Source organism: Neofelis nebulosa, chromosome 7 (assembly GCF_028018385.1).
Source record: "Neofelis nebulosa isolate mNeoNeb1 chromosome 7, mNeoNeb1.pri, whole genome shotgun sequence".
Taxonomy (NCBI): domain Eukaryota; kingdom Metazoa; phylum Chordata; class Mammalia; order Carnivora; family Felidae; genus Neofelis; species Neofelis nebulosa.
In genome coordinates, this window is record NC_080788.1 from 104,816,767 (window position 1) to 104,960,945 (window position 144,179).

General features: G+C 42.4%; 1 protein-coding gene and 2 long non-coding RNA genes across 12 annotated transcripts; 2 read left to right on the forward strand and 1 right to left on the reverse strand.

The window, feature by feature from the left end:
* The first annotated feature begins 2,374 nt into the window (after positions 1-2,374).
* On the forward strand, positions 2,375-104,669 carry TMEM260 (transmembrane protein 260). Of its 10 annotated transcripts, none has more exons than XR_009264479.1 (19): positions 2,380-2,675; positions 8,735-8,766; positions 9,490-9,641; positions 27,905-28,082; positions 29,619-29,732; positions 39,941-40,120; positions 41,780-41,820; positions 45,768-45,851; positions 47,046-47,160; positions 48,141-48,310; positions 50,965-51,136; positions 54,134-54,282; positions 61,375-61,551; positions 63,770-63,823; positions 65,360-65,450; positions 91,536-91,644; positions 93,416-93,581; positions 100,342-100,766; positions 103,575-104,669. XR_009264479.1 is itself a non-coding variant. In XM_058739136.1 (16 exons), the coding sequence occupies exons 1-16, from the start codon at positions 2,516-2,518 to the stop codon at positions 66,081-66,083; spliced, it is 2,157 nt and encodes a 718-aa protein (XP_058595119.1). In that variant the 5' UTR covers positions 2,375-2,515; the 3' UTR covers positions 66,084-69,541. The 10 variants fall into 10 exon arrangements, 8 of the variants coding, with proteins under 8 accessions (XP_058595119.1, XP_058595120.1, XP_058595125.1 ...); XR_009264480.1 differs by having other exon boundaries at positions 103,578-104,669; XM_058739136.1 differs by lacking the exons at positions 91,536-91,644; positions 93,416-93,581; positions 100,342-100,766; positions 103,575-104,669 and adding an exon at positions 65,796-69,541 and having other exon boundaries at positions 2,375-2,675.
* A 6,721-nt stretch (positions 104,670-111,390) lies between these two features.
* On the forward strand, positions 111,391-115,415 carry LOC131517259 (uncharacterized). The gene is made up of 2 exons (XR_009264483.1): positions 111,391-111,505; positions 113,242-115,415. It is a non-coding gene; the product is annotated as an uncharacterized LOC131517259 (long non-coding RNA).
* A 784-nt stretch (positions 115,416-116,199) lies between these two features.
* On the reverse strand, positions 116,200-119,284 carry LOC131517258 (uncharacterized). The gene is made up of 3 exons (XR_009264482.1): positions 118,734-119,284; positions 117,952-118,020; positions 116,200-116,707 (listed from the first exon to the last, which is right to left on the reverse strand). It is a non-coding gene; the product is annotated as an uncharacterized LOC131517258 (long non-coding RNA).
* Between the last annotated feature and the right edge of the window lie 24,895 nt (positions 119,285-144,179).

Sequence of the window (144,179 nt, forward strand, 5' to 3'; positions counted from 1 at the left end):
TTTGCATGTTTAAGACACTGTATCAGAGTCTCTGTTATCAGCAGCTAAATGCAATCCCTAATGGATACACCAGTGGCCCATCATTGTTCATTTCTCCATCCATTACACAAGTATTTGTTAAGTACTATTTTGTGCCAGGCACCATTTTAGGCAAATAAGAAAAGCAAAGTCTTCCAGGTTTGAAATGTTTAGATATATAGAGAAACCACAGTGCAGCTATATATTTTTTTTTTTTTAATAAGCAGTAGATTAAAGGAAAGGTGGGTGGTATGTAGTTTTGGGATTTATTAGCCTATAGTTTAGGCTAATAATTTGAAGTCACTACTTAACATTTCAATACAATTATTTTGGGAAAGAAGGCAGAAAGAGAGAAAAGAAGTCTACAGCTAAGCCCTGGCACACTGTAGTATTTGGAGGTCTGACAGAAGCCGAGCCAGGGGGAGGAGAGGCCAGTGGTAAAAGGAGAGCCAAAGCAGTGTGCTATCAGGGAAGCCTGGAGGAGAAAGTGCTGGAGGGGGCGGGGGAGGCAAGAGTTAGCAGCACTCTTCCTGAAAGCAGGGTCAGGTACAGACGGAGAACTAGCTGTACCTCATCCTCATAAGAGATTAACTGTGAAGCTAACAAAACTTAAGTTTCACCACCTGTCACTAGCACAGGCTCCTTCCGATGCCTGTACCTAATTTCGTATCTGCGGTTTTGTATTCCTTTGCTTAGATGATTCTCCAAATTGTATGTCCTCAAGCCCCATAAAACCTAGATGTGGTCCTCTTCAGCATCCTTCACCTCTCTGTGATTACCTGACCACATATCCTTCACGGACATCATTTCTTCCTTAGCTTCTCGGGACAGGTTACCCTCTGCCACTGTTCTCTCCTCCTCTCCTGCTAATTATTAGGCTAAATAATTGAAGACGTGGGCTAATGCTTGACCTTAACCTTGTCTTCACTACACTGTGCCTCTGTGAACTGATTCATCCTTCTCATCCCTGCTTGAGAACTCCTTCCAGCACGGATCTCTCCTTCCCAAACATGGGCAAAGAATTAGGCCCTTTTGAAAGTAATGTGCCGTGATAAAAATGTATCTCTTTATAAAGCTCACGAGCAAAAGATGAAATGGACATGCCTGGTTCGGTCAGTATTAATCGTTGGCATGCTCTTTCAGAAAAGAAGCAGAAAGCAACCTGTGTCAGATAGACGGAGGTCAGACTTTTGTAACCAAATCTGCAAAGGCTCATCCATCACTTCTTGCCTTTTTCTGCTGATAGATCTGGCCCCCACACAAGGGACAGGGTTGCACGAGGGAGTGAATACCAGCAGCAGCCGGGGATCCCTGGGAGCTATTTTAGGAGCTGCCTATCACAGGGCCCCTGCCCTCCAGCAACCCCCAACATGGCTGAGAAAGCATTATGTAAGTACGTGAGAAAGACTAAGGTATTGCTGGTACAATTGCCAATTTATGTAGGTGTATGTTACTCTACAGTCCAGACGCTGTGTTCCTGGCAGGTTACCCGTGACACGTTTTAGATCGTCGCTAATCTTTGGCGTACTTTGGGATGCATTCCACAGAGGATGCCCTCCCCCCCTCCCACTCCAGAATAATTGCTATAATAATGTAAAATGTAAGCTTAAAAATCTCACTAAGAGCCGTGCTATGTGGGTTGTTCAATAGTCCCCGTTCTTTTTTTTTTTTTTTTTTTGCAGTGCAGCTAATCGTGAAGCACCGTGTCTCCATTTCATTTGCCATGCTGTGGTCAAACTCCACCAAAATACCCCTCTTCGTTAAAGTAGGAGGCAACTTTAGCAGGATAGGAGTTATTGGGATCAACGCAGAAACTCAAGTTTCTCAACTCATCGTTGAGTTTTCCTCATGCTGTATAAGAAGAAAAAAAAAAAAAAAGACCAACTAGCTTATTTTAATCTCTCTGAAACTAACTCAGCGATTCAACAATTCGCACACGGGCTCGGAATTAATCGACGCCAACACGCGACCGACGTCCGTATTGGCCCGCGTGGCGCCCACCGTACGCACCCCTCCCCTGGTTCCCGCCCAGTTGAAGGCTGAAGCTGGCGATCGCGGCCCCGGCGTGTAGTTCCACCCCCACACCAGCGGGGGCAGAGGCGGTCCCGGCGCCGCCCGGTTTGCGACCCTGTTCCGTCTCCGTCAGACCCGACCAAGTCAGCGTGAGCGGGGGGAGGCCGTGGACACGGCAGCCCCACGCCCCGGCTTGCTTTCTCGAGAGTAGGCTCGTGCTTGTGGTGGGCGTCGGTAAAGCACCAAATAACCCCGCGGATTCCCACCGCCTGGCGCGCTCCCGCAAAACCCCCGAGCCGCTCGCGCCAGGCCGGCCGCGTTCTCTCCCCCTCCCGCTGCCGGGCCGAGGAAGGTGCGCTCCGGCCGGCCTGGGGCCCGACCCGGAAGCCGCCGCGCGGGCTGCGCTCGCCTCTCGCCGGGGAAACTCCGGGCCACCCGAGTCCTTGGGCCCGTCGCGGCCTCCTTCCCCGGGCCCCACGGGCCCATGGGTCTCCATGACGACGGCAGGGGCCCGGCCGGGGGGCGGGCAGCCCGGGTGGGGCCGCGGCGCTCCGGGGGCCTCCGCGGCGGCCTGGCCGTGTTCGCCGCCGTGGCCGCCGTGTTCACCCTCACGCTGCCCCCCTCGGTGCCGGGGGGAGACTCGGGTAAAGTATCTCAGGGCCGCCCTCCTGCCCCTCTCCCTCGTCGGTCGGCTCGCGCCCTTCATCGCCCCCCTCCCCGTCCCCCCCTGGCCCAGTGCAGCGTTTTGCGTCCCAGAACCGGCTTGTGATTCCATTCCTGTAACCGGGTTCTGTAGTTCTCAGGCTTTGAAGAAGGGGCTTGTTGGTTTTCACCCGGTGGGACTTAGCGACTTCTCCACTTGCCGGGGTTCCATTTTTCGGGACCCGAGTTTTCGTTGTCCACTCCTTTTCAGCCCCCCCCCCCATACTACTTACTGAGTCTTTACCGTGTTCCAGATAAAAGGAATAACAGTGGTGGTGACCAAGTATCGTGGAGAATATTCCAGTGCAGGTCGAGACCGTACACCAACTACTGCATAAACAGTGATAAGTTGAGTAGTGATGAGTGGAGGGAGTCGGAGGGAGACGGGATGGAGAGTGGGGCTCCACCAGAAAGGCTAGCCAGGAAAGGCCTCTGAGCAGCATATTGTAGTTGAAACCTGGGTGTTGAAAAGGAACCGGCCATGCAGGAAATTTGAGGGCGAACACTTGAAAAAGTGGAAGCTAGGTGTGGCTTAAAACAAGCTGATTTATTAAAAAGAAAAGCAGGGACCATTTAAATGACACGAGCAATTGTTGTGTTTGTTATAGGATTGTCTTATATTTGGGATGAGGAACAAGACCCAGGTTCCGTTTTTGTTTTTGTCTTGTAGCCAAATTAAATGACCATCCAGTAATTCCTAATTTTGTCAGAATGGTGTTGTAACTTCAGGTAGTGAATCTATAGGTCGAAAACATGGAGTGTACTAGTTATCTTTTGATGCCTGACAAGATAGCCCCAAATTTAGTAGCTTAAAACAAATGTTTATGATCTCACATTTTCTGTGGATCAGGAATCCGGGGGCAGTTTAGCTGGGTGCTCTTACTCAGGACGGGGTTGTTGTCATGGTGTGGACGGGAGCTGTCGTCTTCTCGAGGGTCATCTTGGGGAGAGGAACCGCTTGTAACCTCAATCCAGTTCTTTGCCAAGTGGGTCTCTCGGGAAGCCGACACTTGTGACCAGAAAGATGGCACCTTCGTTGGACACGTCGGTCATTTTGTAAACCTAGTCTTGGAAGTGATTGATGCAGGACTGCCCTATTTTATTCCTGGAAGTTAGTCGATAAATCCAACCCACACTCAAGGGGGAGAGGATTATATAGTGAGAACCCCAGGAGTTGGGGATCACTGGGGGCCGTCTTCAGGGCTGTCTGCCACATTGAAGATACTTTTTTTTTTTTTTACAAATCATTACCTTTAATCTTTCTTTCAAGTCCTGTTGAACAAATAGGAGCAGTATCCAAGGTTTACATTAAATAATAGAAATAACTATAGTTGTGAGAGGTGGTTTTTTTTAAGGTGTGAGAGTTTTTTTTATTTTTAAAATTTAAATCCCAGTTAATTAACATAATAATGATGGCAGGAATAGAAGTTAGTGATTCATCACTTACATATGACACCCAGTGCTCATCCCAACAAGTGCCCTCCTTAATGCCCATCAGCCATTTAGTCAAACCCCCCCACCAGCAACCCTCAGTTTGTTCTCTGTGTTTGTCTCCTATGGTTTGTATCCCTCTCTTTTTTTTTCTTATCTTATTTTTGCTTCCCTTCCCCTTTGTTCACATATTTTGTTTCTTAAATTCCACATATGAGTGAAATCACATGGTATTTGTCTTTCTCTGATTTATTTCACTTAGCATAATACACTCTAGTTCCATCCACGTTGTTGCAAAGGGCAAGGTTTCATTCTTTTTCATCGCTGAGTAGTATTCCATTGTGTGTGCGCGTGTGTGTATCACATCTTCCTTATCCATTCATCAGTAGATGGACATTGGGCCCTTTCCGTGATTTGGCTAGTGTCGATAATGCTGCTATAAACTTTGGGGTGCATGTGCCCCTTTGAATTAGCATTTTTGTATCCTTTGGATAAATACCTAGTAGTACAATTGCTGGGTCGTAGGGTAGTTCTATTTTTAGTTTTTTGAGGAACCTCCATACTGTTTTCCTGAGTGGCTCTACCGGTTTGCATTCCCACCAGCAGTGCAAGTGAGAGTTTTGACAATGGAGAGCATTACTCAAAGATTGAGTAGTTCTGTACCTTAAAAAAAAAGAAAAAAAAACATTGCAGGTTACCACGGTTCTTTGAGCCTGCAGTATTGGGGGGATGAATAAAAACAAACACTTACTGAGCTCTTACTGTATGCCAGGCACTGTTCCAAGTGCTTTACATGGATTGTCATTTTAATTCAGTTACTATCCCTATGAGGTAGGCACTACCAATATCTTTCTTTGATAGCTGACAAAACTGAGGCCAACCTGTGTCCAGAATCACACAGCTAGAAAGTAGGGGCAGTCGAGGAAAGAACTCCAGTAGATGGACTTAGAACATGCTCTCTTAACTTCTGCTCTAAGTTCGTAGTTAAACCCGTCATTACATATATACTGATATTTAAAATCTGTGATTGGTATCTTTATTAATATTGTCTTTTACATTTTCCCCAGTAGAATAAAGTTATTTATTCAGATTGAGTTACCAGACTTTTTAGGTGTTCTGATTTAATTTGATGCTAAATAGTGGTTGCTTCTAATATTTTTGGGGTTCATTGTTGGAAATGATAAATAAACTTTTCCAGGTATTGCCAGTGAATTTGTATAATCATGTCTTTGACAATTTTGTTTATATGATGGAAGTACTGTCCTCCTTGAATGTTTCTGTTGATGAAATATATTTTTTATCAATAAATGGAACACATCTCAAAACCAATATAAAGTATGTATTTTTCTTCCTGATAAGTCTTAACTTATACTCCATAAATCTATCACATTGTGTGGCCTTGCCAAAATTATTTTTTGTACTACTTGATACACATAGTTGATTTATGGGCAGGAAATACTCATCCTTTGGAGGAGAGTGTGGGAATCTAGCCATCACTTCTCTTGTTATTCTTGGGAAAAATGAATCAGCTTATTTATGTGTTTATATATTTTAAGGATGCTGTCTTTAATAGACTTGATAGATGAAAATTAACTGTAATTAATACAAAAAGTATAATACAGAGGGAGCTAGTTTTTGTAAACATTAAGCATCTGCTAACAGTTCTGAGCTTGCCACCCGTTTGTGTCTTAGAAAAGCTGTAATTCTCAAACTTGAATGCACCTCAGAATTGCCTAGGAAACTTGGGCCCCAATGCCAGAGGGTCTTAATGTAGGTAGGTTTGGTCAAGGAATCTTCATTTTAAAAAAGCATTCTGGTGTAAGTTGTAGTAGGACTTAAATTTGAGGAAGCCCTAGGGTAAAGGTTTGGGAGAAAGCAAGTATTCAGGAGGTTCTTCCTTCACCCGCCCCTTCCCCCCCAAGTCACATTCTCTTTCCTCTTAATCATATTCAACTTTAAGAGTAACGTCTCCCTTTAGCTTTTTCCAAGGATACATTTATAGGCTTTAATAATTTAATAATAGCTATGGTTTCCATGTAGATACTAGTTTAACATTTGATAAGAGTTGGTGATAGAAGTTTGTCACATTCCTGATTTTTATGCCAACAGAACTCCAGCAAAGAATAACAGCATTATAGGACTCCTGGGTGATTCAGTTGGTTAAGTGTCCAACTCTTGACTTTGGCTTGGGTCATGATCTCCCAGTTCATGAATTGAAGCTCCACATCTGCCTCTGTGCTATCCGTGCAGAACCTGCTTGGGATTCTCTCTCCCTCTCTCTCTCTGCCCCTCCCTCACATGCATGGGCTCTCAAAATAAATGAACTTCAAGAAAAAAAAAATAACAGCATTATGACTTTTTAATGGTAAAAAGAAGTTAGAGAAAGTAGGCTATTTTTCTTCATGTTAAATGCAATTCTAAAGGTATTTTACATGGAGAATAGTGACTTTGAAAATTTGAATGTAACTGTGTTTCATCATAACTATAGAAATATCAAAAGCTGATGAAAACAGTTTGGGACTGAAGACATGCTAATCCATTCTGGAGTAAAATCATGCAATATTCTTGATGGTTGTTCTAAAGGGAATGGTTACTTTAAATTTTTTTAGGCCGTAAACAATTTCTTTAAAAAGTCTTTAAGATACAAAAAATGCCTTTGGTTTCCAAGGTGCTCTTAAATATCTCCAGAATTAAAAGATGTCCCTACGTCATTGACTTAGGTGAGCAGTGTCTGGTATCTCTTTGGGTGCCCTTATGGGGCTTCCATGATGCAACCATTCACTGGCCCTTGGATGCTACTAAGGGCATCTTAGTAGCAAGGGTGACAATATGATTCGTCTTACTGTCAACCTCTGTGTCCAGGGCTTGAATTAGTTTCCTTGTGTGACCAGAGGAGGGAGAGGTGGTGGTGTCTTGACAGACTCCTGAAGTGGCTAAGGTAATATTTTCAACTTCATAGGAACGACAGAAATGAAAACAACTAACCGGAATATCAGGCAATCTAAGTGCTGCATAGAGAGCTTAGAGCAGGTTCTATGGAGGAGGAAGAGGTGATTAATCTTGATGGGGGAGGCTGGGGAAGGATATGTATAAGGAAAGGTGTCACTGAGAAGGTGGCAATTGAATTAGGCCTTGAAGGATTTAGGAGAGAATACTGGGTGAGGAAATGAGTGATAAGAGGTGCAAAAGAGAACCATTCCAGAGGAACGGTGAGTAGTAAGATTTGACTGAGGCAAGCATAGGTTTCGTAGGATGTAAGCCTTATAAAGGGCCCTCGAAGCCATAGAGGGCTAGCCTGTTGTGCTGAGGAATCTGAACTTCATTTAGTAAAATGAGAGCAGCAACTGAGAAATTTTGGATTAGTGATCTAGTCCAACATTTTTTGGGGGGTGGTATGGTGATAAGTGATTTCAGTATGAAGATGAATTGAAGTAGAAAACTGGTCAAAGCTTTTGCTGTAGTCCAGGCCAGAGGGTGAAGATCTACATCGTAGCTGGGACAGTAGAAATTAAGACTATTCAAATTAACATCCATCGAAGGGTAGAAAATGGCCATTAATAGATTTCTTAATAGATAATAGTAACTCATAAATCATCAACATTGATTTCTTACATTGTACTGTATGTATTACAGTCCCTGTGCTCTGGATACTTAAAATATTAACAAATAGGGGGCGCCTGGGTGGCGCAGTCGGTTAAGCGTCCGACTTCGGCCAGGTCACGATCTCGCGGTCCGTGAGTTCGAGCCCCGCGTCAGGCTCTGGGCTGATGGCTCGGAGCCTGGAGCCTGTTTCCGATTCTGTGTCTCCCTCTCTCTCTGCCCCTCCCCCGTTCATGCTCTGTCTCTCTCTGTCCCAAAAAATAAGTAAAAAAAAAATGTTGAAAAAAAAAAAAATTAAAAAAAAAAATATTAACAAATAGGCATTGAATGACTGCATCGTAATTTTAGAAATAATCACTGATGGCGAAGAATTACAAAGGGCTATAAGTAATATAATGATTTAGTGGTTTGAAGAAATGTATTATGGTAGTCGGAACTTCCCAAAATAACCTGGAGCAAGAAGTATTTAGCAGTCATTTAAAGATCTCCAACGTAATTAATGTAGAGAAGGTATTCAAACGCCAGTTTAGGGCAGAATGGTACATGTAATGGAGTGTCCAAGCCTCAGATGTCTGCACATGTTATGTATCATAAAGTTGCATCTTTGTAGACATTTTAATACTAAAATCTTGAGGGACAATACAGCATATTACACTATCATTTCACAAGAGATTTTATATATTTGTAAGTGTGTACAACTTTTAGGAAGGACAATAGGCACTTTTTAGAAACGGGAATTCACCTATATTTCCACTGACCAGTTATTAAAAGCTATCAAAGATCATTTGTTCAGTAAGACCTAAGGGAGAAAATATCCTTAGACTGTTTCATGCTGTTAAATCTCTACAGATTTACAGTTTTATCCAGTCAAATTAATGCAAAACCCCAGTGCAAGCATTTGGATTTTGAAAACTTTGGAGGAGTGTCATTTTCTAATAGTAATTATTGGTTTTACATTATTTTTTCACAGGGGAACTGATCACAGCCGCACATGAGCTTGGAGTAAGTATTAGTTTTATTGTTTAATCAATGCTCTCATTAACAGTTTTAGGAATTAAGAAAGTTTAATTAAGCATGGAGTAAAGTAGATTAATTTATTTTCAAACCCCAGTTTTTAGTAACTTATAAGTACAGTACGTGACAATTTACTTTAAGTTTTAAATCCAATTAAACTAAATTATAAAGCAAAGCCTTTACTATATATACAGTAGCTGGCTTATTATCACCCCAAATTTTGTATAAGCTATGGAGAATAAAATAAATCGGGTTAACAGTTTTAATAAGTTTATTATTTAATAAACTTTATTATGGTGCATGATCCCTTTAGGCAAGACCTTAGGACTGTCAGCGTGGTGGTAATCCGATAGCAGTGTGGTCTTTCAACTTTCTAACCAATACGGTATTTCAGAACCTGCTTTTTTCTCAATAGCCTTTTAAATGACCCTAATGCACTGTGAACCCAGAGAACAGACTGCTTAAGAACTGACAATGAAATATGTCACCCTTTCTGTAGGTGACACACCATGTGGTAGACACTGCCAAATCCACGAAAGAAAATATTTATTTGTATTGGCACAAAAGGATTACAATAGAAAACCACCATTCAAACATTGAGTCATTGCCTCTTAATCTCGCTACTTGCCCGAGAAAAAGGCTCCTGTCCAATTAAAGCGAGTGTGACTCTTCAGTGGGTGAAAACCTCCTAACCTGCTGATTTTTCCATAGGTTGCCCATCCTCCTGGCTATCCTTTGTTCACTCTGGTGGCTAAACTGGCAATTAGACTATTTCCTTTCGGTTCAGTTGCCTACCGAGTCAATCTTCTGTGTGGCTTATTTGGAGCAGTAGCTGCAGCATTACTGTTTTTCACCGTTTTCAGGTAAAGTAGTTGATCAGTTAAAGTTAATCTTGGCTAATTGGAGATGTAGCTGTCTTATGGTCTAAGTGCTTACGTTAAAAAAAAAAAAAAAAAGCTTTTGTTGCTTGAATGGTTTTCCTAATCACTCATGTGATTTCACTTTAATTTCCGGTAATTTTATATGCATTTGACCCCTCAGATGATGACACAGTTGGTTGTGCTTCGTACAATGAAGTAAAGGTGTCACAAGTTCATTATCGCAGTTCTCTGGTTAGGCAGAACTAATAAGGTTTGTCATTTTATGAAGATGCAGATGGGCCAGTTTAATTCAACAATATGACGTTCATCTTTTGGTAAATGGTAAATATCAGTTAATTACTCACAGTGTTGCTGATGGGCAGCTGCCTGTCAGGGCCAGAGCTACTACCTAATTATGTTGTATTCTAAATACGCACATGTTGTCTACGTTTTGAAATGAGGCTGTTAACTAAGGAAATAAATTTGGGATAAGGATTTAGTAAGGTTTCACTTTGTTCCATTATAGCGGTAGGGAAGGGAGGCAAATTAGACCCCACTTACTTCATGGATGGAAGGCTTTCTTAGTTTGGAAGGCTACCTTGTTTTAAAAAATGGGTCATTAGTTTAGGGTGTTGGTAAACTTATTTGTCTTTGCTGTTCCTGTCTTCTTCATTCTTAACTCAGTCTAACCTATGCCTAAGGAGATTATAGTAAAAAATACAATGATACTTCCTGCAAAGGGAGAGCCAAATTAAAATGCTTCTTTCAAAAACTACTGTAGTTTTTAATATAACAATAAATTTTTGTCTGTAAATATAGTGTAATTTGAATAGACAATTTCAAATGCCATTTTTGGAGACTAATGTTTTTATTTGCATTAGTCATAATATTGCCCTTTGGCTAAATTCTTCCTAAGTTTCCTTTTTCATTATTTACAGAAAGGTAAAAGTTAACATAATTATGACTCTAAAGCTTACTTTTAAATTTATTTGTGGAAAGATTTCAGATTCAAATGTCATGACTGTTGATCATTTACTAAATTTTTATCTATATTATTTAATTCATTTTTATTTCAGTCTTACAGGTTTTCAGTGATAGCCAATTCTTTAAGTATGAAGTGTTGAAAATAACATCTCTGCTTGAATTGATTAGTATTACGAATACTTTCTTTTTCTAAATGATTAGAATAATCTTCTTTAGAATTCTTTCTCCTGAGTCTTTTATAATTAAGAATCTGTCATTATTTCTATTCAGGCAAAAAAACTGATCTTTTTAATTTTTAAATATTTAGGTTGAAATACAGAACTTACTTGTACTGTATTGAGTGTACAAATTAATAATTTTCATAAGACATTTAAGACAAAAGCACATAAAGAAAATTAATAGTTGTATTTATTTTGTTAGTTCATCTGTATTTTATTTATTTTATTTTATTTTTAATTCTTTACCTGTATTTTAGAAGGTATTTCTGTAACATGTGTATTTAAATGCTATGTGGCTATAAAAAGCTCTTATGCAAATAAAGTGATTTGGTTTCTAAAACTTTTTCATGCTGTTCACTATATTAATTGGTGATGCCATTCCCCATGAAAACCACTGTAAAAATCGTACATAGAAGTCTTTATCTTTACTGAATCCAAATAGCTTTGGACAATAATTTTCCTTTGAGTTGTCCACATTTTAAAATACCTTTTATTATTATGCTTGATTATAATGGGTTTTAGATTAGCACACTTAACCTGTGACCCTTTTCTTTCAATACAGTCTTAATGATAAATTTGTATATTTGCTGACAGATGCTTTAAATCAAAAACTCTTAATATGACTAAACTGGATATTTGAGTGGTTTTAGTAATGTTTTAGTAATACTGTACTTGGGAAAGTTGCTTTCTTTCAGAAAAGGGATCTAACGATATTATCTCTTACATACATTTTAATATGAAAATATTTCATTATTTTGAATACAAATAATTGACAAGGTACACGTCCTTTGGGAACAACCTAGTTCAAGTGGCAAATCTGTTTTGTCAAACAATAGACACCCTTCAGGAAAGAGCAAGCCATCTCTATGGTAATAGGACTAACAGTAGCCTATTGATTGAGTGGAAGAAGACATTATACAATGTCAGCTGGCTTGTTACAATTTCATTTGTTGTATGACCTGAACTTAACCTTTAAAACCTTTCTTCTGTGAATATAAACCCAACAGCAGGACACAGTTTTTGTACAGCCATTACAGTGACAGCTTTTTTCCCCAGTATCAGTGTATAGTAAATGTATTCCTTTACAGGTTGACTCCTTTTATCAGAATTTGTTGAGGGGACATTTTACTACTTTATTCATTTACAGGCCAAATCATCATTCCGTTTCGTTGTTGACTATTGAAGGGTTTTGATCTAGGAAACAGTTTTATTCTTTCTTTCCCCCATCACTTAAGAGAACATTACTGTACATGTAGGATTAGTGCTGACTGGTGTGCAGTAAATTAATTCTTTTAACAGGTTTAGATTTTCTCAGGTAATTGTTCACATAGCATTCACTATATTTAGCTCTTGGGGTGGACATAAAGACCTTCTGTACCTTTTAAACAAAGATTGCATTTTAAAAGCAAATTTCTGTTTAAATGTGTTGATGTAAAAAGCTGCGTTTTTTTCAGTAAACATGACTTAGGTTGAAAGAACAATTTATTCGTTGTTTCCAATTACGATGTAATTTTTGCTTTCCTTGCGTCTTTCTCTTGCTTTTAAAAGCCATAAGATGTCATTAACCCTGCATTTTTTGTCAATCTTTCCTAATGGTTGGCAAGAACTCATGTCTGTGTGCTTTGCCTTAATGTAGAAAGCATATGAGGAAAACAGCACGTGGAAAGCTGTATGTGTCATTGTAGTTTATTGAATTAAAAATAGTAAGATCATGGCAGTTGTTTCTGTATGTATTTATTTATGTATTGTCCCCTTCAGGGGTATTTTTAAGCATTCATTATGTTAAGAGAGTTTAATGCATTTCATTTATATGAAATAGTATTCATTTTATTAATATGTACATCTGTGTTTTTAAGACTACGAAACGCAGTCAGTGATTCGTAGGAACTGGGATTTTCTCTTTTAAGGCCATTAAAGCAAATGATTTTTAAGTTTAATGGCACAATATTTAAAGTGTCATATTCGAAATTCACAAATCCTATTAATACAAAATTTAAGAAGTTATAGCTCTTGTAAATCATGAATATGAACATGCCTTAGCATTGCTTACTACTTGAATTTCAAACTTACTTCCTAAGAAGTATCACACTCGGTCCTATGTACTTAATAAGGAAGGAGCGCTGAAATCACGGTCACTAAACGTCAACATGCTTACGTCTCATATGTTCTGGTATCACTAAGAGAAGATGGAGTATGTTGATAGCATTGTTAAAAATTCTTTACCTCAGGGAAGATTTAAATTGCCTACGATCTCAGATGAGGGTGTTATCTTGTATCGTTTATTTTGGGAGTTACAGGGCAGGAAATATATTCTCGATAGGTTTGAGAGTCAGCATATCCTTTCCAAACTCTTATGGACCAAGTGGAACTATAGAAGAATTCATTCAGCAGTGTTTGTTGAGGACTAATGTGGCTCGAAAGTAAAACTATTTTAGTTTTTATAATCAAAATTCAGTGCTTATTTTAAAGGAATTAAGACAAAGTCGCTAACCATTAAACAGGTTTTCAATTTTTTTTTCTAGGAACTACTGTTCTAGGACACTTGCATAAAGAAAACTTTCTAACACTGTTAACACTGTACAGTTAGAAATCAGGTCTCTTGATGTCAACCACGTTAGCTAGAATATATGACTACAAATAATAATTAAAGGTATATTGAAACTCTGCCTACTTGCTGCAAAGAACTTCACCAGTTTCAGTGATATTTAAATACCTTCCGGCAGGTTGTTTTGTGCCAGTATTTTATTTGTGGGGTATCTTGTTTTGTATAAGCAATATAATTCTAAACATTATGCTGCTGCCCAAAATTAATTTGCTTGAACTTTTAGAAGAGGGATACTTGATTCTGAGCCCTGTGTCTGCGACTCTTGCAGCTTCAGCTAAGACTCCATTCAATAAAGAATACAAAATTAAAATGCCATACCTTAGAGAATGTAGAATCTCCTGCTTAAGGGACATTCGGATTTTCCAGCTCAGAGAGTATTTTAGATTATTGCCATAGCGAATAATGTGAAGCTCTTCCTAATTTCAGAGGTAACTATGCATAAGTAACAAATAGGCCCCAAGTTTTTGTAGTTGAAGAAGAATGGAAAGTACTGGAGCATTAATTTCCATTCAGGAGAATATCTGTCTTGATCCCTGGTTAATTGATCATATATTTCTCTCATGCTTGTATTAAAATTGCATTGACTCAGACTGGTTAAGCATATTAAGAGCTTGGTTCATTTGCATTTTCTTATAAGTAGAGGGACATATTAGGCTCAAATAGCAGCACTTCATTTTGAAGGGGGAAAAAAGCAGGGCAAAAACTCTTTTTTAAGACTGTAGAGTCTTTTCTGACAGCTAGTCAGAGTTAGAATTAGTTCAAGGAAATGTTAATAATGCACTGGCTGGCCTAATCCCTTTGATATCACCAGGTATCCTCCTGTTCATGGGTTAATTGCTTTAAAAGCGAAGGCAATATTCTGAGCGGTGGGCCGCTTCACCTTTTCACAGCTGTTACCATTGAGTGACAACTAAATCCCATGTGTAAGATGAGGAAGAGCTCAATCTCCAATTGGGAGAAAATTTATGTAAACCACAATCCCTTCAGAATGTGCGGAAGTCATAGACTTTCTTGATTTACTCTGCTTTTCCCAGAAAGCTCTATTGTTCACTTTCCTAAGTCCCATCAACCCTTTGTAGCAGAATATCACAGCGGCAGCAGATAGCTTGAAATATATAAATGCTATCATAGCTCTGATTAATAGCAGTGCTTATGAGTCAAGTCTGATAACAGTGCAGCTCTCCACTCAATTTCAGATACTGCTAATGGAATCTGTCTTCTCCAATTGTAATATGAGAAGGCCTAATTTGCCATGGAGCTTGGAGCTGTCACCAGTAGGGGATTGTGGGGTCAGATGGGAGCTGCCAGGTTTTTGCCCTGCAGCTTGTATCTCTCACTTTGAATAGAGCAGCCCCCTGCCTGCCAGTTAGCTGATAGGCCGCTGTGGGGTTTATGCCACTATATACAATAGGAAAGGGCTACATAGGCTGACTTTATAATTGTGAAGCTAGCTCATATTTCCACAGCTACTGTGCTGCATAATTTCTAATAAGTGGTTTTAACAAATGTCAGATTATGAAAAGTTTCCTCAATTACAAAAACTTATAAAACATTCAAATTGCTAAATCTGTTTCCTGCCGAGATTTTGCCACTGGAACTAGTCATCAGTCATTAGGGCTGTAATCATAAATGCATATATTTCTTAAAATTACAAATAAAATTATAGATCATAACTCATATAGATTTGCTACTTCTCAAAGCCATAAAAACAAAGCAGTCTGAAGGAATGGAAGTATTAAGATATGCTTCATAACTTTGCATAATGAAACTACTTAACATTAAATCTCTATTGTTTATTGAGTTGGTTAGTGTTGCTGGTGAAAACAGTTTAATACGCTCATTCTGCTGAGTTGAGTTATTTGGATCTTTTAAGTTTCCTTCGTACACGTTTCGTATCTTAATTGTTTAAAAAAGTATGCAGCATCTTCTAAGTTTTGGGTTTAAAGGGACTTAGCGTGATGCCGTGTCATGGCCAAGGCCTCTGAGAACAATCGGCTGGAGTACACTTTTTAACCATCCAGGTTTGCTACTGAACACAAAATACGCCATCAAGCTTGGGTAATAGGCTGTTTGGGGGTCTTCTGTGTTTTTAAACATTTCAGACAAAATGTGATGAAAATTTGTAATTTGGGGGTTATTTTGAAGTTGGTTGCTTTCAAGAAATCATGCCTCCCACTGTGCAAATTATTTGGCATACCATGAAAACTTAGTAAAAAGTGAAGCGTACGATGGTGATTCCTAGAAAGCCCAGTTCAGTGTTTTTTCCTTCAGACATTTAGGTGTAAGTTGATGAGCTATAATAAAAAGAATTGTTCTAAACCTTGAGTAACTTTATTATTTAGTGGTTAATGCATAAATCTGAATTTTAATGGGAATTGTGTGATTATACTTTATGGAAGATATTCATAATCTTACTCCTTCCATTTCAGTTGGGTGTTTTTGAGGACTTTACAGTTTTTCCCCCAATGTTATTTAGTGGCTTAAAATCAGGAATAATACTTCGTACTTTTCCTTTTAGCATACTTTTAGTAGTTGATACTTATGTAACTGAAAATTCAGGCTAGAACCAGTTTTCCTTTTGATTGAATCTCATGAAATGGAACAAACCTTGGTAGGATTTTATCTGGAGTGAAAGTAAATTTTTATAAAATGTGGAAAAAGGGATTGTTTGCAAAGTTATTAAAGGTGGAAGTATTTTACATTTTTTTAGAGGCAGTGGTGGTGGCTTCCAACATGTAACTTTACTTTTTTAATTAATTAATTTATCTTCCATGATGTAACTTTAATATACCCTGCCCTCAATGATTGGTTTATGTTAATTAGGTCCAAACTGGCCACTGACTGTAATTTGCCCACAGAGTATTGGAGCATATGAGATGCCCAGTGTGTATTTGTTATAACTGGGGGTGAGTGAACGGCCATGGAAAGAGAGGTTCAGCAGTAGCTGGCTTCCCAGTTTGACCTTTTTCCAGGTGCACTGAAGAGATACCTAGATAAGTGTTGATTATGTGATTGAGCCAGAAGTAACATTTATATAGTTTTCGTGAACAAGAAGGATAAGAACTTGGGAGGGTAGGGTGGTAGATGTGCTGTTCGTTGTGTCCTGCTTTACCTTACTTCTTCCCTGTAAGCCATTACGTGTTTTTAGTTGTCAGTAAGAGTTGACGCTAATAGTAAATACTTAACGATAATTCTCAAATGCTGCATTGTGGCCTGCCTGCTCCGTCCTGCTTACTTCAAGCAGGAGTTTGCAGTGTAGAAGGGAGCGTCGGGTACCTTCCATGTTGGGTCCTTTGCATGCAAGTGACACTGAAGACAAATACATTCATGAATTTTATGAGGCACGTCAAATGTGTGTTCTGAAAGAATCTCAGGTTTCTGTTATTTGCCTTTTGATTGTGGGTTAGACAAACATGTGACTACACATGAAAATCAAATACCACGTAGTAGAAAGAAAAATATACCTTATCATCAATAGCAAACCTGTGTCAATGGTGTAAATTGTAACCTCCTGATTTATCCATTGTGTCAACAGATGAAGAGTATTCCATCAGTGAGAAAACTCCTGCACAATCAGTACCTTTCCTAGGAATCTTATCTAGGTCTCATGGATTTTGTGGACCAAAAAGAAGGCACTTGTGTATTAACCATAGAATTCTGAGCTTCACATTTGTTAGGACGATCTTAATCCTTACCCCATATTCCGTACCCCAGTGGAGAATTCTTGTTATTTGCATTATCTGGATGAAATTTTAAATACTTGACCACCCTTCCCATACTGTCTATCATACTCTTGGCACATCTTTCTTTATTGACTAACCACTGTACTTTACTAGAATGTGAACTGCATGACATTTAGTGTTAACCCAAGCACAAAGCAATTTGGAAGATTTATTTACTGCAAATATACTGGAAAATATGTTTTACATGTAACATAAAAATATGTTTATATAAAAGAAAACATACTTCAGTGACTTTTAGATTATTGGATGTTTTGAATCATCTATATCATTGCTTTACTCTATTAGTATGAGCCCTTAAATTCAGCATCCCTCTCTCAAAGTGTAGCAACTTGGATTTTGATTGTTAGTACTGACATGTGACTATCTTTTACAATATAGCGGTTGTGTTATTAAAATGGTCACAGTAATGGTGTTTTAAGGATGCGATCATTTCTTCATACAGCTTCATAACATGTTATCTTTCTATAAGTCAGGTTAGATTCTAAAAATATGTATTTCAGTTGAAGAAATGTGTTTTCTGACCTCCTTCTATGAGGCTCTGTGAGAATCAAAATGAGAATGGAAAACATTTTTTCTCATATCATAAGGTGTCCTTAAATTAAAATGGAAAATAGTTTAGACTGTTTTGCAATTTATTCTTGAGTTCTGGTGAAGAGACTTCTTATTTTATTCACCACCTCATTTGAATTTCTCTTTTTCTTTTTTATTGAAGCAGTTTCATCAATGTCAGTAGATAAATGTGCCTCTTTTTAGTGAGCTCATTTTAAGATGCCACTTTAACGCATTAAGTATATATAAATAAATTTACTGACTCCTTAGTTGCTTTGTAAAAAAATAGTTAAGCATATTTATTCAAAAGAATAAAATGAAAATGGAAAGTAGGACTCTGGGATTGCTGAGTGAAAACACAATGGTGTTTTTAATTATGTCATTTTAATTTGAAAAAAAAAATCCTCAGACTACGTCTATGGGTAGATGACAGTTGTTTTACCTTATTTTGGATTTACGTCTATTTATAGTCCATCTGTACATTGACCTTATGGATTGATACCAAACAGCTCATTTTGTGGACCCAGAACAACAATTTTACTTAAATCTCATGCTTAAGTAATAATGTCAGATTGGAAATTTCTTCCATATATTTTTTTTCTTTTTCTTTTTTTTTTTTTTTATTTTAGAGAGAGAGAGGGGGGATGAGTGGGGGAGATGAGAGAGGGAGAGAGGGAGAGAATCCCAAGCAGGCTCTATCTGTGCTCAGCACTGAGCCATGGCGGGGCTCAATCCCATGATCCTGGATCATGACCTGAGCCAAAATCAGGAGTCCTACACTTCGGCTGACTGAGCCACTCAGGCAGCCCTCCTTCTGTATATTTTTGAAAGAAAGATTACTTAGCCAGAAGTTTAGACTACCAATTCACTTAACAGTATTGTATTCCATAATGTGTATGAATAGTGTTTCCTTCTACTTACATAATTTAATTCTGCCCTCCCACCCCAAACTATAAATATATGTTGTAGCCTTTTGAGGGAAAAAAAAAATTGCGGAATATGTGTTCTGGTTAGAATTATTCCCCAAGGGGTGCCTGGGTGGCCCAGTCAGTTGAGCATTGGACTCTTGGTTTCAGCCCAGGTCAATCCTGGGGTCGTGGGATCCAGCCCCGCGTTGGGGCTCCATGCTGAGCAGGGAGCTAAGATTCTCTTTTTCTCTCTCCCTCTGCCCCTCTCTCCAACGTGTTCTCTCTCCCCCTGTCTAAAAAAAATTGTTCTTAATGAATAAGTAAATAGATAAAAAATGGTTATTCCCCAAAAGAGATTACAGCTAACTTGCCTAATCATTTACTCTGGGCACCCTTCGTTCAGAGGGATCATCTTTGTCCAAGCTCATAAAATAACAAAGACCCCAGGAATCAGAATAGATGATGGCTTAGTTGGAGGCTGTAGGTATTCTGTATGCTCATACAAAAATACTTTTTTATTTATTTTATTTTTTTTTTAATTTTTTAAATGTTTATTCATTCTTAAGAGGCAGAACATGAGGGGCAGAGAGAGAGAGAAGACACAGAATCCAAAGCAGGCTCCAGGCTCTGAGCTGTCAACACAGAGCCCAACGCAGAGCTTGAACCAAACTATGAGATCACGACCTGAGCTGAAGTCGGATGCTTAACCGACTGAGCCACCCAGGCGCCCTCAAAAATACCTTTTTAAAGATTCATACATAAACAGATAATAAAAGGGTTTGCTCAGTCATCTTGTTTGCTTAAACAAGATTCACCTTCAGACGTATTCATCAGTGTGATTTTTGCATCATCACTTAAGTAAATCTTTTGCACATTTAATGTCTTCTATCTTAGACTTGCAGTGGCTTATTGATATGGATGGTTCATTGATATTTGGCTCAATAAGACATAAGGTGAAAACCTATTGTGTTTGAAATTTCTGAAAAACGTGAGAAAATTTAAGGGACTTTATACATTAGTATGTGAAAGGCAATGTGAGTAACTGTAAATCTCTACTTTCTTATCTCCTTTGAAATATTCACTTTAGACAAGGAACAAAGTAATATAAAATTCTTTTAGGTAAAATTATGATTTCTATACTCTTGCCAAGAGAATATTGAAACACTTGAATTAAAGTACGGGGTGGAAAAATGGATTATTCCCTAGTTTCTGTAAGATACATCCATATGGACATTGCTTTATTTTTTAAAAATAAAATTTTGTTACTAATGTAACAAAAACTAGTATAATAAAAGTTAATGTAACAGAAGCAAACATGAATCCTTTAATATTTCCCTCAATTTCATTTGTTACTAAGGTACCACTTTTATAATAGTAAAGCACAACAATGAAAGACAACATGATTGGTAAACAAAATTTACCCCAATACCAAAACATCTTTCCTTTCAGTTTTTTTGCAATGAAAAAAAAAAAGATCAACTTCTAAATAGTGGCATATGTAACTTTATAAAAGCTTTATTTAGAAATACTTGGACTTATGTTGAGATAATTAGAAACCATTGTTATTCAGAGAGCATCAAAACCTAAAGATAAAGAATGTCTGAAACACATAGGTGAAAAAACCTTTAGTTTCCCAAAAATCAAAAGGCTTTTTTAGGGACAAGCACACATATGTAAAGTGAGATATGCTTTTAATTTTTAAAATATACAGATATGCTGAAATGGCCATACAGTGGTTTCAGTAGTCCAAAAATAATTCTGTTGGCTTTGTAATACATTATTTAGAGGATTTCAAGTTCCCCATATCTGGCTTCCTTAACTGTGTTTTGATTAGGTTGCGGTTAAAAATTTCTATTCCTCAGGATTGTACAGTTTTAGAAATACAGAAAAACATGTCTATTCAGTACCCACTTAATACATTTGACTTAATAGAATCTGGAGAAGGAGCAAACTACCCTAGTCTTAGTGAAAGTACTTTAGGAAAAACTGGCTGGAAAAATGTACCTAGCAGCACTGCTCATCGGCAAAGAAACCCAGAGATGGAGTAGAAACAGCCTGTAAGTACTGGAACTTAAAACTCACCTAGTGTTGCTAGAACACAAACTATGAGATGGGTTATGCCAAAAAATGAAGCTGCACGTAGGCTGAGACCAGATCACGAAAGGTCTTGCCTGTCGTAATGAGGACATTGTAAAATGTTTTATAATCAAAGAGGAGTCATTACAGGGTTGGAGGCAGAATGCAAGAGCAAGTATGTTTTGGATCCTTCGTTCTGGTGGCAATGGTGAGCCGAGGGCTGGAGGCACACAACATGCAAAGCTGTCGAGTTGATGTGAGCCTAACAGCTGAGATAGGGCAGTAGCAGTATGGACGGAGAGGTGAATGAGTTTTTAAAACGTTGATGAAGTAAAACTGGCAGGAAATGGTATGTTCGACGTGGAGATAGGGACAGGAGCTTTGACAACGACTTTAGGTTTCTTAGGTAACTAAACTAGGTAGATACTGAAAACCACTAAGCCAGAATACAGGAGCAAGAATCATTTAGGGAAGAGGATGAGAAATTAACTTTGCACATGTTGATATTCAGGTTCTGTGGGACACCCAGAGCTGGAGTGGCTTTGTTGTGAGGTGTACAGCAGTCAGTTGGAGACACGTCAGTTTGCAACTAAGGGGGAGGCAGTACTAGAGACAGATTTGGTTACTTCAGTTTGCAGTCGGTAGCCGAAGTCAAGACAGCGAGTGGATAAGGCCACCCATGTGGAGTATGTACGCGTGAGAAGGGTTGGCTGAGAATGAGATCTTGGCAACATCAGCTTTGAAGGACATAACGGATGAAGGGGAGCCATTCAGAGAAAACACAGAAGGAACACCAGAGGGAGGCGGAGCCTGGGTCAACTCAGTAGAGTGGGTCTGGGTCTGGGATCAGTACAGCAGAGAGGTCCTGGGGGCCTGTTGTATTTAGCAGTTGGATAAGTGGGTGCTATTTCAAGAGAATGCTAAGGTGAGAACAGAGACTAGAGGCTACGGATGTGGACAACAGGAAGCTAATGATCCTGAAAATGATCCTGAAATGTCTTCGTGAAATCACCGTTGACTTCAACTTGCTCTCTAGTCAGTTAGCTCTGTCCATTCGGGTGAAACGAAGCAAGCTCAGATAATGAAATATGCCTTGGACAATATACCGAGATTGCCTGGCTGTGCACAGTCAGTGAGCGAACTGAAGACCGCCAGAGTCTTCAGAAAGTCCTCATGCTTCCCATTGCAGACATCATCCTTTGACTTGTCAGCAGAACCCAGACTCAGCTTGCAGTGTGCCGATGTGGGGCATCACATGTCCTTGTTAGCATGGGATTTCCCATCCCCTGCTTTCAATAATAGAATCGAGTTCTTGTTTAACAGGCTGTTCCACCCTTTACTAGTTCGATGTCCCCTTCCCCAGCTGACTTTCCACTACCTGGAGTGACTTCAGCTTTCAGTTCACTCATTTCCTTGAGGCCTGTACACTTGTCTTCCATTTAACTGAGACCTAGAGCCCTTTGCTCATCCTTTTTATTGCCTTCATCAGCCTTCTGCTGCTTTGCTTCCTTCCCTACCCAGTCTAGGCCCCATGGTTCAGTACAGACTCCCTTCCCTCCTGCCCTTCTGTCCTACCCACATAGTAAAGCCGCTAACCCTGGCTCTATCCAGCCTTTCCAGGCTAGCTCAGGTTGCTTCAGACCTTTCCACAGCCATGCTCATGGATCCTGCCACTCCACACCCACCGTCTCTGCGGCCTCCCTGAGCATTTATTGCAACTTGCAAATCCTTGTATGTGTCCCTCCTCGACTTGTGGAGGTGCCCCCCAACAGATGTTTTGAATTGTCTCCTTTTTAATTTTTCTTTTTGGGGGGTGGGGGGGGGGAATTCTCCTTTTTTTTTTTTTTTTTTTGATTTAATTTTTTTTTTTTTTTTTTTTTTTTTTATTTATTTTTGGGACAGAGAGAGACAGAGCATGAACGGGGGAGGGGCAGAGAGAGAGGGAGACACAGAATCGGAAACAGGCTCCAGGCTCCGAGCCATCAGCCCAGAGCCTGACGCGGGGCTCGAACTCACGGACCGCGAGATCGTGACCTGGCTGAAGTCGGACGCCCAACCGACTGCGCCACCCAGGCGCCCGATTTAATTTTTTTAAATTTACATCCAAATTAGTGAGCATATAGTGCAAGAATGATTTCAGGAGTAGATTCCTTAGTGCCCCTTACCCATTTAGCCCATCCCCCCTCCCACAACCCCTCCAGCAACCCTCTGTTTGTTCTCCATATTTAAGAGTCTCTTATCTTTTGTCCCTCTCTTGTTTTAATATTGTTTTTGTTTCCCTTCCTTATGTTCATCTGTTCTGTATCTTAAAGTACTCATATGAGTGAAGTCATATGATATTTGTCTTTCTCTGACTAATTTCACTTAGCATAATGCCCTCTAGTTCCATCCACGTAGTTGCAAATGGCAAGATTTCATTCTTTTTGATTGCCGAGTAATACTCCATTGTATACATATTCCACATCTTCTTTATCCATTCATCCATCGATGGACATTTGGGCTCTTTCCATACTTTGGCTATTGTCGACAGTGCTGCTATAAACATTGGGGTGTATGTGCCCCTTTGAAACAGCATACCTGTATCCCTTGGGTAAATACCTACTAGTGCAATTGCTGGGTCATAGGGTAGTTCTATTTTTAGTTTTTTGAGGAACCTCCATACTGTTTTCCAGAGTGGCTGCACCAGCTTGCATTCCCACCAACAATGCAAAAGAGATCCGCTTTCTCTGCATCCTCGCCAATATCTGTTGTTGCCTGAATTGTCAATGTTAGCCATTCTGACAGGTGTGAGGTGGTATCTCATTGTGGTTTTGATTTGTATTTCTCTGATGATGAGTGATGTGGAGCATTTTTTCATGTGTCGGTTGGCCATCTGGATGCCTTCTTTGGAGAAGTGTCTATTCATGTCTTCTGCCCATTTCTTCACTGGATTATTTGTTTTTTGGGTGTTGAGTTTGATAAGTTCTTTATAGATTTTGGATACTAACCCTGTATCTGATACATCATTTGCAAATATCTTCTTCCATTCTGTCGGTTTGCCTTTTAGTTTTGCTGGTTGTTTCCTTCGCTGTGCAGAAGCTTTTTATTTTGATGAGGTCCCAATAGTTCATTTTTGCTTTTGTTTCCCTTGCCTCTGGAGACGTTTTGAGTAAGAAGTTGCTGCAGCCGAGATCAAAGAGGTTTTTGGCTGCTCTCTCCTTGAGGATTTTGATGGCTTCCTGTCGTACATTTAGGTCTTTCATCCATTTTAAGTTTATTTTTTTGTTTGGTGTAAGAAAGTGGTCCAGGTTCATTCTTCTGCATGTCACTATCCAATTTTCCCAGCAACACTTGCTGAAGAGACTGTCTTTATTCCATTGGATATTCTTTCCTGCTTTGTCAAAGATTAGTTGACCATACATTTGTGGGTCCATTTCTGGGTTCTCTATTCTGTACCATTGATCTGAGTGTCTGTTCTTGTGCCATGTCTCTGTTTTTTTAACCCACTCATTTATACATGTTACATGGTTGAGAAAATGGTGATTGATTCTGAATCTTAGCATAAAGCAGATTTAAAGGCAGTTTGTTGAAATACGTGTGTTTTAATGGATATTCACTGTTTACAAAAGGCTGCTGAAATCAATGAAATTTGTATAAGCTTAGCTTATATACATTGCTAGGAAAACCGCAAATCAAATAGTAAAATGATGAGGCCTCCAAAATGTTTTGTATTCTTCATATCTTATGTATGTGTGCATGCATTCTGTTCTTAGACATACTGCTGTCTCTTCTGCTTTTCACAAAGCTATGGCATCTTCAGCATTTATTTTCAGAATTTGCTCACATAGTTTCCCTTGAAAACGTAATGGAAATAACAAAGAGGGAAGGCAGCGTGTTTCAGTCAGGCTCTTGGATGCAAGCAATGGACTCTGGCTGTGTTTCACAGAAAAGAAATGTATCAAAAGGAAGTTGAGAAGAACTGTACAATAATACAAAGGACAACCTAATTTTTAAATGGGCAATGGGTCTGAATAAACATCTCCAAGGAAGACATACAGATAGCCAATAAGCACTTGAAAAGATGCTCAATATCATTAGCCACAAGCCATATGTGTGTATTGTTTTGTTTTTAACCATTTAAGAGTAAGCTGCATAGATGGTACCCTTTTACCCTTAAATACTTCAAGGGGTGTTTCCTAAAAACAAGCACATTTTCCTACATATCCACAGTGCATTTCTTAAAGTCAGGAAATTATCACTGATACAACACTGTTATCTATAGAGGTGATTCAGATTTTGCCAATTATTCCAATAATATCCTATTTCACAGAAGAAAATTCAAGATCATACTTTTATTCTGTTGTTGTATCCCTTTAGTCTTCATACGGACCTATGTTGTTTTTTGTTTTTTGGTTTTTTTTTTGCTTTTTGTTTTTGTCTTTCAAGACCTTGACATTTTTGGGGGTATATATTGGCCAGTTATTTTATAGAATGTTCTTCAATTTGAATTTGTCTGTAGCTTCAGGTAATACATTTTGGCAAGATTACCATAGAAATGATGCTCTATTCTTTTGATGGGACTAGATCAGGAAGTATATGATGTTTGTCCCATTTCTGGGCATTAACTTTGATCATGTGGTTAAGATTGTGTCTGCCTGGTTTGCCACTGTAACGTTAGCATTTTTCCTTTTGTAGTTAATCTATTTCTAGACAGACACCTTTCGACTTATGTACATATTTCTGTTACTGCAAAACTTTTACCCACTAATTTTGGTATCCATTATTCTGATGGTGATCACTGCCAAATTCCATCATTTCTTATACAATTATTAGTTGTTGACTTTCTATGGACTTTCTCTTCTCCTGTTTATTTGTTTATGTCACTATAGGTTATTTATTCGTTGGGTTGCAATCTATTACTATAATTATTGATATTTAAATTATCCCTGATTTGGCCCCTTTAAGCTGACTCCTTGTCCTTTTGTCATGTCCCCTTTTGAACACTTCCTTACGTTCTGGCACAAGATAGTTCAGATTCATTTTATACTTGAGCTACCACAGACCTGGAATCAGCCAGTTTTCCAAGGAAGCTAATTTGTGTGTGTGTGTTTTTTTAAGTTTTTTTTTAATGCTTATTCATTTTTTTGACAGAGAGAGACAGAGCGTGAGTGGGGAGGGGCAGAGAGAGGGAGACACAGAATCTGAAGCAGGTTCCAGGCTCTGAGCTGTCAGCACAGAGCCTGATGCGGGGCTTGAACTCACAAACCATGAGATCATGACCTGAGCCAAAATAGGACGCTTAACCAAGTGAGCCACCCAGGCACCCTGAATTTATGTTTTAAGTAGAGGAAGGAATCTTATATCTTATGCTGACTTTCCAAAATAATATTGACAGATGAAACATGGAAATTCCTTTAAAAATGTTACCATTCTTTAAGATTAATTCATTCTCTCATTCACTGAGTTTCCTTTCTGTGCTTGGAGCTAAAGACTTCCAATATAAATGAAGTTTAACTCCGGTTCACATCTCAAAAATAATGTCAGAATAATTATTGTAGGCAGTTAACATGCCATAAATATTCCAAGATGAGCTAGAAACCTGGGAATTGAAGAGAAATTTGAGAAAAGAGTAGAGGTTGAATAAATAGAAGCTGAGACGACATTCAGTTCGTGGGTACAGCATGAGCAGAGGTATGGCACTGGAAATAAGCATGTCTTATTAGGGAATTTTGAGGAGCCTAACTGGTTGGTAGAGATAATAATGCTGGTAATTAGCCGCTAGGTACTATTCGCTGGGAGCGTGGATTCCAACCTGGCTCGTTTCCTACAGGCAACGAAGAGTCCTTAAATTGGGGGGCTAGGTAGTCATAAAGAGCATGTTTTAAGAAGTTTAATGTGATGTTATATTGCAGAATTGATTGGAAAACAGAAGACAACTTAGGAAACTATTAAAATAATTGAGTCTAGGGTAGTATGAGGACAAGTTGAAAGGAATTTGGAATGTAATTTGGAAGGAAGAAATGCTTTAATGTGTTGAATCAGGGTCATTGGAAGAATGGGGAACCCTGAAAGAAATAGGAAACTGGTGACCTTTATAAGGGAAAGAAAAGAAATAAATTGCAAAGAGGGCCTCAAAAACAGGTTCAGTGATATCAAAATTGTATTTTAACTTTTTTTCTAAAATGCTTGATTAAAAGCCACAACTACTTCACAAAATTACTCCACTTTTTACACAAAACAATATAGTTTAAAAGCGATGACTTAGGGCTATATAATATCGTAACTATTAGACATGGTAATGCTTACTGAATCACAACACGTGTTAGAGATATTTGGTAACAGCTCTTTCATCATTTTAGACTTCTAGTGAGATAGGACATTGCTGTGCTAACATATTCCATCACGTTGCCAGTCTCAAATCAGATCTCTGGATTGAGATCCAGCTTCCTGATCTATTTGAGATGTCTGCCTCTCATTGGCATTGGGGCTGAGAAATTTGTTTCCACGTGTAGCATTTGGTTCTCTTTGTGTTAATGAAGTTCACATTCCCATCCCTGTCTTTAAAAGAAGATACTCCGTTTTCAACTTCAACTTTGTGTTGAGAAGAAATCACTAGAAACTAAGAACTTAACTTTCAAGATCTTAAAATCACCAAATATTGTGACGAAGACGTCTTTGCCATATGTTGAGAGATACACTCTAGTGTGGTCGTGTGGAAGGTGCCTAGGTCCATACATGCCACAAGAAGTGGGAAAGGGTGTTCCTGAATAGATCTTCTGCCATTTCATTAATTTTTACAATTCAGCATAGCTCCGTGTTAACCAGACCATCCTTCTTTGCGGCTATAGCAAGAAAAGTGACTCAGTATCTCTCCAGCTACTACTTGTTATCTTTCCAGCTACTATCACTTCAGGCTTTCTGCACTGGCTCGAATCCTAGAGGTTCCATCTGAGAACTAAACCTCATTCAGTGCATGGGAGACCCAGCCGGCTCGTTCCCTCATTTGTTGATAAGTTAATATATGGACTTGCTAATTAAAACGTGTGGGAAGAAATTATTACATGAAAGTAATGTATTAACCATATAATGTGTTGGGATAGGGCTGGGTGACTGTCATAATTTCTGCCGCTACAGTTTCTAAAAAGGAAAATAAAGTCGGTTCTTTTTGTTGGGAAAGAAGATTTCATGTTATCTGTATTTGCAGGCTTTCTGGCTCCCATGCTGGAGGAATCCTTGCTGCGGGGGTGTTTTCATTCTCTCGTCTAACATGGCACTGGTCCATTGCAGCAGAGGTTTTCAGCTTAAACAATCTGTTTGTGGGGCTGCTTATGGCTCTTACTGTACATTTTGAGGAGGCAGCAACCGCCAAAGAAAGATCAAAGGTAACCTATTTTGATCAAAGTGAAATCACTTTTTGTTTTAATTTTTAGGCAGTTGCTATATTTCCTTTTAACTTTGGTTTGGGCGCTGTGTATCTGATCTGATTACTGTCAAGGTAATCTAGGCATGTCGAGAGAGAAAATATTCTGAGTGCTTTTACGGTGACCCGTGATAGCCTTTATACAACATGGGACTTTTTTTCCTCTCAGAGTTCAGAAGCTTTCTGGAGAATGAGAGGATTGGAACCCCCTCCGAGTCCTATGGGAGAGATAGGCTTGGTGGTTAGCCCCACCGTCACGTGTGTGTGCACGTGCGCATGTGTGGTCGTGAGAGGCCAAGCTCCAGACTGACCACCTTAGGTTATATGCCAATATGGTACATTGACTGACTCTCTAATTGCCAAAAAGATCCAATTTGTACTGTTGGGGCGGGGTGCACCTGGGTGGCTTAGTCAGTTAAGCATCCGACTCTTGATTTCGGTTCAGGCCATGATCTCACAGTCATGAGATCAAGCCCTGCATCAGGCTCCATGCTGGGCGAGAAACCTGCTTAAGATTCTCTCTCCCTCAAAAAAACCCCAAAATATTGTACTATTTTTTAACTATAAGAAGAGTATCAAATGTATAAACAAAGTAGTTCAGAAGAGGTTACAATAAATTGTAAGGCAAATGCTAATATCAGAATCATTTGAAATGTGAAGGAACCCGGTCTTCTAGGAGCTTACGGTCTACACATTGGAAAGTACCAAACCATCTTAGTATAGGCAACTTTTTGTTGCTAAAGAATATATGAACAGAAGAATACCCTGGTTTATCTGGGGTTTCCATAAACAGTTCTGTGATGCTTTAGAGTTTACTTTTTGTTCAAAATAACTTTTTCTGATTATGAAAGTTGCACATGTTCAAAAAAAGCAAAAACAGCACCCATGACTTGGTTTCTAAATAAAAAAGTGTTATACTTTATTTTACTTATTATTAAAATTTTTTTTTGACATTTATTTATTTTTGAGAGAGAGGGAGAGGCAGAGAGAGGGAGACAGAGGATCCGAAGCAGGCTCCAAGCTGTGAGTGCAGCTCACAAACTCCAAACTCCCAAACTCCCAAACCATGAGATCATGACCTGAGCTGAAATCAGAGTCGGCCACTTAACCAACTGAGTCACCCAGGCGTCCCTATTATACTTTATTTAATAGGAGAAAAAATGAAACGGAAAGAATGACTGAGCTTTAGTTACAGGTTTTACTTCAATGACACAGTATCCTATTATTGTTAGGACTTATCTAGTCATCACACAGAACTTTCGGAAACTTAATTTGAAGGCAGTCATGTAAGGTCAAACTGCAGTGATTGGATGAGAATGGGCAATATTATAAAAAATAATGGTGATAAATATTAGTGTCTGTTGAAGTGTGACTGCTTGTGTCTAAGAGGTTGACTTATGGTACAAGTGCTTGGTTTTAATATAAAGAATAGTTTTTTTACCATTGTACTTACTTGTGAGTTTTAGATAAATTTTTAACTTAGATTTTTTTTTTTCAGATAGCTAAAATTGGTGCTTTCTGCTGTGGCCTTAGCTTATGTAATCAGCACACAATAGTACTCTATATTTTGTGCATAATACCATGGATTCTCTTCCGACTTTTAAAAGAGAAGGTAGGTTTTTGAGTGTTTTTAATGAAAATTCATAATATTTTATTAAGGCCCGATATAACATTTATGGCATCAGAAAATGTGTAGCTTTAAATTTTTTTTTAGTTTTCTATAATGTGTAAGTGACCTTGGGCTCTAACATTGACTGGAAAAAAAATAGGATTTACAAAAATGCAGTATTGATTGCAGTGGCATCTTGCCTGTTTCATCATTTTCTTAGTGATTCTGAACAGCACCTTGATAAAAATAGGAGTTACAACACTAGTAACAGATTTCCTTGATTGTTTATTATATGTTCTAAGACAAAGGATAGTGTATTCATAATAGTTTATTCATTCATCCAGCTGTTTGTCAAGCCCCTGCTCGCCGCCAGATGCTACCCTAGGTGTTAGGGATGCAGCGCCCAACAAAACAAGACACTGTCACTGCTATTGTGACCCAAAGAATAAAATCTCTGGTAAATAACAATCCTGTTTTCTCAGAAGAGATTTCTGTAGAATTCAAGATGATTTATTTCAGCTTTTCCTTTCTCTCAAAGGAAAAATTATTATTAATTTCAATAGCAGTATAAAGCAACATGAGAAAATTACTATATTCTGTAAGGCGTTAGGAGATGTATGTAAGAAGGCAGGGAGCTGAGTTAGGTGTGAGTTTTTGGAAAGACAGAAGCCCTTTATTCTGTCAGTCTTCCTCCCAGAGGTGGAAACAATCTAAATACAAAGCCAACACTGGAGTCATTTTACTTATTGTTTATTGGTTTGTTAATTATTGTTTATTTGTCAGCTACATTTATTTATCATTTCATTGTTTGTTGCTATAGTCAGAATTATATTAGAAAATACATGTTTAATAAAATTATTATACAGAAATAGGGAAATTGTTCCAAAACTTTAGGTAATTGTATTTACTGTACTTGAACATATTTTGTCCTTAGCTTCTGGCAACAAAGCAAAAAGGATAACATGGAGGTTATAGAATTCTTATGCGATCAAAAATAGATAAAAACGGAACATAACAATTGACAGGAGAGATCAACTTTTTCTTGGAACTGGATTCTGTGAAGTCAATCACGTCCATTAAGTAAGGAATATTAGCGTAGCAGGCAGTGTCTAATAGTGGTATTATAGAATACAGAAAGTTCTTTATCTGGTCTTTTATTATATAAACCCTTGATTTTTAAAGTTGGAGATATAACATAAAAAATATAATTCAGGGGCGCCTGGGTGGCTCAGTCGGTTAAGCGGCCGACTTCGGCTCAGGTCATGATCTCGCGGTCCGTGAGTTCGAGCCCCACATCGGGCTCTGTGCTGACAGCTCAGAGCCTGGAGCCTGTTTCAGATTCTGTGTCTCCCTCTCTCTGACCCTCCCCCGTTCATGCTCTGTCTTTCTCTGTCTCAAAAATAAATAAAAGTAAAAAAAAAAAATTAAAAAAAATATATAATTCAGTGAAGACTTTTCTATAGAGTACAAACCTGAGGAGGCGCAAATATTTTCCTTGCAGATTGACAGATACACAGATGGGGGTGCCCTCACACCCTGCTGTCCGTGATCTTAGCCGGCGTCTTTTTTATTTTTCCAGTCTTCATTTTTTTCCTTTTTCTTTTTCCAGCTTATTGAGATACAGTTGACATATAATATTGTGTGAGTTTAAGGTATATAGGATGATGATTTGATATATGAGGTTACCACAATGCGGTTCTTAACACATCCATCACCTCATGTAGTTAAAATTGTGTGTGCGTATGTGTTGAGAACTCTTAAGATCTATTCTCATAGCATCTTTCAAATGTACAGTACAATACTATAATGACCATCCCCCAGACTTACTCATTTTATAACTTTCTCATTTCATAACTATTTGCACACTTTGACCACATTCACTCACTTCCCTCAATCCCTAAACCCCACCTCTAGTGATCACCAATCTACTCTGTGTTTCTGGGAGTTCAGTTTTTTAAGATCCCACGTATAGGTTAGGTCATTCAGTATTTGCCTTTCTCAGTCTGACTTATTTCATTTAGCATAATACTGTCAAGTTTTATCCATGTTGTTGCAAATGGCAGAATTTCCTTCTTTTTTGTGGCTGAATAATACTCCATATTATGTATGTGTGTATATATGTTTTCTCTTAGGAATTTTATAGTTTCAGGTCTTTCAATCAAGTCTTTAATCCATTTTGAGTTAATTTTGTCTGTGGTGTAAGATAGTGATCCAGTTTTATTCTTTTGCATGTGACTGTCTGGTTTTCCTAACACCATTTTTTGAAAAGACTGGTCTTTTCCCCTTGTGTATTTTTGCCTCTCTGTCATAAATTAATTAACCATGTGTGCCTGGGTTTATTTCTTAGCTCTGTATTCTGTTCCATTGATCTTTGTCTGTTTTTACCCCAGTGCCATACTGTTGTAAATACTGTAGCTTTATAGCATAGTTTGAAAAGCCTGCAGCTTTGTTGTTTTTTTTCAAGATGGCTTTGGCTATTTGGGATCTTTTGTGGTTTCATACAAGTGGATTGTTCTATTTCTGTGAAAAATGACTTTGGAATTTTGTTAGAGATTGCATTGAATCTGTAGACTGCTTTGCATGTTTTAACAGTCCTAACTCTTCCAATCCATGAACATAGAATGTCTTCCCATTTATTTGTGTCTTCTTTAGTGTCTTTAATCAGTGTCTTATTGTTTTCAGTGTATGGGTCTTTCACCTCCTTAGTTAAATTTATTTGTAGGTAAGGGCGCCTGGGTGACTCATTTGGTTGAGTGTCCGACTCTTGATTTCCGCTCAGGTCATGATCCCAGGGTTGTGGGATCGAGCCCACATCAGGCTCCATGCTCAGCATGGAGCCTGCTTAAGATTCTCTTTCTCTCTTCCTCTTGCCTGCTCACTCTCTAAATAAATAAATAAATAAATAAATAGATAAATAGATAAATAAATAAATAAAATTATTTAAAAAATTATTTGTAGGTATTTTATTCTTTTTTGATGCAATTGTAAACAGAATTGGTTTCTTTTTTTTTTTTTTTTTTTTTTTTTTTTTAATTTTTTTTTTCAACATTTTTTATTTATTTTTGGGACAGAGAGAGACAGAGCATGAACGGGGAGGGGCAGAGAGAGAGGGAGACACAGAATCGGAAACAGGCTCCAGGCTCCGAGCCATCAGCCCGGAGCCTGACGCGGGGCTCGAACTCACGGACCGCGAGATCGTGACCTGGCTGAAGTCGGGCGCTCAACCGACTGCGCCACCCAGGCGCCCCCAGAATTGGTTTCTTAATTTCTCTTCCTGATAGTTCATCGTTACTGTATAAAAAGAAAGCAACAGACTTTTTTATATTGATTTTGTACCCTGCAACTCTACTGAATTCGGTTAGTAGTTCTGACAGCTTTTTGGTGGAGTCCTTAGGGTTTTCATTATATAAAATCATGTCATTTACAAATAGTGACAGTTTTACTTTTTCCTTTCCAATTGTATGCTTTTTATATTTTTTCCTGCCTAAATGCACTGGCTAGGACTTCCAATACTATGTTGATTAAGAATGTTAAGAGTGGGCATCCTTGTCTTATTCCTGATAATAGTGGGAAAGCTTTTAGCTTCTCACTGTTGAGTATGATGTTAGCTGTGGGCTTGTCACGTATGGCCTTTCAGTGACCATATACCTACTTTGTTGGGAGTTTTTATGGTAAATGAATTTTATAAGTGGTTTTTCTGCATCTGTTGAGATGATCATATGATTTTTATCTTTCACTCCATTAATGTGGTGTACCATGTTGATTGATGTGCAGATGTTGAATCATCCTTGCATCCCTGGAATAAATCCCACTTGATCACGGTATATGATCCTTTAAATGTATTGTCAAATTGAGTTTACTAATATTTTGTTGAGGATTTTTGCATTGATGTTCATCAGGGATATCTGATATGGCCTATAATTTTCTTTTTTCTTTTCCCTTCCTTCCTCCCCACCTACCTTCCTTCCTTCCTTCCTTCCTTAACTTTTGACATTTTAATTATAATGTGTGTTGGTGTGGGTATCTTTGGGGTCATCTTCTTTGGAAGTCTCTGGGCTTCTTGGATCCAGATGTCTCTTTCCTTTCCCAGGTAAGGGAAGCTCTCAGCAATTATTTCTTCAAGTAAGCTTTTTGCCCCTTTCTCTCTTCTCCTTCTGGGACCCCTATAACACATGTGATTTTCTACTTGATGTTGTCCTGTGAATCTCTTAAGCTATATTCACTTTTACAACTTTTTTCTTGTTGCTGCTTGGTTTGAGTGAGTGCCACTCCCCCTATTTCAGCTCACTGATTCTATCTGCTTCATCCAGCCTGCTCTCGAACTCCTATAGTGTATCTTTCAGTTCAGTTATTGTATTCTTCGGTTTTGTGACTTTGACACTGCCTTATGTTTATGTCTTTGTTGAACTTCTCACTGTGTACGTCCATTCTTCTCCCAAGTTTGGTGAGCATCTGTATGACCGGTACTTTTAACTCTTTGTCAGGCAAGTTACTTATCTCTGTTTGATTAAGATTTTTTTCCCCAGGGTTTTATCTTGTTCTTTCATTTGAAATGTATTCCTCTGTCTCCTCATTTTACTTGACTCTCTGAGGTTGATTCTTTATACTAGGCAAAATGGCTGCCTCTCCTAGTCTTGCAGGAGTCGCATCGTGTAGGGGATGTACCTCATTGTTTAACCTTGCTCTAGTTGTCTCTCAAACCTTTGTGATTGTCTGAGCAGCCTGGGTTTTCCTTGGTAGGTTCCAGTTATTGTGTCAAGGCCTGTGAGTGTTCCAGACGGAGGGATCTCAGCACCTAGTTTCAGGCTGATTGGAAACTAGAACTTCAATTAGCATCTTTAATGTATGCAAATATATATATATATATATATATATATATATATATATATATATATGGTCCCATGGGACTGTAATCATAGGCCTTGCTGGCCTCCAGACCAAGCAATCTGGAGGCCTCCCCTTAGGAACTGATGCAGATTCGGGGCTCTAGGCGAGTATATGAGCTTCTTTCTGGGAGATGCCAGCAAGCTGTAGTGAGGCCAGGTGAGAGCTCAAAGGTGGTATCCCTCAGCCAGCGTTCCCTGAGAGCACTTCTGTAGCCTTTAGATGTGTGGTAAATCTGAATCTTCCCCACCCCTCCGGCTGAAGTTTTTTCACAGGAAGGCTAAGGGTGTGTTTTATAGTCTGTTGTCGGCGCAGCCCCTTGGGGATGGTAGCTTGTTAAGAACTGTCTTTCCAGGGGCGCCTGGGTGGCGCAGTCGGTTAAGCGTCCGACTTCAGCCAGGTCACGATCTCGCGGTCCGTGAGTTCGAGCCCCGCGTCGGGCTCTGGGCTGATGGCTCAGAGCCTGGAGCCTGTTTCCGATTCTGTGTCTCCCTCTCTCTCTGCCCCTCCCCCGTTCATGCTCTGTCTCTCTCTGTCCCAAAAATAAAATAAAATAAAATAAAAAAAAAAAAAAAAAAAAGAACTGTCTTTCCAATGGTTTCAGACCCATAGGACTCCTAAATGCAATCCCCCTTGATCACCAGATCCACGCACTGAAGGGGCATCCCCTGTGTGGGCTGTGCACACTGGCTGGCTTTGGTAGAGCCACGATGGAGTGGCACACAGGAGTGGGACACACTCACTGGCAATAACAGGGTCAAGAAAGAACGCCAGAAATGGTACCCTCCGGCGTCTCTGTCCCCAGAGAGAGTTCTACCAGGCTTCTGCGCCTACAGCAGACATTTTAAGGTTAACAAATGAGGGGCGCCTGGGTGGCTCAGTCGGTTAAGCGTCTCACTTCGGCTCAGGTCATGATCTCGCGGTCCGTGAGTTCGAGCCCCACGTCGGACTCTGTGCTGACTGCTCAGAGCCTGGAGCCTGTTTCAGATTCCGTGTCTCCCTCTCTCTCTGACCCTCCCCCGTTCATGCTCTGTCTCTCTCTGTCTCAAAAATAAATAAACGTTAAAAAAAAAATTTAAAAAAGATTAACAAATGAATCTTCTTCGCTTATGGTCTAGCACTTTCTAGACTGCTGCTTCTGTACCAGGTTTTGGGGCGAGTGAGTCTACACGTTGAGCCCTTAAGAACAGAGTCTGTGTTTCCTACAGCACTGTGAATTTCCTGAATGTTTGCCCCTTTGGCTTTCAAAACCAGACATTTGGTGGGGGGTTGTTACTCTGGTGCAGGTTCCAAAGGTTGGGGTGCCTTATGTGGGGCACAAACCCCATACCCCTCAGGGAGAAGTCCTGTATTTATGAGATCCCTCCTGACTGTGGGTTGCAGCATTGGGGTGAGGTTTTCTGTAAGACCATGTCTCTGCCTCTTCTACCCATTTTCAGGTGGCCCTTTTGTTCTTTGTTGTGGAGGCGCTTGTTCAGGTAGTTTTCAGGTCTTTGTAAATTTGTGTCCGTGGGAGGAGGTGAGTTCAGAATCTTCCTACCCTGCCATCTTGAACTGCCTCCTGATTACTAAAGCTTTGTAATGTAGTTTGAAATCAGGAAGTGTGATGCCTCCAGCTTCATTCCTCTTTTGCAAGATTGTTTTGGCTATTTGGGGTCTTTTGTGGTTCCATACAAATTTTAGGGTTCATTTTTCTTTTTTTTTATTTTTTTTTAACGTTTATTTATTTTTGAGACAGAGAGAGACAGAGCATGAACGGGGGAGGGGCAGAGAGAGGGAGACACAGAATCTGAAACAGGCTCCAGGCTCTGAGCTGTCAGCACAGAGCCTGACGCGGGGCTTGAACTCACGGACTGCGAGATCATGACCTGAGCTGAAGTCGGCCGCTTAACCGACTGAGCCACCCAGGCGCCCCAGGGTTCATTTTTCTATTTCTGTTAAAAATGCCATTGGAATCTTGACAGGGATTTCATTGAATCTATAGATGGCTTTTTGTATTATGGACACTTAAAAATTTTTAATTCTTCCAATCTGTGAACAAGGGATATTTTTCCATTTATTTGTGCCCTCTTCAATATCTTTCGTCAATGCCTTCTAGTTTTTAGTGTATCGATTTTTCACCTCCTTGGTTAAATTTATTGCTAGATATTTTATTGGTTTTGATGCTATTGTAAATGAGATAATTTTCTTTTTTTTCAGGCAATTTATTTTTAGTCTATAGAAACACAACTAATGTTATGCATTAATTTTGTATCCTGCAACCTTACTGAATTCATTTATTAGTCTAACAGATTTTTGGTGGCGTCTTCAGGATTTTCTCTATATAAGATCATGTCGTCTGCAAACAGAGACAGTTTTCCTTCTTCCTTTCTGATTTGGATGCCTTTTATTTCTTTTTCTTGCCTGAATACTCTGTAGTACTTCCAGGACTGTGTTTAACAGGAGTTGGTAAGAGTGGGTGCCCTTGTCTTATTCCTGATCTTAGAGGAAAATCTTTCCTTCTTTCACCATTGAGTATGATGTTAGCTATGGACTTGTCATATGCGGACTTTGTTATGTTAAAGTAGACCCCGGATCAATTAAACCAGAATTATTTTAGGGTGGGATCAGCTACTGGCTCAGCCCTGCAGGTGGGTGAACCCTGGCTGGGATCTCTGTTTGGGCACCTCTGCCAGGAGGGACACCATCTGCCAAATCTGAGCACTGGTTGCTGAAAACCCTGCTCCCCGTCTCCTGTCTGTGTGATCCCAGTGGTTGAGCCCAGCCAACCCCTTCCCCCCACCATGGTCCTCATGAGGTGAGAACTGAATGAGCCTCCTGGGAAGTGTCCTGCATTTTGGGGGAGCTGGATGTCCATCTGGGACTGTCTTTTCCCACTGGAAAAACTAGCCCCAGGGATGCTCTGCCAGTGCAGTGCAGTGCTGGCCTAGGGGTGGGGTGATGTAGTCAGAGTGCTCCTCCTTCTTCCTAACATGGCCCTTCTTAGTCCTTGTGGTGCACAGTGCGCTTCAGCCTCACCCCTAAATCCTGGGATTCTTCACAATGATGTCTTGTCTATGGATAGTTGCTAGCTGGTGTTTTTGTGAGGAAGACTGAAGTCAGGAATGATCTATGTTGCCATCTTGGTGGCCTTACTCGTAGATAGGCTTCTGACATCAGAGAAGGCGCTTTCAGATACCAGAGCGGTGCATTGACAGTCAGGAACTTAAAAAGTAAATGTCTTCAGGCGCCTGGGTGGCTTAGGCGTCCGACTTCAGCTCAAGTCATGATCTCACCATTTGTGGGTTCGAGCCCCACGTTGGGCTCTGTGCTGACAGCTCGGAGCCTGGAGCCTGCTTCGGATTCTGTGTCTCCCTCTCTCTCTGCCTCTCCCCCACCCACGCTCTGTGTCTCACTTTCAAAAATAAATAAATATAATAACAAAAAAAGGAAATGTCTTGTGTTAGTTAATTGAAAGAAGAGCCATATTCTTTCTATGAAACATGCAGGACTCAGAGTTGATAAGGTGGGAGCCTTGTCTGAGAGCCTGTTTTTCCTATACTTAGGTCAGCTACTGATGCATGATGACATTTTGGGAAGTATGACTCTTCAAAGGGCATTTCATTTTCACTAGTTAAATAGCAGAGGCTAGAATAAGGTCTACCAGTAAAGTGACAGGGTACTTGGATCTCACTGGTCAGGTGATTTGAGGCAGAGTACGAAGTCCTGAGTCAGTTGGTTGCAACCCTCGCTACTCAGATTACCTAGGAAGCTTTTAAAAAGTGTATATATGTGTGTACATATATGTATATGCATGTATACATCCATGTGTATATATATTGTGTGTGTGTGTGTGTGTGTGTGTGTGTATTTATGCTGATCCCACCCTAAAATAATTCTGTTTGAATTGGTCTGGGGTGAAGCCCAGGCATTAATATTTTCAAAAAGCTCTGCAGGGGCACCTGGGTGGCGCAGTCGGTTAAGCGTCCGACTTCAGCCAGGTCACGATCTCGCGGTCTGTGAGTTTGAGCCCCGCGTCGGGCTCTGGGCTGATGGCTCGGAGCCTGGAGCTTGTTTCCGATTCTGTGTCTCCCTCTCTCTCTGCCCCTCCCCCGTTCATGCTCTGTCTCTCTCTGTCCCAAAAATAAATAAAAAACGTTGAAAAAAAAATATTTTCAAAAAGCTCTGCAGATGATTCTAATGTCTGTGCAGCTAGAACTCTGAGCCACTCTCCAGTGCTCTCTAAAAACGCTCTCATGTAACTGTCTCCCTGTGTATTTCCCCCACAAAAGGAAAATTGTGCATCGTGCCACTTTAAATCAAACTTTATAACATGTAGGAACTGTCAAAATATAAACATTTGCTTTATTTAAAATTACTTTTAAGAATAGCAAAGACATGTTATCCGATTAGCTATTTCTTACACTCTTTTCATGCATCATTTTTGTGCATCTCATTACCTCTTTAGAAATATCTAATGAAATCAGTACTATAATAAAAACTCTCCATTTTCAATTAAGAGTGTTTATTTGAAAATGTTAATATAAGTCAACTGCTTGTTCTACTTCTGGTGAATGTGAACCTTGGTTCTTGTATTCATTGTCACATATGAATTTTCCTTTTTTGTAAAGGAAAAGTTGGCAATTTCCAATTATGATATTTGTAAGAGACTCCCTTTCCCAATTACTAAAGCAACCACTCTTTGAATCTTTAGCATATCAGAATTCTTTTGGATATAATCTTTATGAGACTTTGTCAGTACTGTCCTTTATTTTAGAAATGTGCAGATGACAAAATACATTCTCATACGAACGTAACAGCATTGTTACATACAACAAATTTCCATCAGTACTCCTTCCTATATGTAAACTGAGGAGAAAGCATTTGGATGAGCTGGGAGGTAATTTAAAAGCTAGCTTCATTTGTGCCCAATATTTCCACGAAATATCCAAAACCCTTGTAGAGAGAATCATATCATCAGTGTGTAATCACAAGAGAGAATATAGTTGAAGCCTACTCCCGATGATGGTGGTGAAGTGAATTGGTATTAGAATAATACATGTCATGACATGGTTTTAAATATAAAAGATGCAATCCACATGATACTCGGGAGTCTTCACTAATATTATTTGCTTCACCTGCCATGCAAAGGAATTCAGGCTGATGCAATTCTCTAGTAATCCACAGGACTCAGAAGGTTTAACATAGGATTCTGGGGTAACTTAACTATAAATTGAGAGATCAGCTCTGAGTAAACATTTTGGTGTTTTCCTCGCTGTGTTCTGGAAGTTCCAGGCTGAAGGGACTGAAATAAACGTTGTTATACAACCCAATGTGCTCTGATGCAGGAACTCTCCCTGGGCTCTTTGTTGAAGCTGAGTCTGTGCTTCGGTGCTGGCTTGTTGCCCTATGTCTACCTTCCTGTCTCGTCCTACCTCAATCAAGCCCGTTGGACCTGGGGAGACCAGACAACATTGCTAGGATTTTTGACGCATTTTCTCAGGGAAGAATATGGAACATTCAGTCTGGTAAATTTATATTTAAAACCCTTTTGGGGCACTGGGCTGGCTCAGCTGGTAGAGCATGCAACTCTTGATCTCCGGGTTGTAAGTTCAAATCCCATGTAGGATGTACAGATTACTTAAAAAATAAGATAAACTCTTAAAAATAAGTAAAACACTTTTAAGGAAGTAAATGGCAAAACTTCAGTGTTCTGCCTGGGCTTTGACTGAAAAAAACAATATTTATCAATGACAGTACAGAGAATTTTCATTTCAGTTATTTACATAACAGACTTGCTCCTTGGAATATGGCCTTTAACAGACATTAGAAAAAAATTGGAATCCCCAAACCTGACATCATAATGTCGTATATCCCGAATATATTTCTCGGTATGACAAAGTTAAAAAGATTCTGCCGCCAGCACTTGAAACACTTCATTCTTAGCATCGGGTATCACTTTGGTCCCTCAGTCTGTGATTTAAAAATATTTGGAAAAGATTAAAGAAAAAAAAACTCAAAATTTTTAATCTACCTCGACCAAAACACTTCCTTTTTTCACATTTGACAAATAGTGTTCGTGGTACTATTTACTGTAATACCTATGTGTAAATACTTTATAAAATGTAATTTCACTAAAATTGCGTTATAAAAGTTCAAAAGGCCCTACTGTCCCTAAAACATAAGTCAGGGCAAAACACTGAGTGTGGTTACAGTAAAGGTTATCTGAAAAATAGGAGGACAAACTCATGTTTTTTTTGTTTTTTGTTTTTAATAGAGACAGTTGTCTCGGATTTTTCTTTCATGGTTTGTGTTTTTTGTGCCTTCTACGAAGGCAAATCTCCGAACACTACATGTTATTTAACACCATTGATAGAAAATTCTAAACCATACAAAAACTAAACAGTCTGTTACTCAAGGAGACATACAAAAGAAGTAGAACTATATATTATTAGAAAGTAGGGGAATAATTAACACCAAATTCAAGGTAATAGTTACCACTGGGGGGTAAGAAAAGCGAGGCTGATGGGTGCTTTGTGAGATACCCTATGGTATTGGTGCAGTTCTGTTTCTTAAGTGAATGGTGGCTCTATAGACTTTAAAAAAAAAACCTGTTTATCCCTTAAATACACATTATATATGTTATTTGTATGGAGGAGATATTTCATAATAAAATAGGTTAATGAAAGGATAATTATTAATTACTTCTTGACTTAGAAAGTTTGATACTTTAAATTTATACTCTGGCTTACTTATATTGGTTATTCCATTACAATATTGCTTGAGGGCCATTCCAGATTTGAAATTTGTATAATTCACATGTAATTGTGAAATTATAGACTAACATGTGATAATGAGCTCTAATCAAAGTGCCTTAAAGAGACTCCGTAACAAAAGTGTAAAGTCTGTTAATTCATTAATGTGTTAATCATTCCTGCTGGAAATATTTTAACTGATTTTTAGCCAATCATTATTTCTGCATTAATTCTTCCTAAAGAAAGTGTTTAGTTTTCATTGACTTCTCTGCAAAAACTCAGTAAGGCTGTGAAGTAAAGACTGAATAAAGAGAGATGTTGCTTTGTCTATTTAAAACACGCATATTTTAAATCAAGGTAGTTAAAATACAATAGCCTAACAAAGCTTCAGTTTAATGCTTGCACAAGTAAATTTTTCTCTTTTATGTTTAGGCCAAATCTGAAATAGGATCCAGTATGTCTGAAATTTTGCTGTGAGTATGAAATATTTGAAACTGTGTTTTGTTTTGTTTTTAAGTTTATTTATTTATTTTTGAGAGAGAGAGGGAGAGCATGCATATGCAGGGGAGGGGCAGAGAGAGAATCCCAAGCAGGCTCTGGCTGTCAACGCAGAGCCCCATTTGGGGTCGATCTCACAAACCCTGAGATCATGATGTGAGCCAAAATCGAGAGTCAGATGCTTAGCTGACTGAGCCACCCAGGTGCCCCTGAAACTGATTTTAAGTAAATTCTCTATTCATTCCTTTAAGTGAATTTTGGGATTTCTGGGTTTATCTCTTTGTGAAGCAGTATGTCTGAGAAGTAGCTTTAGCCTGTACAGGTAACAGTTGTGTGTGTATACTGTCAAACATTCTAGCATTTCCTTCAATAAGGTAAAGGTTGAAGTGAGTAATAAATACAGCAGTTATTAAGAGACTAGTAGAACCTACGCAACTAAAATGTTTCAACTTTCATTTGGATAGGAAATTATCCAATGCACTGTTTCTTTATACATAATTTATTCTTTGTTCTGGTTTTATATATGCTTTTTTTTCAGAGATATTTTATAACATTGTATTTAGCAATTTGATTATTTTATTTTTATTTAGAATTGAGCTATGTTCTTTAATTCTTGAGAGCTTTATTTACTTGATGTCTCTTAAGACTTTTTCTTTAGGCTGTCCTTAAGCTCTATTTTGGACTTAAATATTTTTAATATCCAGCCTTTTTTAGAGCCAGGTTAAGCAAATAAATTTCATCTGCATTACCCACTAGGGTTCTTTGAAAAATGGGTTAATATTTGCTTTAAACACACAGATTAAGACAACTTGAAAAATATCCATACCAATCCTTCACTATTTTTATAATATTTTCAATATAAAATTATGGCAAATAGTCTTCTATCACAGGTGATCTCCTAAGTAATTATTAACGTGGGATTCCCAGGACTATTTGAAAACCATTTTTGTTTTTTGTTTTTTTTTTAACATTTATTTATTTTTGAGACAGAGACAGAGCATGAACGGGGGAGGGTCAGAGAGAGAGGGAGACGCAGAATCTGAAAAGGCTCCAGGCTCCGAGCGGTCAGCACAGAGCCCGACGCCGGGCTTGAACTCACGGACCGCGAGATCATGACCTGAGCCGAAGTCGGCTGCTCAACCGACTGAGCCACCCAGGCGCCCCAATTTGAAAACCATTTTTAAAATATGGGGAGAATATTTTAACTCTGTATACAAGGCAGTTCATAGGTTCTCACAGTTTCTGTCTTATTAACTTGCTAGCTTGTTTGCTTCCTGCCATCCTTCCTTTCTTTTTAAATGCCTTTTTCCCGGGGCGCCTGGGTGGCGCAGTCGGTTAAGCGTCCGACTTCAGCCAGGTCACGATCTCGCGGTCCGTGAGTTCGAGCCCCGCGTCAGGCTCTGGGCTGATGGCTCGGAGCCTGGAGCCTGTTTCCGATTCTGTGTCTCCCTCTCTCTCTGCCCCTCCCCCGTTCATGCTCTGTCTCTCTCTGTCCCAAAAATAAATAAAAAATGTTGACAAAAAAAAAAAATTTTTTTAATAAAAAAAATAAATGACCTTTTTCCCTACTCCCAAAATATGATGCATAATCATTATAAGAAGTTTAGAAAATCCAGGTAAGCAAAAATAAGAAAATTAAAATTATTATAATTCCAACATACAGAGATAACCACTGTTGCTAATCCAGTAACATTTTTGTCTGTGTCCTTCCAATATTTCTTCTATTTTTGTTTTTAAAAATGGCATCGTAATATGCATACTGTTTTATTAGCCTGCTGGTTTTCATTTTATACCGTAATTTGAAAACACTTTCCTGGTACCAATTATTCTTATGTAACCTTTTGTTGGTTCTCACAACTAATTTTGAATATTTTTTTTTATGTCTGACTGAACCTTTGTGGGTCCTTTTTCTTTTTCGTTTGGAGAAAAGGTCGCCAGAAGCTCAGTTATAAAGACAGCTTTACCAGTGGCCATGGACTTTCATTTTATTCTGCTTTGCTCCATGCCAGAAGACTCACTGCTGCTCTCTTTTACCCACCTCACAGGGTTGTTATCACACGGAAGATTGCTAGTATATTTTACCTTCACAAATCCCACCTGAACTCCAAAGAACTCTCAAGAGTAAGGCACCTTTGTGAAGGCGCCTGGGTGGCTCAGTTCGTTGAGCATTAGACTTCGGCTCAGGTCATGATCTCACAGTTTATGATTTGAGCCCTGCGTTGGGCTCTGTGCCGACAGCTCGGAGCCTTTCAGATTCTCTCCCTCTCTCTCTGTGCCCCTCTCCTCCCTCTCTCTTTCCCAAAAATAAAGAAACATTAAAAAAAAAAAGAGTAATGCTGGACTTTACATCTAACTTTTATTAGGTGCACATAAAAGTCATCTATTGGGGAACACGAAAGCTTCCTTTATAGTGAAGGAATAGCAGTTAGGTAATATGCCCAGAAAAAAGACATGACAACAGTAATGACCACTCACACCCACGCTATTTGTTCAAACCAAATCATAATGTAGCATGGAGGCTTAATCCTAGCACTCTCTGACTGAGGGAGAGAATTTCTAGCCTTTAATTGTTTCAGGTGGACAGGAGTGTTGAGAGAAGCAACTCATAATTAACCTACTAGAAAATCCTTCAAAATGATGGGACCTAATCATCTATCCTTTTCCAGTCAAGCAAATTAAATTCTTTCCCCATGCATATCTCTAAATTGCAATCCTGTACAAGGAAATTATTGAATCTAACCCTAGGCAGTGACCATGTTTTAGAGCTAACACTTAAGCAACAGATCTCCAAGAATTAATTTTGAGACTGACTTCATTCCTTTTGAAGAATGGTTTGAAATGGGCCTCATGCTGGAATCAATTTTTCAAGTGTATTTGAAAATGGGTAAGAATATCTTCTCATAGTAGATGAGTCTCCATTAGTAAAAGACACATTGTGTGGTTTCCATAATTATGGCATCGCATTTTCTCCAGCAAAATTGCCGGTAGGGAGAAGAAAGTTCTTTGAGATGGTGTATAGAGTCGTTTCTTTTTTGAAAAGTGGAGACTGCTAGAGCTGTTTTAGAACTCAGAAAGCAGTTGGAAAATCCTTATTAGTTAATGGAAGAATTTAGTTTAATTATAGGAAAAAGAATACATTTCTCAGAGATGGCTTCAACATTTTTGAACCACATAATATAGAAAACAAGGAAGCCTTTTAAGGGAGATCACCTCTCTTGTTCTTGTTTCCTTTTTTATGATTGGATCTCCAGAAAATTATTTGAATTAATTTTGTTTTCAATTAGGAAATCACAGGAGGCCATGTGTACAATGCTGACAGAAGTTCAAAAACCCATTTCTGATGACTTCTTACCAAACCAATCAGAGGATACAAATTGGTTTATGATATCGATACACCATACCAATATTACAAATACAGAAGAATTACTTGCTCTGATCCTAAGCCAAATATAAAATTGGTAACCCAATGTTACAATTGGAAAACATCTTGGAACTATTTAACCCTTGGGTGCCTGGGTGGCTCAGTGATTAAGCATCAGACTTCAGCTCAGGTCATGATCTCGCAGTTCGTGAGTTCAAGCCCCACGTTGAGCTCTGTGCTGCCGGCTCAGACCTGGAGTCTGCTTTGGATTCTTTGTCTCTCTCTCTCTCTGTCCCTCCCCTGCTCACATTCTGTCTCTCTCTCTCTCTCTCTCAAAAATAAACAAACATTAAAAAATAAATTTAAAAAAAGAACTGTTTAACTCTTTCTTGTGCTACCTTTTCTCCCAAATTTAAAATGAGAAGACAAAGTAATTTTAAAATCTGACTCCAGCCCTTAAAAGTATTCAGTGCGTTATCAGGTGTGTCTTACAAATAATGTTTTATTTGGAACTAACCAAGTTTGTTTTCTACCAACAATAAGTTAGATTGTCTTTTACAGTTCTCAAGTAACAAGTATGAGGACCCAACTCTCATTCAACATTCAAGCCCTCGCAGTTTGGGCAAATATATCTTTAGCAAGAAAGTGAGTAATATAATTTTTCCCTGTTCTCTTCCCCATATTCACTAATTCCATTCATATTTTAATATGTCATTGTAGAACATTGCAAGTATTATTTTATATTAAATATAAATGACTCTGACACTTCTGTTACAGCAAATTTGTATTGCTTTCTTGCTAGGTTTTTTTTTTTTTTCCTGATTATAAATTAATGATTTTGGAAGATTGAGCATTCATTACATTACAATCTAAGTAAGCAAGTCATTTGATGTCTTAAACTTCTGGTTTGATCCCGTACTCTGCCCATAGCCACTTATTGTTGCATTGCAAAAGAAGTAAGCCATAATTTGGATTCCTCTGAAGAAAAAAGTAACCTCTGATGATAAAAGAAAACCTGAAAAATGCAACACTCCATTAATTTTTTGTTCATTTGCTTTCTAGTCTAAGTGTTTTATGTAAATTTATACATGTACATACATTTGTAGTTGTGTTTCCTTGGCACTTAACGTTATATTGTGAACATTTTCCCGTATCATAAAAACACTTAAAATCATTTAAACGTCTGTGTAAAACTCCATTCTGTGACCTGGGAGAATTAACTTTTAACTATTTGAGAATTTTCAGATTGCTTCCACTCTTTCTGCTACAAGTAATATTAAAGCATTTTTATGGATTAACCTTTATCCACATTTCTGGTTTTTCTTAAAGATTTACACTTACATGTCAAATTGCTAGGTCAATGAGTGTGATTATTTTTAAGGCTCTTCATATATATTATCAAAGTATCTTTTCTTGAAGATTATAATAACACATGCTTTCACAGTATTACGTCCTCACCAATATTGAGGTTTGTCATTGTAAAATCTTCTTATTTTGATGCATGACATTATTCCTTTGTTTTGCATATGTTTAATTGCATCTCAAATTTAACAAGATTAATAACCTGTATTTCTTCTGCAAATCTTAACTTTCTATCTGTTGCTGTATAGTTCCAAGTGAAGTCGTCTGTGATATGTATTACAGTGTGTAGTGAATGGCTATGTTTTGGTTATATGTTCCCACTCAGATTTCTTTCAACTGAGATCTTTCTTTGTCCCTAGTTAAAAATGGAAAGTTTTATGGATCTAATTTTTTTTTCCTGTAGTTTAAACCTATGTGATATTGTCATTAATATTCATGCACATAAATAATTTTGGACATATTTAAATTTTTTTATAGGGACAGACAGAACCCATCATTAGTATGGCTTTTTACTGGAATGTTTTGCATTTATTCATTGTTCTTCGCTTGGAGGGCGAATTTAGATATTTCAAAACCACTTTTCATGGGTGTGGTAAGTTTGACTTGGATATGGCCCTTTGACCCAAAAGGTGATTAGGAATGTACAATCTTGTCTTCACGAATCTTGTAGAAGAGTGACTTATCTTAGAATAGTTAAAATTGTGTATAATTTATTATAGATCAAAAATTATTAGCGTATTCTCTTTGTAGTAGAAATTATAAATGTAGATAGCTCTTCTCTAATGGCGGAAACCAATGCAGTGTATGTGTGTGTTCGAGAGGCCTAATAAATAATACCCTATTTGATCATCTGAGTTCTGAATCAACTGAGAAATGAGATAAACCAGGGTGAATCACCTTTATCACTGATCACTCTGAGATGGGAGAGTGTGGTTTATGTCTGTGGGCAAGGGGGCTTCCTCATAGCACATCCTGGAATGGACAGACCCACCCACTAGTCACAGGCAGCGCTGTCCAGGGCAAGACCCTCCCCACCCCACACCCACCCCACTGGCGCCACAGGGACAGAGTCTGCCCCTGGACAGGTGCATCCTGTAGGCAGATCACTTCCAAGAGAAAGAGGAAAGGGGAGGGCTATGCGGACCCACCCTCAGCTCCCAGACTCCCCCCACCCCCCATCAGCTCAGTGCCTGCACCCCTCGGGAAAGAAGTGAGGGGTGTTACATTGGTGGCGCTTCCCCACGTGGGAGGAGACACCAGGAGCAAAGCAAAAGCATTTCTCCACCCCCTCCACCTTACAAGTGGCAGGAGTTCAAGGCGCAGGCCACGGGATTGAAAAGAATGTGTGGATCCAAAAAGGGAGATTCGTGTGTCAAATGGGAAAGGGGAAATATTTGAAAATTGAAAGCTAGAGGGATGTGGAGTCGGATTGGGGAGAGTCAGTTAACAAGACCTGCGTGACAGCAGGCCTAAGCAGCTAGGCACACGCGGTGTATTTTTTAAGTCGACAGGTGCCTGATTGGTTGCATAAAGCAGCCAGCCGGACGTGCTGCTCTTGTGTCTCTTGCACAGGTGGAAAGATTCTGGATGCAGAGCAACGCTGTGGTGGCCGTGCTCGCCGGCGTCGGCTTGGCCACGCTAGTTTCTGAGAGCAACCGAGTGCTGAGCACCAGTGGGCTTCAGTGTCTGGAGTGGCTTTCAGCAACGCTTTTTATAATCTACCAAATATATTCTAATTTCAGGTAACACATGCTTGATTTTATGAAAAGTCTCACCCAAACAAGAGACGTTTGGATGTTTAGATCCTCGGACTTTGTTGCACCTGTAACCTCCATTGGTTTTCAGAGTGAGACGGCTTGGTCTGGATGCGGTGCTTCTGCCTGAACAGAATCTCAGCCTGACTCATGCGTAGTTTCAGGGCGTTGCCAGCAAGGCTTTGGGTGGCACATACCAACCAGTTGTGTATTTTCCTCTCCCCCAAGGAGCCCTAGAGAGACTTTGTAGGATCTGGAGGATGCGTCCGTGATGTGTCCATGATCTAAAATACCACTTGGGGGGCGCCTGGGTGGCTCAGTCGGTTAAGCGGCCGACTTCGGCTCAGGTCACGATCTCGCAGTCCGTGGGTTCGAGCCCCGCGTCGGGCTCTGGGCTGATGGCTCGGAGCCTGGAGCCTGCTTCCGATTCTGTGTCTCCCTCTCTCTCTGCCCCTCCCCCATTCATGCTCTGTCTCTCTCTGTCTCAAAAAGAAATAAACGTTAAAAAAAATTTTTTTTTTAAATACCACTTGGATGGAGAGTAAAGGCATTTGGGCCTCTTTGTATGCCCTGAAATAATTCCCTTTATTCTTCAAAGATTGCATCTTTTGAGTAACACCTGGCCCTTTTCTAGTTCACTCCATAGCAGTGAATATTAATTATTTTGAAATCATTGAAGTTCTAAAAGTTTCTTCATTCTTATGCATTAGTATTATATGTACTTTAAAAAATCTGTTTGATAACCATGCCAATGAAAACCTCAGTCTAACATAAGAGATGTCCAAGTTTTAGATGATAGTTCATTTATTTCCATCAGCGTTGAGTAAACGTTACAGAGGTGGAAAGAGTCCACTGGAGTTTCATGATAGTGAGATTTGATTGGTATTGAAAAAAGTTTTTTTATTAATGTTTATTTATTTCTGAGAGAGAGACAGAGACAGAGCATGAGCTGGGGAGGCCTGAGAGAGAGGGAGACACAGAATCTGAAGCAGGCTCCAGGCTCTGAGCTGTCTGCACAGAGCCTGACATGGGGCTCAAACCCACGAACCACGAGATCATGACCTGAGCTGAAGTCGGACACTTAACCGACTGAGCCACCCAGGCGCACTGATTGGTATTTTAAAAGGTTAAATTTCTGGGGCACCTGGTGGCTCAGGTACAACTCTTGATTGTGGCTCAGGTTGTGAGATCGAGCCCTGCGTGGGATTCTCTGCTTGGGCGGGGGGGGGGGGGGGGGAGGGTGGTGCCTGCATAAGATTCTTTCTCCCTCTCCCTCTGCTACTCATGTGCCTGCTCTCTCATAAATACATACATACATATATACATGCATATACACTTAAAGCCTTTAAAAAATAATGATTAAAAGGTTAAATGTCCCCTTTCCACTTAACTTTAAAAACTGATGTTCTTTATAATACCAGGGTAGAGCCAGTGTTGGGAAGGCTGCTTCACAGGAGGTCTGGTGGGAAGGGGACGTGTGTCCAGGCACAACTCCATAGCTAGCTTAACAAGGGTCTGCAAAGCCCACATGTTTCCCACGTTTGTTTTATCCCAATCTCCTCCTGACTCGGGTCTTTAGGGCAATCCAGGTTCGACATAAGGGATGCTTGTACAAGGCTGGGTTATTTTGTTTTGATTCTTGTATTTGTCCCAGGGGAATGGAATAGATGGCAACTTCACTAAGTGGCAAAATGTGAGGCATCACCCTGCGAAGTAGGGAATCCTAGCAGGAAGCAGTTGCAGCAGTTTCAAAGGCAAGGGTTAATATTTTGTTCCTAGCAGTGTTCATTTGCTTTGTGACGCTAGCCCAGTGATTCAACTTTAGACTGTGTGTCTCCAAACTATTAAATGTAATAGACCTGATAATAACAGGAAGGACATTGCTTGTTCCATGTTTTGATGCGTTTACTCTCTTGTAGTCTATTTCTTTTTTCATGGGAAGCTCTCAGAATTCATGCCAGTTTTCTTTGAAGTTAGAAAGTCCACTCCGTCACTGAAAAGAGTTGTACCGCTGTTGTTGGCAATAGCAAAAAATGCCTGGAGAGAAGTAAACAACTCAACCAGCGGTTCCTTCCCTTCCTTCTTGTTGGTGTCATTCCCTAATGAGTTAGTTCTCAGTCTAGAAAGGAGAGAAGAGCCTATGGTGCGGGGGAAGTGGTGAAAAGGATCAACCTTGCATGCAAGAGAGTCAGACCAATGTCATACGAAGTTATGCCAGAAATTGGTAGATTTCCTCTCAATTTCTGAAAAGTCCTTTGGTCTAAATGAAGTTGACATGACATTACCTTGAATTCCAAGTGAAATCAGAAGACTTACTTCTTTTTAGTGAAATTGGGTGTGGTTTTAGGGGGGAAAAAAGGACTGATTTCTAAGCACTAACCGATTCCCTTTTTATAGAAATGATAAATTCCAGAGCAAAGCAGTCCACTGATTTTTGTTTAATTGCACAATCAGTTTTCTTTCAGATGATAGTGTTCTTTTTTCAAATATATTTATCTTCTTAAAAGATATAAATTAGAATACTTTGAAACACTGCATGTAGAGTGCGTGATGGGAAAAGAATGGTGCAGAAAATAAATTCAGTCTTGTTCAAACTGTAGCCGTATGTTGCTATTTTAATGTTTCTTTATTCTTTTGTTTAGCATTTGTGACCAAAGGACCAACTATGTTATTGATAAATTTGCAAAGAACCTTCTAGCCTCTATGCCTCATGATGCAATTATCTTACTCAGAGGAGATTTGCCAGGGAATTCTCTCCGTTACATGCATTATTGCGAGGGACTGAGGCCAGATATTTCACTAGTGGATCAGGAAGTAAGTATGTGAAAAATATACTTAGAATATAGTAACAGTAATCGCATTAAAGCAAATACTTTTTAAACTATTTTTTAACAGTGGATGGGTACAGTTTTCATGAAAACTCTTAGATAGAATATACATCATGTTCTTTTGTTTATTTTAACTAACGTATAAGCCATATGAATTGGTTCCTTCTCATCTAAACAGAATGTTTGGGGGCGCCTGGGTGGCTCAGTCAGTTAAGTGTCCAACTTTGGCTCAGGTCATGATCTCACCGCTTGTGAGTTTGAGCCCCAACATCAGGCTCTGTGCTGACAGCTCAGAGCCTGGAGCCTGCTTTGGATTCTGTCTCCCTCTCTCTCTGCCCATCTCCTGCTCACACTCTGTCTCTTGTCTCTCTCTCTCAAAAGTAAATAAATATTTAAAAAAACTTTTCTAAACTGAATGTTTTAAGAATTAATGTTTTTATGGTAGAATCAAATAATATATTTGACCAACACAGCCATTCAAATTAACACTGCCCACTGGTCCAGAGGTTAAAATATTTTAGGTTGAATATAAAATAAGTTATACTGCAGGTAAGTAAACATTTCATTCTAAGTAGAAATTAATAACCCCAATTCTGCTATAGAATTTTGAGTAAACTTTGTTGGTCTTGTGACAAAAATACGTTTGGAGAGGACTTGTGAAAATTTCCAGGTCTATTAAAACAATCTTCCGGAACTGAATAAATATATTTAAACTATAAGATTTCTAATTTAAACCATAAATACCTAAAAGGGAACAAATCTGTCTCTGGTGTTTTTAGAGCAGTCATCAGGGAAAGAGAATTCCTAATCTTTATACTAATCTTAATACTATGATTAGTTTTATTGAGCAAATTAGTAGGCACAATACTTAATAAATTTTGTTGAATTAATGAATAATTGGAATTTTTTGGAGAAAACTGGATAAACAGATTTGCAAATATGGGGAAACTTGCAAATTACACATTTTTTTGTAAGCAGTTTGCTTTTATATCAGGTACACAAATTGATTAATTTGATCTTCAACCTAGCTTCTGACAAAAGCAAGGTTATTAGTTGATAATGTGGTATCCCACCATGATTTTAAAATACTGTGTAGGACGGCAGTCACTATCGTTGAAAAGCGTGGATTTCAAAGTTAATTAGACCTAAATTCAAGTCCTCATTCTGTCACTTCCAGGATGTGTGACATGGGGCTAATGATTTTTCCTCTCAGAGCTTCTGTCTCCTGATCTATAAAATGGAAATGATCATCATTTAAGTTAGGATGCTTTTGAATGCAAGAAACAAAATACCTAAGAGTAGCTTAAACCATAGAGTGTTTAATCTCCCGTAAGAAGTAGTCTGAAGATAGGAGGTTTTAGGATGGATAATACAAGCAGTTCAAGTGATGTCAGTGTTCCAGGCCCACTTTTCTACATCCATCTTGAACTGATGAATGTCCAGTTCCAAGCATCACATCCTAAAAGGAAGCAAAGTGCCTCTCCTCCTCTCTCCTTTCCTCCTCTTTCTCTTTCTCTCTCTCTCTCTCTCCCCCGTCCCCTGCCCCCCACCAACCTCCTATCTCTCTTCCCCTCTCTGTTGAGAGTAACATGTGCCCCAGAAGCCCCTAGCAGACCACCCCGAGGGCCCCCCTCTAATCAGTATTGGGTCATATGCTAATTCCTAAACTCCTTGCTGGCAGAAGGGAAAGACTAGACCCAAGGATGGAGCTGCCCTGGACTACCAGGTCAAAGTCAGGCTTGTGTCAGTAAGGAAGAAGAGGGTATTAGCTGTTGAGTAGGCACCCAGCAGTGTCTAATGTGATTACTATGCAATAAGGTTACTATGAGAATTAAATGAGAAATGTTAAGGTTGTAGCATATAGAAGGTGTTGAATTAATGTTAATATCCCTAAGAACTGAAACTATTGGGTCATAAAATCTAATTCAATAAGTATGTTTGAGTATTTACAATGTACACCTAGATTAAAATTAATTTGTCATCTCTAGTTAAATTACTTATATAAAGCAAGTAACACATAAGCATAATTGCTCAAAAGGTGATATCTAAACGATAACAAAGCTTTGAAGGTGTAAATGGGAGTCTTTTCTTTAAAAAAAAAAAAAAAAGTAAATCTGTACATATGAAAGTATAGATAAGGGTATACTAAGTATAGAATTAAGAAATAATGATTTTTCCTGATATTGATGATTTATTTTAATCAAAAGACCATGTGAGAATGTACAATTTGGACATACTGATACATTCAGATAATTTTTCCCTTTGAGGTCTAGATTGTCATACGTTGAGCTTCTCAAGGGCAGGGATTTTATCTTCTTCATTGTAGGTGGGCAGTACTTGTTTCTGGAGTAAATGGATGAACAAAAGAGTCGAGTAATGACACATCTCTGTATCTTGCCCAGGTTGTCTAGCCTGGCCACCAAAGACCTTCCAACTTCAGCAAACATAATCTGAGAACCATTCAATGCCAGGCACTGTGCTAGGTGCAGAGGCACAAAGATGAAAACATACAGTCCCTTCCCTCGAGAAGCTCACAGTCTAGTGAGTAGTGTAAGAGCTGTGACAGAGGTAGGTACAAGGTGCTATAGGAGCCTATCATTCTGCGGTGGAACCTGGGGAGGGCATCATGGATGAAGTGATACTTAAGCTTGGTCTGCAAGTTGGGCACACATTCTCTAGGTGTGAGACGGGGGAAGGTCATTCTGGCCAGTGCGTCCGTCAAGTGCATGCAGGTAAGATCAAACTAAGTGCTTAGGTTACCAATAGTAGGCGCAGCTTAAGAAATGAAATCCAAGGTTAAAGTCATTTAGAGGAGTAGTCAGTGGCGAATACCTCGGTTGTGCTTGTTCATATTTTTCAATCATGTTAATATTTAATGAGTATAATATCCACATTTTAGAACTTTTTCATTGTACTTGGTCAACTTGATTCTTTTTTAAGAAGTATATCAAAAATATGACATCACTTATTATTTTTCTGATAGATGATGACTTATGAGTGGTATTTACCCAAGATGGCAAAGCACTTACCAGGTGTCAGCTTTCCTGGAAACCGGTGGAATCCTGTGGAAGGAATGTTACCTAGTGGAATGGTCACATTTAATCTTTATCATTTTCTTGAAATAAATAAACAGTAAGCATTCTTTTCATATAATAGCTTTTCTAAAATCTTAAGCTTTTCTAAAATTGTTTATGTAGCAGCTGTGCCTCATCCAAAAGACCAATTTTCTACACCTATTTCCCTGTCACCGGTGAGATTATCTTTGTAATTAAATTGAATATCTGTGCATAAATGAGGCCAGGCAGAAATAAATGTTATTGTTCTGGGTAAAGGAAAAATAAGGACAGATTAACAAGAATAGCAAATAAGATCTTAGTATAATTCAGAGAAATTGGAGATGTGCCTGTCTACTTGAAATCATTGCAGGTGGATCTCAAGCAATTATAGTTCCCCCCGATCAACACCATGGCCCCCTTTTAAGTGTAAAGCAAATTTTTTCCAGGAATAATCACTATATAAAAATAGCTTAAGGATTTTTCTAATAAAGGATAAGGCATTTTTGTAAATAAGAAAAACACCTACAGTTATGCTGGCTGAGATAACATATGAGAACTGTGAATTCTAGACTTAAGAACGTAAAATTATTCATAGTTAAGGTCAAGAATAAATAACTCCTTCAGTGGTAGAGTGTTGAACATTTTTCCTATCCATGAAATGCTTGAGATTGTCCAGAGTGTGAAGAAGAAAACGTATTTCATAATTTCTATTCTCTTACAAAGGGGATTTAAGAAATTCTCTCTAAATTCCCAAGTTAAATTATCCCTTACTAAGAATTTGATAACATGGTACTTTTGGTGTTCAGAACCTGAAGTTTACTGTGGCTAATGAAGTGATAAGTAATGAGTATAAATGTTCTGTGAGAGTAATTTCAATTGTTCTATTTTTGAATAAGATATTAAGAGCCATTAACATCCCTAAATGGACATTTTTTTGGTTAATTTTATTTAATTCAACCCCACAAACATTATTGAATCTACTATGCTCCAGCCTATGTTAGGCCTTGGCAATAAAGTGAGACTCAGTTCCAAGTTTAAGTAGACCACAATCTTGTTGTATATACACATAGATATGAGTATAACTGGCTGTAATATAATGGGGTAAGCTCTCTACTATGCTAGCTGAGCTTTGTGAAGTGTGAGACCCAGTCAATGTTCAATATGTGTTTACTGAGGATGATTTAACTGGGAGCATGGGTGAAGAAGCAATTAATTCTGCCTGGAGGCATTCATTCAGCATTTATTTAATAAATAATTGACTGTCCAAAATGACCCAACAACTATATAAGCTACAGATGCGTGGGCATGACCCCTGCTGTTGCAGTCTTTTGGAGAGGGTTTCAGGTGGTGCTGTAAATATGAAGCAGATAAATTACATTGTCATCTGGTAAGCATGGAAGTGTCAGTATGGACAAAATGTTGGAGATTTAAAGACTAAAGTAGGAATTTGCCAAGTGGGTAGGAGAAGGCCAATTCAAGGGAAGTGCATGTGCAAAGTCATGGGAAGGGCCTGCTGAGCCCTGGGGAAACTGGGAGTGGTCCAGTAAGCTTGGGGCACAGGCTTAAAGGGCTAGATGAAAAGATGAGTGGGGAGGCACGGGGAGGCCCAGATTGTGAAAGGCATTACCCTATTGGCCATTGGCATGAATGAGGGCTGTCCCTGTTACAGAAATACTCTATGCTCCATGTGGAAATTCTAAAAAATACAGGCAAATAAATATAAAGAAGATCAATACTATCTGTCTTTAAGATATCCACGGATAACATCTTGGTAAGCTTTTCGGAATTTCATTCATTTTTAACATCAATTATTTACTTCTACAAACACATATACACTCTCACAGACTGCTACAATACTAGCTGAGATAATAGTTTTCTGTTCAGTTTTTTCACCTAATACCATATCATAAGCATTTCCCCATGTACTCAGAAAAATGCTTTTATTACCATCATTTCTTGACTGTTTAATATTCTCATGTAGATGCATGATAACAAATATTCTATTTTTGGACATTTTTGTGAAGTCTAGAAGACTTTGACTATTATAATATAGCATGGTGATAAACTTTCTGGCCCATAAATTTTTGTTAGTATTTTTGATTAACCAAGGCCTCAAGATAAATATTGCTTATTGGTATCAGTTTTTAAAATAAAATTTTGGGGGCATCTGGGTGGCTCAGTCAGTTGAGCATCCGACTTCGGCTCAGGTCATGATCTCGCAGTCTGTGACTTCGACCCCGCGTTGGGCTCTGTGCTGACAGCTCAGAGCCTGGAGCCTGCTTTGGATTCTGTGTCTCCCTGTCTCTCTCTGCCCCTCCTCTGCTCATGCTCTGTCTCTCTCTCTCTCTCTGTCAAAAATAAATAAACATTAAAAAAAATTTTTTAAATAAAATTTTTAGTTTATTGTTAGCCTTGTTCATTATAGAATAGAATAGAATCCGACGTGGGGCTCGAACTCGCAAACTGTGAGGTCATGACCTGAGCCGAAGTCGGACGCCCAACTGACTGAGTCACCCAAGCACCCCAAGAAAAAAATTTTTTAACTAGAAAAAATATGGTTCTATTACACATATACAAATAAATCAAATATTTTACAAAGTTGAAAGCATAGTGTGGAAGAATCCTGTCTTTCCATTGAATATCATAAAACCATTTTTTAATGTTTTTACAAACTATTCTTAGTAGGTACATGTACTATATTTTAATAATAAGAGGGGAAAGGAACTATGAGTAGATAGTTAATAGAATATCTTAATGTTTAACTATCATAAAATTATATACTACAACAAATGACTTTGTGTATATAGCTTTCTTTGGAGGGGATAGAAGTTTGAATTCTTAGAATAGATTCTCAGAAGTGAAATTACTAAGTCAAAGTACATGAACAATTGTAAGGCACTTGATAGAGATTTTTTTCCCCAAAGCATTGAGCCATCAGCATCACATGAAAGCTTTCTAAATGGGCACTTTTTAAAAGGAACAAAGCTAATATTATTGAACACTTACTATTTTATTTTTAAGATGCAGTGATTTTTTTTATGTATAGTTCTATGGATTTTAACACATGTATACATTTATATAACTCCCACAACAATTAGGATACAGAACAGATCCATGTGGGATACATGGATAACCCCCACAACAATCAGGATAGAGAACAGTTCCTTTTCGTTCGCTGAGTAGTATTCCATTCTATAGATTTCCTGTTTGTTTATCAGTTCACCTGTAGAAGGACATTTGGGTTGTCAGGTTGGGGACTGAGCTGCTGTAAACATTCATGTACAGGTTTGTGTGTGAACATGAGTGGGATGATTGGATTGTTTGTTTTCTTAACCAACTGAGCCACCCAGGCGCCTGGATTGTTTGTTTTCTTAACTATTGAGTTTTAAGAATTCTTTCTGTATGGTAGGTACAAATCTTCAGCAAATATGTGATTCATAAATTTTGTAGCTTGACTTTTATTCTTTTTTGAAGTGGCTTTTGCACATAAATTCTTTATTTTGATGACATCCAATTACCATTTTTTTTCTTTTATGGATCATACTCTTTGGTGTCGTATCCAAGAACTCTTTGCCCAGTGGCAGGTCACAAAGATTTTTGCGTGTTTTCTTCTAGGAGTTTAATAGTTTTATCTTTTACATTTCATATCAGTGATCCACTTTGAGTTACTTTTTGTAAGGGGGCAAGGGATTAAGACAAGGTTCTTGGGGATTCTTTGTTGTTGTTTTGTTTTTGTGTATAAATGTCAAGTTGTCCTAATATTTGTTGAAAACATCCTTTCTTCATTAAATGGCATTTTCATCTTTGTATCTACAAAAGAAAAAACTCTTCTGGGTTTTTGATTGGGTTTTAATTTGAGTAGTGTTTTCATGTTATATCTTTTTTATTCTTTTGTTCTTAACCACCCATATCATAGTTAAAGTGGGTTTCTTGTAGACAGCATATATCTGGGTCTTGTTTTATTTTCCATTCTGACAATGTCTATCTTTCCATTGGTGTATTTAGACCATTTGCATTTCATGAAAATATTGACATATTTAGATGTATGTCTACCATTTCATTATTTGCTCTCAGTTTGTTCCCTCTGTTTCTCAGTCCACTGCTTCCCTTTTCCTGTCATATTTTGGAAATTTTGATTTTTTTAGTATTCCATTTCAAATTATTGAGTTGTTTGCTATGTCTCTTGGTAAATTTTTTTTTAACAGTTGATCTTGAGTATCACAGTATACATACTTAACTTTTCACAGTCTACTTAGGATTAATATTTTGCTACTTCGAGTGGCATATAGAAAACTTACTGCCATATAAGTCCCTTTAACCTCCTTACTTTTGTGTTGTCATATATATTAATTATACCAGATACTTGATAATTTTTGTTTTCACCTGTCATACATATATTTTTTAATTTAAGAGAAAAAATAATTTAAGGTATTTATCATATCCGTTGCCCTTCTTTTGATCCCAGGATATCATCCTCATTGTTCTCTGTGTGAAATGTGTCGTTTTTCTGTGGCTGCCTTCAAGATTGTGTCTTTGGTTTTTAGCAGTTTGGTTATGGTGTATCTGAGCATGGATTTCTTTAAGTTTAATCTGTTTGGGGTTTGCTGAGCTGTTTAAATCTGTAAGATTGTGTCTTTCACAAAAATTGGGAGCTTTTTTGACATTATTTCTTTAAATACTTTTTCTGCTTCACATTTTTTCTCTTCTCCACCTGGGATTCTGATGACATGAACATTAGACCTTTTGGTACTGTCCCACAGGTGCATGAGACTGTACTTTTTTTTTTTTTTTCAGTCTTTTTGCTTGTGGTTTAAATCGTCTCATTTCTCTTGATCTGTCGTCATTCAGTTTACTGTCTGCTTCTCTCTCTCTCTTCCTCCCTCTCTCTCTCTCCAGACTTACATTAAGCCCATCTACTGAATTTTTAATTTCCATCATATTTTTCAGGTCTGTAATTTCTACTTGGTTCCTTTTTATATCTTCTGTTTCTTTGTTGAGATTTTCTATTTTTCTATTCATTTCAAGAGTATTTGCCTTTACTTCTTGGGGCATTGTTATAATAGATATTTTAAAGTCTTTGGCAATTCTAACATCTGTACCATTTTGGAATTCACATCTATTGATTATATTTTCCCTTGTGAATTGAGATTTTCCTGCTTCTTTATAAGCCAAATCATTTTTGGATTATATCCTGGACATTTTGGATATTTGGGCCTTATTTAAATCCTAACGAGAATGTTGATTTGTTTGTTTGTTGGTGTAGCAGGCTGTCAGCCAGGTAAATCTCAGGCTGCAAATTCTGACCTGCCTTCTGTGTCCTGTAGTTCCAATATTGGTTCTGTTTTCAAAGCATTTGCAGTGCGATCTGAATCAATCCCTGTGTGCTGCCCATTACTCAGTCTGGGACTTGGGTGGCCATCTGTCCAGTGACTCATTTCTCAGAGTCTATTTAGGGTCAGATCCATGCATGCTGAGCTCAGAGATATGCCAGGAGTTCCTACACAACTTCATGGGATTGCTCTCTTGACCTCCCTCCTTTCTGTCTTCACTCTTGCCCTTTTCCTTCTTTGGAGCCTTCTTTCCTGGTTGTCTGGCCAGAAAGCTGGAGCTTTAATTTCCCTCACCTGCCACGCAAATCCTGTGACTGTGTCTGTGTCTGGAGCCAGGCTGCCAGAGGCCGCACAGAGGTAAAGAGCAGTGAGGATTTGCTCCTGGCTCTTGCAGCCACAGCTCCTCTGATTAGAGAGGTGTTCCTTTCCTTCAGAACTGTAGGAACCTGCTGGTTGCCCCTGCCGTCACTGGGCTGTTGCCTCTGTTGCTGGCACAGTACTTCCTGGTGCCTGGGGAAGGAGAGGAGGGGAGATCCAGGGGATTTCCTCTACTCTCCCCAACCTTCCCTTTCCTCCTTCTTGGGCTTGAAAACAGGGGCTTTTCTTGGAGCTCTTTTTGTCCTCACTTGGCATTAGGCTTCCCTTAAGTCCAGGCTAGGCAATATCAGCAGCGGGGAAATGGTAAAACTCCCCACAGGTTTGGTAGAACTCAGAATTCTGGTGTCTTTCCCCGTGCTTGTTTCTGCCATTTACTCTTCAGAGTCCTCAGATTCCAGGCGTGCTGTCCAAGAAGTCTAGTATGCAGTGGGGGAGACAGAGTAGAGCGTGCTTCCTCCATCTTCCCCAAAACCGGAACTCTTACTCTGTTTTAAAACCGCACTTTGGTATCAGATCCCCACTTAATCTTAAACAGCTCCGAGAGGGTTTGCCCATTTCACAGCTGAGGAGACTAGACACAGGTAGTTAAGTAATTTCCTCCAAATCACAGAGGTCAGAGATGGTGGGAAAAAACCTAAAATCTAAGCCGGAAGTATCTTGTTTCAAAGTTGATGGCGTCTTTTATTACTTTCAAGTAATTTCTTCTAATATACGTCTTTTTTCCTATTTCATAATAGCTACCCAGTCACACACCACAAATCGGAACAGAACTATTCGATTATAGTGAGTTTAAACCAACCTTTTTAAACCGTTTCTATTCCTAATTTTTGCAGGATTTGAAGCTTTTTATAGTTTATTCAATCTAACTGATTTTAGTCAGCAAATATTGTGGATTAGCTAAGCATCCTGCTATGTGTGGTTTAGAGTTAATTCAGAGATAGAGAGCCTATCCTCAGGATGCTTCTGGGCTACTTGGGGAGATTTGTGAATGCAAACAATAAGTACAATACAGTAACAATAAAAGAGAAGAAGAAAGTGCAATGGGAATTTGACGAAGGAGAAACCACTTCTAAGCAGGGAAACAAATGAAGACTTATATTTCCACCTGTAAAATGAAAAAGAAAGGTGTCAAATAATATTTAAGTTTACATGTGAAACAGGACCACAGAAGCTTTCTTTCATTATAATAATGCTTGTCCCCAAATGATTTCTTATGTTTTGAGCAGGTAGGTTTTATTATTTATGTCTGTTAACTTCTCCCCAGCTCTCCCCAAACAGCTTTTTTTGCACTAATATAGATTCTAAACGGTCTATTTGGGAAAGATTTAAATAAACCGAAAGGTTTACCAATTGTTTATTGCTAACCAAGGTTCAAGGAGTCAAAAATGACCCTTTATGAGTTGTATTTATTAACATTTAGAACTTTGAGTTAAAAATATTTTCTTTTCTGTTTTCAATAGGAAAAAAACATTTGTTTGCATAGGAATTCATGAAGGTGACCCAACCTGGAAAAAGAACTATTCACTTTGGCCTTGGGGTTCTTGTGACAAATTAGTTCCTTCAGAGATTGTATTCAACCCTGAGGAATGGATTAAACTCACAAGAAATATCTATAACTGGACCGAAGAATATGGAAGGTAGGAACAGCAGTTCTGTTTTTCATCAGAGTATGGCGGTTTTGTGTGCTTAAAAAACTAAATTTTGAGGGGCGCCTGGGTGGCGCAGTCGGTTAAGCGTCCGACTTCAGCCAGGTCACGATCTCGCGGTCCGTGAGTTCGAGCCCCGCGTCAGGCTCTGGGCTGATGGCTCGGAGCCTGGAGCCTGTTTCCGATTCTGTGTCTCCCTCTCTCTCTCTGCCCCTCCCCCGTTCATGCTCTGTCTCTCTCTGTCCCAAAAATAAATAAAAAAACATTGGAAAAAAAAAATTAAAAACAAAAAAAACAACTAAATTTTGAGATGCCTATGAATAGTTTTGATTTTTTTAAATTAGTTATTAGTATTATTTGCTGCCCACATGAATTGTAACAGAGAACATGTATTTCTTGTTCTCATGTTTGAAGAACAGTAGGGAGATGGGAGGGGAAGGGGGGGCTGCGGTTGAGTGGGCACCACAACAGGTTGGTGCCCTGCACCTTCCGCTTCCAGCTCTTGTGATGCCATATTGTCCACCATCCTCTGTCTCGCACCCGAAAGGTGGAAGAGATCCATCAACTGCAGTAGAGCTTTAGAAGGTACTCTGTTTCCCGTGAGAGTTTTATGTGCATGAACTTGCCATATTTTCCTCTCTTCAGGAGTAGCACATAACTTGTCTGTAGGGGAGACTGGCCCTTGAGTAACTTTTTCCTACTCATTAGGAAAAAGTCATTATCCTGGTTATGTTGTTTGTCATTAATCCTGGTTATGCTGTTTGTGGGTGTGATCAGTCTTCCTTGAAGCATCTCTATAGAGCTGACTCTCACCCATATGGAAATTGAGTCACCATCTCTAGAAATGTGCTTCTCTTGCCTATTTCTTAAGTTATGAATTACTTAAAGATTAGATAATTATTGCTTATAGGGGCGCCTGGGTGGCTCAGTCGGTTAAGCGTCCGACTTCAGCTCAGGTCATGATCTCACGGTCTGTGAGTTCGAGCCCCACGTCGGGCTCTGTGCTGACAGCTCAAAGCCTGGAGCCTGCTTCGGATTCTGTGTCTTCCTCTGTCTCTGACCCTCCCCCGTTCATGCTCTGTCTCTCTCTGTCTCAAAACTAAATAAACATTAAAAAAAAAATTATTGCTTATAATTCAAGGACAGGCGAGATCATATGAAAAATGCTACAAAGGTTTTTTTAATCAATATGTGCAAACAGTCCACAGTGCACCAACCAGAGATGATAAGTAGGTTTATATCAAAGCACTCCATAGGGGCGCCTGGGTGGCTCAGTCAGTTAAGTGTCCAACTCTTGATTTCAGCTCAGGTCATGATCTCATGGTTCATGAGTTCGAGCCCCATGGTGGGCTTCATGCTGACAATGGGGAGCCTGCATGGGAGTCTCTCCCTCTCCCCCTCTCTGACCTTCCCCCTGCTCTTACTTGCTCACTCTCTCTCAAAATAAATAAATAAACTTACATATGTATATTAAAAAAAAAAGCACTCCATGACCATTGTGAGAAGTTAGAAAATAATCTATTCTGGGCACCTGGCTGGCTCGATCAGTAGAGTGTGCTGTTCTTGATCTTGGGGTTGTGCGTTTGGGCCCCACCTTAGGCGTAGAGCTTACTTTAAAAACAAGAAAGAAAATAACCTTTTCTGCAAACAGTGACCATAGTACAAATACAGGACACCACTCGTTATTTCCATTCCATCAAAATAGACACATAATAAGAAATTTAATTAAGAGAAGTCAAAATCCAGCAGATGGTTTAGCCATTGTTCTTTGAGCAGCGTCCTGGCTCCAGCAGTGATTTTTATCAAAGCCAGGAGTCCCCTCTCTCAAGCTTATCCCCTAGCTTCACAGCTATTTGGCTCTTAGCTGTGTCCATAGAGTGACCGAGGCCTCGCCCCTGCCCTGTTGCCCATCGTGCAGTTCTTGGGAACAGCTGGTTCCTCAGATGCCTCCAGCCTCTTCCCACTAATCCTTCGTTTGCTCCCATGAGGCACCGGGGCTCATTATGCAGATTAAGAATACATTTACCAAAATTTCAAATTCCTAAGGATCAGACTTTTCTAGGATAAGTTTATTATTTCCGTCCCTATCAGTACTTCAAGATCCAACCTATTTTATTGCCTTGTAAGATTATAAAACAAGGATTCCATACCTACCTGTAGCAATAAATGTAGCTTGCAGAAAACTCTCACTGCTTTCTTGTAACTGCAGGTTTGACCCATCTTCTTGGGAATCTGTGGCCAACGAAGAGATGTGGCAAGCAAGGTGACTATCCTACACTTACGTGTTTGTGGTCTGTTTTTCGTATGGTGGGGAAGCAGCCAGTAGGGTAGGGGGTCAGTGGTATGATAAAAATAACATTTATGAGCAGTCCTTTTGTATGAGGCGTTGTGCTAATCATTGTACATTAATTATCCCATTTCATCCTCACGACAACCTATGAAGAAGTTACTTTTATCCCCATCTTATAAAAGAAACACACTGGAGGTAGAGAGGTTACTGGCCAATGCCAGATTGCTGCAAGTGATGGGAGTCTGAAACTCACATCTCCCTGACTCAGGCACAGCACTGTGCTCCGGTGCTCTCCGCCTCGAGTAAACCAAAGCGAGTGTAATTGTTGAGGGGCAGTTAATACTGCCCTGGATCCATGTGGAATGTGCTAATTTAATTAAGCACCTGCTGAATACTTCCCAGAGGCCAGACACCATGCCAGGCTTGGAAGCTACACATATGAATACAACACATTTCCTGCCCTCGAGGGGCTCACAGTCTAAGGGAGCAGATTTGAATATCAACGTCCTAGATGCTATACTTTCGTGTTGTTCCTGTATGGAACACGTTGCGGTGATGCTGTTGACTGCCATTATTTTGAAACATTCAAAAATCTCTAACGCTAACAGACTTTGGCCTGGATATTAATATGAAAGTCCTAAGTGGTATACAGAGGGTGATACCAAGTACATAGGAAGTACTTCCTTCAGCAAAGGAAGGGTGCCCAATCTGAGCCCGGGACTGTGCTCCACACCGAGGATTGAGTTATGATATAAAGGATTTACATAAGTTTAAAGAGCTTTTAAAAAAAGTGTCCAGAAATACCGCTCCAAAATAGCAATTACAAAAATAGATGTACTGTGGTTTATGCAATAGTGTTTTTTGAAAAGCCAGAAAACAGCATAATTCAAGTTATCAGCTTAGCTATAGGGACAAATACTTGCTTTGAAGAACTGATCAAAGATGCACCGCACCGTATGTTTGTACAACGCTTTACTGTGACTGAATGTAGGAAAGCTGGGGGAGAAATCACCTAAAAGAAGGAAGCAAGTCATTATTCAGGCAGGTATTGATTTAACTGGCGTGCTGAATACAGTTTGGATGAGTGCATGTAGTCAAAGAGTCCAGCTACCTTTGAAGAACTAGTCACACGTGGCCTGAGCCGTGGCGATGGGTCCCTTCAGGGGTGTGCTGACAAACTCAGCAAGTCTCCCCCTTCCTGGCTGCTCCTGCATGACAGTAATGTGCATCTGGAGGAAGAATGAAATGATGTATAATAGCGATGATGAATTTAAGCTTTTTTTCTAAAAGCTTTGGCAAGCAGTGCGGATGCAGCATGTTGGCAGTGGGGAAAGAAGGAGTTGCTGTTGGTTCAGAATAAACTTCTGTGAATATGGGAGAGGTACAAACAATGCAGTAAAGGGTTTGGTGTGTTCCTTATCAGTGGAAAAATCTGGTCGATGTAGCTGTACGTGTGAAATTTGACATCATGGTTTTAATGAAGATTCCCACCCACCCCCGCACTCCCAGGATGAAAACCCCGTTCTTCATCTTTAACCTGGCAGAAACAGCAAACGTACCTCCAAATGTGAAGGCTCAACTCTACACTCACGCATATAACGTAAGTTCCATTTTTATATATATAAATATATTTGGGAGGAAGGTGGTGGGGATTAGAACGGAGGGAGTGTGTATCCCAGTAGAGTTTTTACTTTTTTGTTTCTAGTTTTATTTGGCTTTTATAAAGCAGTATAAATGGAAAACTACTCGTACATCACAAATAATGTCTAAAGTAAACGGTGTGGTTGGCAAATGATGTCCATGTCTTAATCTCTGAAACCTGTGAATATACGGCCTTACGTGACAAAGGGGACTTTGCTCATGTGATTAAGTTAAGGATCTTGAGGTGGGGAGATTATCCTGGATTATCCAGGTGGACCCAGCATAATCACATGGCCCTTTTAAGAAGGAGGCAGGAGGGTCAGAGAGAAGGAGACGTGATGATGCAAGCAGAGGTCAGAGGAAAAGATTCGAAGACACTACGTGGCTGGCCTGGAAGATGGGAGGAAGGGGCCACAAGGTAGGGAGTGCAGGCAGCCTCTGCAAGCCACCAAGGGCAAAGAAACAGATTCTAGAGCCTCCACGAAGAACACAGCGCTGCTGCTTTTACAAAATCCTCGATTTTATGCATTTTGACCTCCAGAAGGGTAAGATAATAAATGTATACTGTCTTAAGCCATTATGTTTGTGCTGATTTGTTACAACAGCAGAGGAAACTAATAGGAAGCCATTGGAACAGGAAACAGTCACCACCAGACAAGTTCTGACAGGTTTGCCCTCTAGACAAAAGTCATGGCCCTGGCTGCACTCGAAAGGATAGGTTCCTGGCTGGGTGGGATTTCATGAGAAAGATAAAGGGTCTTGGCAAGAGGCTCTGTCTTCTGACTGTGGCCCTGTCTTCTGACTGAAGCCAGCCCAACCTTCAGATGGCCCGGCCACACACAGACTCTTGTGCAGGCGGTCCTCACTGACGGGAAAAGAGAGGGTGGAGCACAGGCTTGCTGTTGCTCTGTTTTAACGAGCCCCTTCTTTTCTGTGACTTATAGCCCTGGGTTCCTCAGACACCTTCAGAGATCATCTTGGAGCCTACTATGTAGGAAACAGATGTCCTGGCATGGGCCAGTGAGACCAGAGCCCGGGAGCCATATACATGAGCACCTGAGGTGTTTCTGCAGCCTCTAGGTGCTGTGGGTCTACTCACCAGGGCAGTGGTTTAGAGCTAAGTCACAATCACACAGCGTCCAATCCGTAGGACTCATTTTACTCCTAAATTTTGTGATCGTGGGTTCATTGTTCATTTATTCATTTACTCACAGAGCGCTTACTGATCGCCCAGTCTGTGCCAAATATTGTGTTGGAGATGACCAAGTATTGTCCCTGCTACCAAAGAGGTAGCAGGCTAGAGAGGGAGACAGAAGGTAGAGTCCTCGGTTACATTCAGTCTTGCAGAGGTGCTGTGGGAACAGCACACTGTACGTGAGTACACCCCCCTGGCGAGGGGTGGTGAGGAAGGAGGGGGAAGTCTTCGGAGATGTCACTGGAGTGTCATCTTGAAAGCTCAGACGAGCTAGCCAGACAAACTGTGGGCAGGGTAGTGAGAGAGTGGGCGAGGAAGGACAGTCGATAGGGACAAAGGAAGAACCCTCCGAGGTGCCCACTCGAGGACAGCAAGGGATCGATTGCAGGAGGCAGCAAGCTGGAGTTCTGTCTGGCGTTTGGAAGATCCAGGTTCAAGGCCTACTCCACCACTAATTGTCAACTGTAAGTCAGTTAAGCATTCCAGGCCTCGATTTTTTCTAAAAATAGAAGTGGACTTTAAGCTTTATTAATTATCTCTCACGCCCTGGTCATGTCATATCCTGTTCATCTCTCATACCCTGTGATTCCATGAAAAACAAATAGTATTTAGTTGGGAGAAATCCCTGAGACTTACTGATACTTCATATTCTCATCAGTGACCTGTTCCATGGCCACCGTTGCTAGGGCGCCACTGAAGCCAATTCACGGATTCATTGTCCCTTTGGACCTGGAAGCTTTACTCTTTCCAGTGGACACAAGTCCGTGGGTGTCTTCTTTGCATATGCCTCCAGATATGTGACTTTGTTTGCAAGACAAATGAAGTCAAATACTTGATGGGTCAACACAAACCCACCCCCCCAGTACCGGTATTTCAAGAACGTTCTTGTTAAGTGTAAGACATTTTTGTCATTATTTATAGTATTCCACTCAATAGCTGATGCAGAACTTTCAGTTCAGGAGACATTAAGTTCAGGTGTAGTGGGGGAGCAGGGACTATCCCCATTAGCTTTAGGAATGCATTCGATAAGTTGGTGTCCCCACTAAATAGAATACAGTCTGCTAAGACTAATGTCACAGTAACATTCACATAGAGGAGGAAACGTAATTCCATGTGATGAGAAATGACCGGCTTCTTAAGATACAGCACATGTGGCTTACCGGGCCACGGGTAGAAGTTGACGATGCGTCGGTAACAAAGTGTTCGAGAGACGGGTGGTATGTTCATTCTGTTATCTGATGACTTTAACAGGGAGGTCATGAGCGAGCCTCTCATCCTCTTGAGCCGTTGGGGAAATGCTCACTGAAGGGCTGGCCTCTGTGTTGAACTCCAGAACCCAGGTGGGATTCTGAAAGCTGAACCGTTTTCTGAACAGTTCCTGGGTGCCTGCTTTGTGCCTGGCAGCAAGGCTTGGAAAAAGAAGCAGCAGACAGAGGAAAAAAAAAAAAAAAAAACCTGAGGAAAGACAGGGAAACGTTGAATAACTGACCAAGAGAATGGAAGAGTGGAAGATAGCGTCACAGTTTCCACGTACATGCAAGTGCGAGGTGACTGTTTCCTTTGTTATGGAGTGAAAGAAGCGCATGGGCCAACTGCTTTAAAAGCCAGCTTGGGGGCACCTGGGTGGCTCAGTCCGTTAAGCATCTGACTTGATACCAGCTCAGGTCATAACCTCACGGTTGGTGAGTTTGAGCTATGAGCCAGGCTTTGCACTGACGGCACGGAGACTTTAGGCTTCTCTCTCTCCCTCTCTCTGCCCCTCCCTCACTCTCACTCTCTCTCCCTCTCAAAATAATAAACTTAAAAAAAAAAAAAAAAAAAGGCCAGCTTGGAGACTAAAGGTTAGTAAATACCAAGATGACATATGCATTTATCTGCCCTGGAGTAGAAGTCGGGCCAGTAGATAATCTGTTGGGTTCCTTTCAGCTGAGTGATGTGATGAATACAGTTCTAACTGCAAAAGCCCTTGTGCCTGTAGAAAAGCATCATTGCTTGTTCTGCGCGTTGAGTCTGCTGCTGACCTCAAGTTCCTGTACATCCGAGTCCAATCTGACAGTCCTCAGGAAGGCTGTGAAATTTCCCAATAAGCAAGTCTAATATTCCGTTGTGCAGATTTGTGTCTTTCATTTGTTGAATTTTGATGTTTCTCCCTGGAAAACTCAATACCAAAGATTCCAGCTCTGTCTGATTAATGCTATCTCTGATGTTGGAAAAACAAAATTCCTGATTCCTGTGGGCAAAGTGTTAACTATTAAAATTATAATTATAGGGTGCTCCAAAGAGCATCTCGCCGTGAGGACATCTCTTAAATTCTGTTACGCCCAGCCTATTCGATGACGGATTTGTTTGAGCTGTTTTATTGTTGCTATTGTTATTACTGTTGTTTTTAATGTAGAGAGAAATCTATGTGAAAATGAGGGTCAAAATTTAAATTCCTTCAAGTTCTTTTTCCATGCAGTTTTCTAAAGAAAGCTATTTTTTTTCCTCTAACAGCTAAATTTAGAGTTTCAACCTTTCTGCCTGTTGAGTAAATAGCTTTCCATGAATTAGAACTAAATCCCTTTCCCAGAACATCTTTCTGGAGGAAGAGCATTATGTCCTGACACCGTGTGTCTTAGGTTCCCTCTGCACATCCGAAAACCCCAGAAGCAGTTTTAGATGAAGTACATTTGCCTCCTGCCACTGTCATAATTACAGTAACATTCTTGCATTTTCTGCATGGCCTAGCAATGATTAGATTTTGACTATCGTCCGCCTGGATTTTTTTTTCCTTGTGTTATTAATTCCTCTGTGTTTTCTGGTTTTTGAAAAAAAAAGTCAAGGGATAACAATGGAATACCAACATTTTTGCCGTTTTTCAGCTCTATAAGGAGATTGTCTATTTACGAAAGGAGCACCCGGTGAACTGGCACAAGAACTATGCCATCGCCTGTGAGCGGATGTTACGCCTCCAGGCAGGAGACTCAGACCCTGAAGTCTTGTTATCGGAAACCATCAGACATTTCCGTCTCTACACTCAGAAAGCACGGAATGATCCACAGCTGCCTGATATTTTAGTTGCTCTAAAGCACCTGAGAAAAGAACTGCAGAGTCTGAGGAATAAGAAAAATGTCTGAGGCAGCAGAATGTGAAAAACCTGCTCATCCTCCCGCTTCCAAAATTCCAAAGTCCAAAAGTTTTTCCTCCAAGAAAAGAAATTGTACACAAAACTCGAAGACCGAGTCAGCTCCCAGATATCAGCAACGTGGTAGGGCAGTATACTGTTCAGAGGCAGTATACTGTTCAGTATACTGTGCTCCTTACTGCCATGTGCTCCCTATGCAAATTCTGTTTATCCAGTGTTACCAAATTAGCATTTCAGTGAGAATCTTTCAGAAAAACCTTCCTACTTCCTCCGTCTTTCACCTAATGACTTTGCTTGATTGGATGCTAGAAGAGAATGGGTTATTTTCATATACTTTAAATATCGATTGTGGATCTTTTTAAGGGCCCTTTTACTGGGATCCATTCTGAGGTTAAATTCTTGAAACATTCATACCAGACCAAAGACACATTTTCTGTTTCCCAAAAAGCGATTTTTTTTTTAAGAGTGAATCTTGCTCTTCTTCAAGTTAAAATACTTTTTTTTTTTTTTTTGAGTAGCTCTGGTTATTACATAATCTCACACTTCAAGCTAAACACCAACCCAGTGATATTTTGAAAAAAGTTGGGGTTTTATTGTCTTTGGTGATTCTCTGAAATCATTAAAAAATAAAGCTAAGCTGTTGTTTGCTTTCTCTCAGTTGCATAAAGTGGCAAATAAAAAGAATCTTGTAGTTCCTTGCTTAATTTTATATTTATGTTTTACTTCTATTTGGATTCATAAATCCGGGCCCAATAATTAGTAAGCTCCTGCAGCCAAAATGCAAAAAAAAAAAAAAAAAAGGCGGGGATTGGGGGGCGGTGGGGGGGGATGGGGGAAGTTGTTCAATAAATTCATTTCTGTTACAAGCATCTTTTATACATATTACTAAAGAGAACATAGTAAGAAATGCAAATAATAGTTCTTTATTTTATTATGACAGTTAATTAATAGCAACCTGTTTTAATGAATAAAGTCACTCCGAGTCCTTCAGCACTTCCTAAGTAGAGGCCAGAATCTGTAGGGATTCTTTTCCCCCCAATTGTATAGCTCCTAGACTCCAAGCGCTATATAGGCCCCTGTATAGAAATGCTCACTAATGAAGAGGGAGGGCTAGAAGCTTGTCTGCATTCAAAGATCACTGGTGAGTCATTCAGCAAGAAAAGGCCCCTTACCAGGAATAGTCACAGTTCCGTGGCATTGTACTAGCAAAAGGGTCTGATCAAAGGTCTCCTGTGGAGCTTGCATGGTTCCCTTTCATACTACGACCATAATTAAAACCACTAATTCTCTTTTAAAATGCTGCAGGATGCCATGTAGGCATCTGTCTGGAGTGTCCTTTGTGATGTCATAAGCTGTTAAGGACCAGCGCCGAGGGCTTTTGAGTGAAATGCCAGTCATGAAGGTGCTTCAAGACAAGGGTGCCTCTCAAAGCTTGACAGGGCCTTGACTGCACAATTCGAGCTGAATTTGCCCCTTGTCAGCTGCCAGTAAATAAATCTCAAAGGGGGAAAAGCTGAAGTTTCATTACCTGATCCATGGGGCTTTGTTGGTTTTGGCATCACACAGGGGAAGCTCTTGCCCCTCCATTCTCTGGATTTGAAGATGTCCATTGGAGCCTGCAGTGCCTGGACAGGGTTCAGAGCGGAACCTTTTGAAGAGTGTCAATAGTTGTAACAGTTCAGCTGTTAGGAAGACAAATAAACGGAGGAGCTCATTAATCCGCTTTTGGCTCTCAGTGCCTTTTGCCCTTTTATCACAGCCTTATTAGGCTCCTACTCATCTTGAACCAGAAAAAAATGAATTGGAGTTGTTGAGTGCTAATTGGCAAAGACTTTTAATCATGGGCCAAGAACTTTCACTGACTTGAAAGTAACTTCTCCACGGGGAAGAACCGAAAACCTGGTTTACCTTAAAACAAAAACCTGTTGGAGTTCAGTGTGGTGTAAAAATTTAAGGAGGCATTGATAAATTGTCTAAGTTTATCCATTTGAAAGAAATCATGTGAGATTATGGTTTCCACTTTGCTTACGAAAGGTACGGTAAAATTCGAATAAACATTTCCTGGACGTGCATTGTTTTTATCGGTTCAGCAAAGAGATCGCGTGCATGTGTGAGATGATCGTGTTTGTTTCTGAACATCTCTATACAGGTGGATGTGAAAATGCATTTGGGCGTCTATATACACGTGGCGTCAGAACCTCATTCAAAGTAGTATTTCCTGTTCATGGCCTTAAGAACGGCAAATAAAAGTCTCTTCGAGAAGATGGGCTTATTTGTGTCTGTACTGTGGTGCTACATATATACGTCTGAATATGCTTTGTGTGCTGACTGTTGTCAAATGGTGCATAGATTTATTCTGGACGGTACTTGGGCAACAATGGCTTTGGACCACTCTCTCTTTGAGAAAGCAATGATATGATGGCCCCAAGTAGATAGGGTGATAATTCTTTAAATTGTTAAAAACCAACAGTAAATGAAAAAATAGCAAACTGAACTGAGATTTGGGGAGGTTGGGCTTCATTCCCAGATCAACTATTTTGAAGAATTCTCTCCTTTCTCTTGTGCGAGGTTAAACAAGTTGCTTTCTTTTTCTCTCTCATACTTTTCCCCGGCTGGTGCAAAAACACCATAAAACCTGACAGAAGGGGTCTCTTTTAGTCTAACCCCCCGACATGGAAGACAATGTGAAGGAGGTGACTTCTCATGCAGGATTTGGCCAGGATTCTCCTAGCAATGTCCCTGGAGTGCCACGGGTTGGCAGGGCGACAGGAACCCCACAAGGCCAACTTCTGCCCGGACTTTGGCCTGAAGGGCAAGTGGGAGCCGATAAAACTGTCTGCCTCTCCTCACGATGCAGTGCCCTCCTGCCTGGCGCGGAGGCTGGCGCACACGGGAGGCAAGCAGGGAAGGGGACTGTGGCTCCGAGCCCTCTGACAAAGCCCCCCAGCTGCACTCCCACTGATGGGAGCTGTGCTTGGTTCTTACTTTCGACTTTCCTGTTTCCTTTGCTTTCTTCAGAGGTCTCATTTTTCTTTTTTTTAAAGTGCTTTTGTCCTATTACTCAAAATAAAGCCAAACTGGAAGGGCATCAATTACTAGTATGCTTTCTTGAGATCTTCGAGTAGAAATTGTGAAATGTTATCTCTGACCATCTTCCTAGGGTAGAACCACTATGTTGACTTAGCCTTTATGATACCTAAACAAAGCCCATTTTGAGTGTTAGGGTTATTTTTTGATACCCTGCTGATTTCTTTAAGTCATCAGGCTAGGATATGAAGACCGGCTTTTTAAATTTGTATTTTGAAAGTTACAATGTGAGGCCTTCCTTACAGTTCCCACCAATAGCCATTGGAATTTAGAAATGTTAATACTTTTAATATTCAGAAGAAATGAAAATTCGCTGTTAGAGCAAATCCTTTTGCTCTGTTTTAATGCTGGTATGTTTTACAGTTGCAGCAATGTGGAGTAGTCCTCTTCTTCTAAGTGGCTCCAAGCCCAACGGTTGGGTAAAGACAAAATTTCCAGCCCAGTGAAAGATTCATCCTCGTATTTTGTTGTGGCTGCAAAAATCACTCTAAAGCTTGTGCTCACAAACAAATAAGTCACGTTTCCAGGGATTCTGGGAACATCTAAAGGCCATATCTTGGCACAGCATTACAGAGCAAACACGGAGCTAAAGCTTTAGCAGCGATCATATTTAATGAAGACGTCATTGTCAGTACCCTCTAAAGGTCTGTTTGATTTGGATCAGCATAGGGTGGTATAAAAAAAAAAAGCCTCAGGAATAACACAATGTGCTTACCTGGATATGGGAAAGCAAACTAATAGGAATATATCTTGAGAAAGGGATTTTTCTGAAAAAAATTCTGATTGCTCTTCAACAATGTAATGTATATCTGGTGGAAATTATACGTACTGGGAAGGTTAGGTTATGTCCTATTGCAAAAAGAAAAACGTCAGGGGGAGAGATGGGTAGAGGTGCTAAAACTATAAGCAGGAAGGCTACAATTACTGACCTATACGTGGAGTTATCTGGATCTTTTGTGCAGATCCAAAGCATGAATGGTTGGGGTTAATTTTCAATAACATAGGTGCTGTGATGATGTTAGAAAAGTTGAGTTGATAAGGTTGAGAAAGTTTCACAAGATGGATGGAACACAGAGGATGGTGTCCATCCCAGTGACCCAGCTTCTGGAGCGGCCCGCTATTCTCCAGTCCTGTACTTACTTGCCCTTAGGGGAGGATAGCGTTAAATAACATTGTAACAATCAATAGAAATCGAAATCTGAGATTTAACCCTTTCATAATTTCAGTTGTTTATAATTTGTTGTAAATCTGTGTAAGTAGTTATCGGGCGAAAGAAGTACAAGAGATGGAGTGTTATCTTTATATCGATCAGTTATTTTTGTATTATGTACAGATTATAAACTAATAAATGGACATTATATCCTGTTTTTAAAAATAATGCACACCATGATCATCTTGTGTTTAGAAGTGTTACCTTACAAGGGGTTATTTTGCATGTAACCTTCTAAAAAAGAAGACATTTTGAGATTTTTCTCACCTAAATGAAATATTCCCTAGGCGGTTGAACCACTGAAAATACCCTTAATACCTGTGGGGGTTGCTTGTATGGGAAAGTGTGAGCGATTAAAGCCAAAAGGGGAACGCTGCTTGGGAAATGAGACCCAGTTTTCTCATCATTGGCTTATGGTGTGATGGGACCTACAGGTGTCACCTGGTACCCTAGATTCATGAGCATCGTGACAGAAATCCCAATGATACTCTGGCATGCCAAGAGGTGAACTCAAAAACTCCAACAGAGGGTGATCTAGGATGTGAAGACAGGGTAAAAGACACAAGGACTGGAATCTTCTTATGGTATCTTCCCTCAAAATAGGTTCCGAAAATAGAAGGGAAGCATTATATTATTATATTATTATTAACAGTGCTTTTAAAAGTTAATATATAAGAAACAAGGGCTCTTTTAAAATACTCTAGCAAAAGCTATGGAAAATGCTAAAAGGAATTGTTTATAAATGGAAGATGATTCATTGACCAAAGCACTAGGTTTCCTTTGATTTAAGAGTTAACCAGTCTAACAGGTGAGAGAAAGTTTCAAGAAGTTTTGTCTATAAAAGAATGAAGGGACGTTTGGGTGGCTCAGTCAGTTAAGCTGCCGACTCTTGATTCAGCTCAGGTCATGATCTCACTGTTGTTGAGATTGAGCCCCGTGCTGGGCTCCTTGCTGATAGTGGGGAGCCTGCTTGGGATTCTCTCTCACTCTTCCCTCTGCCCCTCTCCCCTGCTTGAGCTCGCTCTCTTTTTCCCTCTCTCTCTCAAATAAAAAAATAAATAATTGGGGAAAAAAAGATTGAAAACCGAAAGTTCAATTACGCATCACTTAAAAACAAGAAAGTTCAGGGCGCTCTGGGTGGCTCAGTCGGTTAAGCGTCACACTCTTGTTTACGGCTCAGGTTATGATCTCACGGTTCGTGAGTTTGAGCTCCACATCAGGCTCTGCGCTGTTAGTGTGGAGCCTGCTTGGGGTCCTCTCTCAATCTCTCTCTCTCTCTGACTCTCTCTCTCTCTCTCTCTCTCTCTCTCTCTCTCTCTCAGCCCTCCCCCGCATGTACTTGCTCTCTCTCAAAAGAAATAAATAAGTAAACTTAAAAAAAAATACCTAAGGGGTGCCTGGGGTGGCTCAGTCGGTTAAGCGTCCAACTTCGTCTCAGGTCATGATCTCACAGTCTGTCAGCTGTGCTGACAGCTCAGAGCCTGGAGCCTGCTTCGGAATGTGTCTCCCTCTCTCTGCCCCTCCCCCACCCTCTCAAAAATAAACATAAAAAAAATTTTTTTTTAATTACTTAAAAAAATGGGAAAGTTCACTGATGGGAGAGTACTTGTACCTAGTGGTTGTTTTTATTTAGTGTGTCACAACTTTTTTTTACTAAAATTAGAATACATTCCTTCAATATGTGGACTGGTATCCACACTGTTTTTATATTTTCCTTTCAGTGGTCAGCATTCTCACCACTAGCCTATGCGGTCACCTTGCATTCGCCTTGAGGCTGTTCCTCACAGTGCAGGACTGTGCCTAGTCATGGTGATTGTCATCCTGGGTCGTGAAGTCAAGTTAGTGGAAATTGACCATCTCTTTCTTCATGAAATAGAATACAAATATCAAGATGCATCTGAGGGGACAAGGGTATTCTTTGATGAAACTTTCAGTTTCATTTCCTATACATGTGTATGTGGTTACACGTATAACACATATATCATACTATATATCCGTGTGCGTGTGTGTGTAAGACCTTTATATATAAATCTATACATGTATGTGAACTGGGTCATAATAGAAAAGGTACTTCTCGTTGTGGATCACAGTAAAGAATAAATTGGAGAGCCACTGGCCGTGGAGAATTTACCCAACTTTATTGACCGTTAATGCCAAAAAAGCTAATAAGGGATCATCTAGTATAACTAGCACAAGTAATCTAGCTTAATGAATGAGAAAAGTGACGCCTGCACTAAGAGACTTGCTTTATATCATACAGCTAGGTCATGGCAGTGCTGGGACGAGAACATGAGCTTTTGCGCTCAATCTGGTGTACTTTCCCCTTTTTCCATCACAGTCCACTAAAACCGCTGCATTCCACTGTCAACTGTGTGTCACATTAAAGTCCCCAAATGATGTGGCCCTATTAAAATTACGATAAACTTTTCTAGAGGCAAATGGTATGTAAAACCAAGAACTGTGTTGTAGGACATGGTTTAAAAGCCATCTGCTGAATTCCTTTCTTCCCCTTCTCCAGACCTCTGGGATGTAATTTCTTTTCTTCCCCTTCCGTTTTAGACAGAGTCAGTTGTATCCCTGGTCTCTGGCAGAGGATTTCCTTACCCATTCTGGACTTAGGAACATACACCGAAATGAAAAGGTTTTCATGTGTTAAGAAAAAGTCGCTTTAAAATCTTGGAAGTTGTTAGCATATATTACCTTCCAGCTGAATCAGCTACTGGAAACTCCAATTGAAAAAATGTCGCATTAATCTATATATTCCTTACCCCTCCGAAGCAGGATTCAAAACATAATAGTATTTCTGTGTGTTACAGAAGGAAATATGTCCCAGCTCCCCTGGAATGTTCACTGATTGCGAATTAGACTCTTCTCCCTAGAAACCAAGGCCATCGGGAGCCAGTGTCCGTGATTATCCTGTTTGGTTCAGCCACTCTATTAAATATTTTTAAGTGTCCAGAAAGGCAGATTCCTCTTTGAAGACCTAAAGGTTTCGTTTTCTAATTGTGAACGTTACCAATTCAGTGTTTAGGTAACGGTGATTTCTTCCAAATTTGGCTCTTGACTATATATGATTTGTAAAACTCTATAAACAATAACAGTCATATCAGTAACTATGACTGTTGTTGACAAAACAACTAATTCCAATTAGTATCCACTGAATGGCTTCGGTGATCTGAAATCACCTAAATTTCCCACACTGAGTTGTGAGAGTTGAAAGTAGTTTGGCCCTTCCTCTTTGGGAGGCGAGGAAGTTTGGTATAACCCATGAGACAGAGACCACCCGAACCACGCTGCGTGCCCCCTGGGCGTTTGACAAAGGCGACCTATTTCACAGGGTTAACATTTATGTGACCTTACTTTTCTCCTTTTGCATGTGCGTTCTGAACAGTGAGTTGATCCCCAGAACCTAAATCTGTTGAATACTATGAGCTAATACAAGGTAACTTGTGAAAAAAGCAAAATGTGTGACCTATACAAGAATCAAACAAAACCAGAACTTTGCTTTAAAGCAATTTCATGAAATTTTGGTAAGGATGGAGATTCTATCTTCCTTTTTTATTAGAGTGCAGGATTGTCACAGGATTAGATAAATACCTTCACAAAAACCCTCGTCTCATCCCTGAAGGTCCCCGTAACCGCACTGAGTCTCCTGCAGGAACGCCCCACGGCCTCCCAGTGAGGGAAGGGCGGCTCGGGTCCTGACTGCCTGCACGAAGAAGCACACGTAAGGATGTGTGCCTGCTGGGCTCATTTTGTCCCTGAAAGAGCAGAGAGTAGAAACGGAGTCCTTCCCAAGTCTTCCATTCACTTTCCCAGGTTACAGGCTGTTCCAGAAGGCACAGGCCTTCTCTGGGTTGCACTAGAAGCACTGGACAGTACCATGTTCAGAGCTGGACTCCCAGCTCTGCCATTCATTAGCTGGATGGCTTGGAGCAAGTGTCTCTGTGCCTTAATTTCCCTTTCCGTACAGTGGGGATATAACCTGGGTATATACAGAGGGTATATACACCCTGTACGGTGGGTGATATAACAGATTCACCTGATGATATGTCTGCAAGGATGAAGTGGGTCGATATGTATAAAGTGCTTTGAAGAGTACCTGGCACGTAGCAACTATTCACAATGCCAGTTGCTTTCATTAACATGCCGGTAACACCAACTCTCATCCATTTTATACACCTGAGTAAAATGAGTAACGAGCCTCCTTCTGCTTTGCTTCTCTCTTGTATGTTTGAAAAAGTCCTCGCTAGGGGCACTGGCTAGGCGCCTCAGTCGGTTAAGCATCCAACTTCAGCTCAGGTCATGATCTTGCAGTTCGTGAGTTCGAGCCCCCATCGGGCTCTGTGCTGACAGCTCAGAGCCTGGAGCCTGCTTCGGATTCTGTATCTCTCTCTCTCTCTCTCTCTCTCTCTCTCTCTCCCTCTCTCTCTCTCTCTCTCTGCCCCTCCCCCGCTCATGCTCTGCCTCTCTCTCAAGAATAAACATTAAAAAGAAATTTTTTAAAAAGTCCTCCCTAAATATGCATCTGGAAAGCATGAAATAGACAATTCAATTTCAATTGCAACGATAATTATAAATAATGTGCTATTTAACTTATATGGAAGACTGGAAATTAAAAGAAAGTAACCAAGAAACACTGAGCAGATGAAGAAATGAAATCAGTCTCATCGATAAGGGAAATGTCTCAATGTGAACGTGTGTGTGCACACACACAAGTGTGATCCATCCCGTGTGAGCCCAGTGCCACAATGGTCCTTCCCTCTTCCTACTGGCTTCCCCAGAGCATGGTCCACCAGGAAGGAAGCTTCAACTACTACCATTTGCCTTCTGTCTCCAAACTTAGATGTTGCCATCTATACATTTGATCTGTTTCTACCTTCCCCCAAACAGTGTGGAGTCTGTCGGTCCCAGAGACCTCTCAAAGAGTAGTCTCCTCCCAACACAGCTTCTCACAGCACTTAGAGGACTGACATGGGGCAGAAAGCTTGGAGTCCTCATCTCAGGACCTGTGCTAGGCTTTCAAAACCATGCTTGGGACAAAGTCATAGATTTCCCAGTGGGGATGACTGGAGTGCCTGAGTACTACATTTACTCGCTTATTTATTATTTTTTTTAATTCATTTGGGGCGCCTGGGTGACACAGTCAGTTAGGCATCCGACTCTTGATTTTGCCTCAGGTCATGATCCCAGGGTCATGGGATTGAGCCCCAAGTTGGGCTCCTGGCTGAGTGTGGAGCCTGCTTAAGATTTACTCTCTCTGCCCCTCTCCCTGGCTCACACTGCTCTCTCTCTCCTTCGAATGAATGAATGAATGAATGAATGAATGAATTCATTTAATAAAAAAAACATTTTGGGGGTGCCTGGGTGGCTCAGTCGGTGAAGCATTCAACTCTTGATCTCAGCTGAGGTCACGACCTTGCAGTCCATAAGTTCAAGCCCCACATCAGGCTCGGTGCTATCAGCTCAGAGCCTGTTTGGAATTCTTTCTCCCTCTCTTTCTGCCCCTACCCCATTCATGCATTCTCTCTCAAAGTAAATAAACAAATAAATACTTAACAGAAAGGAAAAACATTTTTTGAGTTCCTACAAGGTGCCAGGCCCGTGTACTGGGTTTTCAGAGGGAGAGGGGGACCAGACAGACAAGGGCCTGTCCCCTGTGGAGCCTCCATTTCCAGAGGGGGAGAAAGCCAAAGTGCGAGTCTTAAAAATCTGCCCAAAGGTCCTTTTTTGCCACCACTACTACTCTTTAACCCCCGCTGAGGATATCAAACCTGTTTTTTCACTGTTACAAATGCTGATTGGAAACTTTACCACCACTCCCTCCATACAAATGAACAAGTTCCCACCCACAGAGATGTCTGCATCTCATTCTCAGGTTATCTAGAGCCCTGCTGAGTCCACAAAAGGGGGCACTGGACCCACCGCCATGTGGTCCTCTTCCCACACCACCTTTTCCCGCCACCACCCACCATACTCTGCCTTCCCTGGCTGCCCCTTGTCCTTCTGCAGATCTCATCGGCACCGGATTAAATGAACACTAGTGCTGGGGTCTCTGGCTGGCTCAGTCAGTAGAGCATTCGACTCTTGATCTCAGGGTTGTGAGTTCAAGGCCCACACTGGGCGTAGAGATTACTTAAAAACACCGGTGCTGCCTTCCTATAGCAAGGAAATGTTCTCACGTCTCCCGTCACCATTCGTAGTAACAGAGAAAGGAAGAGACGGGTAAGAGAAGCCTGTCAGGTGCTCTTAGGCTCGGTGCCTAACTCTCCTGAGACCCACCACTCAGGTTCTAGAGGCGCACCGACTCCTTGAGGCCCTCCACACACTGCCTCCTTGAACTTCCCTGCAGGAAGGGAGCGGGTCCCACTTCTACAGGGTAGTGAGAAGGAATCAGCACTTCTGACGTACTCTCGCCCAGGATGTGTGACCACAGTTTCACTGTGAGAAAACATCACACAAAACCAGACTGAGGGACACTCCACGAATACTCTTCAAAAGTATCAAAGTCATGAAAGGCAAGGAAGGACAGAGTGTCTCAGATTAAAGGAGACTGAGGAGATATGACAACTAAAGGCAATGTGGGATCCTGGCTCGGGTCCTAGAACCGAAGAAAGATATTAGTGGAAACATCAGTGAAATTCACATTGAAGTCTGTAGTGTAGTTAACAGCATTGTACTAACAGTTTCTAGGTCTTGATCATTGTACTGTGGTCAGTAAGATCTTCTATTAGGTGAAGCTGGGTGAAGGGTATTCAAGAGCTTCCTGCACTATTTTTTTTTTTAAGTTTATTTATTTTGAGAGAGAGAGCGTGCGCACCAGCAGGGGAGGGACAGAGAGAGAAGGAGAGACAGAGAATCCCGACTTGGGGCTCAAACTCACGAACTGTGAGATCATGACCTGAACCGAAGTCAAGAGTCAGCTGCCTAACCGACTGAGCCACCCAGGCGCCCCAGGCTCCCTGAACTAGTTTTGCAACTTTTCTGTAATCCTAAAATTATTTCAAAATAAAAAGGTTGTTTTTCTTTTTTTAACTTCTTTAAAGGCAAAGTACTCCTATTTCCTCTTGCTCCTTGTCGTTCTTTGTTGACCGCTTTCAGCCTCAAGATGAGCAGTAGTTAGAACAGTGGTCTACACTACTTGGCCACACCAATGATCAAGAGACAAGTTCCTTAAGGCCAAAGGCCACAGGCCTGCCCCCAGCCCTGCCATCAGGGTAGGTGGTCCTTGTTGGCACTGGGCCTCAGCTACCTGCTGGTGCCTATCCAGTGGGACCTGGGTGAGGACTGGGTATCTCCAGGGAGCCTTTGGCTCTATTTCCAGCATCTTAGGGAGGCTCAGCAGAGGTCTGTGGGATTAAATTCCCCGCAAGCCACTGGACTCACACCCAGTTTAAAGACAGCAGGATCTAGTCTCGGATTATTCCTGTGGTCCTGGTTTCTCTCTTCAGGCAGTCACTACAGGAGAAGAGGGAGTGAAGGAGAAGCCCCCTTAATACCCTAATTCTTTCCGAAGATGATTCAGGTTTTTGTAGCTTCATTAGCATTTGCAGATAGAAATACATTTTAAGTGGCATTATGCTAAGTAATTATTCTTACAGGATGTGAAATTAAACACATTTTACTCAGCATGAAATTATTCCTGCCACGTACTGAGTTTGGTGACAGCTTGAGAGTTTGGACAGTGGGTTGCAAGAAGGGGAGAAGCAATCTATGTATTTAAAAAAAAAAATCCAACCCCAAATATTCCACCAAAGGTAAGTCCTTGTAGCGAAATAATTTTGGCTGGTTGGAATATTAAACCTGCTACTATAAATTTCACGCCTTGCATTCCTAAAGCAGATGCAGGGTGATCATGCCAAAAATTAATTGGAAATAATGCGACTTGTCTTGTGTACTCTATCCAGTAGAGGGCATAGCAGATAAGCGTTGTGTGCATTGGTGACTTAGCAACTGATAAGGCTTGTTTGTAATTGCTTCTGTAAAGATATGTAGCAACATGCTTGGATGCTTATTTACATTTAGGAATGTGGTTCAGAATAGGAGGTTTAGATTTATAACTTTGTTTTTGTCTGTCAATACATGGGAGACTTTTGGTTGTTACGAGCATTATATTTACCAATGCGCAATGTTAAATTGCTGGATTTAATTGTTACAGTACAGTGAATTATTCTATTATTTCTTACTTTTTTATCCTAAGGAAAATTCAAACTTTCCAGGCTTTAGGGCAGGATAAAATGGCTCTGAGCATGTCAACGTCTCAAGAGCACATTATTTTCTTATTGGATTGTATTAACTTTACAGATGGAAATTTGAAGGAGAATTAGAAGGCTTAGGGATGGGAAATTTGGAGAAGAAAAGAATAATGTCTTAAGATTTCTGGAGGGGTTAACTGGTAAGTCATTCTGAAAGCTGCTGATGCTAATTCTCATAGCAAGAGACAGAGCAGACCCCAAAATTATCAGGAACGAGGCACAGAATGGCTAAGAAGGAACAGAATCTTGTGTCACACTCAGACTTGCCAAAGGATTACTCAGGTTCCCTGTCTCTTCTTCTCTCCCATTCTCAATACCTGTGATAACTGGCACAAATTTGTCGTGTGTAAATGCCGAATAGGGCGACTTTCCACTATCGAGGCAGAGGGTTGTTTGGCAGGCCCACTTAGGTTACAAAACAAACAGTCTTCGGCCTCAGATGCACGTATTTGGACCCCAAAGAACAACAACATGACATACATAAACAGACACCTGCCACAAGCCCTGTAACCTGAAGGGAAAGCTGGGGGGAGAGGGCGGAGCACAGCGTAATGAAACTAACAGGCAACTGCGTTACCTGTTTGGATAAGGTAAAGGAAAGGAAAGGCGTGCGCCCACCTCCTGCCTGCAAATCAGCCGTCTCCTGAGGGGTGACCGGGACTGGGCAGCCACTGGTGTCCTGCCCACGTGCATGATCTGACCCGTGGCCAGACACTGCCGGGGGAGGGGGGGGGGTGTCTGGAATCCTGGTTGTCGGGACCCCCCCGCCCCCCACCGCAGACACCTCGTCCCCCTCTGGAGCGCTTCCCCACCAGTTCGGAGGCTTCCATTCAACCCCCGGAGCAGAGGCACCCCACGGGGAAAATGCACTGGGGAAGGCACTCGCCAGAGAGGTAGCCTCTGGGTGGGGAGCCAGGAGCGCGGGCTCAAGGGTGTCAGGAGACACGCTGTGTTGTTTTGAGCTGTAAGTTGTGCACCTTGAGCAAGTATTGCCTGATACGAAACTTGTAGTGAAATAGAACCGACACTTACAGAAGAGAAGAGACTTGCCCTTTCCTAGACCCGTTCTTGTGGACAGCCTCTCCCCATGCCATGTGAACCACTTTCCCCTTCTTGTGCTTTTGTTTTTAATGTTTAATTTCTTTAGTGTTAAGAGAGTGGCGGGGGGTTGGGGGGGGGGGGGGGGTTACCGACAGAGAATCCCAAGCAGGCTCTGTGCTATTAGCGCAGAGCCCGAAGCAGGGCTCGAACTCAGGAGCGGTGAGATCACGACCTGAGCCAAAATCAAGAGTTGGACGCCCAACCGACTGAGCCACCCAGACGCCCCCTTTTTGTGCTTTTCACATAGGGGTAATAGCGCTTTCTCCCAGGTATGTGCTCGACTGCAGATCTTGTTCTCATGTCTCCCTTGAAACTTCTGTGTGTTGTTTGTATCACAAGGTTTCTTTACAAATGGACTCCTCCCCCTGGTGTCTGGGTGTCTCCCACGCATGTATGTTGTGGGAATAGATGGTGGTGAAGGACTCCTGCAGGAGAGGAGGCAAGGAAAGAGAGACGACAGGGAGAGAATGGGGAGGGGACATTCGTCATTGAAAAGGCTGTGGCAGAAGAATCTGACCTGCAGGCTTATGGATTTAGGGCTGAGTTTTAGGATAGGTTCAAGTTAATGTGAGACTTAGGGTCTCCAGGGCTCTGCCTCACACCCACGCCCCCAGATCCTATAGGTGTTGCTGTCGCAGAAAGTCGCATGCGTGCCCAAAATGGCGAGTGTCCTGATTTGGCTCCTATATAGTTGCAGCTGTTAATAAATGCCTAAATCTTCCCTCTCAGCTGCTTCTCCTGCCGTCAGATCTTTCTAATCAGAAACTATATTTAATATTGCAAATAAGTACTCCTGTGGTATATCAGTCAGGCTCCTGTTACAAAGGACACAACCTGTGCCAGCTAGGGAAACTAGAAAGGGACTGTTACAAGGCACTAAATGGCTCTCAGGATCGCAGGAAGGACTGAGGAGACAGGTTCCAAGTTTAACCTTCCAGAATGGCCTCAGCACTGCTCTGCAGAACCTGACCACCATCAGAGCTATACCCTTCTATAACAAGGAAGCTCTCTGTTAAAACTGGAAGCTACGGCTCTTGCCTTCCACTCCAGAACCTTAACATCACTGTCATCTTCAGGAAGCCACCATGGTCAGGAGGTCCTTGCCCCTGCTACAGCCAGAACCACCCAAGTGCCCTCTGGAAATCATGCCAGCAAGTGGCCATCCCACCACTGCTTTCGACACTTGCAAAGCTAGTGATCAGACACAGGGGAGCTAAATGTGCCTGACTGTGCTTGCCAGCGAAGTGCAGAAACGAGGGCTATCTCTTCCTCCTGCCTCCCAAATCCCATGGAGTGCATCTGAATGGCTGAGCTGTGCTCACATCTGGAACTCCAGCTGCAAGGGCCTCTGGGAAATGACAACTGCACTCTCACTGCATTTCTACAGTACAGAAGGCATTCTAGAAGGTAGTTGGAGTAAGTGTTGAACGTTAATACATTGGATTTGCTACAGTCCCGACAAGTACAGAGGTGAAAGCGTACTTTTATTTGAAGAAGCCTATTTACAAACTACACACAAGAACAAATAGCTTCTTTTCTTCAATAAAAATAATGTGCATTCAGAAATGGACAAATCAGTAATGCAGGATTTTTCCAGTAAGAATTTATAGGTACTGAGGTTAACACAAAAAGGGCAGGGGAGGGTGGGAATTATTTTATTTCCTCTGTCCTAGCAATAGAGGAATTAGCAAAGATCAATGTGTTGTGTCTGCTTTCTGCGATGGTAATCAGTACATAACTAGAACACGGAGCGGAAGGGCAAGAGGCAGCTGATTTTACCCACTAATGACATGGAAGCTGGTGGGAAGTTTCCTGCTGTGAAGACTAGAAGTAAGAGAAGGAACAGCTACATCATTAATGGAATGGGTTAAAGATGTAAAGTCACGGCCACCTGCAGGAATTGGGTCTGCGCACAGGAGCAATAGAATCAACATACTTCGAGAAAGATCAGACGGCCTGCCCATAGGAAAGAAGCACAAAACAGACCCCAGAGCATTGTCCACTCGGCATTGTCACTTGAGAAGCCATGTTAGGACAACATGGGTGTGAGTGGAAGTCCATCCTTGGGACGCTGCCGGAAAGCAGAGTAGGAAGCGCCCCTCGAGTGTCAGAACTGGGGCAACGTACAGGAAAGGAACAGCTTAAAAAAAAAGAATTTCTGGGAACTCAAAATCAAGTGACCAAGAGACTACAATAGATACACAATCCCAAGGCTTTCAGAAGCTGGAAGGCCACTTATAAAGAAAAGCATAACCTGCAATGGAATGAAAGAGACCAAGGGTTGCAGAAGAGACAGAAAGTAGATAGGACCAGAAAGACCTGGGAAAACCTCACAAAGCTTCATGCAATTTGAGATGGACGGTCACAAGTCCACCTGAGAATTAAAGCCTGAACAGTCAGCCGAGTCTGAATGGCCAGAGTGTGGTTCCCTGATGTCACAAATATAAAGTGCAGGGGCGCCTGGGTGAGCCAGTCTGTTGAGTATCAAACTCTGGATTTTGCCTCAGGTCATGATCCCAGGGTCATAGGATTGAGCCCTGCATTAGGCTCCACGCTGAAGTATGGAGCCTGCTTGAGATTCTTTCTCCCTCCCTCCCTCCCTTCCTCCCTCTCTCTCTCTCTCTCTCTCTTTCCCTCTTTCTCTCTCTCTCCCTACCCCTGCTCATGCACACACTCTCTCTCTAAAATCAAAAAAGGGGTGCCTGGGTGGCTCAGTCAGTTAAGTGACTGATTCTTTTTTCTTAATATGAAATTTATTGTCAAATTGGTTTCCATACAACACCCAGTGCTCATCCCAACAGGTGCCCTCCTCCATTCCCATCACCCACTTTCCCCTCCCTCCCACCGCCTCATCAACCTTCAGTTTATTCTCAGTTTTTAAGAGTCTCTTATGGTTTGCCTCCTTCCCTCTCTCATGCCAGTCAGAGTGGCCAAAATGAACAAATCAGGAGACTATAGATGCTGGAGAGGATGTGGAGAAACGGGAACCCTCTTGCACTGTTGGTGGGAATGCAAACTGGTGCAGCCGCTCTGGAAAACAGTGTGGAGGTTCCTAGAAAAATTAAAAATATATCTACCCTATGGCCCAGCAATAGCACTGCTGGGAATTTACCCGAAGGATACAGGAGTGCTGATGCATAGGGGCACTTGTACCCCAATGTTTATAGCAGCGCTCTCAACAATAGCCAAATTATGGAAAGAGCCTGAATGTCCATCAACTGATGAATGGATAAAGAAATTGTGGTTTATATACACAATGGAGTACTATGTGGCAGTGAGAAAGAATGAAACATGGCCCTTTGTAGCAACGTGGATGGAACTGGAGAGTGTGATGCTAAGTGAAATAAGCCATACAGAGAAAGACAGATACCATATGTTTTCACTCCTATGTGGATCCTGAGAAACTTAACAGAAGACCATGGGGGAGGAGAAGGGGGAAAAAAAAGAAAAGTGACTGATTCTTGATTTCAGCTCAGGTCATGATCCCAGGGTCGTAGGTAGGATCGAGCCAAGCCCCATGTCAAGCTCCACGCTGGGTGTGGTGCCTGTGTAAGATTCTCTATCTCTCCCTGTCTCTGCCCCTTCCCTGCTTGTGCTTTCTCTCTCAAAATAAATAAAGAAGCATTAAAAAAATAAAAACAAATAAAAAATAAGTAAATAAAGTGCAATTGCGTTGTGCCTGGAGGGGAAGCAAGATCAACTGCTCTGAAGCTTTGAGTTACTTGTGACCTTCAGCGTAGACATAAACTGTTTTAATGATTCCATTAATTTACTTATTTAACCAGGTTTTTTAAATGTTTATTTATTTCTGAGAGAGTGCAAGCTGGCGAGGGGCCGAGAGAGGGAGACAGAGGATCTGAGGCAGGCTCTGCGCTGACAGCAGCCAGCCCGCTGTGGGGCTCGAACTCACCAACCATGAGATCATGACCTGAGCCGAAGTTGGACCCTCAACCAACTGAGCCACCCAGGTGCTTCTAACAGGTTTTTCTGAAGTATCTACTATATGTCAGGTAATATGAAAAACATAGGTATGGTACGTTAGGGCGTTTATAACTTTGTGAGGGCCAAAGATAAGTAACGAAGCAATTGCATTATAGTAAGGGTGGCATAGAGGATTATGCAGAACACTTACCCCCCTCACCTGTACGTGGGAGGATGCCAGGGAGGGCTGCCTGGGGAGGAGGCCAGGCTTTGGGGATGGGAGGAGAATTAGCCGGACAGATGAGGGGAGGGGGCCAGCACGTCGGGAGGGAGAGTACCGCAGGAAGCAGGAAATGGCGAGTACAAAGCCTTGGAGGGGAGAGAGGGAATGGCACATTTAAGGGACGCAGACAGTGGAGGTGCAGAATTGGAGGCAGACGTGGCAAGAAATGAAGCTGTGGGCCAAAATGGACCAGCTCGTAAGGGGTCTTAAGAGCCACATTAAAGAGTTTGGATTGTATCTTGAAGGCAAGGGGACACTGTGGGAAGTGTTTCCAACTGGGGCGTGATGCCCTGTGAATTTAGAGTGATGAGGGCGGTGGCACTGGAGGGAATCGCCTGGGAGCAGAGGCAGGGCCGGAGGAAGAGGACTGCAGGTGACTGCGGTCACAGCGAGGTGCTGGTGTGGCCTGAGCTGGGTGGCGGTGGGCATGAAGGAAACGGGCATACCCTGGAGAACAGCAAGCCTGCCAACGGTCCTCGGAAGTTTGGTCTCTTACAGTCAACACAACCAGCTGCTTTCTCTCCTCTCACCTCCGGCCCCCTTCCCTCACCTCTTAGCTGTCTCCTATGTCTCTGAGAAAATAGAAGCCATTAGAAAGGATTTCTCTGCCCCTCACCATCACACCACCTGCGTCTGTGCCCATCTTCCCCTTCTCCACTCCCGAGGCCTCCTCCCATCACAAGCCAACACCCATGACAGCCTGAAATCCTGGGCTGGCCACCTTCTCAAGGACTCTGCTCCTTTGAGCGTCTTCTCTTCTGCATCACTGGTGTCTCATTCTCTCTCTGTCTCTGTCTCTCTCTCTCCTCCTTCCATGATCCGGCTCTGTCTCTCTCTCCAAGTTCCCTCCTCTGAGTCCTTTCACATTTCAGCCTGCCTGGCCCCAAATGGTCCAAGCCCTTTCCTACCTGAGGGCCTGTGTGAAAACTGCTCCATCTGACTGAAAAAGATCTTGCCATTTGTACTGGGCGGAAGAGTGGCTCCCAAATGATCATGTCCACCCAGAACCTCAGAATGTGACCTTCTTTGGAAATAGGGTCTCTGTAAATGTGACTAAGATGACGTCATACTGGATTAAGGCGTCCAATGACTAAATCCAATGACTGGTATCCTTATAAGAAGAGGAGAAGTCACACAAAGATAGACACAGAGGAAAGAAGGCGATGAGAAGATGGGAGGCAGAAATTGTGCCAACAACCACAGCAGCTAGGAGGAGATGAGGGAAAATTCTTCTCTAGAGACTTCAGAGGGAGCATGGCCCAGCTGATATCTTGATTTCTGACTTCTGGCCTCCAGAACTGTAAGAATACCGTTCTCTTGTTTTCAGCCACCCAGTTTGTGGTCATTTGCTATGGCAGCACTAGGCATAGGGCTGGCTTTTTTCTTTATTGAAACTAGTTCTCTCAATTTTTTTCTTTGTTGAAACTAACTCATTTTCTCTATAGCCCTTGCCATGAGAGGCGGTCATATATTTATTGGCTCATTTTTGTTTTTATCGTCTCTTTCCCACATTAAATTCTAAGGGGCAAGAGGGCAGGGATCGTATCTGTTCGTTCACCTCTCTAATACTGGTCTGAAACCAGCTCTGTGTTCAGTAATATTCGGTGAATGAGTGAAACAATGAATGAAAGAATGAATGAGGTGTATTTAGACTGTAGAATGGACTGGATTGGTGACTGGCTGGATAAGAGGGGAAGGGGCAGGGATTCCAGGTTTTGGCTGGAGTCAGGGATTCGGGTGCCCTTCACTGGTCTGCAGAACACAGGGAAAGAGCAAGCTTGGGGAAAATAATGAGTTCAGTTTTGGAGTTTTGAGTCTGAGGTGCCTCTAAGGGCACTCAAAAATAGAAACCAACTAGTATCCCCATTTCTGCCTGCCCAACCCCCACCCACCCCTGTTTATTTGTAATACAGCAGCCAGGGTGAGCTTGTATTTTTAAAAAAAATTTTTTAAAGTTTAGAGAGAGAGCATGTGAGTGGGGAAGAGAGGCAGAGGGAGAGAGAGAGAGAGAGGGAGAGGATCTTAAGCAGGCTCCACACTCAGTGCAGAGGCCGATGTGGGCTCGATCCCATGACCTGGGATCATGACCTGCGCTGAAATCATGAGTCAGACACTCAACCGACTGAGTCACCCAGGCGCCCCAGGGTGAGTCTTTAAAAACATGGGCAGATGGCATACCTCCTCTGTTCATCGCCTTCCAGTGGCTCTAACATAGTATTTGTTTTGCTTCTTTATTTATTGTCTGACTTCCCCTACTCTAGTAAAATAGATGCTCCATGAGGGCAGTGCTTTTTGTCAGGTTTTTTTTCACTACTGTCCAGCACCTACAACAGTGTCTGGCAGATAGGAGTCTTCAGTCAGATGTTTGTTGAATAAAGGAATGAGATTCCATTAGGAATCTGGATTCACGAGTCTGGCACTCAGGAGTGAGTTCTGGGCTGAAGATGAGGATTGGAGGCCACGGACAGATAGAGGGCGCACGAAGCCGCCTCCGGAGTGCCTGTGATCTCCCACTTGCAGGGCGGAGAGTAGCAGAAGAGGAGCCCCAGGGAACATAAAAGAAAAGCAGAGAAAGTGGTGCCCTGGAAGGAGACTGGGAGGCAGCAGTCCGTGTGGCATCAGACGACCAAGGCAGGCGAGCCCGGCAGGGAGGAAGTGGTCCATGGTCAAGTACGACTGAGAGGAAGCAGTCCAAGGACAGCAGCTTCACGAGAGGGTAGAGGCACCCACCCAGTTTCAGTGTGGAGGGGTGGGGCAGGGAGGTTGAGCAGCTGGTACGAACAGGTCTCCAGGAAATCAGGCTGAGAAGGAGAAACAGGCCGATTCCTGGAGGAGGGCCAGGCATCAATGTAATGATTGGACAGAACAGGGCCGGCTTCAGGGCTGAGGAGAAGGAGCTAGCAGAGAGAACTTTGTGGACACAGCTGAGAGACTGCGGTGCCTGACGTGGCAGGGAGAACAGGTAAAGAAAGTGGAGGAGGGGTGGCCTGGAGATGAGCGGCAGCTCACGACAGCAAGGATGCGGTTCTTGCTTACAGATCTGTAACTAGATTGGAGTTCGGCCGGTCTAGGTTGGGTACAGCTGGCCTCGGTTCCGGGCCGTTCAAAGTATCTCATTTCTCTGGGCCCAGCAGAGTGTGTTCCTCTCGTGGCAATGGCAGAAGCCAACAGAGAAAGCCCAACCCACAAGCACGTTTCTGGCCTTTGCTGACATCCCATTTGCTAACATCCCACAGGTGAAAGCAAGTCACTTGGCCAAGCTCCAAGTCAAGAGGGGAGGCGGGGACGCTCTGCCCTCATGAGGCCACGGCAAGGCTGGGAATGGGTATTTCTGCTATGGGGGTGGGGAGCAGGTGAAGAATGGAGGCAATAATGCAGCCTACCAGAGGACGCTAGTGTCACCATTTTGATTATCCTCACCTCATCCAAGCTGTATGTGGTACGATTTGCTGTAGCTCCCAACCAGCCTCCCCACCTCCGAGTGATCCTGCAAGACACCAGACTCAGCCTCCTCACATGACATTGTCATGATGTCCCTCCTCTTTCCAAGCCCTGCCGGTAAGATGAAGCCCAAAGTCCTCAGCCAGGTATCCAGGGGCTCCAAACCCAACGTGTGCAGGGTGTTCCCATCTCTCTCCAGGATGGACTCTCCACTCTGGAGTCTAATTCTACTCCTTCTCCTCAACCCTCCCTTTCTCAACTGCTTCATCACTTACCTAACGTACCCCCCCACCCCCCACCCCGGTGAAGCTTCCATGTCTTCTTCCCAAACCCGTTTCTGAACTCCTACAATTAAACTTAAATACAGTGACTTGAATTATGAATATTTTGTTTACGTATTTACTGAACAAACGGTGTTTTCTTTCAGCACCCACTTGTCACACAACTAACATGGGGTTGACCCGTTATGGCTGGGCGCTTAGTGGAAACCTGGCAGTCTTGCCCCTGAGGAGTTTCCAGCTGAGGACTAGAAACAGGTGGGTCAACCGGTCAATTGCAGTGTGAGAAATGCTACCCTTAGGGCAAGCCTGGGCTGCCATGGAGTCTGTGTGAGAGCACCGTCACAGATTTAAAGGAAATGGAAGGCTTTCCAGAGGAGGGCAAGATCCGGATGATAAGGGGCTCACCAAGCCTGAGAAAGGTTACGGTGTCTCAAGCAGGGAGAACAGCATGGGCAAAGGCATGGAGACTTGAAGGAATGTGGTGTGTTTGGGGAATAAGTAGGTCTGTGTACCTCACAAATAGGAGTGAGGGCTGAGTAACAGGGAGAAAACGTGGAATGGTAGGTTGAGGCCATCTACTGAAGGCTCTTCTGTTCCACCCTCAGGAATCTGAACTTTAATAGGGGAGGTTAGGGGCTGCATGAGGCCAGAGAAACATATGGGGAGTGGAAGGGCCTCCCCTTTATGTCTGTTCTCAGGGCCACCCGAGGTAGTATCTGGCCCCCTTGATGACAACCAGGTGCTAAATGTATAGTGAGAGCCCTGTGCCCTCCTACAGCCCGCTTCCCCCTTTAGGATGTCTCAGCCCAGACCTGAAGGGGGGTCTTGGAGATGGCGTAGCACTTCCCCATTCGCAGACATCCCCTGGATTCTCTGTCCTAACCACCTCCCAGGGTACTGAACAGAGACTCCCCAGCTGCTGTAGGGCTGCAAGGCCCTCTTTACCCCTCCCCTGCCAGGCGGGGCGTGCAGTAGCCTCTGAGGCCCTGTTAACTTAGAACTGATGACGGTTTGTGAGTTCTAGCCCCACACTGGGCTTTCTGCTGTCAGCGCAGAGCCTGCTCTGGATCCCCTGTCTCCCTCTTTCTCTGCCCCTCCCCCACATGTGCTCGCTCTCTCTCTCTCTCTCTCTCTCTCTCTCTTAAAAATAGATAATAAACATTTAAAAAATATGTCAAGCTCTTTCCTTCCTAAAAAAAAAAAAAAAAAAAAAAAAAGAATTGATCTTCACTTTCTCCCTACTTCGGAAGCACTCTTTTCTCTCTAAACTGAAGTTTGCTTCCTTATATGTTGGTCATGAGCACATTGGGTGAATCCATTACTCCTCTTCTGATAGTACTTCCCATGTTTTACCAAACTCATGGCCTCCCCCAGTCTTCTCCGGGTTAGACACAACTAATCTCTTCACACCCCTCGCCCAAAAATGTAGTCTCTGCAGGTTCATACCACCCATCATCGTGGTGACCTCTGGGGCCATGGGGTTAAAAGGCAGTGTTCCTCTTGAAAGGCCGGCTTCCAGAAGTGGGTTCAAAGCCACAGGTGTAAGCTGAGCAGCACAAAGCCTGAGTGGGCGGTGAATTGGCCCCTCCCTTTGCTGACTGCTGCATCAGATCAGCAACCCTCAACTGAACCCACTGAGCCACAAGCATTACCACTACCTCATTCTTATTTAAATAGCAGAGAGCCAGTTTCCGGTCCAAAATAATGCACTTATTTTATGCAACTCTTTCAAAGTTTCCTAATTTAGAAAACTGGGAGGTATCTTGGCACCATATAACGAAAATGGATGAGGTTTGGAGCCCAGTAGAATTTGAATCCAGACTTTAGCACCTATTAATTTTGTGACCTTAGGCAAGTGATGACTTCCAATGAGCCTCCGTTTTCTCATCTCTAAAGTGGAAATATTGATAACTACCTCTACAGGATTGTGTGAATGTTAAATTACATAATACAATAACAAGTGCTTAGTAAATGTTAGCCTCTGTCCCTTGGCCTTTTCTACTCACTGAGCCTTTGCTTCTTCAAGGGTGGCTCTGAGACACAGGGAATGTGCCCTGTCATGGGCATGAGGAGACTGGGATTCTGGTCCCGACTCCTTCATCATAGCATGAGAGCTGTGAATTCTGTTCAACACTATCCTTGGGGCTAATGCGCACATCAGATACAGTGCAGGTAAAAGTGTCTTTAAAAAGGTAAGTACTTAATAAATATTAGAAAATAAAATATTATTGGGGCCCCTGGGTGGCTCAGTTGGTTGAGTGTCCGACTTCGGCTCAGGTCATAATCTCGCTGTTTGGGAGTTCAAGTCCCACAGCGGGCTCAGCGCAGAGACTGCTTCAGATTCTCCGCTCACCCCCCTGTGCCCCTCCCCCGCTTGCACGTGTGTGTGTGTGTGTGTGTGTGTGTGTGTGTGTGTCCCCGCATGCTCTCTCCCTCTCTCTCTCTCTCTCTCTCTCAAAAATAAACATTTTAAAAAAATAAAAGAAAATATTATTAATTTTATTTGGTCAGCAGGTATTTAAAGTGCACCTGTTGTGGGCCAGACACTATACTAGGCAGAGACAATGCAGTAGTGCGAAAACTAACAACGCCCTCCCCTGCCACACTAAGGTTTTGAGGAGACTGGGTCCAGCGGTCCAGTGCCTCCGTTTATTCATGGGGTTGGAGAATCTTTTCAATCCTTCTCTTTATGGACAGACCCTAGTAGACTTCAGCTTGGCTTTTCAGGCAGACCAGCCTCCATTCTGAAACGAACTCCCTATCAGGCTACTTTCTGGGTTCTGATGAAGCCAGCAGCAGATGTTATGAATTCTGTTCTTCCAAAGACCCAAGTTTGAATAACAACTCTGCCATTTTCTAGCAACCTTACCCAAATTCCTGAATTTCCCGGAGCATCACTTCCTACCCTGTAGAATGAGCACACTACTCACATGGGACTGTTCGCGTGGGCAAGTATCAAGGAGCCCAGGTGCTGAATTATGTAGCAAAACTTTGTTTAGCTTTGTAAGAAATTGCCAAACTGTCCTCCAAAGCGGCTATACCAGTTTGCATTCTCACCAGTAATGAATGAGAGTTTCTGTTGCTCCACATTCTTGCCAGCATTTCATGTTGTCAGTGGTTAGCCATTCTAATAGGTGTGTAGGGTAGCTCGTTTTTTATGTTTTATTATTTTTTTAATGTTTATTTTTGAGAGAGGTGGGGGGAGAGAGACAGAGTGTGAGCAGAGGAGGGGCAGAGAGAAAGGCAGAAACAGAATCTGAAATAGGCTCCAGGCTCTGAGCTGTCAGCAGAGAGCCCGATACGGGGCTCAAACCCACAAACCACAAGATCATGACCTGAGCCGAAGTCAGATGCTTAACGGACTGAACCACCCAGGTGCCCCAGTGGTAGCTTGTTTATTCTGTGATGGCATATGATGTTGATCATCTTTTCATATGTGTGTTGGCCATCTGCACATCTTCTTTGGTGAGGTGTCTGTTCAGAACTTTTGCCCATTTTTTAGGCAAACTAGATGTTTTTCTATTGTTGAGTTTTAAGTGTTTTTTTATGTATTTTGGATACAAATCCTTTACCAGATATGTATTTTGCAAATTTATCCCAGTCTATTTAACAATGTGTTTTGTGGAGAAGTTTTAACTTTAATGAAGTTTAACTTATTAATTTTTTCTTTCATAATCACACTTTTGGTGTTGTATCTAAAAAGTCATCACCCAGGGGTGCCTGAGTGGCTCAGTCCGTTGAGCGTCCGACTTCAGCTCAGGTCATGATCTCGCAATTCGTGGGTTCGAGCCCCACATCGGGTTCTGTGCTGATGGTTCAGAGCCTGAAGCCTCTCTCTCTGCCCCTCCCCCACTCACTCTCTGTCTCTCTGTCTCCAAAATAAATAAACATTAAAAATTTTTTTTTAAAAAGTCATCACCCAACCCAAGGTCACCTAGATTGTCTCCTATGTTATCTTCTAAAAGTTCCATAGTTTTGCATTTTACACTTAGGACAGTGATCTATTTTGAGTTAATTTTTGTGAATGACATAAAGCTGTGTCTAGATCCATTTTTTCTTTTTTTGCACGTGGATATCTATTTGTTCCAGCACCATTTATTGAAAAGACTGTCCTGTGTTTTGCTTCTGCTCCTTTGTCAAAGATCAGTTGACTATATTTGTATGAGTCTATTTCTGTGGGTCCATTCTGTCCCATTGATTTATTTGCCTAGCCTCATGCCAATACCACCCCGTCTCAATCTACTATAGCTTTATGGTAAATGTGGAAGTCAGGTAGTATTAGTCCTCCAACTTCATTCTTCAATACTGTGTTGGCTCTTCTGGGTCTTTTGCCTTTCATATAAACTTTATAATAAATCTGTTAGTATTCACAAAATCACTTGCTGGGATTTTGATTGGGATTGCATTAAGTCTATAGATGAAGTTGGGAAGAACAGACAACTTAACAATATTGAGTCTTCCTATCCATGAGCATGGGATAGCTCTCTATTGAAAAATCAAATCGTATTTGATTTCTTGTACCAGAGTGGTTTTAGTTTCTTTCTTATAGATCTTGTATATATTTGTTAAATGTCTACCTAAATAGTTCAATTTTGTGTGCTAGTGCAAAGAGTGTTAACATTATATTGTTCATGATAGAAAGTGAAAGAATTTGCTAAGGAGGAGAGTGATATCATACATTTATGTTTAAGAAGATTGTTCCAAGAGTATGGAAGACAGATTCGATTTGAGTAAAATGAAGGTAGGAAAACCAGTTAGGAGGATTTTTTTTTTTTTTTAATGTGTATGAGTGGGATAAAGACCTAAACTGAGGAAGTGGCAGAAGATATGGGGAATGGTTAGTCCAGCTCAAGAAATAAGGTAAATAGTAAGGATCTTCTTTTCTGAAGGAAGCCAAGCAGACAGACCTTCCAACAGCCTTGTTTACTATTCACCTACACTAATCTTGATATGCCAGGGAAGTAACATTGAAAGACCAAAATGGCAATGTTAACTACCTGCCTCAGCATCCATTTATCCCCTGCCTCTTTTCCTGCCCCAAACAATCCCAATTTTGTTCAAGTATCCTGCTTTCCCACCTGACCGAGTACTACAAGGAAAGCCAACCCTAGCCCAAACTCCAGGGGTGGCCTGATTGGTCTAAGGGTGACCTCACCTGCCTCACCAGGACTGGGTCAGAAATGGGCACATGGGCCAACTCTGGCCAATGAGACAAAAGAGAGAGTCTGCTGAATGGGGTGGGTACAGGGGCTGGAAAAAATGTCCTCCATCCTAAGCAAAAGTCCTGAGAAGAAATAGTCTCCTGACTTGTTCTGAAGGTTGTCCTATCTCTGTGGCTCCCAGAACTTGAATAGCCATATTGCTATCAGCCCAAAGATGGAGCCAACAGTGAAGACGGTGTAGCATAGAGAGAGCATCGCTGAGCTGCCAAATCAAGGAAACCACCTCTCTTCATTGTTTAAGGCAGTTTGAGGTGGGATTTCTGACAGTTACATCTGAAAGCATCCCAGCTGTTACAACTGCCCTTATTCAGCAACTAAGCTAAAGGAAGCTTGCCTGCTATCCATCCGCCCCTCTGAGGATACTGAGTTTTTTGTTAGTTATACCTAACTGAAAGGTTAGGTCATACCCTGGGAGTAAGACCTTGCCTGCTTGTTTATTGCTCTGTCCCCCACATTGGAACGTGACATTTAGTAGGTTTTTAAGAAATATCAAGTGAATCAGTAAGTGCATGAAATACTCAGGAGCCAAAATTTGAATGACATTTGTCTAGCTACTCCCCATTTCCACTCTGTTTCCTCCCAACGAGATTTATCATTATTGAGTCGTGATTGAGTCGTAAGGCCTCTGACAAGTGCCAAAGATTATAGCAAGAAATAGCTGTTATCAGAATTGCCTCTGCATTTACTGTATGAAAAGATTATCAAACACACGCTATGATGCTTTTAGAGTTCCTATACAAAGTCTCCTAAAATAGACTTAATGCCAGAAAAAAAAGGCATACCTCCTTCGTTCCAGTAGGTTGTATGGATTATCTAATTGGGTATCCTTTTTTTGCCCTGGCTGCCAGGAAGCTCAGTACCTAATCTGAAGCTAAATCACAGTAACTCTATTACAGTTGACAGTCAATGCTTGCTTCTTTCTCCTTTCTATGGAAAAAAAGCTTTGCTTTTCTAATTTTAGTTGAATGAACTTATTGTGTTTGCCTTTATTGTAAGTTGCTTCAAATCCTTTTCAAAGAGAGGTGTGTATAAAAAAAAAAAATTAACAGCTCAATTCTAAAAAGCCATGCAGAGCCCGAGTTGGCACCACTTGCTCTTTGTAATAGCCTGGGAGGGCCCCCAAAGTAGCCTAGTGCTTTATCTTTACAAACACATGTCAGCCAGAGCAGCGGTGCTCACCAGAGATCTCGGGAGACAAGGGCAAAAATCACCCGTCATTTTCTACTGAATGGGTGTCTGGAGGACCATTCAGGCTCCTAGTGGCTGGATTTGGTGGGGCGGATTAACGTGGAGAGCCCTTGGAAAATCAGCATCCACCCTGCCTGCACTAGCTATTGTTCCAGAGGTGAGTTGTTCTGTCTAGTTTGGAAGATAGAATCTCTCTCCTGCCTGGTCCCCAGCCCTGCTGGCTTTGTTCGCTCAGGGTCCTGTGCCCTTTCCCCTACCTCTGGGCCACAGGCCTCTCCAGCCAGCCCTCCGTGCCAACTGGCAGAGGGTGCTCTTGTATAGCAGATCTGACTCCCTCCCCACGAATGAGCTCCTGGTGCCTTCCTGTTCCAGCCAGACTGCCTCCACCAGCTGGGGGCCCTGAAACGCTCACTTGGGGCAAACTGGCCTAGATCGTGCCCCAAAACCACTGCCCAGCCGGCCTCAGTCCCCTTCAAGCTTGTGTGCCTCTTTCTGCACCCCAGATTCCCCGCAGGTAGAACAGAATGAGGCTGTTTATGGGGGACAGAGTTTGGTTTGCTGATATCATATGTGAGTGTTGGCGGGGGTGGCGGAGAGGTGGAGGGGTGGGGGGAGAGAGAGAGGAAGCGCGCATGCGCAAAGGCACACTGCCCTCTCCGAGCTCTGCAATAATAGATTTCATGATTTAATTGGAAATTTAGTAAATCTGCTAAAACATTTAGTGGTTTAAATTTTTCCTGTTCTGCAAAGAAACAAAGGCTTCTGGTTTACCCTGTGTCTTTCAACAACTTTAATTTCATTTGTAAATTGCGGATGGAAGTAGCATTTCCACTCGATTGCATACTGGGCATTAAGAAGACAAAAACCTTCATTGTTTGCAGCCCTTGGGGTTTTTTTTCAGACATTAAGCTGTAGGTGGCATTCTTTATACTTGACATCAGAGCACTTTTGTCAGGCGTTTAGTTGACAGGATTTACTGCCAGCCCATCCTAGGTGTGGGAAGCAGAGAAAACAAGAAAATACTTCGTTCAGGTGGGCAGAGAGAGGAGTGCACAGGCCCATCAACCCGATCCGGTAACCGCTGCTTTTCAAACTGTGTAATTAAAGATCTTTAGAGTTCTTCGAAGGGAATTAATTAGTAGAGAAAGGCGGTTTTGTTTACAGTCTTCATCATCAACATAATCAAAAGCCAGCCTAGATACTGGTGGCAAATTGGACTAGATTCTTCAAAGCCAAGGGTGCTTCGTGCAGAGCTTGTTTTCAGAGGTCTGTTCCATCCGTGCATGCGTTAACTTGCCCTTGGGCGGAGGGGAAAAGAGAGGGGGAGCAGCGCACTGGGGAGGGGAAGGGGAGAGGTACTCTGTATAGTCAAAACATCGGTGGCCAGAGTGGAGTTCCCATCACCAATACCCACCTGTGTGCGGTGTGTTGGCAGGTTGGGATTAGTCTTTAGGCTCACCTGTCCAGATGGTTTGTCCACGGGTGACTGTGTTTTCAGGCCCAGACCAGTGCACCTGGGAAGCCCTAAAGAAACCATCTGGTAATGGTAAAGAAACCAGTATACTGGCCTGGTGCTATCAGAATACCTGGAATACTTCATAATAAATGCAGATGGCTGGGTTCCACTCAGACCTACTGACCCAGAGCCTCCTGGGGTGGGACTCAGGAATCTATGTTATTAAGTCACTACCCAGGTGCTTCTGTTATGCAGCCAGGTTTGATGTGCAGAAGGACTGGTCTAAGCCATTAGGTGGTCTTTTAGTGAAAGGGCATGAGCATGAAGAGGGGAGAAGGGCAGGGGGACCCAGGAAGATTACCCTGGGCCAGAAAAGGCCCATCACAGGGTGTTAGACCCATGGCCTCTGTATATAGACTGAAGCTTGTGGGAAGCAGGGTCACTCTTGGCAAAGTGCAAACAAACCCTCACCTTGAACGATCATCCTGTAAACTCAGCTTGAGCAATGGAGGCCATTTTCCAAGCCAAGAGAGACTGTAGGGCAGCTACAGCCCTATCGTTCCCCTTCCCTCCCAAATCTCAGTTCATGGTGCCATGGAGTGTTTGCAAGGAACAGCAGACTGAAGGGAGGGGCGGAGTTGGTCAAACGATTATCCAACTTGTGAGAAGTGGGTCTCAGTCGGAACTGGGTTTTATAGGCCCAGTTTTACCAGATGACCTTGGTGGTAATATTCCAGACTCTATCTTGCCAGAGCATGAGAAGAGTTCAGATACATCTCCCTCAGCTGTCCCAGATTGTGTCTTTACTCTGCAATCCATACGTACCATTTAACCCTCAGAGGACATCTAGGCCTCGCCTTTTACTTTAGTTTCATTTTCAATGGGAAGTTTATATTGTAGGGGTGCCTGGCTGGCTCATTTGGAAGAGCGTGTGTGTGTGTGTGTGTGTGTGTGTGTGTGTGTGTGTATATATATATGTATATATATATATATATATATATATTTTTTTTTTTTTTTTTTTTTTTTTTATGAGTAGTGGTGTTCAGAGTGAGGAGTGAAAGCTCTCTATGTAATCTTACCCTTCAGAGATAATCCCTTGTTTTCAAGATGTGGACACTACTGTTGGGAGAGGTGAAACCAATGATTTTGTGGCAGAGCAAGGACAGGGGTCCGTGATCCCTCTGTCCGATGCTCTTTCCACCTACTCCTCTTCGAAGGATGCCTCTACCAGCACCCCAGGTCCTCAGAAACTTTTTGATGCCATCGATAAGGAGGTGACTGACTCATTCCTCACACATCAGTAAAGGTGATCGCACACTTTTCTGGAATCCTGAAGCCATGCCTCCAAACTCGATTCTTCCAGATTGTAGGAAACACACCCCGTGGCTGATTCGTCCTCCACTCCTCTGGCTTTGCATCCATCAGTCTTTCTTCACAAGGCCTCACTTTTCAGAACCAGGTTCCCAGAGGTTATAGATTCGCAACAAAGAAAGCAGAACTGAGCATTCTCGGTAAGGTTGGGTCGGCTGGGGTCTTGTAAGCAGATCAGCCGTGGCCATCTTGGAAAATGCCCCAGGGAGAGAGCAAACAGGAGAAGCAGGCAGTGCTAGGGTCCCCTCGCAGAGCCCACAATGCTGTGCTCTAAGAGTTCCCCTAAAGGCCTTTTCACTTTGTCCCGGTATTCCTGGGGATGGAAGCCTGCCTGTGGTTGTCATATCCTTCTCCCACCACCATCTGGCGATGGGGTAGGGAGGGGGTGGGGTGTAGAATTACATATCCTCAGCTCCCCCGTAACAGGGGCAGGAGGGAGGGGTGGGCATCCAGAAGCAGTGTGGTTATCTTGAGCGGCTTTCAACAACAGTAGCAAAGTGAAGTTTATGCCTCAGGATGTGTTTGTTTTCTTCAGTAGGGCCCCACGGACAGTCATGCTCGGCCCAGTTGTCCATATGTGCAGAGGTATCACAGGACAATAACAACTTTCATGACATAACCTGTCAGTTACGAAGCATCAAGCAGGTGCCGGCCACCAGGCCAGGTGCTTTACACAAATCATCTCATCTGATCTACTCTAGCAGAGGGCTCTGTTACTGTCTCCATTTAGAGATGAAGCAGTCGAGAGTCAGAGAGACTAGCTGCCCAGAGAGTCAGGTTTCCAACCCAAGTTGATTTCGTTGCAAAGGCTGACAATGTACAAAATGAAAATGCAGGCCCGATGTCAAATCTTAGCCCATGCCTTCCACAGCCTGAGACAAAGCTGAGGGAAGAAGACAAGGTCAACTCAAGTGAGGACTGGCTTCCCCCCCCCCCCCCCCACCTTATGCCAACAAGTGGCCGCTGAGCAAGGCTGCCCTCTTGTTGTCGTGGGTGGAACTTTGGGGGACACCGTGTTACCTGAACACAGGATAACTACACGTTCCCCTGGAGCCAGGAATCTGTTATCCTACCTGGCTGATTTATTTATTTTATGTTTAATCCCTTTTTCCCCTAGAAAAATGATCTCCTCCTCTTTTGAAACCCTTTGCCAATAGTTCTGTTGACTGCAGTGACGTGTAAGTGACCACAGCAATTGATAAAGAATGAAGGCTTCCGTCAGATGTCAGAGTGCAGAGGGAAGCCGAGGTGGCACTAATCAGGAGGGATGCCCAAGGTGGCCGAGAGCCCAGAGTGTGCTTTCTTTTCCTTTCACCATTTTAAAATTCATGCCAGTGAAGCCAGGTTCATGGTGCACCCCTCTGAGAAACCCCTTGCTTCTTAAGCTTAGTCTGCATTTGCCATGCCATTGTTGGAAGAGACCTTAATTTTCATTCTTTTCTCTTCTCTGGGCCCCTCCTTCTCTCCCTCCTCCCCAAATGTTTTAGCATCTGTTAATCCCAGTTGGAAACCTTAGCAGATAAAAGTCGTGTTCTGTGTAGATTGCTTCCAGAACAAATAGGGGGTGGTAGATAATTTAGCATTCAGTTTCAGGAGAGCTTAGGGTGGGGGCTGTAGAGGCCAGCACCTCTTCCTTCTAAGACATCCAGTAAAAGCAAAAGCAAAGTAATTCCCAAGCTCAGATGGAATGTATGTAGATCAGGTTCATTTCCAGAACGGCCGCTGCCTGCATTTAGGTGATATTAGAAGCCACCATGACAGCAAAGTAGTTTTATGCATAGCGGCTTAGCGAACACTCTGAGAACTAGTTTAGTGAAGCTATCAGGTTGAAAAATACCAAGTCACAAAGTTTTAATGAAACTAAGTGTGGATCAACGTATCATAAAGAGCATCCAGGACGACTTAAAAGATCCATGGGTGGAAATTAGAATGGATCTTCGGGATTTGTTTGGCAAAGCCCGTCTATTTTGACCTTTTTTCCGTTTCATATTAAGGCTACTGAAAGTGTGTTTTGTTCGGCTCGGGCTGAAGGAGGACAGCAGCTACTGGGGCTGTTACACCAAGGCTGTCACTGAAGTTTAGCAGCAGTAATTGACTGATAAGGGCTGGGCATCAAATAGCAGAGAGAAAGGCCATCGCAGATTTTCTTGCTTTATTTCTCTCTGCACTTCATTTACATCTTAAGCCATATTGGTGATCCAGATTTGAATAAAGCCACAGCTTAAGCCGCGATTAGATCTCAATAGCTTGGATTTTCTATGAAATTGCTGCATTTTTACTAGATGTATTTAGAAATACTGGTGAAAACTGACACCTTGGGTAACTTTATCATTTAAAATGGTGCTTTGGGTGGATAAAAAAAAAAAAAAAAAAAAAAAAAAAACCCACCACTAAAATGGGGGTATTAGTCGCCAGGCCTTTGACTCAAGCAGTGTCAGGGGTTAGAATTATACAAAAGCCAGCTGAGCACGATGTGGGCAAGAAAGAATGCAGATAACTCAACCCACCACCTTCCCCTAAGCCCACTCTCCCCAAAAATGTTAATCGAAGCAGTGATCCCATAACCTGAAGAAAAATAAGGAAGGCAAAAGGAATGTATAATGCAACAAGGAGCTTTTTTAATGCTGAGATTTTTTTTTTTTTAATCATGAAGCAATATTTTTAACTCTAAGGTTAACCTGCTAATCCTTAAGCTGGTGATATGACAGTGTCAAATGTGATGGGATTTTGTGATTCTCATTATTGTTATGTATTGTTCTTTCCGTGGCATTCCATATTAATATTTATAAATGCCCTTTTTATAGAACCAGGAGGACCAAAACCCATTATTAAATTTTTAAAATGGACAAACCTCGCATCCAATATAGTTGATTACAATTTAGAACAAAAAGGATTTCGGTAGTAATCCACTTCTGGTTTTCTCGTTGTTGTTGATTTTGTGTGGACAGCAGAGTTCCTGATGTTATTTGAACTAACAACGACAGCAACAAAAACCCTACCGTTTGCCCAAAGTAGCATCCAAATGACAGAGAATAACAGAATATTGATTCTGCTTCACAAGAAGGAGGTGAAAGGCATCAAAAGCAGATAAGAGGGCACAGTGGAGAAAAGGTGTGCGTTTAAAACGCTTAAGTCACCCACCCCGAGCAAGGGCAAAATGAAAGAATTGATTTAAATTTGAAAATAGAGGGAGGTGGTTCATTCAGTTGTTTTCAAGTGCCTCATTTTACTTGACAAGTGGCCTCTGAAGGGTTCAGTAGGCATCCTTGTGTGTGAAAGAGGAAGTCTCTGTAATAAGGAGAGGCAAATCAATCATCCCAGAGCCTAACCCTAGAGGAGAGTCAAAATCGACAGCCCATCTACCCAGTGCACTCTCCTTTCAGCACCATGGGATGCAAGTAAACATCCCTTAGAGTCAAAAAAGAAGGAAAAGTCTCTCAGTTCAGGGACCTTACTATGTCTCAGCTCTGAGTAGCCAAGAATAGTCTTCAGCCCCAGAGAGGAATATTCCTCATGGAAGGAAGATGTTTTATGGCCAACTCGCCCTACCACTCCCTCTGCCTCCAAAAGAGCCTAAATAACTCGGCACAATTAGCAGGAGTGTGTATGCCCAATTGGCTGGCAAAGGGAGTGGCTGGGTGGCCTAGTTTTGTAGAAGAATAACCAGGGAGGAGAAAGGGTAACATCTCTAACCTGGAGCAGTTATGACAAACCATGAGAAACGTCTCAACTCTATCCCTTTGGACAGAATGTGTTTTCATGGTCATATTTTTATTCTTGTTTATAAAAATCAGTTTTTCCCAACTCAGTATCCAAAACCTGGGCTTCAGATTCAGACCCAAGTGTGAGTTCTAGCTCTTCCTCTTCAAACTGTGTGATCTTGGGCAAGTTACTTTATCGAATTTCCTTGATAGGAAACTAACCCTACTTCATGCTGTCGTTGGGAAAGCCAAATGTGATGAGTGCAAGTCGTACGGGCCTGGCCCAAAGCAAGCGTTTGAGAAACAGTAGCTCTAATTAATAAACATATCTACAGTGGAGGAGATTTGAAACTCTGGTTGCTTATTTGTGGATAATTTTCTCTCTTTTAGCATCTCCTGGTTTGGGAATTACAGCCATGCGTATGGATCATTGAAACTATAGGTTTCCACGTGCAAAAAACAAACCAGGTGGGGTATGTGGGGGCCCACGTTGCTGGAGAAATTCCAGGCTATGTTTAGCCTTCTGAGATAAAACACAAGGGCATTTATTTTTAAACACATCTAAGGTGTTTTCCAACACCAACAAGGAAAGAGGAATCAAAACTGATGCCTAGTGGTTCTGACAGTTATTCCATTTTAGTGCAGTTATGGCCACAGAGGTGATGTGTTGGCTCCCAGCTGAGAAGTATTGTATGTTCGAAGCAGCAATGGAGTAACTCAATTCCAATGAAACCCAAGTTTGGTGAAGCAATGAGAAGGTGACCAACCTTTAGAGAAACTGGCCTCGCCTTCTGGGGAAACATGTCTTATGTTTCAAGCATGTGTAATGGCCTGGTTTTGCAACATGGTGTTAGTTCAGAAAGTATGCTAAGGATTCGGGCTTCTCAGCCCTCTCTAAAACTTGTCAGCCTACCTCTTCTTGAAACCCCCAGTGCCCTCCTCTCTTTAGGTGTCTTCATCTGAACTCTTCTTAGAGGGAGTGCTGAGTGATTGGAGAGATGTGCTTGGGGCACCTTCTCCTGCTTTCCACGGGGGACCCCAGGCTTCTGGCTATGCTTTTCTCAGGCAGTTGGGACCTAAGCAGCCTCATGGGTCTCCCCTCCCTACCACCACTCACTGCTCCCAAACTGTTCTCCTTCCACTGACTTATCAAGCTTTACCTGTCCCCTGTTCCATTTTTTTGGCGGACCCTGAACGAGCAACCTGGTACCCTAGTAGAAAGCTCCAGGAAAGCTTCCTTAGAATTGAATATATGCATTCAGCCATTGGCACTGGCCTAACGTAAGTAATAGTGACTTCTTCCCCACAGATAGCATTTCCTTTACGCCAGACAGATTTGGTGCCCTTTCCCATGTGGACTTAGGCCACCTTTTAGTTCCAGCTGTTATTTTGGCAACACCTGTACCCGGATGTAGCCTGGCAGCCCCTTTCCTCCTGCCTCAGGGCTTCCCCCACCCCACCGCCAGTGGGAGCCAGCCCAGCCATGCCCACACACATGCATGTCCGTGTGGGCAGGCACACACATACACGCACAGACCTGGAGGTGTGCTGGAGTCAACACTCCAACTTTGACTAGTGGAGACAAGAGCCCACGGGTAAAACTCCCCTCTCCCGTGTCTTTCACTCTCCCTCTCCCCTCTCCCGTGTTCCTCAGAAGCTCCGCCTGAGGGACTGACCCATGTGACCACAGTGGTAGCCAGTTCCCAAATGCACCCCTGGATTGCCTTTCCCTTCCTCCTTGTTTTGTTTCCTGGTCCCCCCACTCTAGATCCTGGGGTTTACTTCTCAAAATAAGCTACCTGCACATAGGCCCTCATCTCAGGCCTTCTGTTTGGAGAGAACCCAAGGCAAAACATCCTTTCTAACAGAGGACTTCTTAAGACCCTCTCAATCTAAGACAATACATGTCCACAGGTAGAATCTCTGGGCTGTGGGGTATTTGTTGAGAGACAGTGCTCCTCCTCTCCCCTCCCATAGTTATCTAGGCATAATCGCTTATGGCTTTTGTCATGTTCTATTGTCATGGCCTGCTTATGTTTGTCTCCCAACACACCGAATTCAGGGATGGCATCTCCTCTGTCTCCATGTGCCCAGCACCAAATCTGGCATGAAGTTGGTGCTTAATAAACATATTCTTCCTTTCTTTCTTTTTCTTTCTTTCTTTCTTTCTTTCTTTCTTTCTTTCTTTCTTTCTTTCTTTCTTTCTTCTTTTTTAGATTTGTTTATTTATTTATTTTGAAAGAGAGAGCAAGCGGGGTAGGAGCAGAGAGAGAGAGATGGGAGAGAAAGAATCCCAAGCAGGCTCCACACCACACAGCCCAATGTGGGGCTCGAACTCACAAACCAGGAGATCATGACCTGACCCAAATCAAGAGTTGGATGCTTAACCAACTGAGCCACTCAGGCTTCCTTAATAAACATATTCTTGATGGATGGAAGAATAAATGAATGAGTGAATGCAAGAGAACCATGGTTGTTCCCTAACACTTATCATAGTTAATTATTCACTCTACCTAAACCACATCTACATCCCCCCAAATACAAACGCGATATAATATAAAATGATGTAACAGAATTAAGGGACATTTCAGGGGGAAAAATGCTCACGCGCACACACACAAGGAATGCTTTTGTCATTCCTGTGACTCTCCCCCTGTCATCATTCTGGAGCCTCTTGTTTTGTAGCCACTGAGAACTGACCCCAACTTGATCCCTTTTTTCTGCCTTCCTGGGTGATCTTTTAGATCGAATTTGGATCTGTATAGACTTCCCTTCAGAGATTCCTCCAGGGGATAAGGCAGTCATATCAAAAAACTTTAGGTCTTCTATGAGTTTTTAGGATCACTCAGAGCTGGGGTGACAAGGCACATAATCCCCATATTTTACCTGGATCCCTATAATAAAAGACCAAGCCATCTTGGCACCAAGAAGAGAAACTCATCTTGAAAGGCATCTCAGGGTGCCAGCAAGCTCTGTTCAAATTCCGTTACCCTCTCTCTGCACTTCCTGTGCAACTGTGATGATTTTTCTCTGCGACCTGTATATTCCACTTGCGGTGATGCTGAGCCCGGCAGGAGGGGAGGCAGGACCTCTGTGGGAGAATGTAGTGAGAGTGATCACACACCCCTCTGTAGCCAGGAAGGCTCAGCACCTTTGTTCCTGCAGCTGGAAGGCAGATTCTCTCAGTAGCTTAAGTGGAGTCTTAAAGCCTTACTTACTATAAAACATTTGAAACAATCGCAAGTTTGTACATGATCTTATTTTAAATTTAGTTTCCCATTTTAAATGAGAAATTAAGCTCTCAGCAATGTCTGCAACAAAAGTAGTAGTTGTAGCAGACTTAAGTAAGTTTAATATTGTCTTGCGATCAGCCATGACTTATCAGTTAGGATGCTTTTGGTTGCAAGTAACAGAAACTCCAGATCAAACCAACTTGAACAATAAGAAATTTATTCTCTCACATAACAGAAAGAAAAGAGGTACATTTCCCGGGCTGGTTGAGTCAGCAGCTCACAGATGTCATCAAGGACCCAAGCACATAACAGAAAGAAAAGAGGTACATTTCCTGGGCTGGTTGAGTCAGCAGCTCACAGATGTCATCAAGGACCCAAGTTTTCTTTGCTCCACCATGTTAAGTGTTGGCTTCACCTTTGGGAGTGAGAAAGTTGTAGCAGTCAGTCCCAAGCTTCACACCCAGACCCCATAATCCAGAGGAAAAAGAGAGACTACCTCGTCTAGTGGTTCCTTTTAGGAGAAAAGAAACATTTCCCAACGCTCCCCCACCCCATCTGATTTTATCTTGTATCTCATATCTAGAAGAGGGTCTTAGCTTGAGCTAAATTATGCTCCAGTAAGAAATAATCCCCAGGATATGAGGACGAGCTGGCTGTGACATCTGTCACCCCATTGATGGCCAAGGTTGATTTGGCTGATCTGGCTGCCTAGGTGGGTGTTGCCTTCCTCCCTTATGGCTCCATGTGTGTCCCTCTCAAAGCTGCCCGCTCACCTGTGCGAGAGGACAACCTTCCCCAGTAGAGGAGGATATTTCTTCAGTCAATGGTGTTCGGATAACTCCTCTGCTAGAACCTCCAAACAAGCTCTAGAGGTCCAGTTGTAGAAGGTGGGGTCAGTCAAGCTTCTGAGATTCCAGATACCTCCAAATGAGGTGCTGCATGTGGCAGCCTGCCTTTCTCTAAAAGAAAGAGAGGAAGGAAAGAAGAAAGGAAGGAAGGAAGGAAGGAAGGAAGGAAGGAAGGAAGGAAGGGAATAAGGAAGAAAAGGAGGCTGAGAGGGAAGGAGGACCCCCAAATCTCTCTGGTTTCACACAGCAAACGTTTACTTTTTGCTTCATGCAAAGTCTGCCGTGAGTCCAGAGACTTTCCAGGATGGTGATCTCCTTGGGTTGGCTCAGAAATCTTGTGGTACCTGCATGTCCAAACATTCTTTCACAGTTGCTGTGTCAGAGGAAGAGAGTGGTGGAAGGCCTTGTGCAACAATCTAATGTTGAACCCTGGAATGATACTTGTCACGTTGGTTCATGGCCCGTTAGTTATATGGCCCTATCCATTTGCAAGTGGATGGAGAAGCGTGATCTTCCTATGCCTTAGGGATGGACTGTAGAACCAAATAGGGAGGGTGCTGGAAAGTCTCTGTCACTGTGCTCAGTACTGATGAATAGCTTGCAAGGGGGTGGGAGAGTGATGAGCAGTGTTGTAAGATTAGGCTGATCTAAAACAGGATGGATGTTGGGGACTGAACCATAAATCTACCCCAGGTGGTTTGAATATTAAGAAGACAACAAATATAAACCTTTGAGACTCTTGGCAAATGACACAGAAATCAGAGAGCAGGTCGTTCTGGGTTGACCATGTGTTGATTACTCAATTTTTTTATTTGATTATAAGAGAAAAGAATGACAATTCCAGTAACCTGTGTTAGAATCTCACCTGAACACATCACCACCCTCTACCTGAAAAGTCCCATCTGCTTAAACAGTTCAAATTGGGAGATACAGATTTTTTTACATCAGGGTTGATTTGGACTTCACAACTGAATATTTGAGAGCCCATAACATATGCTTTTCAACCCTGCAGAGCGATCTCTATTAATTAAAACTCAGTTACATGGCTAGTGATCACACCCAGTCCTGGATATAAGAAACAAGTGGGTGGGCAACTTTTGGAAGCTCTTTTTTCCTATAAAACCAAACCTAGGACACTGTAAAGGGTTTTTCGTGTCCCCTCAATTTCTCAAAATGGGACTCGCCTACTCTAAAAGGTAGTGTCGGCCTCATTTTTGAAAACTTCTTTTAACCCTCTTGCCCATCCAGTGACCAGCTGCATTAAAATTGTTTAGAGAGGGGCAGCCCTCAGTCATCGGTTGAGCATCAGGCTTCATCTCAGGTCATGATCTTGCAGTTCATGAGTTCAAGTCCTACATCAGGCTCTGCACTGACAGTGCAGAGCCTGCTTGGAATTCTCTCTCTCTGCCCCTTCCCCACTTGCTCTCTCTCAAAATACATAAATAAACTTTAGAGTAAATAAATAAATTCCTTAGAGAATTTTAAAACCTTGCACAAACAGGGGAAAAAAAGGTAAATAAATGGATAAATATAAATATATAAATAAATATATACATAGAAGCAGCTCAAGTTTGGAGATTCTGCTTGAATAGCTGTAGTATGTGGTGCTAGAATCTGGATTTTTCTAAAGTATCCCAAGTAATCACGACACAGCGCCAGGTTTCACATCACTGCAATCTGTCAACAGGTAAAGGGCCCCCCATTGACATTGTTTTTTTCTTCACCTGATCGTTACTTTATGGAACAAATAACAGTTCTCCTTAGCTTGTTAGGGAAAACAAAGTGACGTTTATTGAGCCTAATAGAATGATAAATCCAGTCTGCAGGCACTTTATTTTGTCTACAATTAGTTATTTTGTTTGTTGGTGCTTTTCTGATAAGCTGGATGAGGATATCTCCAAAGGAAGCATGGACACTTTTTTTTTGATTTGACTCCTTATAGGATAACTTTTAACGTAACTGAGCCTGTTTTTAATAGAGTTGTCTCTCTTCATATGCAGAAGTGTTTGCTAGTGTTCATTGCTTGCCACTTACCGTGGCAAATATTGGATGATAGAAAACTTGCCTCCACTCTCTGCACCTCAGTTTATTCATCTGTGAAGTGGACGTAACAGTAGCATCTATTGCAAGAGGTTGTTAAAAAGCAAACAAGACAGAACAGAGAACCGAGAAACAGACTCACGCAGATACGCCCAATGGAATTTTGACAAGGTTGCGAAAGAAACTGAACAGAGGAAAATGGCTTTTTCAAGTTTCCGGTGCTGAAGCAATTGGACATCCTTTGGGTGTGGGGCCCCGGGCGGTGGGGGAAGACCTCCCTTCGTCTTGCATCATATACAAAAATACACTCGAAACAGATTTTGGCCTTAAATGGAAAATGGAAAGCTATAAAACTTTTAGAAACAAACATAAGGAGAAAAAGCTTGAGGATCTAGGGCTAGCAAGGAGTTCTTACAGCTGACGCCAAAAGCATGACCCATAGAAGGAAAAATAGATAAACTGGACTTTCTCAACGTTGAAAAGTTTGCTCTGCAAAAGCAAAACAAAAAAACCCATTAACACAATGAAAAGCAAAGCTACAGACTGGGAAAAAATATCTCGAGTTGTGTACTAATAAAGACTAGTAATCTACAATATATAGAACTCAAAAACTCAAAACTCAAGAGTAAAAAAAAAAAAAAAAATCCAATGGAAAATGAGCAAAAGCTGTGAAGAGACATTTCATCCAAAAGTAGGTAGAAACTGTAAGAAGCACATGAAAATATGGTCAACATCATTAGGGAAATGTAAAATAAAACTACAATGAAACATGGGTACACACCTAGCAGAAAGACTAACATAAAAAATAGTGACAAACCAAATGTGGGTGAGGACGTGGAAAAACGAGATCACTCGTGCATTCGTCGTGGGAATGTAAAACAGTCTGGCAGTTGCTTAAGAAATTAAACGTGCAACAATCATACAACCCAATAATTACCCCTGGGCATTTATCCCAGAGAAATGAAGACTTACATCCACACACAAACCTGTACAGGAATGTTTACAGAAGCTTTATTTCTAACAGCCAAAAGGAAACAACCCAGATATCCTTTACCAGGTGAGTGGGTAAAAAAATGGCACATCCATACCACGGGATGGTCCTCAGCACTAAAGGAGCATGAACTACTGACACATGAAACGATCTGGATGAATCTCCATAAAATTATGCTGAGTGGGGGAAAAAAAACCCCACAAAAGATTCTGTGCTGCATAATTCCATTCATATTAATGACAAATGTATAGAAATGGAGAACAGACTAGTGGCTGCTAGGGGTTACGGAGGAGAGGGGGTGAGAGGGAAGTAGGTGTGTCTATAGAAGGACAACACGAGGGACCCAGGGGTGATGGAAATACTGTGTATCTTGACTGTATCACTGTCAGTATCCTGGTCCTGACATTGCTCTTGTAAGATATTACTGCTGGGAGAAACTGGATAAAGGATGCCCAGGCTCTCTCTTATTTCCGACAATGACATGTGAATCTACAATCATCTCAAACTAAAAAGTTTCATTGAAATAATCAAATGAGTTAATATCCATGACAGACGCAGAGTAAGTCTTTAGTACATCTTAGCTGTTACTAATTGCACTTTCCTGCAGTCACTTGGTACAACTTCCCTTTTGTCCATCTGTCCCTTCTGAAATACCATGCAGCAATGGTACAGCGGTGACACAGTGGCAGCTGGAGTCACCCTCCACTTCTCACCCCAACTCTGATAGTCATGAATCAGCCGTGTGACATTAGGCGAGATAAAAATCTTTCTCCTGCCTTCTTTTCTTCAGAAATGAGGATACTAAATCCCCCTCTACCCCTCATCATGGGGCGTTTAGGTTTGTTTGCTTGTTTAAGAATCAAATAGATGATGTACAGGGAGGGAGGAAGCTTTGAAAACTGTTAAGTGCTACCAAAATGCTACGCATTGAACATACGCTTATTAAATAGCTCGTACTCATCTACTACCGCTATTACTAATAAACATGACCATTTACTCGCTTGAAACCCTAGTTGGAATTTGGCATGCAAATTTCCTGAGTGTTGCTCATTTGCATTGGAAAAAAGGAAAGAGGTGGGAGGCCTTTTGAAGCCTTTTGAAAATTGAGCTCAGGGGGGGATGAATTCTTATCACTGGGCCCAAGGTATAATTGATTTTCTACACAATGGCTCACAGGTGCTACATTTAACACCCTGAGTAGTAGGAGGAAGGAAATGTATCCCAAGGTGCAGCTTTAACTTAAAATATCTCCAGAGTCAGCACCTCCACTCGGGAAGGCTGAGGAGCCTGGGGGCTGGGGTACCCCACCTTTCCTCCAGTTGTCTGAATGCGCTGAGGGAGACACCTGCTCCTCACTTACTTCTCACCCCACTCAGAGAATTGGGCCTCAGGTTTCTTATTTTCAGTGGCCAGATGCCAACAGCCCCTCTTTTCAGGCCTGGCTCACAAGGTTAGCGAAGAACACAGGGCAAGCCCACCATGAAATACATATTAATATTATAACAACCCTTTCAGAATTCACTGTTGCTATGTCAACAAAGCAGCTGGGGAAATTGGGTCTTTGGGAAATTGGGAAATGAGGTCGGCTTTGGCAACATGGCAAATGTTTCCTTCTCTCAGAACAATTGGTCTGTGACACCAGCCAGCCTTTTTCTACCTACCCTTTCTCCTGCTTATTTGTGGGAAACTGAGAAGCAAAACAGTGGTCATTAAGATTTGGGGTTAGGGAGCTTCTGCGTCATGGAAAAAGTGACAGAAATAAAAATTATTTCCCTCTCCCCCTCATCACCTGTTTATGTCAGTTTCTCGGTCCCAACTTGGACGCCACCGGACTGAACGTGGATGCTGTACCCAGGTCTGTGACTTTAGATGAATTACTGACCTCATCGCAGTCTCAATTACCTCGTCTTATGAAACAAAGGTATATTCTTAAGACCCGCTACACAATTTGTGGGGCTCAATACAAGGTAAAAATGCACGGCCCCCTATTCAAAAATTAAGGATTTCAAGATGGCGACAGCAGAACATTAAACCAAGCACAGTGCCTTTGTAAGGACAGGCCTCGTGTGAAGGCCCAGGTCTCAGACCCATGAAGCTGGCCCTATGTATCAGTTATGACTCCAGGCTCACAAATGAGAGAAGTCAAGTCACACTCATTCCTCAGAAAGATAACTTAACAGATGGTTACCGTGGTGTCGTGGAAACCAAAGGAGAGTTGAACAAATGAGGGGTCATCCCCCAGCCTGGTGGAAAAGCAGAGCCCAGGCACCTCCTGAGTTTTCTGTGCCATAGCTTCAGCCACCAGAGAGACTCGCTGACTTGCTCTCGTGGTCTCCTGGATTAAGTGAGGTGCCCACTGTAGACCAATCAACCCTGAATGGGGGCCCAGGTAAATTTCAGAGTAGAAATTTACCAGAGTAGAGGTCCAGCAGATAATCCCACAGCTGCCCTTGGTGTTATGTAAGAACAAAGATAGCAGATTTCACCTCACTGCTGCCGCAGGTCTATTGGTTACCAGCTGCCTAGACAGCGGGGTAGACAAGATGCCTGGGGCCACACTGGACTGTCTCGAAGGCAAGCCATCATGCTGTCTCCCATGAGGAGGGTCGGCCCAGGTGCACGCACGTGCCAACTGTGGACAAGATTCTGTGAGCTCAAAGTTTTCTTACAGCCGTCACATTCTAGAGTATTTCCTCTCTGCTCCTGCTCATCCCCAAAATCAACTTTCAGGAAGCCTTCATGTGTAGGGATAATTTATTTCATTCAATAGATGTCGGTGAAATGTGATTAAATCTTTTAAAATTAAATGGATGTATTTGGAATACACGAGAGAAATGCTCTAGCTTAAGCAATTCTGAAGTGAATCCTTTGGTAAAGCAGACTCTTATTTAAATTGAATAGCCACTTAGCTCCTTAGCAAATCTGAATTTTTATGTAGAGTGCTTTGCTTAAGATAGAGAGACTGAGGATCTGGCTTGGAAAGACAACCACTGAGAAGGTGATGGGTCTGCAGCTTGCAGAAAAAGGTATAACAGCCCTCAGTCTATCCCACTCCCACCTAGATGTCAGTGGAGAATTTTCCTTCATCTGGACCCTTTGGGTGGCTTGTCCCCTTTAAGGATGCCTGAGTGTTTATTCTAGCATGAGTCCACTTGTAGGGTAGGGGTTTTTGTTGTTATTTTTTTGGTAGGATTGTTACGGAAACTGGTCTGGATCACCCGGCAGAAGAACCAAGCGGCACTCGGAGATCTTGGAAGGCAGGAGGTTTATTTTACACTGGCAGGCTCAGAGGAGATCATTCTCCGGAGGTCTGAGCCCAGAGCATCAACAGAGGGGACAATTTATAGTCTGTTACTTCTGCATCCCTCAAGAGTAGTAATTTGGCGCCTGAAGCAAGCAGGGTGGGAAGAACCGAAAGGGAGGTCTTCAGGCAGGGACTGAAATTCCCTTAGCAGTCCCGTCTGCCATCATATAACAGATTTTTCCCTAACAGGACGAGGAGGGGACAAATCAGAGTGACAGAGCTTTAGACCAGTGCTGTCCACTGTGGTAGCCACCAGCCACCTGTAGCTGTTGAGCACTCGAGACGAGGCAGGACTGAACCAGACTGAATCAGGATGGTCTGTATGTGTATACCCACTGGATTTTGAAGACACCATATGAAAAAAGAACGTAAAATATCTCAATAATTTTATTATTTAGTGATTACATGTTGAAATGATCACTTCTTCATATAGCAGGGCAAATAAATCGTATTCTACTTTTTTTAAGTTTTATTTATTTATTTTGGGGAAGGAGGGACACAGAGAGACGGAAGGAGAGAGAAGCCCAAGCAGGCTCTGCCCTGGCAGCGCGGAGCCCAACTTGGGGCTCGAGCTCACCAGCCGTGAGATCATGACCTGAGCCAAAAACAAGAGTTGGACGCTTAACCAACCGAGTCACCCAGGGACCTCAATAAAACGTATTATTGATTTAACCTGTTTCTTTTTACGATTTATTTGTTTATTTATTTATTTTTAAGATTTTATTTTTAAGTAATCTCTACACCCAACTCGGGGTAACCCAAGACATCAAGAGTCACATTCTCCCGACTAAACCCACCAGGCACCTCTCTTTTTACTTTGTAATGTGGATAGTAAGAAATGTAAAGTAATTAGGGATGCCTGGGTGGCTCAGTCGGTTGGGCATCCAACTTCCACTCAGGTCATGATCTCTCCGTTCACGAGTTCGAGCCCCGCATCCGGCTCTGTGCTGACCACTCAGAACCTGGAGCCTGCTTTGGATTCGGTGTCCCCCTCTCTCTCTTTGCCTCTCCCCTGCTCATGCTCCACCTCTCTCTCTCTCTCAGAAATAAAAATAAACATTAAAAAAAAAAAAGAGAAACGTAAAGTAATTCAAGTGGCTTACGTTATATTTCTACCGGGCAGAGCTGCTCTGGACCCTGCTGTCCAGCGGTGGTCCTGGGCGGGCCATGACGCCTCACTGATGAAAGGTTTTCCAAAGCCGAAGATGAGAGTAGGTCAGATTCAGGGAGCCTCGCCAGAGGACAGAGGTTAAATAGGGACAGAAGGGCGGATGTGTTCCGCTTCAGGGCTAGGCTGACAACAGTGTCCGAAAGAAATTTACAGAATCGTAAAAGTGGAAGCCACAGATTGACATCTGTGCTGTTATACCCGTACAGTTTAATCGACCCTGTCGTGAAGGATTAGAGTGAGCTGCAAATCCTCAAGACTTCTCCCGCCAGGTTGTCTGCACCCCACCTTTGAGTCCGGGCAGGCTCGATGACTGCTCGGCCAATGCTGGGTCCAGCCTTTAAGAGGACTGCAGTTTCTGCTTCCTTCCTCTAGAGCTTTGAGCCACCATGGAAAAAAAAAATCCCACTCCCTTTCTGGAGAGTGGGACTCCATGGAAGAGAGGGATCCAGCTGAGTCCATCCTGCCAGATGTCAACACTGAGGTACCAGGACGTGCCAAGTGATGCCGTCTTGTGTTCTTCAGACCAGGCACTAACCCGCCAAGTATCCCAGCTGATACCACTAGAACAAACAAATCACCCAGCAGAACCCTGCCCAGACTCCTGATCCAAAGACTTACAATAAAAATAAAGTTGGTCGATGTTTTAAGTCACTGAGTTTTTAGTGGTTTATGATGCGGCATTAAACAGGCCGCCCTGCAAATCCTCCACTGTTGGCTGTGTTTGCAAAAAGACACTGGCGCTCTGGTCAAATATGCATTTAGTCGCTCACCATTCCTTTGGGAACATAAGGGTCTGGAAAAGGAAGCAGTAGAGAGGGATATTAAGGCCGATTGGGCCTTAATTAGAGTCTGGAAGTTCAGAGTTTTGAATTCAAGGCTCAGGCGTTAGATTTCATTCACAGGCATAGAGCGCCACTAAATGATCTGAACAGGGAGTAATGTGATCAGAGCTGCGCTTTAGAAACATTATTCAACGGCTTCGTGCAAAACGGCTTGGGGAAGGGAGAGATTAAGAGTGAGGAGGCCAATTAGATCATCCCACATCCAGCATCTCAGATGAAAAGCAAAACTGTCAGAATCCCAGGTAGTGACAGAAGAGAAGTTCCCGTGTTTCTCAACTGGGATGACACTGAGCCTGGGGGACACTTGGGAATGTCTAGGGCTGTTTCTGCCACAGTGACAGGCAGGCACTGCTAGCATTTGGTGGGCAGGGTCAGAAATGTTAAATGACCTGCAGTCCATAGGACAGTCCCACAAAATGAAGGATTGTCTCATCCACTGTGCCCTGTTGAATAGTACTGTAGATAGAATGCACTACTAGAAGCTGAGTCAACAGAACTCAGCAAGTGACCGGATAGAGGAGGAGCAGAGGGGAAGGTACGAATCATTGGCCTTGCTGAGGTTTCTAGACTTGATGACTGGTATCATAAACAGAGACGGAAATTCAGGAAGAGGAGGAACAGGCTTGCATGGAAGCCACAGAGTTTGAGGGGCTCATGGGGCCTCCCCCTGGAGGTGTCTTACAGGCAGCAGGTTGGGTGTCAGGACACACTTGGAAGAGAGGTCACGGGACGGAGGTGTTGTAAAACCAGAAGCTCGCTGTCCCACCCGTGGTGTCCACCACTCTGTAGGGTCCGCAGACCCCTGCTTGAGGTCTCCCTGGTCCAGCAGACCCTGCTCTGGCCTGGGTCCAGGCATCAGCATTTAGTGATCATTGAGACTGAGAAGGTCAACCGTGAGGCAAGGAGGCTGGGCCAAAGAGCCTTGGACCCATGGCTCCAAGGAAGGGCCTTCGTGAGGGAAAAAGAGTTCTCATGGGACCACAGGAGATTCTCTAAAATGACAAGCCAGTGCTCTCCCAAAGGAAGAAAAGAGCATTCCAGGTTCAGACGATGGAACACATAACCTTCCCTCTCTCTTGCTCTTCCCTGAGTCTCTTCAAACCCAAACCCTGTCTTCCTCGGGCTCATCTTGTGCCTACTCGTTTCTTAAGGACCACCCCATTTCACCCCATTTCTGATTTTGCCCACATCAGACCTGAGCCTGCCCACTGCTTCAGTTTCTTCCTCTGCCCTCCCTCCAGACAGGTGCAAAAAGACTGGTTTCCTATGTGAAAAATAAAACAGAACATGTCAGCGGATGATCCATTGTCATTACTGAAGGGCATCACCTGACAGGGAGACCTGGGGACCCAGAGGAGCTAAGTGACACCTTTGCTCCCCGGGGCAGTGTTTGAAAGTGATGTCACCCCAATGCCCAATTACAATTCACACCTTTTAACCTCCACAATCATCTGAGATCCGTATCAAGGTTGATTCCGGTAAGATGCCTCGATATTCTAAATTATTTGTCAGCCTGGCACGGCAAATAAACATTTGTGAAATTCATTTCAAAAGATGTTAACACTGGTGAAACCCACGTGCCCCCAGAGGGATTATACAAATTTCCATGTCAAATATTTGAGGCAAAGCACTTGTAGAGAAACAGTGTTTTTTTGTGTTTTGATGCCTTTCATTTCCATAAACTAGATTACTTTCTGAAATTACTTTCACACAGAGAACAGTTTCTATTGAATTCCAGTCAGTGAACTCCTCCGAGTGTGAGGTGAATAAAATATCTCGGGGCTGTGGGGCTTCCTTGATGCATATGCACCCATGTTGTGTAAGGAAGGCAAACCAAGTTGAGATGTTATCTTTAGAGAGCTCATGTACCCAGATCTGCTGTCTTCCGGTAATTGCTAAACAACCAATTCATTTAGAGCCTAACAAGGAAGCTCTAGGGCTTTCTCTCCCCGCCCCCCCACCCCCCATCTCTCCTACCTGGCTAACAATGACTCCAGCTCTGTTGTTAACTGAAGATTTGCTGGCAGGCAGCTGCTTGCTACGGCGAGGTTCTCCAACAGTCAAGTTTTATCTGCTTCTTGCAAACACTGATTCTGCCAAAAAAATTCTCACAAAAAATTTTGATCCGAGGAAACATTGTCCTATTGTCCTAGTTCTGTCAAGCCCATAAAATTAAAATGGACTTAGTTTTCTTAAAGGGGGAAAAAAAGGGAGAAAAAGGAGTTGCAGGCCCAAGTAGAAGAAAGCTGCTGAGTTAAATGTTACTTGAAACAAATAGGCATTTCCTGTGGGTGTGGGCCCTGACCTGCCCTGTGGCGACAGAACAGCCACCGGTGGGGGTCGGGGGGTGGGGACAAAGGGGACAATCTCTCCTTAGATAAAGCCACTACAAGGTCTTATCTTCCAGGGCTAGTGAGGAGAGTTCTAGGATCTGGGGAAGACCTTTCTTAACAAATCTAACCTTGACCAAATTTAAAATGACCAACTGATTAGCATGTGAGGATAACTTTGCAGCTGGTTGTGGCCTTGTAAACATTAGGAGCCCCTGCACCCACCCCCACCCCCACCCCCCCACAGGAGCTGGAGGGAAAACGCAAGAGAAGGGGCCTAGAGCAAGCAGGGCTTGTTTCTGTTTTATCCAGAGAAGCAGAGGTGAAGAGAACAGTTTCCCGCTTGACTCCTCCAGTAAAGTAGGAGCCGTGGGAGGGTATAAACCGAGGAGCCAGATGATGTGATTTGCTTTTTTAACAAGATCACTCCGGCTGTTAAGAGTAGATCACAAGGAGAATTGGAACTTATTGGAAGCTTATTGGAACAGCCAAAGCAGGATAGGGTGGATGGTGGCTTAGGCTAGAGTGGTAGCTGAGGGAAGGTTGAATTCTGGATCTATTTGAAGGAGAACCAACCCTTTTCAGATGTGAGGACAAAGGAAGAATAAAGGATGGCCCCAATTTGCTGTCCTGAGCAGCTGGGACAATAAAGTTACCATATACTTGCACGGAGAAGACTGTAGATGGAAACTGGGGCTTGGGCATACAGTCTTCATTTTGAGATGTCTATTGGACATCCCAGTGGAAAACTCAGATAGGCAGAGGGCATGGTTGTCAATTCAAGAGTCATCTATATAGAGATGTCTTTAAAGCCTTGAAACTGGATGAGATCACCAAGGAGGGGAAGGTGAAGATAAGAAGAGGTCCTGGGGCACGTCGACATTAGGCATATTTGCAGTTTATCAAAATGTAATTGCAAATGCAAAATAAGCTAACTGTATAGAAAAAAATTAACTCTCTCATTCCCTTCATGGTCCCTGGAGGATTGAAACACAGGATGGGTACACTATCAAGGAGACAAGTCAAGGTCACTAGGAAATGGTGACATCCAAGGGACTGGGAGGGATGGGCGGGACAGGGGGTGATATCTATAACCTTCAGAGCAGACTCGCCCAGGAGGTACAGGGTATACAGCAAAGCTCACGGGTGCAGATGAGAAAAGACTAACTGGGCCAGGTGGTCATTACAGAGTTGAAAGAGGACATACAGAGAGAAATGGACCAAAGCCCAAGGAACAACACCTCTTTACAAATTTTCCTTCAGTTCCTTGTTCCTCCTCCCTTCTCACCACCCTCACGGGCAGCCTTCCACTCACTGCAGGTGCCAACGTGTGTGCTCATTCCCTTCTTCTCATCCGGGAACAGATTGGAGACTCTGTGCTCTGACACAGAGATGCTCGTTCGTGGCAGGGTCGCCCCAGCCTCTCGTTCCCCATCCCTTCACTTGCTTCCTCTTTCTTCATCTCCCTGTGGTCACCCCAAGCATCTCACCAAGTTTGTTTACTGTCTTTGCAACCACAGGCTTGGGAACCCCATGAGGACGGTGACTTATCCTTAGTGCCTGGAACTGCGCCTAGTAAACAATAGGCGCTCAATAAATATGGACTCATGAAATGGGTGATGTGGCTGAAAGGCAGTAAAGGTTAGCGATGTCAACACCTACCAGTTAATTGACTGTACAAATTTCATCAGCCATCCCAGCCTCAGTGTTTTGAACTACAAAATGGAAATCTTATCTACCTATCGGTTGTGAAAATTAAAATTAAATAAGATTATTTTTGTGAAGCATCTGATCTATAATGGGTACACAAGAAAAGTGTTTTCCCTACCTGTCTTCCACTTCGGTCCCAAGAGAGTCAAGGTTGAGAGTTCCAACTCTGATCTCAGCAATGCGAACTAGGCTCCAGCGTGATGGGTTCTCTCTGGCATCTCAGCTTCCTAAGGAACGTTCTAAGCGTCAGAGAATGAATTTTCATGATAAGAACTGCATTTTGTAAGATGCTCTCATAATATAAAATTACAAGATTACCAAGGAGAACATCAGAAAAGAACCATATAAATTTTCTCAGTGAGAACTTGGCATATAGGACACTCGATAATATCTGATGAATGAATCAATGAATGGACAGTAAGATCAATTAAAATTTAACCTAAGAGTAAAGGCTCTCCTAAAATTTGCTCTTAATTATCAATAAATTTCTTTCTAATGAAAGTAGCCTACAGGGCATTTTCAAGGGCTCTCGTTTGGCAGTGGAATTTCCTTTGATCAAACACAAAAACGCAAACTTTACCTTTCTGCACTGAAGAAAAATTTTTCTATTTGGTTCTCCGTGTCTGTAATTTTCCCAGCAAAAATGGTAACTTCTTAGCAATTTGGCATGAGATTTAAGGGCTTCAGACATCCCTCATTCTCCCCAGTCCTTTTTTATGCTGTCTACACCATACAGAGGTTGTTTTCTCTCTGCTTGTAAGATTCTCATGAGAGCCCAGGGAAGTTCTGGGCACAGAATAAATAAAAGAAAATGATGCCAAGAGGAAGGTTATGATGTTTGCCACCAAGGAGAGAATACCAGTGTGCTCGGGACAGGCTGTGGGCGGAGCTCCTAAAGGCTCCGTCCCAGAAGGGTAGTCTGAGGTCATCTTAGAGAAGTTGTTCCTGGCGCCTGCACCCCCAGAAGATTGGGTGGGGCGGAGCTCTACTTTGGGGCGGAGCTCTACTTTGAGATAACTTTCCTGGGTCAAATCGACTGAATGACGATGATTTAAAATTTTTGTCAAAAGGGAAAAATAAAAGCTTCTTCTTGGCTTGAGACAACCATGCCAGATTTCCACCTGCAGCACATTTTCATGGAAAAGCCAAGCGACAATGAACATATGGGGTGTGCTATTGAAGATGACAGCCTGTGGGAGGTACTCCCAAGGCAGCTGCAACCGAGAATCGGATGGGGGGGCCCATCCAGCAAACGAGTGCCCAGGCTGACCATCGTCCCGCCAACCCCACCGCCATCCATCCATTCATACCCCTGCCTTCACCCCTTGGGCTTTGAGTCTGCTCCACACCAGGACAGGCTTTCCAGGAAAAATAGTAACCTGTTGCCGAGAGGGTCCGCAAGCTGCAGGCCTTGCCTCCGACACTCGGGAGAACTTGAAACAACCTGGGAACTGAAGTTTTTATGTGGAACAGGGCTGGAGAGGGTGGAGCGAGAACAATAAGAGTGTTTTTGAGGAGCATCCAATTTTATGGGCATTGGGTTGGATTCTCTCTTCTGCCTCAGTGAGGACAAGGAACCAGGGCACCCCGGAGGCTTCTCAGTGGGCAGAACGAATCTGAATGTCTCAACAAGGGATCCCTTCTGGGAAGCAGGGCTGGAGCAATGCGTCTGGCTCAGTCACTGACAAAGTTCTGGTGGCTGTGGTTTGAGGGCTACAGGCTGCTAACAGCTTTTTATTTTTTTTAATTTTTTAAATGTTGATTTATTTTTGAGAGACAGAACATAAGCAGGGGAGGGGCAGAGAGAGAGACACACACACACACACACACACACAGAATCTGAAGCAGGCTCCAGGCTCTGAATTGTCAGCACAGGGTCCAATGCGGGGTTCGACCCTATTGGGTCGAACCCAGAACCATGAGATCATGACCTGAGCCAAAGTTGGACACTTAACCGACTGAGCCACCCAGGCACCCCTGCTAAGAGCTTTATTCTACCCATTATCATTTGATCCCCACAACACATCTGTGAGGCAAGAATTGACTTTTACATGGAGGAAGAAACCAAACTCATAGAGACTTTGGGGTACTGTCCACACTCAAGCAGTTAGGAAGTGGCAGAAAATCCTGGAATTGAAACGCAATGCCAAATTCAGGCTCGCAACGCATTTTCTGCAGTATAAAGGAGATTGTTCTCTCCCCATCTAGCAGATGAGGAAACAGAATGGATCTAGCAGGGCCACAAACAGAGAAAGCCTTGGGAGGTCATCCAGTCACCCCTGCACCATCTCAAGATGGATTAAACCCAAAGGAAAACACCACAGCAACTTTGCATCGTGCTTTTTAAAGAAAGCAAGGTTGATCTTTGCTGATTCAATTCCAATTCCAAGATAAGGGGTAGTCCTCACCAAAATTAGCCTGGAGAAAAACACTTGACACAAAGAGCCACTGTGGCTTGAACTTGCTTGATGTTATATCTAGTTATGATCCATATTTCAGTGGAATCAGATAAAGACCTGAGAGGGACAATCACAGACCTTAATGTCACCTGGCCTTTGCCATTCTTAAGGGAAAACAAGACCGTCTGAGCTTTCCTCCACGACCTTGTGAGTGGCCACTTGGCTAATCTTTACGGCCAGGGATGTTGACTTTATCCGGGTTATTAGTTAACAGGATTAGTTTTCTTATTTCTAGTGTAATGTGGATGACTCTAGTTGCTTTGTATGGATCGTGACCACCTATTGAGAGACGGGCTACCTCTATGCAGCAAGTGAACTGTCTTTTCCTGGTTATGCTAACGAGGGCAGCTGGGGAAACCTTAGACCCCTCTGATTTCTGACTTTTGTGGTCGTACAGAAGGCTTTTTGATAGAGCAGCAAAGATCACCTCCATCTCTTGGGGAAACAGACCACCCCACGAGTCCAAATAAAATCAGTTCAGAGCAACTTAAGAATTTGTACGTTACTGACTCAACATATCTCGCGAAAACATCTAGGGATTTAGCCGATGGGAAGACAGCACCAAAGGCCCTTCTCAAAGGGAGTTCTCCAATCCATGGCTAAGCTCCCAGATGCTTACAGTTCCTTAAAGACAGAAAAGATGGCAACCTGGGGCCCAGCTCGGAGACCTGGCAAGGACAGAGCAGTGGATGTGGGGCAGTCCTCAACTGCCTATTCCTTCCCTCGGCGGGATCAGGCCTTGCTGCACCTGCCCAATACTGCTCATGCTCCCTGCAGCCAGGTCAGCTCTGGAGGGACCCTTTCACCTCAATCCCTCTGTTTCACGCCCTCCCACCCCGTCCCCACAGCCACACCGGCAAGGACATCCGTCTTCACCTCTGTCCTTGCCTGCCGCTTCCTCATCTCCGTCCCTCCCCTTCTTCATCACACAGGACCCTTAGTCTCAGGCTTGGAACCGGGGCCTTCCTCCTGCTGCGGGGTGCTCACAGCCTCTTTTCTGGGAAGAGGAAATACTATATTAGAATTGTCGTCGGAGAAAAATATTTGAGAGTCGGGGTCTTAATCAGGCTCCTGGCAAAAACCTTCAGGTACATGTGAAGAAGATCAAGAGGCCCCCAACCTAAGGGCCTGAGGGCCTCAGTTCTTGCCTGTGTGCCCAGCACCTGGAGACAGGAACCCAGCTGGTCGTGGGGCTCCCGGCCTGGAAGAACCTTCTGGCTCAGGAAGTTGCTGCTAAGGGGCTGCCTGCCATTTTCTATAGTCAAGCGAGTCCCTCTTCTCCAGGGTCTTTCAGGCAGGGGTGACCCTGGAGAGAACGGGGGGCATCTCCCCCACCCCCTGGGAAGCAAGGTCACCCTCCACCCCACCTGTGTGGGGCTAATGCACACCCCCCAAAGAACTTAATGTCTGTCCCTTCTCAGGTAGCGTGTGGCTGTCCTTGCTACACGGTGTCACATTTGGAAGCTCTCTGTCTGTTTTTCAGGTGATTAGTCCATTGTGAAAACAAGTACCTGGAGAGAGCAAACTTTTCTCAGGGATGCAAATAACCATGGATGTTCTGTGTTTTGTAAAGTCAGCTAAACACCGCTGGTTGTGTGAATGGCTTTATTACATGTGTGAACCATCAGAAATTTAGCCTCACTCCCAGTCAACATGAGCGATTTGTAACCACAAACTTTGTGACAGAAAGACAAATGAGGAAAGCTCAGGACCAAATTAGGCGTAATTAGTATCCACACAGGAAACGCTCCAGTAACCTGGCAGTTTGCAGCCGGGGGAGGACACATGCGGCATTGTCTTAACAACAAGTTCATCAAACGTGTAATTAGCCACCGGCCACCAGCCACCTTTGTAAACTGAATCTGAGCTGCTGCCAGTCATAGACTGGCCTGTGGACGCCACTGAACAGAAGTCTAGGTAGCTGTACAAATGGAATGCCCACCGCTAGGGGCAAACAGCCATGCCTGTCTGGCTTTTTACTTGACGGGCTCACTGTATTTTCCCTCTTTTAATGCATTCGGATTTCAGGGGTAAGTTCTACTCAAGTTACTTTCTGAAGAGGAAAGCCCAGGGCATCACTTTTGGTCAGACTTCAGTGACCGCTACGGTGAAAGCTGGCCTATAGAAGATGACCGTGGTTGGGACAATTAGATTTTCCATTGTAAAGAGTTGAGTTCCAACAACTTCCAACACAGCTCAATATTCAGAAGCCCAATACTCCTAACCTCATACATCCAGTATGGTGAGAAAGCCTCAGGACCCCCACCTTCCCATTCCAGCATTACAAAAAGCATTAACAGAAAAATATTGTCTCTGCAAATAAAAAATAATAGTATATCCAATTAAGCATGACCAATAAAGATTAAAGTCTGTGGCTTTTCTTTCTGGACATATCTGTCAATTCACTCTAGGACCAATATAGACTATTTCTCTCAGGAGGTGAGATTACAAAGGAAGAAAAATGTTCTCAGAGCTCAGTTGGTAATTAATCTTTGCATATGACTTCCTCATAGTTCCCATTAATTATCAATATTCAATCATGCATTAAAAATGGATTTTTCTTTGACAGAATTTAGCTGTTTGTAAGACTTACTATATCAAACTAACTTCTAATATAATCACAGAGCTTGGCCTTGCAAACCTTCATTACATTTTTACAAATCCTTTAGCGGAAGGTTCCACACAAACACATTAATAATAGCCAATTCAGCAAAATCAACATGCAAAAAACAATATCAAAAGCAAACATAAGCATATCAACCAACTGCCATGTGTGGCCTTTATTTGGATTCTGATTCAAACAAACTGGATTTTTTTTTTTTTTTTAGTTACGACATTTTGAGATGATTGGAAATTGAACATTGACTGGATATTGTTCAGAAATACTTGTTAATTTTTAGGTGTGACAATTGTATTGTGGTTATGTTTAAATATTTATGGATGAGATAATATGATATCTGAGATTTGCTTCAAAATAATATGGGAAGGGGTGAGCATAGATAAAACAATATTGATCATTAATTGATAAATGCACATGGAAGCTTTTTAATGTCTTCTCAGCCCAATATTACAGTAAAAAAAAAACCCCAAAATATATGAAGTCAACAAAAGCATTGTCTCTCTAAAGATTATTTGTCCAGTAGCAATCGCTTAATAAAATTTAAAGCCAGTTCTAATGATGACAACTCTAAACCAGAGGGATTAAACCAAAGACCTACTGATTGAATCGGGCTTGCCGTCGTGTTTTATCAAAATCTGAATTGTTTACTAACGTAATAAGTTCTTTACTAACATAAATCAAGATCTCCTGTCAGATTCCTGGCTTCTCTTGAAAAGTCACACAAAAAAAAAAAAAAAAAAAAAAAAAAAACACCACCAAGAAAAAAAAAAAGAAAAGTCACAAGATCTGGGGCACCTGGGTGGTTCAGTCGGTTGAGACGCCAACTTTAGCTCAGGTCATGATCTCAAGGTTTGTGAGTTCAAGCCCCACATCGGGCTCACTGCTGTCAGTGCAGAGCCACCTTTGGATCCTCTGTCCCCCTCTCTGTCTGTCCCTCCCCTACTCACTCTCACTCTCTCTCTTTCTCAAATTAAAAAAAAAAAAAAAAAAAAGTCACAAGATTTGACAAACCCAGGCCTATGTCCCTACTTAACAGCAGCTGTTGGCAGTCAAACAGAGGCTTCCCCATGTGGATGGGGTGGGACTACCCACTGGCAGTCCCTACCAGTCCCACTTAACTCATTGACGACGTTATGGATGGATCTAGACTTTGGGCCTTGCTCTTACAGCAGTCCTTCAGGGTTATTCAGGGACCCATTGCCTGAGGACAAATGGCTTCAAATCAGCTTTTCAGCAATTACAACCAACCCCCCACGTTTCCAAACCAAGTCACCTTTATCAGAAAGGGCACAAATCTGGGGCGCCTGGGTGGCTCAGGCAGTTAAGCGGCCAACTTCGGCTCAGGTCATGATCTCACGGTCCGTGAGTTCGAGCCCCGCGTCGGGCTCTGTGCTGACCGCTCGGAGCCTGGAGCCTGTTTCAGATTCTGTGTCTCCCTCTCTCTGACCCTCCCCTGTTCATGCTCTGTCTCTCCCTGTCTCAAAAATAAATAAAATGTTAAAAAAAAAAAAAAAAAGAAAGGGCACAAATCTCTCAGGTGCTGGAGAGGACCTGAAGACCATCTAGCCCAGTGGTTCCCCCACCTTGGCTACAAATTAGAATCCCCAGTGGGGGGTGGGGGGGTTAAAAAGTTTCAAAGCACGAACTTCATCTGAGGTCTTTAAATCAGACTCTTGTGGGGCGCCTGGGTGGCTCAGTCGGTTAAGTGCCTGACTTCGTTCGGCTCAGGTCACGATCTCAAAGTTTGTGAGTTCAAGCCGCGCATCAGGCTCTGTGCTGACAGCTCAGAGACTGGAGCCGGCTTCGGATTCTCTGTCTCTCTCTCTCTCTGCCCCTCCTCTGTTCGTGCTCTGTCTCTCTCTGTCTCAAAAATAAATAAAACATTAAAAAGTTTTTAAATAAATAAATAAATAAATAAATCAGACTCTTGAGGAGGGGTGACGTGTAAATCCATTTGGCCCTTGTGCCAATGGAGCAGTAGGCCCAGCGGAATCTTACCAGCCAGGCGACCTTAGCAGCTGATCACCTAAGTATACCCCAGACTTCCCATGCCTTTGTAGAGCCCTCTGCTCTTCATGCTTCAAAAATGTCCTCTGCCTATTGAAATCCTTTCAGATCTTCAAATGTCGCCTCCTACCGATGCCTTCCCTGATCTTAATAATTAGGATCTCATTAGTTAGATCATCCTAACTCATGCCCACATATTTTTAAAGTTTGTGTTTTGTTTTGTTGATTTTTAAGATGTGGAGTTGGAAGTAGGTATTAATTTCATTATTTTAGGTTTATTTATTTATTTTGAGAGAGAGAGAGAGAGAGAGAGAGAACACAAGCAGGGGAGGGGCAGAGAGAGAAGGAGAAGGGGAATCCCAGGCAGGCTCTGCACCACCATTGCAGAACCCAGCACAGGGCTCAAGCCCATGAACCATGAGATCATGACCTTAGCCGAAACCAAGAGTAGGATGCTTAGCCAACTGAGCCACCCAGGTGCCCCGAGATGAGTATTTTAATAGTAACAAGAGTATTCTGCTTAAAGCCATTTGGAGTTGATGGCAGAAAAGGAGCTGGAAGCCCAGCTTGTTGATTCTCCCACCTGCCTCTCTCCTTCCCACTGTCCTGCTCTGTGTGTGACAGAGCCATTAAGCTTGATGGGGTTATTCCAGTCAGGGGCCAGGAACACTGGGGTCAAAGAAGAGAACATCATATTAGAAATCTAAGCTGCCTGGAGATTTTCTTCAATCAGCAGCTGCAGGGCACTGTGGTCTTATTACCACCCAGGTAGGACTGAAAGTCTCTAAAAGGGATGCTCTGTCCCCCTACCCCGCCTTGTCCCAACCCTTCCAATGGATGACAGCTGGCTCATGGTAGGTCCTCAACAAATGGTGGTTGTTGATGTATTATTGTTTCTCAAGTATCCGGGCAAATCCAAGTGCAGAATGAGGAGCATGTATATTGGTTGCCCCCAAGCCCTCAGTCACCGGGCCTCAAGGAAAACCCAGGGCAATGGTACTTATTTTTCAAACCATGTAGCCTTTCAGAATAAAAAAAAAAAAAAAAAAAAAAAAAAAAGCTATGGGGGTCCTCTTCAAAAAGGTACACAAGCATACAAATTTTATATAACATTTCAGGGAATTAGTGATCCGACGGAAGCTCATCATTCCTAACCCCTCGCTAAGAAACTCTGCCCCACAATGGGTGACCCTGTGCAGTTGGGCCTGGGAGACAGTGCAAAGTGCCAGCACTGGGGGGCATATGGCTGTATACACAGTGTCCGCTTACTGGCCATGTGGCCTTGGACAAATTACATATCCTCTCTCCTTCCGTTGTTCTTAGATGTAAAACGGAGGTAGGTAACCCCATTTACCCACAGGACTTTGAAGAGATTAAAAATGAGACACTGTTGGTTTTTTTTAATGCCTGGCACATTATAGATGCTCAATAAAGGTTATTTCCATCTCCCCGAGCATAAAGGACTAGAATTCTAGCTAACTGATTATTAGGCCAAGAGATGTGAACAGTCAAGATATTTGACCTGTCAGAAGTCTAATCAAATCAGAGGACTTGTACCACAGCCCAAAGGTCAAGCCCTCGGACTTTGTCAGCCTGGGGCGGAATGATCTGCTTTCAGAGGCTGACTTTTTTTTTTTTTTTTTTTTTTTAATTGCAGGACAGAGAGATGATGGGGCACATTTGAATTGCAATTGAATGTAAACAGAGCTCTCGTGAATCACTGGAGAATATAGCCGGGTGCCTGGTGGATGCATGAATCCTATTTTTATATTACACTGTGGTCCTGTTCTCCAATACCACACTCCAAACAAGGAAATTAAATTAAGCATTGCTTAAAATGCCTCAGACAATAATATAAATTTGTATTAAATGAATTTAGCGTCATTTTCTTGTTTGGAGTGGAAGGTGGGAAAACACTGGAGTGGTGGCGAGAGTAAATAGCTAACTCGATTAATCCTATTGAAGGGGAGGATGGAGCCACACGAGTGACTTTTGTGTGTGTTTGGTTAATATTTTACTGAAAATTGCTATTAGCTCTAACTGATCCGAATCAAAATCCACTGTGTAATATGGCCAACAACTTAATAGCTGAAGTACAGGATGGTGGGCTCGACATGATACCATGCTATATAGGGAAAAAGAAAGAAAAACAGAAAAATGAAGGGGGATGGGGGAGAACTGGAGTTTGAGATTTAAAATCCAGTGAAGGGAAAATTCAAACCAAGTAGGGAGATGGGATGCTTGGGGGGGAAGGAAGGTCGAGACCCAAGGAGGATGGAGGCTGGTCCCAGGGCCTGGTTCTACTGGAAATCTGCTTTTTGTAATTCACAGAGGACAAGGAGACCGTTTGGAGATGGGGTAGAGAATCTCAAAGGGAAATCCCAACCCTACCCCCTAAGAGTTCCGTGATAACTCTCATCTTCCTTAGGATCCAGCAAAGCTGGAGAGAGGTTAGGGGACAGTCCCCATGCTGGCCCCAGCCTGTGGGGTAAGGGTCATCGGGAGGACTTTTATTCCTTAACTTGAGGAGGGAGGGTTATTTTTTATTTCCTTTCATAGGGGTATGGAAGGGGAGAACCAAGAGTAGGGGTTCAGTGGAGGGTGCCTTGTTGAGCCCTTGCCTCAGGACTCATGTCACCCTGTCCTCTCCCCAGTGTGGGGCCTGGAGCTTGGGGTTCTCCCTTTCTTGAGTTAGCACACTTGGGAAAACATGGGGCTCTCTACACACCATCGTCTTATCCTCCAGTACCCGGGATTCGAATGTGGCAGCTTGCAGTTAGAACCCTGACTTTGCACTTGCTTGCTGTGAGCAGAAAGCTACATTCAGAAAGTTAGGGCTGTTGTGAGGGATTGGAAGTGTTCAGCACTTTATTTTCCAGAGTGGAAAGTAGAAGTCTACCTTCACTGTTACTATTGCTTCCAGAGATTTCTCCGATTCCCTTCCAAGAAATGTGAGCCTAAACCAGAAGAACTGACCCCAATTCAGATTGCGTCTCACATCTTCCACAAAGGGTTTCAGGTGACTTACAGTGTGCAACATCATATCAAACGGAACAATTAAAGATAGAAACAGAACGGAGACCATCTGGGGAAGCAGGGAAATGGGTCTTCCAGGAACTCTGTAAGAGGAGTTAATTAGTGTTGCCGAAAATTGATTTGGGCTTTAAGTCTCTAGGCAACGAAAACAAAGAGGAAAGTATGTTGGGTTCCATGAATGTCCTTCCTCACCGAACGCGTGCACATGCACACAACAACACACACACACACACACACACACGCTTGACTAAAGAGAAATTCTTTCCTAGGAACTAATTTCCAGCAGAAATGTATGATGTGATTTCACGAATGTAGTATATTGGGTAACAGGATAATGCTCTCCACTATGGCTTTACATATTCAAAGAGAACTGTTCCACCCACCCTGTTCACTGTAAGGTCATAATGCCCATAGTTTAATTCCGGCTTTGGAGAAGGGGAGTAGGGGCTGCGAGAACGTAGTGCTAAATATTTTACTTTCTCCTGGTTTACTTAATATAGTGAGAGAACTTGGAGGATCTGGGAGAATGAATAATGAACGTGTGCTTTTGCTATCCCACTAAAATTCTCCGGCTGGTATTGAATCACCATCATCAGTTCATGACAAAAATCCCCAATAAGTGCCAATCGTGACAATATTTGGTTAAACTGAGAACCATTCATTTTGTCCATCAGATATGAGGGCAGAAAGGAAGAGACCACCGATCCAGCTTTGCTTTATTTATATTAAATGTATTAAATATATTAAAGATGTTAGCACATCAATACAATGTGAATAAAGGAAGAAAAATGGGAGCAAAAGAGAAAACACAAGCCCAATTTTTCATCTTAACAAGCTCAACAAATACTACCTATCATGAGACAGTAGCCATTCCTCATAAAACTAAAAGGCAAAGTGTCAAAATGGACCTCATCAACTAATTTAATATTAGCCACTAAGGTAACATCAGTCAAAGTTGCTCATGGACCTATTCCAACAAATGATCTCCATGATTTTGACATAGAAACATAAGCCTTAGTCTTCTAGACAAATTTCAAAGCTCTCTCCCCTGCAGCGGCCGACATTCTCAAAGGACAGACAGACAATAACAACACATTTGACAAGTAACATATGTAAAACATTAGCAGGTGATAAATGTTGAAGGGTGGAAAATAGGAGGTGAGGACACAGTGTAAGGAGATAGGGCAGGATATAATTTTAAACAGAGTGGGTAGGGTAAACTTTGTTGAGAAGGTAACATCTGAGAAAAGGATCTGGGGACTGAGGAGCAGGTGAAAAAGGTGAGAAAGACTGTCAGATGAATTCAATGTTTACAATGCGTTTGAACTCAAATTCAACAAGTCCTAATCCAAACCCCCAGTTTCCCTGCCCGCCTCCTGCAGCCGGCCCTCTACTACTGTTTAGATCTCACTGAATGATGTTTCCATTCATACATGGAGCCACTGAGACATGGAGGGCACTCAAGCACAGTGGTCAAGAGGAAGGGCTTGGACCCCAAGCGCCTGGCGTGTGCCTCAGTTTTCCCATATACGCATTGGAGATAATACATTTACTACACAGGGCTACAGTGTACATTAGACGAATTAGTTCTTAGAATGGTGCCAGGACATAAAAGTGTTCAATGAAAAATGGTTCTTCCCAGCGCACCTGGATGGCTCAGTCCGGTTAAGCGTCTGACTTTGGCTCAGGATATGATCTTGAGGTTTGTTGACTTTGAACCCTGCACAGGGCTCTCTGCTGTCAGCATGAGGCTCGCTTCGGATCCTCTGTCCTCCCCTCTCTCTGCCCCTCTCCCGTGCACACGCTCTCCCTCAAAAATGAATAAGCCTTTTTTTTAAGAAATGGTTCTTCCTAGGGGCACCTGGGTGGCTCAGTCGGTTAAGTGTCCGACTCTTGGTTTCGGTTCAGGTCATGATCTCACAGTTGATGAGTTTGAGCCCCACATTGGGCTCTGTGCTGATGGCGCAAAGCCTGCTTGGGATTCTGTCTCTCCCTCTCTCTGCCCCTCAACTGCTTGTGCTCTATCTCAAAACAAATAAACTTAAAAAACAAAAAAGTCTTCCTTTGAAAAAAATGGTTCTTGCCACTCCCCATAAACAATCAATCCCCAAAAGCTTTTGCATCTCACTTCCTTTTTTTTTTTTTTTAATTTTTTTTAACGTTTATTTATTTTTGAGACAGAGAGAGACAGAGCATGAACAGGGAAGGGGCAGAGAGAGAGGGAGACACAGAATCGGAAGCAGGCTCCAGGCTCTGAGCCATCAGCCCAGAGCCTGACGCGGGGCTCGAACCCACGGATGGCGAGATCGTGACCTGAGCTGAAGTCGGACACTCAACCGACTGAGCCACCCAGGCGCCCCTGCATCTCACTTCCAAACGTCTGCCAAATACGCTCGCTTCTCTCCTTTAACAACACTGCCCGAGTCCAAGGTACCATTGTCTCTCCCAGCTGAAAATCCTTCAGTAGTTTCTCTTGGTCTTTCCATAACACAAACTCTGACACAGTTTGCATGGTCCTGGCCCCGGTTACTCTCTGGTCATCCCGTTCCTCACGCCCAGCTTCTCCCTCCAACCACAGAGCCCTTGCAGGCAGCACCCCTCACTGCTCCTTCACCTGAGTAAGTACTACCATCCTTCAGGTCTCAGCTAAAACATCTCTTCCTCCAGGAAGTCTTCCCTGACCTCCTAGACCAAGTCGAATTGCGTCTCCTGTAGACCATCCTAGAACTGTGTGCCCTTCTTTGGAGCACTTGCCCCGTGTTTCTTTTCCCCAGCAGGTCACAGTCATCCAGAGCACCAGGCTTTCCCACTGCTCTTTCTCCAGTGCTGGGGATGGCCTGGCTCACAAACACTCACCGAATGAAAAACAGAGTCCCCAAATAACTGCGTATCACCACAGATGTTTATCTGCCAAGGGCAGAGTCCTCAGCTAGACACCAAGAAAGTCCCTGGGTAAGCAAGGAATTTGCTTGAGGAACTGTCCTCGAGGAATTTGAGTCTAGCTGGAGAGAAACAGTTGAACGTTTGCAAACGACATATTAAGGGGATAAATCAGGGGTGTACAAACAAGGGGTCAGGACTTGCAAAATTCTACAAATAACGTCAGGCAGGGCTCTATGGGGGAAAGGAGTTTTGAGGCAGGTTTTTTTTTTTTTTCCAACGTTTTTTATTTATTTTTGGGACAGAGAGAGACAGAGCATGAACAGGGGAGGGGCAGAGAGAGAGGGAGACACAGAATCGGAAACAGGCTCCAGGCTCCGAGCCGTCAGCCCAGAGCCTGACGCGGGGCTCGAACTCACGGACCGCGAGATCGTGACCTGAGCTGAAGTCGGACGCTTAACCGACTGCGCCACCCAGGCGCCCCTTGAGGCAGGTTTTAAAGGAGGAATGGCCGAAAGGAGAGAGGGGGCACATTCTTATTCAGTCTTCTCACTCGGCTACTGTTAGGTATGCTACAGGCCGGGTCACCACCTCTGGAGCCACATTGCTGGATTCAAACCTGACTCGACCGCTTACCGGCTGTGTGAACCTGGACTAGTTATTTTTCCTCTCACGATTTCCTCACCTGCAAAATGAAGAGATTAACAGTTCCTATCTCAAGGGGATACCGTGAAGATTAAACCAGTCCATACGCGGAAAGTGCTTACTACGTGGTCCCCCCCATGTAGTAACACTGTGTCTGCTGCCATTTTTGTGGCTTGTGTCCTACTATGATTATCGGTTGAAGGCAGGGCAAGGATAGTGGCAAAGAAGTGTTCATCATGGGGCGCCTGGGTGGCTCAGTCGGTTCAGCGTCCGACTTCGGCTCAGGTCATGATCTCAAGGTTGGTGGGTTCGAGCCCCACATCGGGCTCTGTGCTGACAGCTCAGAGCCTGGAGCCTGCCTCGGATTCTGTGTCTCCCTCTCTCTCTGCCTCTCCCCCATTCATGCTCTCTGTCTCAAAAATAAATAAACATTAAAAATTTTTTTTTTTAGAAAAAGAAGGGTTCATCAAATGCTGCAAATTTGTAGCATCCTGCCGCAGATCATAGGCTTTTTTTACTGGGAAGCCCAGAAGCCCAGTAGAACAACGTGCTCAACCTGTTATTCAGTCACTATTATTTCAAGTAGCACAATTAGCCTGGCATCAGTGGTCCTTAAATAGTTGTAGAATGCATGAGGGTTTTTTTGTTTTGTTTTGTTTTGTTTTTTAACCAGTTATTGATAAGGCATAATATTCTCAGCATTGAACCAGGTACTTCACAGTCATGCTCATACTTAACCCTCATAATACTCCTATGAGGTTACCTACCATCATCGTCTTGGCTTTTCAGAGGAGGTTTAAGAAGGTTAATTTACCCAAGGGCCCACAGTCGGTAAGTGGCAGATCTAAATTTGAATACAAATGGCTGATTCCAGAATGATTGATCAGTGAATAAAGAGTTTGTGTATTATCAACAGAAAGAATCAGAAATAGCCAAAGGTGGGGAAATACAAAGGTATTACCTTGGTAAAAGAAAGGTCTTAGGGGGTAAGATAATGAAGACAAAGAACTTATTTAGACGCAAATATGAGAATACAGGTACCAGTGATAAGGGCCTGGAAGTCAGATAAAATAAGGTCTCTTGGGCTTTGCGGGGGAAGACCACACCTGGGTTTCTCAAGTGTTCTTTACCTGAGGGCATGGTGCAGGGAACTGCCTCTTGCACTGATATTTGTTTTAATTTTTGGAGACTGCTGTGAGAATCTGATGGAAACTATGATCCGTCTCTTGAGAAACACACATATACATGTGCAGGCATGCACAAGGGTTAACATTCCTAGGAGTCCCTGAGCCTTCTGAAGCCCACCATGGGCCCAGATTAAGAGTACTCCTGGTCTAAATTCAAACTTTGGCAACCTCCAGATGCCACCAAGCTCACTAGTCAATGTCCGAGTAAAGTATTGCCAAGAGGAACCATCCTACCAATGCAGAGTCACTGACAGCCAGACCTCACTGCATCTCAACAAGCCCCACCCACCCAGTGGGCCAGAGTTCCCAGTTTCTCCAGGCTGGTTAGAATGTGTTGTCCTTGGGGCGCCTGGGTGGCGCAGTCGGCTGAGCGTCCGACTTCAGCCGGGTCACGATCTCGCGGTCCGTGAGTTCGAGCCCCGCGTCGGGCTCTGGGCTGATGGCTCGGAGCCTGGAGCCTGCTTCCGATTCTGTGTCTCCCTCTCTCTCTGCCCCTCCCCTGTTCATGCTATGTCTCTCTCTGTCCCAAAAATAAATAAAAAACGTTGAAAAAAAAAATTAAAAAAAAAAAAAAAAGAATGTGTTGTCCTTAAGGGGTGCCTGAGTGGTTCAGTTGGTTAAGGGTCCGACTTCGGCTCAGGTCATGATCTCACGATTTGTGGGTTTGAGCCCAGCATCAGACTCTGTGCTGACAGCTCAGAGTCTGGAGCCTGCTTTGGATTCTGTCTCTCCCGCTCTCTCTGCCTCTCCCCTGCTCATACTCTGTCTCCCTCAAGAATAAACATTAAAAAAAAGAAAAAAAAGAATGTGTTGTCCTTAAGCTCTAGGCTTTCATGAGATTGAGAGAACTCAATGGAAGGCCCTGAAGATCAGGAACAAAAAGGAAAGTCACCTCATGGAAAGTGTTCTCTGGTGGTAAGATGGTGATTTTTGTGACTTTGCAAGGTTCATGATTGATTTGGCATTTTAAAAAAGAGTATCTTTTATTTTTAAAGATTTTATTTTTTTAATCTTTCTTTTTAGTTTTTTAATTTTTTTTTTTTTTATTTTAGAGAGAGTCAGGGAGAGGGACAGAGGGAGTGAGAGAGAGAGAGAAAGAGAGAGAGAGATTTAAGCAGGCTCCACATTCAGCACGGAGCCCAACTCAGAGCTTGATCTCATGACACTGGGATCATGACCTGAGCCAAAATCAAGAATTGGACACTTAACCAACTGAGGCACCCAGGTGCCCCATGTCCTCCATGTCCTGAGTCACTTACCATGGCTCACCATGGCTGAAGCTGCTCCCTGTACCTGAGAGAAAGGGGTCACAGAATCCCATACAGCCTCCAGACCCTGGGGTCTCAGCAGAGAAACTTCCGGGGAAGGTCCGAGAAATGGGAGACACAGAATCCCAAGCAGCCCCTCCAGGGGCTGTGCAGCGAGCACAAAATCCCAAGCGAGACACATGCCTGAATCCCAAAAAGCCAACAAACCCTGTGGTCTCAGCTCAGAAACTCCCAGGATAGGTCTGAGGGATGCGAGACACAGAGTCCCAAGCAGCCGCTGTGAGCCCCGGCTTCCAGGCCCTGAGTCACTTACCATGGCTCACCATGGCTGAAGCCGCTCCATGTACCTGAGAGAAAGGGGTCACAGAACCCCAAACAGCTTCCAGACCCTGGGGTCTCAGCTCAGAAACTCCCCGGATAGGTCCGAGGGATGCGAGACACAGAATGGGTAGTGGCCCTGCTCGCCCCGGGCCTCCAGTAATCTCTATCTCCGATGTGGGGCTCGAACCCACAACCCCAAGATCAAGAGTCTCATGCTCCACTGACTGAGCCAGCCAGGCACCCCACCCCACCTCCAAAAAATATCATTTAAATGATCTGTATGGCCAGCACCAAGAAAAATAGCTGAGTTGATACTTCTCAGCTTATTGGTGATACCTTCAACCTAGTTACAATCATAGGGAAATTTTAAAACAACTCCAGAAAATAGGAATGCATAGAATTACCCAATATTCAATAAACATCTATGCAGAGGAAGATTAGTGAGAAATTCTGGGTGAAAAAAAAAAATTCGAATCCATCTTCTACAGTCTCTGCTACTGCGAGGAATTGCCCATACTAAATATTTCACTCACTCAAGTTCGCTTTGTTCAACTTATATGAAAGGAGAGATATTCAATCTAACAAACTAAGCGTAAGCCGTGTTTCCAAACTTGTATTCACCTGATATCGAAGATCATATTTCTCACAGCCAGCTGTTCAGAGACATTTTGGGTTCCTCCTTAAACGATACAATAAGTCATCAATACTTAGGGATAAAACATTCAGTTTTTTTACACACCAATATAATATGCCTTCCTACAGATATGAAAAGAAGTGAAGTCTATTTCAACGGGGAAAGCAGAAAGCCTGTACCTGAGGAAAGAGTTTCTCTTTTACAGCAGAATTAATTTTATTGTCAACAACCAGAAGAGCCTTTGAGTTTTTTTTTTTTTTAAACATTCCAGTATAACTGGTTAGATGGCAGGAAATGGGAAATTTGAGCAATTAAGTGGCTACATGACTCCCCAAACTTGATTGACTGTTTTTCCCCTGAAGTTGCTGGTCAGTTCACCACATCAAAATGCTGAAATGCTGCAGGTGTAGTATGCATTGGACAGGTCTGTTTAGGCGAGAAGGATTGCTTGGCTCTCTCCTTCCTCCTTGTCATGCTCTGGTCATCTTTATGTTGCTGAGTTTGGACAACTGAGAATTTGCCTCCTAATGTTCCCAGGACTCCTGGCATCCCCTATCAGCCAGAGTTCCCAAAGTGGGAGAGAAAAGGATTCCCGGGGAAATTCGAAGGTAGAAGGTGAATTGCAAAGACGGGCCACTCCGCCGGGCACACCACACTTCCCCTAGTGTGCGGGAGAAGCAGAGGGTGTGCAGAGAATAGGCTAGAACTTCATGCTCCTCTGGTGGACAATGGCTAAAATCAATGTTTTGTTCTTTCTAGCTAACAGTGGCTTTTATTGGACACCTACCCCCAGGTGAGCTTTTGGTTTCTGGTCCCTGGATGATAACCTTAAAAAAAAAACTCAGCCTCAAAAATGTGATTCCCTGGGAGACCAGTGTCCAGGAATCTGGGTAGCAACAGGGACACCATTTCAAAAAGCCCTAAGCGGAGAGGGGACCGTTTATCTCGACCCACTTCGATGAAAATGGCCATGTTTTATATTGCCACGAAATAACAATCAGAAGCGGGGGGAAGGCACACAATTTTCCCTGCCCAGTTGTCCCAAATGGCAGCCCTGCAGAAACCAATTATGCTAATAATATTTTCATACTAAAAAGGAAATGTGCGCTTGCTGGTTATTTTGTTTTGAACGGATGTCATTTTTTTTCCATTGGGGAAAATTTAAACGCAATTTTGTCGTTTCCCTTGCCTCAAAAATGCATCTCAAATGGCAATAAACCTCAGTTACAAGAACCTTCTAGTGAATTTTGAAGACTAAAGTGTAGGTAACAGTTTTTGCCCCAAGCTGCTTTCAGCCTCTAGCAGGGTTAGCCTAAGTGCCAGGAATTCAGCCGCCCACCTAGTCCTGCCTGACTCCTTAGTCCTTTCTCAACTGTATCCAAACTCGCAGACCAAATGCTGCTCTTGCGTCGCTCAGCATCGCGTCCCACACGGGATCTTCCTGTGCGACTTCCACGCTGAAGCTGGTTCCGGCTCAGACACGACAGGGAGGAAGCTTTCTCCCCTGTCCAGGCCACACCATTTCAAAAACAAAGCAAGCCACCCCAAGCCCAACACAGAACAATCTCTGCTCTCCCCACTTTCAGCCCATTCCCATCCCTGCAGAAGTGACGTGAGCAAAAGCCCTTCCTTCTTCAGAGTGATTTCCAGTAACCTCCAGAGCCGTTTTTCTAATTAAATAAACCTCATCTTGTCTAGCTTCCTGGTCAGCATTTTGAACCCCCTACAGATGGGTCTGAAGGATTAACAGCAAATCCTCCTCGACCTAGCTCTGGCAGATGGGCGGCATGTGTCTGATAAATACTCGGACCAGGCTTGCTTCCTCCTGTTCCTAACAGATAGACAGAACACCCAGCAAATTAATTTTAAAATGGTGCCCCTCACAACCCTTCGAATGGCAAAGGAGGACAAACACAAATGATATGAATTTCATATGTGGAGCACATTATCACCTCCCAATAACTGAGAAAAATATCAACCTGTTGGGTAAACAGGACCTCAGGGGAAGGCTGGGTCAGCGAGCTCACCCTCACTCAACCCGGAGAGCAGACCCCGCTCACACTCTACACACTCATCTCCTGGTCACACGTTCATTTACGTGTAGCCCTTTCCTGCTGTGAAAATGCCTTTCTGCTCTTGCATTTCCTTTGTGGTAATCCGGGTGCCTTTGGAATTTAGTGTAGATGTGCCAGAAGATGGAACCTGCGTGGTGTTCATGTTTTCAGAAAGAAGCAACCAGAAATAGGTGATGGGGATTGAAGGAGGGCACTTGTGATGGGGTAACATATGGAAGGGTTAAATCATTGCATGATTCACCTGAAACTACTATAACGCTGTATGGTAACTATACTAGAAATAAAATAAAATAAAATAAAATAAAATAAAATAAAATAATAAAATTTCAAAAAGAAACTTAAAAAGAAGCAACGGTGGACATAACAAGGCAAGACAAAAATATCTTCCTCGATTGTCGGAGATGTTTACATTTGAGGATCGATGACTACGTCAGTCTTTTCCAACTTGGAAAGGCAAAGCAACCCTAAGGTCTGGGAGAAGGGTGTAATACAAATGACTTCAGTGAAAGTATTCTTCCAGCGAAACCCTGTTTTGGAAGCTGTGCGAATAGCTGGCAAAGCTCAGCACTGCCAGCTGGAGGTGTGTGCCCTCTCCTGCACACGGGCTGTGGAACCCAGGGCCTCTGACCTCATCTGTAATGTTGAAGAAATACTGTTTTCACTCTTCCCCACTCCCCAGAGAAGTCCAAGCTTCTCTGAGTATCTCGCAGGATCCTTTAGCATTCAGAACTGTGATTGAGGGGCGCCTGGGTGGCTCGGTCAGTTAAGTGCCTTCCGCTCAGGTCATGATCTCACAGTTCCTGGGTTCGAGCCCTGCGTCGGGCTCTGTGCTGACAGCTCAGAGCCTGGAGCCTGCTTCAGATTCTGTGTCTCCCTCTCTCTCTCTCTGCGCCTCCCCTGATCTTGCTCTCTCTCTCTCAAAAATAAATAAAACATTAAAAAAAAATTTTTTTTTTAAGCTGTGATTTATAATCCTAGAAAATGGACAAGGCAGGTATGGGAGGTGTTTCTATCCCCATTCTACAAATATGGGGAAACACATCCCGGTTGAGAGGACATACAGTTGTTTAGTAAATGGTGAGTGAAAGGGTGATGGGTAGAAAGACTGGAATTCAGCCACAGGAATAAATGTGCTGAGGACATACTGCTACTTTCTGGAAAAGATGGGAGTGGGACCTAGGTTTCTAGACCGTGTATCACTCCTCTATGGAGAGACGTTACTTTGCGGAGAGAACTCCTTGAATCCCCCCAGGTGATACAGGTGGCTGATTGCCGATGACGGTTCCAGGGTGGGAGAAAACTGGTCCCCAGCAACCAGGGTGACTAAGCAAAGGTAATGCGCTGCGAGCTCCAAGGATGATTCAAACCAAGAATCTAGGTTTCTCGGCTCTTGCTTTACGTGTCACCGGACTCTGTGACCTTATTAGCTTTATTTTTCCTCGTAGCTAAGGTGAACAGATGTCCACGTTTGCTCAAGACAGTCCTACTTGATGATCGTCCGAAAGTAACTATAAAAACTCCTTTTCACACTCAAAAGGAAAAGGATTTGGAAAATAAAAACTACACGGCAAATCATCACCTGGCATATCTTTTGTGTTTGTTTATCGTTTATCTCACCCACTAGAATGTCAGCTCCATGACAGCAGGAAGCTTATGTGTTTTGTTCGGTGCTATATTGTTAGTATCTTAACTGGTGCTGACACATAGTTGATACTAATAAACATTTATTGAAATAACTAATTAACATATTTTAAATGAGTGAACTTTATGACCTCAGAATAGCATAAAGGAGTAACATGATCAAATGGGTTTCAGGTTAAGTTCAGACTCCTTGTGTCTGTGGGTCCTTTGGGCATGTCCCTAATCCCTGGGGACTTCAGGGTCCTCCTGGATAGAATGGAACTAATCAAAATACTGGTTCTGCCAACCAGGAGCCGACATGCTAATGCGTATGAACATATATGAAAATGCTTCCCAAACTGCTGTTTGATTTTCCTTCAACAGTTCTAGAACAGTGGCTTTGTTAGAAATGAGATGGCCGTATGGATGAGAAGGGAGGTGGTAAAGCACAAATTCAGACTTTTTTTTTTAAAGGGCTGGGCATTCTGTACCCTTTCAGCGCTTGTGAGAAAGCCCAGTAAGCGAGCGAGGGCTTTGCAGAAGAAGGTTTTACAGGGCTGTGCTTAAAAGGCAACCTTCCCCAGATTCCTGTTTCAGGCAGGAGGAAACAGGGCACGCTGCTCTTAAATGTATTGTTCTCAGGCCCAGCTGGCTCCCTCCCTCTGCCTCTCTGGGCGGCAGAGGGCAGCTTGCAAGGAGGCAAGCTGCTTGGAGCAAAGACGTGGGTCCTGCTCTCAACGGGCCGTCACACACACTTAGAGCCAAACCATGGCAGGTCCAGGGCTTTCTACTCTCTCCCAGGGAGTTCCCAGAGCAATTAACGAAACAGAGGCCTAATTAGGAGCATTTGGGATTTACTGCCGACTTTAAAGTGATCCTGAGACCCTTTTAAAGGAAAGTGAGGTCTTTTCCCAGGATCCTCCAAGCAGGAATTTGTCAAAGATTTGTCTAAGGGTGGCAGAGCCTGGCAGCTAATTCTCCAGCCTCTCCCAATGGAATCTCGACTCTTTGAAGAGCTTTCCTCCCATCTAGAAAAATCTAAGGAGCAAGGCAAGGAAACATAATTTTGACCACCTGAGGCCTCACCTTTTACAAATTACTTTCTCTGCCGTTGATGTGTGTATTTTCTTCAGCAAACGATGAGTTTTGCTTTTGACTTCTTTTCTCTTTTGTAACGTCTGACAATTGAGACCACGTGACTGTGTGCCTCTGTGATTCCCTCAGAGTAATCCTTCCAACGGAACGCAATTAGCCATTCCTGACTATGTGCTTCTCGAACCGAGAGGCACCAAGAAGAATGACATCGCTTGTCGCTTCTGGCTCAGTAACACTCATAGGAAGAGAGATACAAGGCATAACTCTACAGAGATACTTTTCTTACCTATCAGATTAGCAATCATCAACAAGTCCATGGTGCTGCGTCGGTAAGAGAAGGTGGGAAAATGGGCATTGCCATGGGTAGACAGGGCCCTGCCAAGGGAGCTGGGGGCATTTAGATTAGTGCAGTTCAGGGCTATCTATCGAGTTCACAAATGCACTTACACTTGACCCAGCAACTCCACTCCTGGGCATTTTTCCTATAGACCTCCTCATTGGCCTACAGAATCTGTTTACAAATAGGAAAGCGGTTACATGAACTATTCGTACAGCCATAAAAAATGAGGAAGCTTTTTACGTACCAATATATGCCAGATATATTGCTAGATTAGAAAAACAAAGGGAGGACAGTGTGTACAGTAGGCTCTCACTTTTTTTTTAAAGGGAGTGATTGCACAAACACAGACAAGTAAGTTTGAATATGTATACAATGTCTAGAGTGATAAGCAAACCAGGGTTAACACTGTTTGCCTTCAGAGAAAGGAACTGGGGAACAAGTGTAGAAGGGATACTTTTCCGTATACCTTATTTATGCATTTTGAGTTTTGCATTCTGTGCAATTAGCTTCTTTGGAAAAAAAGAGCGAAAGAAAGAAGGAAAGAGAAAGTAACAAGGAAGGAAATCTGTACATTCTCAATGCTTCCATTCTAAGTCCCAGGATTTGGCTTGGTCCATGTGCTATAATGTACTATATTCACCATTTTTATAATTTTAATACAAAAAGATACAGTATTACATTTCTTTTTTTAAAAAGATTTTATTTTTAATAAGCTCTATACTTTTTAGTAATCTCTGCACCCAACGTGGGGCTCAAACTCACAACCCTGAGATCAAGAGTTGCATGCTCCACTGACTGAGCCAGCCAGGAGCCCCCTGTATTGTATTTCTGAAGTGGTTTCAGATACGGGATTGACATAGGAGTTTAACCTTGGTTAAATGACCTCTCTCAATACAACATTCTGTTTCGTTTCACAATTCTTTAAGCAAAATTAAAATAAGATGGATGTAGAGATGAATTTCAGATGCTTAGAATCAGAAATACATCTCTAAAAGCAGATCTTAATATTTGATCTGATAGATGGTAACCTAATACCAAAGATAGTATCTTTAAAGCAGAAATAAAGTTTACTTTCACATCTCTCTCTCTTTTATTTTTTTATTTTTTATTTATTTTATTTTATTTTATTTTATTTTTTAAATTTTTTTTAATGTTTATTTATTTTTGAGATAGAGAGAGACAGAGCATGAACGGGG

Coding starts and splice junctions, on each gene's coding strand:
- TMEM260 (XM_058739136.1), top strand. CDS start 2,516: ATGGGTCTCCATGACGACGGCAGGGGCCCGGCCGGGGGGCGGGCAGCC. Junction 40,121..41,779: donor AATATGGAACATTCAGTCTG/GTAAATTTATAT, acceptor TTTTATGTTTAG/GCCAAATCTGAAATAGGATC. Junction 61,552..63,769: donor TGGACCGAAGAATATGGAAG/GTAGGAACAGCA, acceptor TTGTAACTGCAG/GTTTGACCCATCTTCTTGGG.